Here is a 144,179-nt window from a genome sequence, read left to right on the forward strand (position 1 = left end):
CCAGACCCAAGGTGGCACCAGTGCCAAGTCGGGCTGGTTTGATAGTCCCAAGTGGCTCCTGCAAACTGCCATCCAGAAGCGGGGCAGCTGAGTTTTGTTTGCCAGGGAAATGGGCCGTTGTTTGTGTTTGGGGGCCTGTGGCTGGGAGTGTTCGGCTGGTTCCTGAATATGTACGATACGCAGGATTGTTCCCAGACCCAAGGTGGCACCAGTGCCAAGTCGGGCTGGTTTGATGGTGCAAAGTGGCTCCTGCAATCTGCCATCCAGACGCGGGGCAGCGGATTTTTGTTTCCATGAGAAATGGTCCGTGGTTTGTTTTTGGGGGTATATGGCTGGGCCTGGCCGGCTGGCTCCTTAAAAAGCTCGATATGCAGGATGGTTCCCTGACACAAGGTGGCACCAGTGCCACGTCGGGCGGTTTTCGTAGTACAAAGTGCGTCCTAAAATTTGCCATCCAGAAGAGGGGCAGTTGAGTTTTGTTTGCCAGAGAAAAGGTCCGTGGTTTTTTTTTGGGGGCATATGGCTGAGAGTGGCTGGGTGGCCCCTGAAAATCCACGATACACAGGATGGTTCCCAGATCCAAGGTGGCACCTGTGCCAAGTCGGGCTGATTTGATAGTACTAAGTAGCTCCTGCAATCTGCCATCCAGAAGCGGGGCAGCTTACTTTTGTTTGCCAGGGAAACGGGCCGAGGTTTGTGTTTGGGGGCCTATGGCTGAGAGTGACCGGCTGGCTCCTGAAAAGCTACAATAGGCAGGATGGTGACCAGACCCATGGTGGCACCAGTGCCAAGTTGGGCTGGTTTGATAGTACCAAGTGGTTCCTGCAATCTGCCATCCAGAAGCAGGGCAGCTGAGTTTTGTTTGCCAGAGAAAAGGGCCTTGGTTTGTGTTTGGGGGCATATGGCTGGGTGTGGCCAGCTGGCTCCTTAAAATGCACGATATGCAACATGGCTCCCAGACCCAAGGTGGCACCAGTGCCAAGTTGGGCTGGTTTGATAGTACCAAGTGGCTCCTGCAATCTTCCATGATCACGTGGAGAAATACTTTCTGGTTTCAGCCTCATGCTCTTTCTTCTCTCCCTCAACTTCTCTATCACCTCTCATCTGGTTCACATGCGCTGTCTTCAAGGTCCACAGGCTACTTTTCACAGAATCTTCTGGCCTGATGAAGTAAGAATGATGAATAGAACAGAGCTGGGATCTATTTTCCAGTTTGGATAAAATGCATTCTGCACACAAATCCAAGGAGAACGTGCTGCCCCGATGCCCAGAAAATCTTTCACTCCTGCTAGTGTTCTACGTCAACCGCAACTTAGTCTGAAAGAAAAGCTTTTTCTCTGAGAGCATCTGAGAGGTTTGCATGAAGCACTGATATCTGACATATGCAATTTTGAATAGGAGAGGAAAAAGAAAATGGCAAGGAGTTTTTAATTTTAGTGGTTTCAATTTTAATTTCCGTGCACTTTTTCAAAACTTGTCAGCTCAAATGCCCATCAACATCTTTTAGTCATCTGTAAGTCAGTATTCATATAAAATGTGCTTCAAATCCAAAGAATTTCAAATTTGCACTCCAAGCTTCTATGCCTAGATTTATGATTTCCTACACATATTAGATGAAAGGAAGGCCTTTTTTACTGTGGGAGTGCTGGAACACTGGAACAGGTTGCCCAGAGAAGTTGTGGGTGTCCCATCCCTGAAAGTATTCAAGGTCACCTTGGACGGGGCTTGGAGCAGCAACAAAGGAGAAGCTTGATGGTAGAGAAACAAAGTTGGACTATAGAAGAAACTCGGATTGAAGTATAGGATCAAGTTTTCTCTCAGCTCTTGGGGTAAATTCAAAGTTGTACAAAATGACATTTATCTGTGCTATTCACTACTGTAACAGAAAGTTTCATGAAAACTGTACAGAAGATAGTAAATTTTAAAAGAGATAAGAATTACAGCATAAAATCCATGGGATAGGTTACAACATGAGACACTCTCTAAGAGAAAATCTCTTTGTTTCAGCACTTCATCGGGGTAAGATTTCATGAAGTGCCAAAGAAGGTGGCAAAATATCATTCGGGACATTATTTACTGGAATTCAGCCTGGCCATTAGTAGGAACTGCCTTTGAACATATCATGTAGATATACCACACACGCTTTCCCTTCACTGAAAAATTACTGTTTACAACAAATAAGCAATTGACGATCAAAATTGATTGAAAGCATCTTAAACATGTCAAGTATTTCATTGTAGATGATCTGTGATCCAAATGCTTCTTCCACCTTCGAGAGGGACAGAAGAATTCTTCCATATCATGATGGTTTAAAATTGTATCAACCAATGTTTTCTGCTGAAAAGATATCATCTATTTTTTTCTATTTTTGGAAGAAAATATTCCTAGACATACAACAGGTGAGAACTAAGTAATTTTAAAGAAACAAATGAAATGAAAATATTCTGTAAATAGAATGAAATGAAAAGCTGTGTTTTAAATAGGAGCTAAATATTAAACAGAATTTTTGTACCAGGCATTTGAATTACTGCACCAGCTCTTTTGCCCATCAAGAGAGGCATTTAGCATTTCAGTCTTTTCCAAGGTGTTCATGATCTGCTATGCTGATCTCTGTGTGTGCCTAGGTGTGTGTGGAGGGGGGGGCATATGAAGGGGAGTGTGTATGTTTGCTTTACAATTGTTGTGGCAGATTCATGCCTCAGCTCCACATTTTGTTTTAAAAAGGTCACACCGAGTGGATATGAAGTTTACTATCAACAAGAGATCGATTCCCAAATCATCCATTTGACTCTCCCTTATAAATCATGTGCTTTGTTGCATATTTTATCAAATATACTTTCAAGCCAGATGGAGGAAGGAGGATGTGGGAATCCCTCCACCATCTTGCAACTTTTATGTAAGTAGGTTTTCAAGAAAATCATCATTTCTCTTTTAAATATGTCTGGAACAGGCATGATGGTAGTGTCAACCTGTTGGAGTTTTTGTTGCTGGAAGAAGTTGTACAAAAGGATTGGTTTTTACATTGACCAGTTACTGAATCAAGCGCAGGAATACATTGGAAATTTAGCTGGGGGTTCCTTTTCCCAGCAGACTACTTCTAGAACGAGCTTGTACACTGAAGCTGACTCTTTTGCTCTCTTTTTGTTTCTTTCCTATTTTCTTGGCTTCTTTGCCACTATCTAGACAATTTTGGAACTTTGTTCCCAACTAAAATGGTTTCAATAGTCTGATTGTGATCATACATTTTTACAAGGAATTTTTAAAATCTTTCCTCGAGTCCAGAAAGTCAAGGACTTAGATCTTTTTCTTCCCTTATCAATATTGCCATGAAATTGATAAATAAAGACCAACTCTTTATTTTTGTTTTTAACCCACGTAGATAATTCCCATCCATTAATCCATTTTGTGGACCAATAGCTGCCATTCTGATGGAAGCTGTCACTTCTTAACAATAGGCATTCTGTGACTATGTTGACTGCACTTTGGGTGAAGATCCTAACTGGTCTTAGATATACATAGGGAGAAATTTGCTCAGCCAGTGTCAGTCTTAAGCATGCGTATCAGAAGATCTTTCTAGAGCTGGGAATTTTCCCATGAAAGGGATTCAGTTAGGGAAGAGACACTTGTGCCAGAGTTTTACATTCTTCTTGAACACTGCTTAAGGAACTTAGATGCCATGTCCATTTGGATCTCTGTCTGCACAGAACTTTGTCATGCCAGCGCTTTGAAATGCATCTTGAAGAGAATTCACTAGCACAGAATGAAAGAGAGTGGAAGGGGTTGGTGGGGCTAACCAGGCCCAACCCCCCTGCCTAAACCAGGATACCTAGAGCCTCTTGCCCAGGATTCTATCTGGGTGTACTTTTAATGTCTTCAAAGATCCAGGCTCCACAATCTTTCTGGGCAGTCTGTGCCGTGGTTCAGTCACCCTGACAGTAAAGAAACATTTACTGATGTTCAAAGGCAATCTCCTGTATTTCAGTGTGTGCCCACTGCCTCTTGTCTTTTCCCTCAGCATCACTGAAAAGACACTGATTCCCTCCCCTTTGTACTATTGCTTCCATATGTATGTGTGATGCCATGTAGAGGTATGTCAAAAACCTCCCTGAAGCCCAGGCAGATAATATTCCCTTCATCTACCAGTCAAGTTGATTCATCAGAGGAGTTTAAAGTGATGTTCAGCATGAAATTCCCCTGAAAAATCATGCTAACTACATTATTTGGTCATCTGTCATGTGCCTGGCAAGGATTTCCAGGAAGAGCTGCTTCATCAACTTCCTGGGGATAAAAAAGAGGCTGGCTGGTTTGTACTATGGCGAGTCCTCTTAATTGCCTTTTTTGAAGATGGATGTCATTTGCTAACATCCACTCTTTAGCCTCTGTTGTCGTCTACATCTTAGCAAAACGCTTTTCCACTATGTCTGGCTAGGAAAAACTGTGCCAGCACAGAAAACATCTCCCATCTTGTTCTAGAAGTTGCACGGATGTCTGCCAAGTGTTTGGCAGGAAGAAAAGAAAAGTTGTCCAAAACAGCTTCCAATCGAATGTTCCTGTGATTGGAAAAGTCAGGAGAGTGCAAAGGTACTGTTTTCTATCAGTTGGCAAGGTGCGCACACAATCCCAGTGTTGTACAGCTTGCTTCTTCACCTTCCCGAAGCTGCCGCTCTCGCCGGCTGCCGGAGCCCAAGAAGCGGCTTCTTCGCGCAAAGACGATTGTGCCGCTCACAGGGCTCTCCTTAGCGCGGCTTCTGCCGAAAGACGCCCGGCAGCGGCTCTTACCTCCGGAGAGCATCCTACCTTCGTCTTTAGCTCCTCTTCTCATCTACACCTCGGCAAAACGCTTTTCCACTATGTCTGGCTAGGAAAAACTGTGCCAGCACAGAAAACATCTCCCATCGTGTTCTAGAAGTTGCACGGATGTCTGCCAAGTGTTTGGCAGGAAGAAAAGAAAAGTTGTCCAAAACAGCTTCCAATCGAATGTTCCTGTGATTGGAAAAGTCAGGAGAGTGCAAAGGTACTGTTTTCTATCAGTTGGCAAGGTGCGCACACAATCCCAGTGTTGTACAGCTTGCTTCTTCACCTTCCCGAAGCTGCCGCTCTCGCCGGCTGCCGGAGCCCAAGAAGCGGCTTCTTCGCGCAAAGACGATTGTGCCGCTCACAGTGCTCTCCTTAGCGCGGCTTCTGCCGAAAGACGCCCGGCAGCGGCTCTTACCTCCGGAGAGCATCCTACCTTCGTCTTTCGCGTCTTTTGTAGTCTACATCTTAGCAAAACGCTTTTCCACTATGTCTGGCTAGGAAAAACTGTGCCAGCACAGAAAACATCTCCCATCGTGTTCTAGAAGTTGCACGGATGTCTGCCAAGTGTTTGGCAGGAAGAAAAGAAAAGTTGTCCAAAACAGCTTCCAATCGAATGTTCCTGTGATTGGAAAAGTCAGGAGAGTGCAAAGGTACTGTTTTCTATCAGTTGGCAAGGTGCGCACACAATCCCAGTGTTGTACAGCTTGCTTCTTCACCTTCCCGAAGCTGCCGCTCTCGCCGGCTGCCGGAGCCCAAGAAGCGGCTTCTTCGCGCAAAGACGATTGTGCCGCTCACAGTGCTCTCCTTAGCGCGGCTTCTGCCGAAAGACGCCCGGCAGCGGCTCTTACCTCCGGAGAGCATCCTACCTTCGTCTTTCGCGTCTTTTGTAGTCTACATCTTAGCAAAACGCTTCTCCACTATGTCTGGCTAGGAAAAACTGTGCCAGCACAGAAAACATCTCCCATCGTGTTCTAGAAGTTGCACGGATGTCTGCCAAGTGTTTGGCAGGAAGAAAAGAAAAGTTGTCCAAAACAGCTTCCAATCGAATGTTCCTGTGATTGGAAAAGTCAGGAGAGTGCAAAGGTACTGTTTTCTATCAGTTGGCAAGGTGCGCACACAATCCCAGTGTTGTACAGCTTGCTTCTTCACCTTCCCGAAGCTGCCGCTCTCGCCGGCTGCCGGAGCCCAAGAAGCGGCTTCTTCGCGCAAAGACGATTGTGCCGCTCACAGTGCTCTCCTTAGCGCGGCTTCTGCCGAAAGACGCCCGGCAGCGGCTCTTACCTCCGGAGAGCATCCTACCTTCGTCTTTAGCTCCTCTTCTCATCTACACCTCGGCAAAACGCTTTTCCACTATGTCTGGCTAGGAAAAACTGTGCCAGCACAGAAAACATCTCCCATCGTGTTCTAGAAGTTGCACGGATGTCTGCCAAGTGTTTGGCAGGAAGAAAAGAAAAGTTGTCCAAAACAGCTTCCAATCGAATGTTCCTGTGATTGGAAAAGTCAGGAGAGTGCAAAGGTACTGTTTTCTATCAGTTGGCAAGGTGCGCACACAATCCCAGTGTTGTACAGCTTGCTTCTTCACCTTCCCGAAGCTGCCACTCTCAGGAGGTAAGAGCCGCTGCCGGGCGTCTTTCGGCGGAAGCCGCGCTAAGGAGGGCACTGTGAGCGGCACAATCGTCTTTGCGCGAAGAAGCCGCTTCTTGGGCTCCGGCAGCCGGCGAGAGCGGCAGCTTCGGGAAGGTGAAGAAGCAAGCTGTACAACACTGGGATTGTGTGCGCACCTTGCCAACTGATAGAAAACAGTACCTTTGCACTCTCCTGACTTTTCCAATCACAGGAACATTCGATTGGAAGCTGTTTTGGACAACTTTTCTTTTCTTCCTGCCAAACACTTGGCAGACATCCGTGCAACTTCTAGAACACGATGGGAGATGTTTTCTGTGCTGGCACAGTTTTTCCTAGCCAGACATAGTGGAAAAGCGTTTTGCTAAGATGTAGACTACAAAAGACGCGAAAGACGAAGGTAGGATGCTCTCCGGAGGTAAGAGCCGCTGCCGGGCGTCTTTCGGCAGAAGCCGCGCTAAGGAGAGCACTGTGAGCGGCACAATCGTCTTTGCGCGAAGAAGCCGCTTCTTGGGCTCCGGCAGCCGGCGAGAGCGGCAGCTTCGGGAAGGTGAAGAAGCAAGCTGTACAACACTGGGATTGTGTGCGCACCTTGCCAACTGATAGAAAACAGTACCTTTGCACTCTCCTGACTTTTCCAATCACAGGAACATTCGATTGGAAGCTGTTTTGGACAACTTTTCTTTTCTTCCTGCCAAACACTTGGCAGACATCCGTGCAACTTCTAGAACACGATGGGAGATGTTTTCTGTGCTGGCACAGTTTTTCCTAGCCAGACATAGTGGAAAAGCGTTTTGCTAAGATGTAGACTACAAAAGACGCGAAAGACGAAGGTAGGATGCTCTCCGGAGGTAAGAGCCGCTGCCGGGCGTCTTTCGGCAGAAGCCGCGCTAAGGAGAGCACTGTGAGCGGCACAATCGTCTTTGCGCGAAGAAGCCGCTTCTTCGGTTCCGGGAGCCGGCGAGAGCGGCAGCTTCGGGAAGGTGAAGAAGCAAGCTGTACAACACTGGGATTGTGTGCGCACCTTGCCAACTGATAGAAAACAGTACCTTTGCACTCTCCTGACTTTTCCAATCACAGGAACATTCGATTGGAAGCTGTTTTGGACAACTTTTCTTTTCTTCCTGCCAAACACTTGGCAGACATCCGTGCAACTTCTAGAACACGATGGGAGATGTTTTCTGTGCTGGCACAGTTTTTCCTAGCCAGACATAGTGGAAAAGCTTTTTGCCGAGGTGTAGACTACATAAGACGCGAAAGACGAAGGTAGGATGCTCTCCGGAGGTAAGAGCCGCTGCCGGGCGTCTTTCGGCAGAAGCCGCGCTAAGGAGAGCACTGTGAGCGGCACAATCGTCTTTGCGCGAAGAAGCCGCTTCTTGGGCTCCGGCAGCCGGCGAGAGCGGCAGCTTCGGGAAGGTGAAGAAGCAAGCTGTACAACACTGGGATTGTGTGCGCACCTTGCCAACTGATAGAAAACAGTACCTTTGCACTCTCCTGACTTTTCCAATCACAGGAACATTCGATTGGAAGCTGTTTTGGACAACTTTTCTTTTCTTCCTGCCAAACACTTGGCAGACATCCGTGCAACTTCTAGAACACGATGGGAGATGTTTTCTGTGCTGGCACAGTTTTTCCTAGCCAGACATAGTGGAGAAGCGTTTTGCTAAGATGTAGACTACAAAAGACGCGAAAGACGAAGGTAGGATGCTCTCCGGAGGTAAGAGCCGCTGCCGGGCGTCTTTCGGCAGAAGCCGCGCTAAGGAGAGCACTGTGAGCGGCACAATCGTCTTTGCGCGAAGAAGCCGCTTCTTGGGCTCCGGCAGCCGGCGAGAGCGGCAGCTTCGGGAAGGTGAAGAAGCAAGCTGTACAACACTGGGATTGTGTGCGCACCTTGCCAACTGATAGAAAACAGTACCTTTGCACTCTCCTGACTTTTCCAATCACAGGAACATTCGATTGGAAGCTGTTTTGGACAACTTTTCTTTTCTTCCTGCCAAACACTTGGCAGACATCCGTGCAACTTCTAGAACACGATGGGAGATGTTTTCTGTGCTGGCACAGTTTTTCCTAGCCAGACATAGTGGAGAAGCGTTTTGCTAAGATGTAGACTACAAAAGACGCGAAAGACGAAGGTAGGATGCTCTCCGGAGGTAAGAGCCGCTGCCGGGCGTCTTTCGGCAGAAGCCGCGCTAAGGAGAGCACTGTGAGCGGCACAATCGTCTTTGCGCGAAGAAGCCGCTTCTTCGGTTCCGGGAGCCGGCGAGAGCGGCAGCTTCGGGAAGGTGAAGAAGCAAGCTGTACAACACTGGGATTGTGTGCGCACCTTGCCAACTGATAGAAAACAGTACCTTTGCACTCTCCTGACTTTTCCAATCACAGGAACATTCGATTGGAAGCTGTTTTGGACAACTTTTCTTTTCTTCCTGCCAAACACTTGGCAGACATCCGTGCAACTTCTAGAACACGATGGGAGATGTTTTCTGTGCTGGCACAGTTTTTCCTAGCCAGACATAGTGGAGAAGCGTTTTGCTAAGATGTAGACTACAAAAGACGCGAAAGACGAAGGTAGGATGCTCTCCGGAGGTAAGAGCCGCTGCCGGGCGTCTTTCGGCAGAAGCCGCGCTAAGGAGAGCACTGTGAGCGGCACAATCGTCTTTGCGCGAAGAAGCCGCTTCTTCGGTTCCGGGAGCCGGCGAGAGCGGCAGCTTCGGGAAGGTGAAGAAGCAAGCTGTACAACACTGGGATTGTGTGCGCACCTTGCCAACTGATAGAAAACAGTACCTTTGCACTCTCCTGACTTTTCCAATCACATGAACATTCGATTGGAAGCTGTTTTGGACAACTTTTCTTTTCTTCCTGCCAAACACTTGGCAGACATCCGTGCAACTTCTAGAACACGATGGGAGATGTTTTCTGTGCTGGCACAGTTTTTCCTAGCCAGACATAGTGGAAAAGCGTTTTGCCGAGGTGTAGATGAGAAGAGGAGCTAAAGACGAAGGTAGGATGCTCTCCGGAGGTAAGAGCCGCTGCCGGGCGTCTTTCGGCAGAAGCCGCGCTAAGGAGAGCACTGTGAGCGGCACAATCGTCTTTGCGCGAAGAAGCCGCTTCTTGGGCTCCGGCAGCCGGCGAGAGCGGCAGCTTCGGGAAGGTGAAGAAGCAAGCTGTACAACACTGGGATTGTGTGCGCACCTTGCCAACTGATAGAAAACAGTACCTTTGCACTCTCCTGACTTTTCCAATCACAGGAACATTCGATTGGAAGCTGTTTTGGACAACTTTTCTTTTCTTCCTGCCAAACACTTGGCAGACATCCGTGCAACTTCTAGAACACGATGGGAGATGTTTTCTGTGCTGGCACAGTTTTTCCTAGCCAGACATAGTGGAAAAGCTTTTTGCCGAGGTGTAGATGAGAAGAGGAGCTAAAGAGTGGATGTTAGCAAATGACACCCATCTTCAAAAAAGGCAATTAAGAGGACTCGCCATAGTACAAACCAGCCAGCCTCTTTTTTATCCCCAGGAAGTTGATGAAGCAGCTCTTCCTGGAAATCCTTGCCAGGCACATGACAGATGACCAAATAATGTAGTTAGCATGATTTTTCAGGGGAATTTCATGCTGAACATCACTTTAAACTCCTCTGATGAATCAACTTGACTGGTAGATGAAGGGAATATTATCTGCCTGGGCTTCAGGGAGGTTTTTGACATACCTCTACATGGCATCACACATACATATGGAAGCAATAGTGCAAAGGGGAGGGAATCAGTGTCTTTTCAGTGATGCTGAGGGAAAAGACAAGAGGCAGTGGGCACACACTGAAATACAGGAGATTGCCTTTGAACATCAGTAAATGTTTCTTTACTGTCAGGGTGACTGAACCACGGCACAGACTGCCCAGAAAGATTGTGGAGCCTGGATCTTCGAAGACATTAAAAGTACACCCAGATAGAATCCTGGGCAAGAGGCTCTAGGTATCCTGGTTTAGGCAGGGGGGTTGGGCCTGGTTAGCCCCACCAACCCCTTCCACTCTCTTTCATTCTGTGCTAGTGAATTCTCTTCAAGATGCATTTCAAAGCGCTGGCATGACAAAGTTCTGTGCAGACAGAGATCCAAATGGACATGGCATCTAAGTTCCTTAAGCAGTGTTCAAGAAGAATGTAAAACTCTGGCACAAGTGTCTCTTCCCTAACTGAATCCCTTTCATGGGAAAATTCCCAGCTCTAGAAAGATCTTCTGATACGCATGCTTAAGACTGACACTGGCTGAGCAAATTTCTCCCTATGTATATCTAAGACCAGTTAGGATCTTCACCCAAAGTGCAGTCAACATAGTCACAGAATGCCTATTGTTAAGAAGTGACAGCTTCCATCAGAATGGCAGCTATTGGTCCACAAAATGGATTAATGGATGGGAATTATCTACGTGGGTTAAAAACAAAAATAAAGAGTTGGTCTTTATTTATCAATTTCATGGCAATATTGATAAGGGAAGAAAAAGATCTAAGTCCTTGACTTTCTGGACTCGAGGAAAGATTTTAAAAATTCCTTGTAAAAATGTATGATCACAATCAGACTATTGAAACCATTTTAGTTGGGAACAAAGTTCCAAAATTGTCTAGATAGTGGCAAAGAAGCCAAGAAAATAGGAAAGAAACAAAAAGAGAGCAAAAGAGTCAGCTTCAGTGTACAAGCTCGTTCTAGAAGTAGTCTGCTGGGAAAAGGAACCCCCAGCTAAATTTCCAATGTATTCCTGCGCTTGATTCAGTAACTGGTCAATGTAAAAACCAATCCTTTTGTACAACTTCTTCCAGCAACAAAAACTCCAACAGGTTGACACTACCATCATGCCTGTTCCAGACATATTTAAAAGAGAAATGATGATTTTCTTGAAAACCTACTTACATAAAAGTTGCAAGATGGTGGAGGGATTCCCACATCCTCCTTCCTCCATCTGGCTTGAAAGTATATTTGATAAAATATGCAACAAAGCACATGATTTATAAGGGAGAGTCAAATGGATGATTTGGGAATCGATCTCTTGTTGATAGTAAACTTCATATCCACTCGGTGTGACCTTTTTAAAACAAAATGTGGAGCTGAGGCATGAATCTGCCACAACAATTGTAAAGCAAACATACACACTCCCCTTCATATGCCCCCCCCTCCACACACACCTAGGCACACACAGAGATCAGCATAGCAGATCATGAACACCTTGGAAAAGACTGAAATGCTAAATGCCTCTCTTGATGGGCAAAAGAGCTGGTGCAGTAATTCAAATGCCTGGTACAAAAATTCTGTTTAATATTTAGCTCCTATTTAAAACACAGCTTTTCATTTCATTCTATTTACAGAATATTTTCATTTCATTTGTTTCTTTAAAATTACTTAGTTCTCACCTGTTGTATGTCTAGGAATATTTTCTTCCAAAAATAGAAAAAAATAGATGATATCTTTTCAGCAGAAAACATTGGTTGATACAATTTTAAACCATCATGATATGGAAGAATTCTTCTGTCCCTCTCGAAGGTGGAAGAAGCATTTGGATCACAGATCATCTACAATGAAATACTTGACATGTTTAAGATGCTTTCAATCAATTTTGATCGTCAATTGCTTATTTGTTGTAAACAGTAATTTTTCAGTGAAGGGAAAGTGTGTGTGGTATATCTACATGATATGTTCAAAGGCAGTTCCTACTAATGGCCAGGCTGAATTCCAGTAAATAATGTCCCGAATGATATTTTGCCGCCTTCTTTGGCACTTCATGAAATCTTACCCCGATGAAGTGCTGAAACAAAGAGATTTTCTCTTAGAGAGTGTCTCATGTTGTAACCTATCCCATGGATTTTATGCTGTAATTCTTATCTCTTTTAAAATTTACTATCTTCTGTACAGTTTTCATGAAACTTTCTGTTACAGTAGTGAATAGCACAGATAAATGTCATTTTGTACAACTTTGAATTTACCCCAAGAGCTGAGAGAAAACTTGATCCTATACTTCAATCCGAGTTTCTTCTATAGTCCAACTTTGTTTCTCTACCATCAAGCTTCTCCTTTGTTGCTGCTCCAAGCCCCGTCCAAGGTGACCTTGAATACTTTCAGGGATGGGACACCCACAACTTCTCTGGGCAACCTGTTCCAGTGTTCCAGCACTCCCACAGTAAAAAAGGCCTTCCTTTCATCTAATATGTGTAGGAAATCATAAATCTAGGCATAGAAGCTTGGAGTGCAAATTTGAAATTCTTTGGATTTGAAGCACATTTTATATGAATACTGACTTACAGATGACTAAAAGATGTTGATGGGCATTTGAGCTGACAAGTTTTGAAAAAGTGCACGGAAATTAAAATTGAAACCACTAAAATTAAAAACTCCTTGCCATTTTCTTTTTCCTCTCCTATTCAAAATTGCATATGTCAGATATCAGTGCTTCATGCAAACCTCTCAGATGCTCTCAGAGAAAAAGCTTTTCTTTCAGACTAAGTTGCGGTTGACGTAGAACACTAGCAGGAGTGAAAGATTTTCTGGGCATTGGGGCAGCACGTTCTCCTTGGATTTGTGTGCAGAATGCATTTTATCCAAACTGGAAAATAGATCCCAGCTCTGTTCTATTCATCATTCTTACTTCATCAGGCCAGAAGATTCTGTGAAAAGTAGCCTGTGGACCTTGAAGACAGCGCATGTGAACCAGATGAGAGGTGATAGAGAAGTTGAGGGAGAGAAGAAAGAGCATATGGCTGAAACCAGAAAGTATTTCTCCACGTGATCATGGAAGATTGCAGGAGCCACTTGGTACTATCAAACCAGCCCGACTTGGCACTGGTGCCACTATGGGTCTGGGAGCCATGTTGCATATCGTGCATTTTAAGGAGCCAGCTGGCCACACACAGCCATATGCCCCCAAACACAAACCAAGCCCTTTTCTCTGGCAAACAAAACTCAGCTGCCCTGCTTCTGGATGGCAGATTGCAGGAGCCACTTGGTACTATCAAACCAGCCCAACTTGGCACTGGTGCCACCTTGGCTCTGGGAACCATCCTGCCTATTGTAGCTTTTCAGGAGCCAGCCGGTCACTCCCAGCCATAGGCCCCCAAACAGAAACCTCGGCCCGTTTCCCTGGCAAACAAAAGTAAGCTGCCCCGCTTCTGGATGGCAGATTGCAGGAGCTACTTAGTACTATCAAATCAGCCCGACTTGGCACAGGTGCCACCTTGGATCTGGGAACCATCCTGTGTATCGTGGATTTTCAGGGGCCAGCCGGCCACTCTCAGCCATATGCCCCCAAACACAAACCACGGACCTTTTCTCTGGCAAACAAAAATCAGCTGCCCCACTTCTGGATGGCAGATTGCAGGAGCCACTTGGGACTATCACACCAGCACAACATGGCACTGCTGCCACCTTGGATCTGGGAACAATCCTGCGTATCGTACATATTCAGGAACCAGCCGAACACTCCCAGCCACAGGCCCCCAAACACAAACAACGGCCCATTTCCCTGGCAAACAAAACTCAGCTGCCCCGCTTCTGGTGTGGCAGTTTGCAGGAGCCACTTGGGACTATCAAAGCAGCCCGACTTGGTAATGGTACCATCTTGGATCTGGGAACCATCCGGCGTATCGTGGATTTTCAGGGGCCAGCCGGTCATTCCCAGCCATATGCTCCCAAACACAAACCTCGGCCCTTTTCTCTGGCAAACAAAACTCAACTGCCCCTCTTCTGGATGGCAAATTGCAGGACGCACTTGGTACTACAAAAAGAGCCCGACTTGGCAGTGGTGCCACCTTGGCTCTGGGAACCATCCTGCGTATCGAGCATTTTAAGGAGCCAGCCGGCAATTCCCAGCCGTATGCCCCAAAAAGAAACCACGGACCTTTTCTCTGGCAAAAAAAACTCAGCTGTCCCGCTTCTGGATGGCAGATTGCAGGAGTCACTTTGAACCATACAACCAGCCTTACTTGGCACTGGTGCCACCTTGTATCTGGGAACCATCCTGCCTATCGTTGATTTTCAGGGGCCAGCCTACCACTCTCGGCCATAGGCCCCCAAACACAAACCACAGCCCTTTTCTCTAGCAAACAAAATTTAGCTGCCCCGCTTCTGGATGGCAAATTGCAGGAGCCACTGGGTACTACAAAAACAGCCCGACTTGGCACAGGTGCCACCTTGCGTCTGGTTACCATGCGGCGTATCGTGCATTTTAAGGAGCCAGGTGGCCACTCCCAGCCATATGCCCCCAAACACAACCCACGGCCCTTTTCTCTGGCAAACAAAACTCAGCTGCCCCGCTTCTGGATGGCAGAGTGCAGGAGACACTTGGTACTATCAAACCAGCCCGACTTGGCACTGGTGCCACCTTTGGTCTGGGAACCATCCTGCGTATTGTGGATTGTCAGGAGACAGCCGACCACTCTCGGCCACAGACCCCAATCAAAAACAAAGGTCCGTTTCCCTGGCAAAAAAAACTCAGCTGCCCCGCTTCTGGATGGGAGATTGCAGGAGGCACTTGACACTGTCAAAAGAGCCCCACTTTGTACTGGTGCCACCTTGGGTCTGGGAACCATGCTGCGTATCGTGGATTTTCAGGAGCCAGCCGGCCACTGCCAGCCACAGGCCCCCAAACAAAAACCACAGCCTTTTTCTCTGGCAAACAAAACTCAGCTGCCCTGCTTCTGGATGGCAGATTGCAGGAGCCACTTGGTACTATCAAACCAGCCCGACTTGGCACTGGTGCCACCTTGGGTCTGGGAACCATCCTGCCTATCGTGGATTTTAAGGAGCCAGCCGGCTACTCCCAGCCACAGGCCCCCAACAAAAACCACGGCCCTTTTTTCTCGCAAACAAAACTTAGCTGCCTCACTTCTGGATGGCAGATTGCAGGAGTCACTTGGTGTAATCAAACCAGCCCGACTTGGCACTGGTGCCACCTTGGGTCTGGGAACCATCCTGCGTATCGTGGATTCTAAGGAGCCAGCCGGCCACTCCCAGCCACAGGCCCCCAAACAAAATCAACGGCGCTGTTCCCTGGAAAACAAAACACGCCTGCCAACTTTTTGATGGAGTTTGCAGGAGCCACTTGGTACTATCAAACCAGCCCAACTTGGCACTGGTGCCACCATGGGTCTGGTAAACATCCTGCGTATCGTGGATTCTTAGGAGCCAGCCGGCCACTCCTAGCCACAGGCCCCCAAACAAAAACCTAGGCCTATTTCTCTGGCAAACAAAAGTAAGCTGCCCCGCTTCTGGATGGCAGATTGCAGGAGACACTTGGGACTATCAAACCAGCCCAACTTGGCACTGGTGCCACCTTGGATCTGGGAACCATGCTGTGTATCGTGGATTTTCAGGGGCCAGCCGGCCACTCTCAGCCATATGCCCCCAAACAGAAACCTCGGCCCGTTTCTCTGGCAAACAAAACTCAACTGCCCCTCTTCTGGATGGCAAATTGCAAGATGAACTTGATACTAAAACCGCAGGCCGACTTGGTAGTGGTGACACCTTGGGCCTGGGAACCATCATGCGTATCGAGCATTTTAAGGAGCCAGCCGGCCACTCCCAGCAATATGCCCCCAAAAACAATCCACGGAATTTTTCTCTGGCAAACAAAAGTAAGCTGCCCCGCTTCTGGATGGCAGATTGCAGGAACCACTTGGTAGTATCAAACCAGCCCGACTTGGCACTGGTGCCACCTTGGGTCTGGGAACCATCCTGCGTATCGTGGATTCTAAGGAGCCAGCCGGCCACTCCCAGCCACAGGCCCCCAAATACAAACAACGGCGCTTTTCCCTGGAAAACAAAACTCGCCTGCCAACTTTTTGATGGCAGATTGCAGGAGCAACTTGGTACTATCAAACCAGCCCAACTTGGCACTGGTGCCACCATGGGTCTGGTAAGCATCCTGCCTATTGTAGCTTTCCAGGAGCCAGCCGGTCACTCCCAGCCATAGGCCCCCAAACACAAACCTCGGCCCGTTTCCCTGGCAAACAAAAGTAAGCTGCCCCGCTTCTGGATGGCAGATTGCAGGAGCCACTTGGTACTATCAAACCAGCCCGACTTGGCACTGGTGCCACCTTGGGTCTGGGAACCATGCTGCGTATCGCAGATTCTAAGGCGCCAGTCGGCCACTCCCAGCCACAAGACCCCAAACACAAACAACGGCGCTTTTCTCTGGCAAACAAAACTCAACTGCCCCTCTTCTGGATGGCAAATTGCAGGACGCACTTGGTACTATCAAACCAGCACGACTTGGCACTGGTGCCACCTTGGGTCTGGGAACCATCCTGCGTATTGTGGATTGTCAGGAGCCAGCTGGACACTCTCGGCCACAGACCCCAATCAAAAACAACGGCCCGTTTCACAGGCAAACAAAACTCAGCTGCCCCGCTTCTGGATGGGAGATTGCAGGAGGCACTTGACACTGTGAAACCAGCCCCACTTGGCACTGGTGCCACCTTGGGTCTGGGAACCATGCTGCGTATCATGGATTTTCAGGAGCCAGCCGGCCACTCCCAGCCACAGGCCCCCAAACAAAAACCACAGCCTTTTTCTCTGGCAAACAAAATTCAGCTGCCCCGCTTCTGGATGGCAGATTGCAGGAGCCACTTGGGACTATCACACCAGCACAACATGGCACTGGTGCCACCTTGGATCTGGGAATCATCCTTCCTATCGTGGATTTTCAGGGGCCAGCCGGTCACTCTCAGCCATAGGCCCCAAACACAAACCACGGCCCTTTTCTCTGGAAAACAAAACTCAACTGCCCCTCTTCTGGATGGCAGATTGCAGGAGCCACTGGGTACTATGAAACCAGCCCTACTTGGCACTGGTGCCACCTTGGGTCTGGGAACCATGCTGCGTATCATGGATTTTCAGGAGCCAGCCGTCCACTGCCAGCCACAGGCCTCGAAACACAAACAACATCCTTTTTCTCTGGCAAACAAAATTCAGCTGCCCCGCTTCTGGATGGCAGATTGCAGGAACCACTTGGTACTAACAAACCAGCCCGACTTGGCACTGGTGCCACCTTGGGTCTGGGAACCATCCTGCGTATCGTGGATTCTAAGGAGCCAGCTGGCCACTCCCAGCCACAGGCCCCAAAATACACACAACGGCGCTTTTCCCTGGAAAACAAAACTCGCCTGCCAACTTTTTGATGGCAGATTGCAGGAGCCACTTGGTACTATCAAACCAGCCCAACTTGGCACTGGTGCCACCATGGGTCTGGTCACCATCCTGCCTATCGTAGCTTTTCAGGAGCCAGCCGGTCACTCCCAGCCATAGGCCCCCAGAAAAAAACCTCGGTCCGTTTCCCTGGAAAACAAAAGTAAGCTGCCCCGCTTCTGGATGGCAGATTGCAGGAGCCACTTGGTGCTATCAAACCAGCCTGACTTGGCACTGGTGCCACCTTGGGTCTGGGAACCATCCTGCGTATCGTGGATTCTAAGGAGCCAGCTGGCCACTCCCAGCCACAGGCCCCAAAACACACACAACGGCGCTTTTCCCTGGAAAACAACCTCGCCTGCCAACTTTTTGATGGCAGATTGCAGGAGCCACTTGGTACTATCAAACCAGCCCAACTTGCCACTGGTGCCACCATGGGTCTGGTCACCATCCTGCCTATCGTAGCTTTTCAGGAGCCAGCCGGTCACTCCCTGCCATAGGCCCCGAGACACAAACCTCGGCCCGTTTCCCTGGCAAACAAAAGTAAGCTGCCCCGCTTCTGGATGGCAGATTGCAGGAGCCACTTGGTATTATCAAACCAGCCCGACTTGGCACTGGTGCCGCCTTGGGTCTGGGAACCATCCAGCCTATCGTGGATTTTAAGGAGCCAGCCGGCTACTCCCAGCCACAGGCCCCCAACAAAAACCACGTCCCTTTTTTCTGGCAAACAAAACTTAGCTGCCTCACTTCTGGATGGCAGATTGCAGGAGCCACTTGGTGTAATCAAACCAGCCCGACTTGGCACTGGTGTCACCTTGGGTCTGGGAACCATCCTGCGTATCGTGGATTCTAAGGAGCCAGCCGGCCACTCCCAGCCACAGGCCCCCAAACAAAATCAACGGCGCTGTTCCCTGGAAAACAAAACACGCCTGCCAACTTTTTGATGGAGTTTGCAGGAGCCACTTGGTACTATCAAACCAGCCCAACTTGGCACTGGTGCCACCATGGGTCTGGTAAACATCCTGCGTATCGTGGATTCTTAGGAGCCAGCAGGCCACTCCTAGCCACAGGCCCCCAAACAAAAACCTAGGCCTATTTCTCTGGCAAACAAAAGTAAGCTGCCCCGCTTCTGGATGGCAGATTGCAGGAGACACTTGGGACTATCAAACCAGCCCAACTTGGCACTGGTGCCACCTTGGATCTGGGAACCATGTTGTGTATCGTGGATTTTCAGGGGCCAGCCGGCCACTCTCAGCCATATGTCCCCAAACAGAAACCTCGGCCCGTTTCTCTGGCAAACAAAACTCAACTGCCCCTCTTCTGGATGGCAAATTGCAGGATGAACTTGATACTAAAACCGCAGGCCGACTTGGTAGTGGTGACACCTTGGGCCTGGGAACCATCATGCGTATCGAGCATTTTAAGGAGCCAGCCGGCCACTCCCAGCAATATGCCCCCAAAAACAATCCACGGAATTTTTCTCTGGCAAACAAAAATCAGCTGCCCCGCTTCTGGATGGCAGATTGCAGGAGCCACTTTGCACCATCAAACCAGCCCGACTTGGCACTGGTGCCACCTTGCATCTGGGAACCATGCTGCCTAGCGTGGATTTTCAGGGGCCAGCGGGCCACTCTCAGCTATATGCCCCCAAACAAAACCCACGGCCCGTTTCCCTGGCAAACAAAAGTAAGCTGCCCTGCTTCTGGATGGCAGATTGCAGGAACCACTTGGTAGTATCAAACCAGCCCGACTTGGCACTGGTGCCACCTTGGGTCTGGGAACCATCCTGCGTATCGTGGATTCTAAGGAGCCAGCCGGCCACTCCCAGCCACAGGCCCCCAAACACTAACAACGGCGCTTTTCCCTGGAAAACAAAACTCGCCTGCCAACTTTTTGATGGCAGATTGCAGGAGCAACTTGGTACTATCAAACCAGCCCAACTTGGCACTGGTGCCACCATGGGTCTGGTCACCATCCTGCCTATTGTAGCTTTCCAGGAGCCAGCCGGTCACTCCCAGCCATAGGCCCCCAAACACAAACCTCGGCCCGTTTCCCTGGCAAACAAAAGTAAGCTGCCCCGCTTCTGGATGGCAGATTGCAGGAGCCACTTGGTACTATCAAACCAGCCCAACTTGGCACTGGTGCCACCTTGGGTCTGGGAACCATGCTGCGTATCGCAGATTCTAAGGCGCCAGTCGGCCACTCCCAGCCACAAGCCCCCAAACACAAACAACGGCGCTTTTCTCTGGCAAACAAAACTCAACTGCCCCTCTTCTGGATGGCAAATTGCAGGACGCACTTGGTACTATAAAAACAGCCCGACTTGGCACTGGTGCCACCTTGGGTCTGGGAACCATCCTGCGTATCGATCTTTTTAATGAGACAGCCGGCCACTCCCAGCCATATGCCCCCAAACACAACCCACGGCCCTTTCCTCTGGCAAACAAAACTCAGCTGCACCGCTTCTGGATGGCAGATTGCAGGAGCCACTTGGTACTATCAAACCAGCAAGACTTGGCACTGGTGCCACCTTGGGTCTGGGAACCATCCTGCGTATTGTGGATTGTCAGGAGCCAGCTGAACATTCTCGGCCACAGACCCCAATCAAAAACAACGGCCCGTTTCACAGGCAAACAAAACTCAGCTGCCCCGCTTCTGGATGGGAGATTGCAGGAGGCACTTGACACTGTGAAACCAGCCCCACTTGGCACTGGTGCCACCTTGGGTCTGGGAACCATGCTGCGTATCATGGATTTTCAGGAGCCAGCCGGCCACTCCCAGCCATAGGCCCCCAAACAAAAACCTAGGCCTTTTTCTCTGGCAAACAAAATTCAGCTGCCCCACTTCTGGATGGCAGATTGCAGGAGCCACTTGGGACTATCACACCAGCACAACATGGCACTGCTGCCACCTTGGATCTGGGAACCATCCTTCCTATCGTGGATTTTCAGGGGCCAGCCGGTCACTCTCAGCCATAGGCCCCAAACACAAACCACGGCCCTTTTCTCTGGAAAACAAAACTCAACTGCCCCTCTTCTGGATGGCAGATTGCAGGAGCCAGTGGGTACTATGAAACTAGCCCTACTTGGCACTGGTGCCACCTTGGGTCTGGGAACCATGCTGCGTATCATGGATTTTCAGGAGCCAGCCGTCCACTGCCAGCCACAGGCCCCGAAACACAAACAACAGCCTTTTTCTCTGGCAAACAAAATTCAGCTGCCCCGCTTCTGGATGGCAGATTGCAGGAACCACTTGGTACTAACAAACCAGCCCGACTTGGCACTGGTGCCACCTTGGGTCTGGGAACCATCCTGCGTATCGTGGATTCTAAGGAGCCAGCTGGCCACTCCCAGCCACAGGCCCCAAAATACACACAACGGCGCTTTTCCCTGGAAAACAAAACTCGCCTGCCAACTTTTTGATGGCAGATTGCAGGAGCCACTTGGTACTATCAAACCAGCCCAACTTGGCACTGGTGCCACCATGGGTCTGGTCACCATCCTGCCTATCGTAGCTTTTCAGGAGCCAGCCGGTCACTCCCAGCCATAGGTCCCCAGACAAATACCTCGGCCCGTTTCCCTGGCAAACAAAAGTAAGCTGCCCCGCTTCTGGATGGCAGATTGCAGGAGCCACTTGGTACTATCAAACCAGCCCAACTTGACACTGGTGCCACCTTGGCTCTGGGAACCATGCTGCGTAACCCGGATTCTAAGACGACAGGCAGCCACTGCCAGCCACAGGCCTCCAAACAAAATCAACGGCGCTTTTCCCTGGAAAACAAAACTCGCCTGACAACTTTTAGATGGCAGATTGCAGGAGCCAGTTGGTACCATCAAACCAGCCCAACTTGGCACTGGTGCCACCTTGGGTCTGGGAACCATCCTGCCTATTGTTGCTTTTCAGGAGCCAGCCGGTCACTTCTAGCCCTAGGCCCCCAGTCATATACCTCGGCCCGTTTCCCTGGCACACAAATGTAAGCTACCCCGCTTCAGGATGGCAGATTGCAGGAGCCACTTTTCACCATCAAACCAGCCCGACTTGGCACTGGTGCCAACTTGGGTCTGGGAACCATCCTGCGTATCGTGTGTTCTAAGGAGCCAGCCGGCCACTCCCAGCCACAGTCCCCCAAACAAAAACAACGGCGCTTTTCCCTGGAAAACAAAACTCGCCTGCCAACTTTTTGATGGCAGATTGCAGGAGCCACTTGGTACTATCAAACCAGCCCAACTTGGCACTGGTGCCACCATGGGTCTGGTCACCATCCTGCCTATCGTAGCTTTTCAGGAGCCAGGCGGTCACTCCCAGCCATAGGCCCCCAGACACAAACCTCGGCCCGTTTCCCTGGCAAACAAAAGTAAGCTGCCCCGCTTCTGCATGGCAGATTGCAGGTGCTATTTAGTACTATCAAACCAGCCCGACTTGGCACTGGTGCCACCTCTGGTCTGGGAACCATCCTGCCTATCGTGGATTTTCAGGGGCCAGACGGCCACTATCAGCCATATGCCCCCAAAAACAAACCACGGGCTTTTCTCTGGTAAACAAAACTCAACTGCCCCTCTTCTGGATGGCAAATTTTAGGACGCACTTTGTACTACGAAAACCGCCCGACTTGGCACTGGTGCCACCTTGGGTCAGGGAACCATCCTGCCTATCGTAGCTTTTCAGGAGCCAGCCGGTCACTCCCAGCCATAGGTCCCCAGACAAATACCTCGGCCCGTTTCCCTGGCAAACAAAAGTAAGCTGCCCCGCTTCTGGATGGCAGATTGCAGGAGCCACTTGGTACTATCAAACCAGCCCAACTTGACACTGGTGCCACCTTGGCTCTGGGAACCATGCTGCGTAACCCGGATTCTAAGACGACAGGCAGCCACTGCCAGCCACAGGCCTCCAAACAAAATCAACGGCGCTTTTCCCTGGAAAACAAAACTCGCCTGACAACTTTTAGATGGCAGATTGCAGGAGCCAGTTGGTACCATCAAACCAGCCCAACTTGGCACTGGTGCCACCTTGGGTCTGGGAACCATCCTGCCTATTGTTGCTTTTCAGGAGCCAGCCGGTCACTTCTAGCCCTAGGCCCCCAGTCATAAACCTCGGCCCGTTTCCCTGGCACACAAATGTAAGCTACCCCGCTTCAGGATGGCAGATTGCAGGAGCCACTTTTCACCATCAAACCAGCCCGACTTGGCACTGGTGCCACCTTGGGTCTGGGAACCATCCTGCGTATCGTGTGTTCTAAGGAGCCAGCCGGCCACTCCCAGCCACTGTCCTCCAAACACAAACAACGGCGCTTTTCCCTGGAAAACAAAACTGGCCTGCCAACTTTTTGATGGCAGATTGCAGGAGCCACTTGGTACTATCAAACCAGCCCAACTTGGCACTGGTGCCACCATGGGTCTGGTCACCATCCTGCCTATCGTAGCTTTTCAGGAGCCAGGCGGTCACTCCCAGCCATAGGCCCCCAGACACAAACCTCGGCCCGTTTCCCTGGCAAACAAAAGTAAGCTGCCCCGCTTCTGCATGGCAGATTGCAGGTGCTATTTAGTACTATCAAACCAGCCCGACTTGGCACTGGTGCCACCTCTGGTCTGGGAACCATCCTGCCTATCGTGGATTTTCAGGGGCCAGACGGCCACTATCAGCCATATGCCCCCAAAAACAAACCACGGGCTTTTCTCTGGTAAACAAAACTCAACTGCCCCTCTTCTGGATGGCAAATTTTAGGACGCACTTTGTACTACGAAAACCGCCCGACTTGGCACTGGTGCCACCTTGGGTCAGGGAACCATCCTGCCTATCGTAGCTTTTCAGGAGCCAGCCGGTCACTCCCAGCCATAGGTCCCCAGACAAATACCTCGGCCCGTTTCCCTGGCAAACAAAAGTAAGCTGCCCCGCTTCTGGATGGCAGATTGCAGGAGCCACTTGGTACTATCAAACCAGCCCAACTTGACACTGGTGCCACCTTGGCTCTGGGAACCATGCTGCGTAACCCGGATTCTAAGACGACAGGCAGCCACTGCCAGCCACAGGCCTCCAAACAAAATCAACGGCGCTTTTCCCTGGAAAACAAAACTCGCCTGACAACTTTTAGATGGCAGATTGCAGGAGCCAGTTGGTACCATCAAACCAGCCCAACTTGGCACTGGTGCCACCTTGGGTCTGGGAACCATCCTGCCTATTGTTGCTTTTCAGGAGCCAGCCGGTCACTTCTAGCCCTAGGCCCCCAGTCATAAACCTCGGCCCGTTTCCCTGGCACACAAATGTAAGCTACCCCGCTTCAGGATGGCAGATTGCAGGAGCCACTTTTCACCATCAAACCAGCCCGACTTGGCACTGGTGCCACCTTGGGTCTGGGAACCATCCTGCGTATCGTGTGTTCTAAGGAGCCAGCCGGCCACTCCCAGCCACTGTCCTCCAAACACAAACAACGGCGCTTTTCCCTGGAAAACAAAACTGGCCTGCCAACTTTTTGATGGCAGATTGCAGGAGCCACTTGGTACTATCAAACCAGCCCAACTTGGCACTGGTGCCACCATGGGTCTGGTCACCATCCTGCCTATCGTAGCTTTTCAGGAGCCAGGCGGTCACTCCCAGCCATAGGCCCCCAGACACAAACCTCGGCCCGTTTCCCTGGCAAACAAAAGTAAGCTGCCCCGCTTCTGCATGGCAGATTGCAGGTGCTATTAAAGTACTATCAAACCAGCCCGACTTGGCACTGGTGCCACCTCTGGTCTGGGAACCATCCTGCCTATCGTGGATTTTCAGGCGCCAGACGGCCACTATCAGCCATATGCCCCCAAAAACAAACCACGGGCTTTTCTCTGGTAAACAAAACTCAACTGCCCCTCTTCTGGATGGCAAATTTTAGGACGCACTTTGTACTACGAAAACCGCCCGACTTGGCACTGGTGCCACCTTGGGTCAGGGAACCATCCTGCCTATCGTAGCTTTTCAGGAGCCAGCCGGTCACTCCCAGCCATAGGTCCCCAGACAAATACCTCGGCCCGTTTCCCTGGCAAACAAAAGTAAGCTGCCCCGCTTCTGGATGGCAGATTGCAGGAGCCACTTGGTACTATCAAACCAGCCCAACTTGACACTGGTGCCACCTTGGCTCTGGGAACCATGCTGCGTAACCCGGATTCTAAGACGACAGGCAACCACTGCCAGCCACAGGCCTCCAAACAAAATCAACGGCGCTTTTCCCTGGAAAACAAAACTCGCCTGACAACTTTTAGATGGCAGATTGCAGGAGCCAGTTGGTACCATCAAACCAGCCCAACTTGGCACTGGTGCCAACTTGGGTCTGGGAACCATCCTGCCTATTGTTGCTTTTCAGGAGCCAGCCGGTCACTTCTAGCCCTAGGCCCCCAGTCATAAACCTCGGCCCGTTTCCCTGGCACACAAATGTAAGCTACCCCGCTTCAGGATGGCAGATTGCAGGAGCCACTTTTCACCATCAAACCAGCCCGACGTGGCACTGGTGCCACCTTGGGTCTGGGAACCATCCTGCCTATCGTAGCTTTTCAGGAGCCAGCCGGTCACTTCTAGCCCTAGGCCCCCAGTCATAAACCTCGGCCCGTTTCCCTGGCACACAAATGTAAGCTACCCCGCTTCAGGATGGCAGATTGCAGGAGCCACTTTTCACCATCAAACCAGCCCGACTTGGCACTGGTGCCACCTTGGGTCTGGGAACCATCCTGCGTATCGTGTGTTCTAAGGAGCCAGCCGGCCACTCCCAGCCACTGTCCTCCAAACACAAACAACGGCGCTTTTCCCTGGAAAACAAAACTGGCCTGCCAACTTTTTGATGGCAGATTGCAGGAGCCACTTGGTACTATCAAACCAGCCCAACTTGGCACTGGTGCCACCATGGGTCTGGTCACCATCCTGCCTATCGTAGCTTTTCAGGAGCCAGGCGGTCACTCCCAGCCATAGGCCCCCAGACACAAACCTCGGCCCGTTTCCCTGGCAAACAAAAGTAAGCTGCCCCGCTTCTGCATGGCAGATTGCAGGTGCTATTAAAGTACTATCAAACCAGCCCGACTTGGCACTGGTGCCACCTCTGGTCTGGGAACCATCCTGCCTATCGTGGATTTTCAGGCGCCAGACGGCCACTATCAGCCATATGCCCCCAAAAACAAACCACGGGCTTTTCTCTGGTAAACAAAACTCAACTGCCCCTCTTCTGGATGGCAAATTTTAGGACGCACTTTGTACTACGAAAACCGCCCGACTTGGCACTGGTGCCACCTTGGGTCAGGGAACCATCCTGCCTATCGTAGCTTTTCAGGAGCCAGCCGGTCACTCCCAGCCATAGGTCCCCAGACAAATACCTCGGCCCGTTTCCCTGGCAAACAAAAGTAAGCTGCCCCGCTTCTGGATGGCAGATTGCAGGAGCCACTTGGTACTATCAAACCAGCCCAACTTGACACTGGTGCCACCTTGGCTCTGGGAACCATGCTGCGTAACCCGGATTCTAAGACGACAGGCAGCCACTGCCAGCCACAGGCCTCCAAACAAAATCAACGGCGCTTTTCCCTGGAAAACAAAACTCGCCTGACAACTTTTAGATGGCAGATTGCAGGAGCCAGTTGGTACCATCAAACCAGCCCAACTTGGCACTGGTGCCACCTTGGGTCTGGGAACCATCCTGCCTATTGTTGCTTTTCAGGAGCCAGCCGGTCACTTCTAGCCCTAGGCCCCCAGTCATAAACCTCGGCCCGTTTCCCTGGCACACAAATGTAAGCTACCCCGCTTCAGGATGGCAGATTGCAGGAGCCACTTTTCACCATCAAACCAGCCCGACGTGGCACTGGTGCCACCTTGGGTCTGGGAACCATCCTGCGTATCGTGTGTTCTAAGGAGCCAGCCGGCCACTCCCAGCCACAGTCCCCCAAACACAAACAACGGCGCTTTTCCCTGGAAAACAAAACTGGCCTGCCAACTTTTTGATGGCAGATTGCAGGAGCCACTTGGTACTATCAAACCAGCCCAACTTGGCACTGGTGCCACCATGGGTCTGGTAACCATCCTGCCTATCGTAGCTTTTCAGGAGCCAGCCGGTCACTCCCAGCCATAGGCCCCCAGACACAAACCTCGGCCCGTTTCCCTGGCAAACAAAAGTAAGCTGCCCCGCTTCTGCATGGCAGATTGCAGGCGCTATTTAGTACTATCAAACCAGACCGACTTGGCACTGGTGCCACCTCTGGTCTGGTCACCATCCTGCCTATCGTGGATTTTCAGGGGCCAGACGGCCACTATCAGCCATATGCCCCCAAAAACAAACCACGGCCCTTTTCTCTGGTAAACAAAACTCAACTGCCCCTCTTCTGGATGGCAAATTTTAGGACGCACTTTGTACTACGAATACCGCCCGACTTGGCACTGGTGCCACCTTGGGTCAGGGAACCATCCTGCCTATCATAGCTATTTAAGGAGCCAGCAGGCCACGGCCAGCCATATAGCCCCAAAAACAAACCACGGACCATTTCTCTTGGAAACAAAAATCCGCTGCCCCGCGTCAGGATGGCAGATTGCAGGAGCCACTTTGCACCATCAAACCACCCCGACTTGGCACTGGTGCCATCTTGGATCTGGGAACCATCCTGCCTATCGTAGCTTTTCAGGAGCCAGCCGGTTACTCCCAACCATAGCCCCCAGACAGAAAGCTCTGCCCGTTTCCCTGGCAAACAAAAGTAAGCTACCCCGCTTCTGGATGGCAGATTGCAGGAGCCACTTGGTACTATCAAACCAGCCCAACTTGGCACTGGTGCCACCATGGGTCTGGTCACCATCCTGCCTATCGTAGCTTTTCAGGAGCCAGGCGGTCACTCCCAGCCATAGGCCCCCAGACAAATACCTCGGCCCGTTTCCCTGGCAAACAAATGTAAGCTGCCCCGCTTCTGGATGGCAGATTGCAGGAGCCACATGGTACTATCAAACCAGGCCAACATGGCACTGGTGCCACCTTGGCTCTGGGAACCATCCTGCCTATCGTGGATTTTCAGGCGCCAGCCGGCCACTCTCAGCCATATGCCCCCAAACACAAACCACGGCCCTTTTCTCTGGTAAACAAAACTCAACTGCCCCTCTTCTGGATGGCAAATTGCAGGACGCACTTGGTACTACGAAAACAGCCCGACTTGGCAGTGATGCCACCTTGGGTCAGGGAACCATCCTGCGTATCAATGTTTTTAAGGAGTCAGCCGGCAACGTCCAGCCATATACCCCCAAAAAAAACCCACGGAACTTTTCTCCAGCAAGCAAAAATCCGCTGCCCCGCGTCTGGATGGCAGATTGCAGGAGCTATTTAGTATTATCAAACCAGCCCGACTTGGCACTGGTGCCACCATGGGTCTGGTCACCATCCTGCCTATCGTAGCTTTTCAGGAGCCAGCCGGTCACTCTCAGCCATAGGCCCCAAACACAAACCACGGCCCTTTTCTCTGGAAAACAAAACTCAACTGCCCCTCTTCTGGATGGCAGATTGCAGGAGCCACTGGGTACTATGAAACCAGCCCTACTTGGCACTGGTGCCACCTTGGGTCTGGGAACCATGCTGCGTATCATGGATTTTCAGGAGCCAGCCGTCCACTGCCAGCCACAGGCCCCGAAACACAAACAACAGCCTTTTTCTCTGGCAAACAAAATTCAGCTGCCCCGCTTCTGGATGGCAGATTGCAGGAACCACTTGGTACTAACAAACCAGCCCGACTTGGCACTGGTGCCACCTTGGGTCTGGGAACCATCCTGCGTATCGTGGATTCTAAGGAGCCAGCTGGCCACTCCCAGCCACAGGCCCCAAAACACACACAACGGCGCTTTTCCCTGGAAAACAAAACTCGCCTGCCAACTTTTTGATGGCAGATTGCAGGAGCCACTTGGTACTATCAAACCAGCCCAACTTGGCACTGGTGCCACCATGGGTCTGGTCACCATCCTGCCTATCGTAGCTTTTCAGGAGCCAGCCGGTCACTCCCAGCCATAGGCCCCCAGACACAAAGCTCGGCCTGTTTCCCTGGCACACAAAAGTAAGCTACCGCACTTCTGGATGGCAGATTGCAGGAGCCACTTTGCACCATCAAATCAGCCCAACTTGGCACTGGTGCCACCTTGGCTCTGGGAACCATGCTGCGTAACCCGGATTCTAAGACGACAGGCAGCCACTGCCAGCCACAGGCCTCCAAACAAAATCAACGGCGCTTTTCCCTGGAAAACAAAACTCGCCTGACAACTTTTAGATGGCAGATTGCAGGAGCCAGTTGGTACCATCAAACCAGCCCAACTTGGCACTGGTGCCACCTTGGGTCTGGGAACCATCCTGCCTATTGTTGCTTTTCAGGAGCCAGCCGGTCACTCCTAGCCCTAGGCCCCCAGTCATAAACCTCGGCCCGTTTCCCTGGCACACAAAAGTAAGCTACCCCGCTTCAGGATGGCAGATTGCAGGAGCCACTTTTCACCATCAAACCAGCCCGACGTGGCACTGGTGCCACCTTGGGTCTGGGAACCATCCTGCGTATCGTGTGTTCTAAGGAGCCAGCTGGCCACTCCCACCAACAGTCCCCCAAACACAAACAACGGCGCTTTTCCCTGGAAAACAAAACTCGCCTGACAACTTTTTGATGGCAGATTGCAGGAGCCACTTGGTACTATCAAACCAGCCCAACTTGGCACTGGTGCCACCATGGGTCTGGTAACCATCCTGCCTATCGTAGCTTTTCAGGAGCCAGGCGGTCACTCCCAGCCATAGGCCCCCAGACACAAACCTCGGCCCGTTTCCCTGGCAAACAAAAGTAAGCTGCCCCGCTTCTGCATGGCAGATTGCAGGTGCTATTTAGTACTATCAAACCAGCCCGACTTGGCACTGGTGCCACCTCTGGTCTGGTCACCATCCTGCCTATCGTGGATTTTCAGGCGCCAGACGGCCACTATCAGCCATATGCCCCCAAAAACAAACCACGGCCCTTTTCTCTGGTAAACAAAACTCAACTGCCCCTCTTCTGGATGGCAAATTTTAGGACGCACTTTGTACTACGAAAACCGCCCGACTTGGCACTGGTGCCACCTTGGGTCAGGGAACCATCCTGCCTATCGTAGCTTTTTAAGGAGCCAGCAGGCCACGCCCAGCCATATAGGCCCAAAAACAAACCACGGACCATTTCTCTTGGAAACAAAAATCCGCTGCCCCGCGTCAGGATGGCAGATTGCAGGAGCCACGTTGCACCATCAAACCACCCCGACTTGGCACTGGTGCCATCTTGGATCTGGGAACCATCCTGCCTATCGTAGCTTTTCAGGAGCCAGCCGGTTACTCCCAACCATAGGCCCCCAGACAGAAAGCTCTGCCCGTTTCCCTGGCAAACAAAAGTAAGCTACCCCGCTTCTGGATGGCAGATTGCAGGAGCCACTTGGTACTATCAAACCAGCCCAACTTGACACTGGTGCCACTTTGGGTCTGGGAACCATGCTGCGTAACGTAGATTCTAAGGCGCCAGGCGGCCACTCCCAGCCACAGGCCCCCAAATACAAACAACGGCGCTTTTCCCTGGAAAACAAAACTCGCCTGCCAGCTTTTTGATGGCAGATTGCAGGAGCCACTTGGTACTATCAAACCAGCCCAACTTGGCACTGGTGCCACCATGGGTCTGGTCACCATCCTGCCTATCGTAGCTTTTCAGGAGCCAGCCGGTCACTCCCAGCCATAAACCCCCAGACACAAACCTCGGCCCGTTTCCCTGGAAAACAAAAGTAAGCACCCCCGATTCTGGATGGCAGATTGCAGGAGCCACTTGGTAGTATCAAATTAGCCCAACTTGGCACTGGTGCCATCATGGGTCTGGTAAACATCCTGCCTATCTTAGCTTTTCAGGAGCCGGCCGGTCACTCCCTGCCATAGGCCCCCAGAGAAATACCTCGGCCCGTTTCCCTGGCAAACAAAAGTAAGCTGCCCCTCTTCTGGATGGCAGATTGCAGGAACCACTTGGTAGTGTCAAAACAGCCCGACTTGGCACTGGTGCCACCTTGGCTCTGGGAACCATCCTGCCTATCGTGGATTTTCAGGCGCCAGCCGGCCACTCTCAGCCATATGCCCCAAAACACAAACCACGGCCCTTTTCTCTGGTAAACAAAACTCAACTGCCCCTCTTCTGGATGGCAAATTGCAGGAGCCACTTGGTACTACGAAAACAGCCCGACTTGGCAGTGATGCCACCTTGGGTCAGGGAACCATCCTGCGTATCGATGTTTTTAAGGAGTCAGCCGGCAACGTCCAGCCATATACCCCCAAAAAAAAACCCACGGAACTTTTCTCCAGCAAGCAAAAATCCGCTGCCCCGCGTCTGGATGGCAGATTGCAGGAGCTATTTAGTATTATCAAACCAGCCCGACTTGGCACTGGTGCCACCATCGGTCTGGTCACCATCCTGCCTATCGTAGCTTTTCAGGAGCCAGCCGGTCACTCTCAGCCATAGGCCCCAAACACAAACCACGGCCCTTTTCTCTGGAAAACAAAATTCAACTGCCCCTCTTCTGGATGGCAGATTGCAGGAGCCACTGGGTACTATGAAACCAGCCCGACTTGGCACTGGTGCCACCTTGGGTCTGGGAACCATGCTGCGTATCATGGATTTTCAGGAGCCAGCCATCCACTGCCAGCCACAGGCCCCGAAACACAAACAACAGCCTTTTTCTCTGGCAAACAAAATTCAGCTGCCCCGCTTCTGGATGGCAGATTGCAGGAACCACTTGGTACTAACAAACCAGCCCGACTTGGCACTGGTGCCACCTTGGGTCTGGGAACCATCCTGCGTATCGTGGATTCTAAGGAGCCAGCTGGCCACTCCCAGCCACAGGCCCCAAAACACACACAACGGCGCTTTTCCCTGGAAAACAAAACTCGCCTGCCAACTTTTTGATGGCAGATTGCAGGAGCCACTTGGTACTATCAAACCAGCCCAACTTGGCACTGGTGCCACCATGGGTCTGGTCACCATCCTGCCTATCGTAGCTTTTCAGGAGCCAGCCGGTCACTCCCAGCCATAGGCCCCCAGACAAAAAGCTCGGCCCGTTTCCCTGGCAAACAAAAGTAAGCTGCCCCGCTTCTGGATGGCAGATTGCAGGATCCACTTGTTATTATCAAACCAGCCCGACTTGGTACTGGTGCCACCTTGGGTCTGGTCACCATCCTGCCTATCGTAGCTTTTCAGGAGACAGCCGGCCACTCCCAGCCACAGGCCCCCAAACAAAAAACAACGGCGATTTTCCCTGGAAAACAAAACTCGCCTGACAACTTTTTGATGGCAGATTGCAGGAGCCACTTGGTACTATCAAACCAGCCCAACTTGGCACTGGTGCCACCTTGGGTCTGGGAACCATGCTGCGTATTGTGGATTCTAAGGAGCCAGCCGGCCACTCCAGCCACAGGCCCGCAGACACAAACAACGGCGCTTTTCCCTGGAAAACAAAACTCGCCTGCCAACATTTGATGGCAGATTGCAGGAGCCACTTGGTACTATGAAATCAGCCGAACATGGCACTGGTGCCACCATGGGTCTGGTCACCATCCTGCCTATCGTAGCTTTTCAGGAGCCAGCGGTCACTCCCAGCCATAGGCCCCCAGACACAAAGCTCGGCCCGTTTCCCTGGCAAACAAAAGTAAGCTGCCCCGCTTCTGGATGGTAGATTGCAGGAACCATTTGCTACAATCAAACCAGCCCAACTTGGCACTGGTGCCCACCTCAGGTCTGGGAACCATCCTGCGTATTTTGGATTCTAAGGAGCCAGCCGGCCACTCCCAGCCACAGGCCCCCAAACACAAACAACGGCGCTTTTCCATGGAAAACAAAACTCGCCTGCCAACATTTTGATGGCAGATTGCAGGAGCCACTTGGTACTATCAAACCAGCCCAACTTGGCACTGGTGCCACCATGGGTCTGGTCACCATCCTGCCTATCGTAGTTTTTCAGGAGCCAGCCGGTCACTCCCTGCCATAGGCCCCCAGACAAAACCTCGGCCCGTTTCCCTGGCAAACAAAAGTAAGCTGCCCCGCTTCTGGATGGCAGATTGCAGGACGCACTTGGTAGTATCAAACCAGCCCAACTTGGCACTGGTGCCACCTCAGGTCTGGGACCATGCTGCGTATCGTGGATTCTAATTAGCCATCCGGCCACTCCCAGCCACAGGCCCCAAACAAAAACAACGGCGCTTTTCCCTGGATAACAAACTCGCCTGCCAACTTTTTGATGGCAGATTGCAGGAGCCACTTGGTACTATGAAACCAGCCCAACTTGGCACTGGTGCCACCATGGGTCTGGTCACCATCCTGCCTATCGTAGCTTTTCAGGAGACAGCCGGTCACTCCCAGCCATAGGCCCCCAGACAAAAACCTCGGCCCTTTTCCCTGGCAAACAAAAGTAAGTTGACCCGCTTCTGGATGGCAGATTGCAGGAGCCACTTTTCACCATCAAACTAGCCCGACTTGGCACTGGTGTCACCTCTGGTCTGGGAACCATCCTGCCTGTCGTGGATTCTAATTAGCCAGCCGGCCACTCCCAGCCACAGGCCCCCCAAACACAAACAACGGCGCTTTTCCCAGGAAACAAAACTCGCCTGCCAAGTTTTTGATGGCAGATTGCAGGAGCCACTTGGTACTATCAAACCAGCCCAACTTGGCACTGGTGCCACCATGGGTCTGGTCACCATCCTGCCTATCGTAGCCTTTCAGGAGCCAGCCGGTCACTCCCAGCCATAGGCCCCCAGACACAAAGCTCGGCCCGTTTCCCTGGCAAACAAAAGTAAGCTGCCCCGCTTCTGGATGGCAGATTGCAGGAACCACTTGGTACTATCAAACCAGCCCAACTTGGGACTGGTGCCACCTTGGGTCTGGGAACCATCCTGCGTATCGTGGATTCTAAGGAGCCAGCCGGCCACTCCCAGCCACAGGCCCCCAAACACAAACAACGACGCTTTTCCCTGGAAAACAAAACTCGCCTGCCAACATTTGATGGCAGATTGCAGGAACCACTTGGTACTATCAAACCAGCCCGACTTGGCACTGGTGCCACCTTGGGTCTGGGAACCATGCTGCGTATCGTGGATTCTAAGGAGCCAGCCGGTCACTCCAGCCACAGGCCCGCAGACACAAACAACGGCGCTTTTCCCTGGAAAACAAAACTCGCCTGCCGACTTTTTGATGGCAGATTGCAGGAGCCACTTGGTACTATCAAACCAGCCCAACTTGGCACTGGTGCCACCATGGGTCTGGTCACCATCCTGCCTATCGTAGCTTTTCAGGAGCCAGCCGGTCACTCCCAGCCATAGGCCCCGAGACACAAAGCTCGGACCTTTTCCCTGGCAAACAAAAGTAAGCTGCCCCGCTTCTGGATGGCAGATTGCAGGAGCCACTTTGCACCATCATACTAGCCCGACTTGGCACTGGTGCCACCTTGGGTCTGGGAACCATCCTGCGTATCGTGGATTCTAAGCAGCCAGCCGGCCACTCCCAGCCACAGGCCCCCAAACACAAACAACGGCGCTTTTCCCTGGAAAATAAAAACTCGCCTGCCAAATTTTGACGGCAGATTGCAGGAGCCACTTGGTACTATCAAACCAGCCCAACTTGGGACTGGTGCCACCATGGGTCTGGTCACCATCCTGCCTATCGTAGCTTTTCAGGAGCCAGCCGGTCACTCCCAGCCATAGGCCCCCAGACACAAACCTCGGCCCGTTTCCCTGGCAAACAAAAGTAAGCTGCCCTGCTTCTGGATGGCAGATTGCAGGAACCACTTGGTACTATCAAACCAGCAAAACTTGGCACTGGTGCCACCTTGGGTCTGGATACCATGCTGCGTATCGTGGATTCTAAGGAGCCAGCCGGCCACTCCCAGCCACAGGACCCCAAACACAAACAACGGCGCTTTTCCCTGGAAAACAAAACTCTCCTGCCAACTTTTTGATGGCAGATTGCAGGAGCCACTTGGTTTTATCAAATCAGCCCAACTTGGCACTGGTGCCACCATGGGTCTGGTCACCATCCTGCCTATCTTATCTTTTCAGGAGCCAGCCGGTCACTCCCCGCCATAGGCCCCCAGAGAAAAACCTCGGCCCGTTTCCCTGGCAAACAAAAGTAAGCTACCCCGCTTCTGGATGGCAGATTGCAGGAGCCACTTTGTACCATCAAACTAGCCCGTCTTGGCACTGGTGCCACCTCTGGTCTGGGAACCATCCTGCGTATCGTGGATTCTAATTAGCCAGCCGGCCACTCCCTACCACAGGCACCCAAACACAAACAACTGCGCTTTTCCCTGGAAAACAAAACTCGCCTACCAACTATTTGATGGCAGATTACAGGAGCCACTTGGTACTATCAAACCAGCCCAACTTGGCACTGGTGCCACCATGGGTCTGGTCACAATCCTGCCTATCGTAACTTTTCAGGAGCCAGCCGGTCACTCCCAGCCATAGGTCCCCAGTCACAAACCTCGGCCCGTTTCCCTGGCAAACAAAAGTAAGCTGCCCCGCTTCTGGATGGCAGATTGCAGGAGCCACTTGGTACTATCAAACCAGCCCGACTTGGCACTGGTGCCACCTCTGGTCTGAGACCCATCCTGCGTATCATGGATTCTAAGGAGCCAGTCGGCCACTCCCAGCCACAGGCCCCCAAACACAAACAACGGCCCGTTTCCGTGGCAAACAAAAGTAAGCTGCCCCGCTTCTGGATGGCAGATTGCAGGAACCACTTGGTAGTATCAAACCAGCACAACTTGGCACTGGTGGCACCTCTTGTCTGGTAACCATGCTGCGTATCGTGGTTTCTAAGGAGCCAGCCGGGCACTCCCAACCACAGGTCCCCAAACACAAACAATGGCGCTTTTCCCTGGAAAACAAAACTCGCCTGCCAACTTTTTGATGGCAGATTGCAGGAGCCACTTGGTACTATCAAACCAGCCCAACTTGGCACTGGTGCCACCATGGGTCTGGTCACCATCCTGCCTATCGTAGCTTTTCAGGAGCCAGCCGGTCACTCCCTGCCATAGGCCCCGAGACAGAAAGCCCGGCCCGTTTCCCTGGCAAACAAAAGTAAGCTGCCCCGCTTCTGGATGGCAGATTGCAGGAGCCACTTTGTACTATCAAACCAGCCCGACTTGGCACTGGTGCCACCTCTGGTCTGGGAACCATGCTGCGTATCGTGGATTTTAAGGAGCCAGTCGGCCACTCCCAGCCATACGCCTCCAAAAACAAACAACGGTCCATTTCCCTGGCAAACAAAAGTAAGCTGCCCCGCTTCTGGATGTCAGATTGCAGGAACCACTTGTTGCCAAGTTGGGGTGGTTTGATAGTACCAAGTGGCTCCTGCAATCTGCCATCAAAAAGTTGGCAAGCGAGTTTTGTTTTCCAGGGAAAAGCGCCGTTGTTTGTGTTTGGGGGCCTGTGGCTGGGAGTGGCCAGCTGTCTCCTTAGAATCCACGATACGCAGGATGGGTCCCAGACCAGAGGTGGCACCAGTGCCAAGTCGGGCTGGTTTGATGGTGCAAAGTGACTCCTGCAATCTGCCATCCAGAAGCGGGGTAGCTTACTTTTGTTTGCCAGGGAAACGGGTAGAGCTTTGTGTCTGGGGGCCTATGGCTGGGAGTGACCGGCTGGCTCCTGAAAAGCTACGATAGGCAGGATGGTGACCAGACCCATGGTGGCACCAGTGCCAAGTTGGGCTGGTTTGATAGTACCAAGTGGCTCCTGCAATCTGCCATCAAAAAGTTGGCAGGTGAGTTTTGTTTTCCAGGGAAAAGCACCGTTGTTTGTGTTTGGGGGCCTGTGGCTGGGAGTGGCCAGCTGGCTCCTTAGAATCCACGATACGCAGGATGGTTCCCAGACCAGCGGTGGCACCAGTGCCATGTTGGCCTGGTTTGATAGTACCATGTGGCTCCTGCAATCTGCCATCCAGAAGCGGGGCTGCTTACTTTTGTTTGCCAGGGAAACGGGCCGAGATATTTGTCTGGGGGCCTATGGCTGGGAGTGAGCGGCTGGCTCCTGAAAAGCTACGATAGGCAGGATGGTGACCAGACCCATGGTGGCACCAGTGCCAAGTTGGGCTGGTTTGATAGTACCAAGTGGCTCCTGCAATCTGCCATCAAAAAGTTGTCAGGCGACTTTTGTTTTCCAGGGAAAAGCGCCGTTGTTCTTGTTTAGAGGCCTGTGGCTGGGAGTGGCCGGCTGCCTCCTTTGAACCCAGGATACGCAGGATGGTTCCCAGAGCCAAGGTGGCACCAGTGCCAAGTTGGGCTGGTTTGATAGTACCAAGTGGCTCCTGCAATCTGCCATCCAGAAGCGGGTCAGCTTACTTTTGTTTCCCAGGGAAACGGGCCGAGGTTTGTGTCTGGGGGCCTATGGCTGGGAGTGACCGGCTGGCTACTGAAAAGCTACGATAGGCAGGATGGTTACCAGACTCATGGTGGCACCAGTGCCAAGTCGGGCTGGTTTGATAATACTAAATAGCTCCTGAAATCTGCCATTCAGACGCGGGGCAGCGGATTTTTGTTTGCTGGAGAAAAGTTCCGTGGTTTGTTTTTGGGGGTATATGGCTGGACGTGGACTGCTGGCTCCTTAAAAAGATCGATACGCAGGATTGTTCCCTGACCCAAGGTGGCATCACTGCCAAGTCGGGCTGTTTTCGTAGTACCAAGTGCGTCCTGCAATTTGCCATCAAGAAGAGGGGCAGTTGAGTTTTGTTTGCCAGAGCAAAGGGCCGTGGTATGTGTTTGGGGGCATATGGCTGAGAGTGGCCGGCTGGCCCCTGAAAATCCACGATAGGCAGGATGGTTCCCAGAGCCAAGGTGGCACCAGTGCCATGTTGGCCTGGTTTGATAGTACCATGTGGCTGCTGTAATCTGCCATCCAGAAGCGGGGCAGCTTACTTTTGTTTGCCAGGGAAACGGGCCGAGATATTTGTCTGGGGGCCTATGGGTGGGAGTGACCGGCGGGCTCCTGAAAAGCTACGATAGGCAGGATGGTTACCAGACCCATGGTGGCACCAGTACCAAGTTGGGCTGGTTTGATAGTACCAAGTGGCTCCTGCAATCTGCCATCAAAAATTTGGCAGGCGAGTTTTGTTTTCCAGGGAAAAGCGCCGTTGTTTTTGTTTAGAGGCATGTGACTGGGAATGGCCGCCTGTCCTCGTAGAATCTACGTTACGCAGCATGGTTCCCAGAGCCAAGGTTGCACCAGTGCCAAGTCGGGCAGGTTTGATAGTACCAAATGCATCCTGCAATCTGCCATCCAAAAGCGGGGCAGTTTACTTTTGTTTGCCAGGGAAACGGGCCGAGGTTTGTGTCTGGGGGCCTATGGCAGGGAGTGACCGGCTGGCTCCTGAGAAGCTACGATAGGCAGGATGTTTACCAGACCCATGGTGGCACCAGTGCCAAGTTGGGCTGATTTGATAGTACCAAGTGGCTCCTGCAATCTGCCATCCAGAATCGGGGCAGATTACTTTTGTTTTCCAGGGAAACGGGCCGAGGTTTGTGTCTGGGGGTCTATGGCTGGGAGTGACCGGCTGGCTCCTGAAAAGCTACGATAGGCAGGATGGTGACCAGACCCATGGTGGCACCAGTGCCAAGTTGGGCTGGTTTGATAGCACCAAGTGGCTCCTGCAATCTGCCATCAAAATGTTGGCAAGCGAGTTTTGTTTTCCAGGGAAAAGCGCCGTTGTTTGTGTTTGGGCGCCTGTGGCTCAGAGTGGCCGGGTGGCTGCTTAGAATCCACGATACGCAGGATGGTTCCCAGACCCAAGGTGGCACCAGTGCCAAGTCGGGCTGGTTTGACACTACCATGTTGCTCCTGCAATCTGCCATCCAGAATCGGGGCAGCCAAATTTTGTTTGCCAGGGAAACGGTCCGAGGTTTGTGTCTGGGGGACTATGGCTGGGAGTGACCGGCTGGCTCCTGAAATGCTACAATAGGCAGGATGGTTCCCAGACCCATAGTGGCACCAGTGCCAAGTTGGGATGATTTGATAGTACCAAGTGGCTCCTGCAATCTGCCATCAAAAAGCTGGCAGGCGAGTTTTGTTTTCCAGGGAAAAGCGCCGTTGTTTTTGTTTGGGGGCCTGTGGCTGGGAGTGGCCGGCTGGCTCCTTAGAATCCACGATATGCAGGATTGTTCCCAGACCCAAGGTGGCACCAGTGCCAAGTCGGGCTGGTTTGATGGTGCAAAGTGGCTCCTGCAATCTGCCATCCAGACGCGGGGCAGCGGATTTTTGTTTCCATGAGAAATGGTCCGTGGTTTGTTTTTGGGGGTATATGGCTGGGCGTGGCCGGCTGGCCCCTTAAAAAGCTCGATATGCAGGATGGTTCCCTGACACAAGGTGGCACCAGTGCCACGTCGGGCGGTTTTCGTAGTACAAAGTGCGTCCTAAAATTTGCCATCCAGAAGAGGGGCAGTTGAGTTTTGTTTACCAGAGAAAAGGTCCGTGGTTTGTTTTTGGGGGCATATGGCTGAGAGTGGCCGTCTGGCCCCTGAAAATCCACGATAGGCAGGATGGTTCCCAGACCAGAGGTGTCACCAGTGCCAAGTCGGGCTGGTTTGATAGTACTAAATAGCTCCTTCAATCTGCCATGCAGAAGCGGGGCAGCTTACTTTTGTTTGCCAGGGAAACGGGCCGAGGTTTGTGTCTGGGGGCCTATGGCTGGGAGTGACCGACTGGCTCCTGAAAAGCTACGATAGGCAGGATGGTGACCAGACCCATGGTGGCACCAGTGCCAAGTTGGGCTGGTTTGATAGTACCAAGTGGCTCCGGCAATCTGCCATCAAAAAGTTGGCAGGCGAGTTTTGTTTTCCAGGGAAAAGCGCCGTTGTTTGTGTTTGGGGGCCTGTGGCTGGGAGTGGCCAGCTGGCTCCTTAGAAGCCACGATACGCAGGATTGTTCCCAGACCAGAGGTGGCACCAGTGCCAAGTTGGGCTGGTTTGATGGTGCAAAGTGGCTCCTGCAATCTGCCATCCAGAAGCGGGGTAGCTTACTTTTGTTTGCCAGGGAAACGGGCCGAAATATTTGTCTAGGGGCCTCTGGCTGGGGGTGGCTGGCTGGCACCTGAAAAGCTACGATAGGCAGGATGGTGACCAGACCCATGGTGGCACCAGTGCCAAGTTGGGCTGGTTTGATAGTACCAAGTGGCTCCTGCAATCTGCCATCAAATGTTTGGCAGGCGAGTTTTGTTTTCCAGGGAAAAGCACCGTTGTTTGTGTTTGGGGGCCTGTGGCTGGGAGTGGCCAGCTGGCTCCTTAGAATCCACGATACGCAGGATGGTTCCCAGACCAGAGGTGGCACCAGTGCCATGTTGGCCTGGTTTGATAGTACCATGTGGCTCCTGCAATCTGCCATCCAGAAGCGGGGCTGCTTACTTTTGTTTGCCAGGGAAACGGGCCGAGATATTTGTCTGGGGGCCTATGGCTGGGAGTGAGCGGCTGGCTCCTGAAAAGCTACGATAGGCAGGATGGTGACCAGACCCATGGTGGCACCAGTGCCAAGTTGGGCTGGTTTGATAGTACCAAGTGGCTCCTGCAATCTGCCATCAAAAAGTTGTCAGGCGACTTTTGTTTTCCAGGGAAAAGCGCCGTTGTTCTTGTTTAGAGGCCTGTGGCTGGGAGTGGCCGGCTGCCTCCTTTGAACCCAGGATACGCAGGATGGTTCCCAGAGCCAAGGTGGCACCAGTGCCAAGTTGGGCTGGTTTGATAGTACCAAGTAGCTCCTGCAATCTGCCATCCAGAAGCGGGTCAGCTTACTTTTGTTTCCCAGGGAAACGGGCCGAGGTTTGTGTCTGGGGGCCTATGGCTGGGAGTGACCGGCTGGCTACTGAAAAGCTACGATAGGCAGGATGGTTACCAGACTCATGGTGGCACCAGTGCCAAGTCGGGCTGGTTTGATAATACTAAATAGCTCCTGAAATCTGCCATTCAGACGCGGGGCAGCGGATTTTTGTTTGCTGGAGAAAAGTTCCGTGGTTTGTTTTTGGGGGTATATGGCTGGACGTGGCCGGCTGGCTCCTTAAAAAGATCGATACGCAGGATTGTTCCCTGACCCAAGGTGGCATCACTGCCAAGTCGGGCTGTTTTCGTAGTACCAAGTGCGTCCTGCAATTTGCCATCCAGAAGAGGGGCAGTTGAGTTTTGTTTGCCAGAGCAAAGGGCCGTGGTATGTGTTTGGGGGCATATGGCTGAGAGTGGCCGGCTGGCCCCTGAAAATCCACGATAGGCAGGATGGTTCCCAGAGCCAAGGTGGCACCAGTGCCATGTTGGCCTGGTTTGATAGTACCATGTGGCTGCTGTAATCTGCCATCCAGAAGCGGGGCAGCTTACTTTTGTTTGCCAGGGAAACGGGCCGAGATATTTGTCTGGGGGCCTATGGGTGGGAGTGACCGGCTGGCTCCTGAAAAGCTACGATAGGCAGGATGGTTACCAGACCCATGGTGGCACCAGTACCAAGTTGGGCTGGTTTGATAGTACCAAGTGGCTCCTGCAATCTGCCATCAAAAATTTGGCAGGCGAGTTTTGTTTTCCAGGGAAAAGCGCCGTTGTTTTTGTTTAGAGGCCTGTGGCTGGGAATGGCCGCCTGTCCTCGTAGAATCTACGTTACGCAGCATGGTTCCCAGAGCCAAGGTTGCACGAGGGCCAAGTCGGGCAGGTTTGATAGTACCAAATGCATCCTGCAATCTGCCATCCAAAAGCGGGGCAGTTTACTTTTGTTTGCCAGGGAAACGGGCCGAGGTTTGTGTCTGGGGGCCTATGGCAGGGAGTGACCGGCTGGCTCCTGAGAAGCTACGATAGGCAGGATGTTTACCAGACCCATGGTGGCACCAGTGCCAAGTTGGGCTGATTTGATAGTACCAAGTGGCTCCTGCAATCTGCCATCCAGAATCGGGGCAGATTACTTTTGTTTTCCAGGGAAACGGGCCGAGGTTTGTGTCTGGGGGTCTATGGCTGGGAGTGACCGGCTGGCTCCTGAAAAGCTACGATAGGCAGGATGGTGACCAGACCCATGGTGGCACCAGTGCCAAGTTGGGCTGGTTTGATAGCACCAAGTGGCTCCTGCAATCTGCCATCAAAATGTTGGCAAGCGAGTTTTGTTTTCCAGGGAAAAGCGCCGTTGTTTGTGTTTGGGCGCCTGTGGCTCAGAGTGGCCGGGTGGCTGCTTAGAATCCACGATACGCAGGATGGTTCCCAGACCCAAGGTGGCACCAGTGCCAAGTCGGGCTGGTTTGACACTACCATGTGGCTCCTGCAATCTGCCATCCAGAATCGGGGCAGCCAAATTTTGTTTGCCAGGGAAACGGTCCGAGGTTTGTGTCTGGGGGACTATGGCTGGGAGTGACCGGCTGGCTCATGAAATGCTACAATAGGCAGGATGGTTCCCAGACCCATAGTGGCACCAGTGCCAAGTTGGGATGATTTGATAGTACCAAGTGGCTCCTGCAATCTGCCATCAAAAAGCTGGCAGGCGAGTTTTGTTTTCCAGGGAAAAGCGCCGTTGTTTGTGTTTGGGGGCCTGTGGCTGGGAGTGGCCGGCTGGCTCCTTAGAATCCACGATATGCAGGATTGTTCCCAGACCCAAGGTGGCACCAGTGCCAAGTCGGGCTGGTTTGATGGTGCAAAGTGGCTCCTGCAATCTGCCATCCAGACGCGGGGCAGCGGATTTTTGTTTCCATGAGAAATGGTCCGTGGTTTGTTTTTGGGGGTATATGGCTGGGCGTGGCCGGCTGGCCCCTTAAAAAGCTCGATATGCAGGATGGTTCCCTGACACAAGGTGGCACCAGTGCCACGTCGGGCGGTTTTCGTAGTACAAAGTGCGTCCTAAAATTTGCCATCCAGAAGAGGGGCAGTTGAGTTTTGTTTGCCAGAGAAAAGGTCCGTGGTTTGTTTTTGGGGGCATATGGCTGAGAGTGGCCGGCTGGCCCCTGAAAATCCACGATAGGCAGGATGGTTCCCAGACCAGAGGTGTCACCAGTGCCAAGTCGGGCTGGTTTGATAGTACTAAATAGCTCCTTCAATCTGCCATGCAGAAGCGGGGCAGCTTACTTTTGTTTGCCAGGGAAACGGGCCGAGGTTTGTGTCTGGGGGCCTATGGCTGGGAGTGACCGACTGGCTCCTGAAAAGCTACGATAGGCAGGATGGTGACCAGACCCATGGTGGCACCAGTGCCAAGTTGGGCTGGTTTGATAGTACCAAGTGGCTCCGGCAATCTGCCATCAAAAAGTTGGCAGGCGAGTTTTGTTTTCCAGGGAAAAGCGCCGTTGTTTGTGTTTGGGGGCCTGTGGCTGGGAGTGGCCAGCTGGCTCCTTAGAAGCCACGATACGCAGGATGGTTCCCAGACCAGAGGTGGCACCAGTGCCAAGTTGGGCTGGTTTGATGGTGCAAAGTGGCTCCTGCAATCTGCCATCCAGAAGCGGGGTAGCTTACTTTTGTTTGCCAGGGAAACGGGCCGAAATATTTGTCTAGGCGCCTCTGGCTGGGGGTGGCTGGCTGGCACCTGAAAAGCTACGATAGGCAGGATGGTGACCAGACCCATGGTGGCACCAGTGCCAAGTTGGGCTGGTTTGATAGTACCAAGTGGCTCCTGCAATCTGCCATCAAATGTTTGGCAGGCGAGTTTTGTTTTCCAGGGAAAAGCACCGTTGTTTGTGTTTGGGGGCCTGTGGCTGGGAGTGGCCAGCTGGCTCCTTAGAATCCACGATACGCAGGATGGTTCCCAGACCCAAGGTGGCACCAGTGCCAAGTCGGGCTGGTTTGTTAGTACCAAGTGGTTCCTGCAATCTGCCATCCAGAAGCGGGGCAGCTGAATTTTGTTTGCCAGAGAAAAAGGCTGTTGTTTGTGTTTCGGGGCCTGTGGCTGGCAGTGGACGGCTGGCTCCTGAAAATCCATGATACGCAGCATGGTTCCCAGACCCAAGGTGGCACCAGTGCCAAGTCGGGCTGGTTTGATACTACCAAGTGCGTCCTGCAATCTGCCATCCAGAAGCGGGGCAGCTTAATTTTGTTTGCCAGGGAAACGGGCCGTGGGTTTTGTATGGGGGCCTATGGCTGAGAGTGGCCGGCTGGCTCCTGAAAATCCACGCTAGGCAGCATGGTTCCCAGATGCAAGGTGGCACCAGTGCCAAGTCGGGCTGGTTTGATGGTGCAAAGTGGCTCCTGCAATCTGCCATCCAGAAGCGGGGCAGCTGATTTTTGTTTGCCAGAGAAAAATTCCGTGGATTGTTTTTGGGGGCATATTGCTGGGAGTGGCCGGCTGGCTCCTTAAAATGCTCGATACGCATGATGGTTCCCAGGCCCAAGGTGTCACCACTACCAAGTCGGCCTGCGGTTTTAGTATCAAGTTCATCCTGCAATTTGCCATCCAGAAGAGGGGCAGTTGAGTTTTGTTTGCCAGAGAAACGGGCCGAGGTTTCTGTTTGGGGACATATGGCTGAGAGTGGCCGGCTGGCCCCTGAATATCCACGATACACAGCATGGTTCCCAGATCCAAGGTGGCACCAGTGCCAAGTTGGGCTGGTTTGATAGTCCCAAGTGTCTCCTGCAATCTGCCATCCAGAAGCGGGGCAGCTTACTTTTGTTTGCCAGGGAAACGGGCCTAGGTTTTTGTCTGGGGGCCTGTGGCTAGGAGTGGCCGGCTGGCTCCTTAGAATCCACGATACGCAGGATGTTTCCCAGACCCAAGGTGGCACCAGTGCCAAGTCGGGCTGGTTTGATAGTACCAAGTGGCTCCTGCAAACTCCATCAAAATGTTGGCAGACGTGTTTTGTTTTCCAGGGAACAGCGCCGTTGATTTTGTTTGGGGACCTGTGGCTGGGAGTGGCCGGCTGGCTCCTTAGAATCCACGATACGCAGGATGGTTCCCAGACCCAAGGTGGCACCAGTGCCAAGTCGGGCTGGTTTGATTACACCAAGTGGCTCCTGCAATCTGCCATCCAGAAGCGGTGCAGTTGAGTTTTGTTTACCAGAGAAAAGGGCCGTGGGTTGTGTTTGGGGGCATATGGCTGGGAGTGGCCGGCTGTCTCATTAAAAAGATCGATACGCAGGATGGTTCCCAGACCCAAGGTGGCACCAGTGCCAAGTCGGGCTGGTTTGATAGTCCCAAGTGGCTCCTGCAAACTGCCATCCAGAAGCGGGGCAGCTGAGTTTTGTTTGCCAGGGAAATGGGCCGTTGTTTGTGTTTGGGGGCCTGTGGCTGGGAGTGTTCGGCTGGTTCCTGAATATGTACGATACGCAGGATTGTTCCCAGACCCAAGGTGGCACCAGTGCCAAGTCGGGCTGGTTTGATGGTGCAAAGTGGCTCCTGCAATCTGCCATCCAGAAGCGGGGCAGCGGATTTTTGTTTCCATGAGAAATGGTCCGTGGTTTGTTTTTGGGGGTATATGGCTGGGCCTGGCCGGCTGGCTCCTTAAAAAGCTCGATATGCAGGATGGTTCCCTGACACAAGGTGGCACCAGTGCCACGTCGGGCGGTTTTCGTAGTACAAAGTGCGTCCTAAAATTTGCCATCCAGAAGAGGGGCAGTTGAGTTTTGTTTGCCAGAGAAAAGGTCCGTGGTTTGTTTTTGGGGGCATATGGCTGAGAGTGGCTGGGTGGCCCCTGAAAATCCACGATACACAGGATGGTTCCCAGATCCAAGGTGGCACCTGTGCCAAGTCGGGCTGATTTGATAGTACTAAGTAGCTCCTGCAATCTGCCATCCAGAAGCGGGGCAGCTTACTTTTGTTTGCCAGGGAAACGGGCCGAGGTTTGTGTTTGGGGGCCTATGGCTGAGAGTGACCGGCTGGCTCCTGAAAAGCTACAATAGGCAGGATGGTGACCAGACCCATGGTGGCACCAGTGCCAAGTTGGGCTGGTTTGATAGTACCAAGTGGTTCCTGCAATCTGCCATCCAGAAGCAGGGCAGCTGAGTTTTGTTTGCCAGAGAAAAGGGCCTTGGTTTGTGTTTGGGGGCATATGGCTGGGTGTGGCCAGCTGGCTCCTTAAAATGCACGATATGCAACATGGCTCCCAGACCCAAGGTGGCACCAGTGCCAAGTTGGGCTGGTTTGATAGTACCAAGTGGCTCCTGCAATCTTCCATGATCACGTGGAGAAATACTTTCTGGTTTCAGCCTCATGCTCTTTCTTCTCTCCCTCAACTTCTCTATCACCTCTCATCTGGTTCACATGCGCTGTCTTCAAGGTCCACAGGCTACTTTTCACAGAATCTTCTGGCCTGATGAAGTAAGAATGATGAATAGAACAGAGCTGGGATCTATTTTCCAGTTTGGATAAAATGCATTCTGCACACAAATCCAAGGAGAACGGGCTGCCCCGATGCCCAGAAAATCTTTCACTCCTGCTAGTGTTCTACGTCAACCGCAACTTAGTCTGAAAGAAAAGCTTTTTCTCTGAGAGCATCTGAGAGGTTTGCATGAAGCACTGATATCTGACATATGCAATTTTGAATAGGAGAGGAAAAAGAAAATGGCAAGGAGTTTTTAATTTTAGTGGTTTCAATTTTAATTTCCGTGCACTTTTTCAAAACTTGTCAGCTCAAATGCCCATCAACATCTTTTAGTCATCTGTAAGTCAGTATTCATATAAAATGTGCTTCAAATCCAAAGAATTTCAAATTTGCACTCCAAGCTTCTATGCCTAGATTTATGATTTCCTACACATATTAGATGAAAGGAAGGCCTTTTTTACTGTGGGAGTGCTGGAACACTGGAACAGGTTGCCCAGAGAAGTTGTGGGTGTCCCATCCCTGAAAGTATTCAAGGTCACCTTGGACGGGGCTTGGAGCAGCAACAAAGGAGAAGCTTGATGGTAGAGAAACAAAGTTGGACTATAGAAGAAACTCGGATTGAAGTATAGGATCAAGTTTTCTCTCAGCTCTTGGGGTAAATTCAAAGTTGTACAAAATGACATTTATCTGTGCTATTCACTACTGTAACAGAAAGTTTCATGAAAACTGTACAGAAGATAGTAAATTTTAAAAGAGATAAGAATTACAGCATAAAATCCATGGGATAGGTTACAACATGAGACACTCTCTAAGAGAAAATCTCTTTGTTTCAGCACTTCATCGGGGTAAGATTTCATGAAGTGCCAAAGAAGGCGGCAAAATATCATTCGGGACATTATTTACTGGAATTCAGCCTGGCCATTAGTAGGAACTGCCTTTGAACATATCATGTAGATATACCACACACACTTTCCCTTCACTGAAAAATTACTGTTTACAACAAATAAGCAATTGACGATCAAAATTGATTGAAAGCATCTTAAACATGTCAAGTATTTCATTGTAGATGATCTGTGATCCAAATGCTTCTTCCACCTTCGAGAGGGACAGAAGAATTCTTCCATATCATGATGGTTTAAAATTGTATCAACCAATGTTTTCTGCTGAAAAGATATCATCTATTTTTTTCTATTTTTGGAAGAAAATATTCCTAGACATACAACAGGTGAGAACTAAGTAATTTTAAAGAAACAAATGAAATGAAAATATTCTGTAAATAGAATGAAATGAAAAGCTGTGTTTTAAATAGGAGCTAAATATTAAACAGAATTTTTGTACCAGGCATTTGAATTACTGCACCAGCTCTTTTGCCCATCAAGAGAGGCATTTAGCATTTCAGTCTTTTCCAAGGTGTTCATGATCTGCTATGCTGATCTCTGTGTGTGCCTAGGTGTGTGTGGAGGGGGGGGCATATGAAGGGGAGTGTGTATGTTTGCTTTACAATTGTTGTGGCAGATTCATGCCTCAGCTCCACATTTTGTTTTAAAAAGGTCACACCGAGTGGATATGAAGTTTACTATCAACAAGAGATCGATTCCCAAATCATCCATTTGACTCTCCCTTATAAATCATGTGCTTTGTTGCATATTTTATCAAATATACTTTCAAGCCAGATGGAGGAAGGAGGATGTGGGAATCCCTCCACCATCTTGCAACTTTTATGTAAGTAGGTTTTCAAGAAAATCATCATTTCTCTTTTAAATATGTCTGGAACAGGCATGATGGTAGTGTCAACCTGTTGGAGTTTTTGTTGCTGGAAGAAGTTGTACAAAAGGATTGGTTTTTACATTGACCAGTTACTGAATCAAGCGCAGGAATACATTGGAAATTTAGCTGGGGGTTCCTTTTCCCAGCAGACTACTTCTAGAACGAGCTTGTACACTGAAGCTGACTCTTTTGCTCTCTTTTTGTTTCTTTCCTATTTTCTTGGCTTCTTTGCCACTATCTAGACAATTTTGGAACTTTGTTCCCAACTAAAATGGTTTCAATAGTCTGATTGTGATCATACATTTTTACAAGGAATTTTTAAAATCTTTCCTCGAGTCCAGAAAGTCAAGGACTTAGATCTTTTTCTTCCCTTATCAATATTGCCATGAAATTGATAAATAAAGACCAACTCTTTATTTTTGTTTTTAACCCACGTAGATAATTCCCATCCATTAATCCATTTTGTGGACCAATAGCTGCCATTCTGATGGAAGCTGTCACTTCTTAACAATAGGCATTCTGTGACTATGTTGACTGCACTTTGGGTGAAGATCCTAACTGGTCTTAGATATACATAGGGAGAAATTTGCTCAGCCAGTGTCAGTCTTAAGCATGCGTATCAGAAGATCTTTCTAGAGCTGGGAATTTTCCCATGAAAGGGATTCAGTTAGGGAAGAGACACTTGTGCCAGAGTTTTACATTCTTCTTGAACACTGCTTAAGGAACTTAGATGCCATGTCCATTTGGATCTCTGTCTGCACAGAACTTTGTCATGCCAGCGCTTTGAAATGCATCTTGAAGAGAATTCACTAGCACAGAATGAAAGAGAGTGGAAGGGGTTGGTGGGGCTAACCAGGCCCAACCCCCCTGCCTAAACCAGGATACCTAGAGCCTCTTGCCCAGGATTCTATCTGGGTGTACTTTTAATGTCTTCAAAGATCCAGGCTCCACAATCTTTCTGGGCAGTCTGTGCCGTGGTTCAGTCACCCTGACAGTAAAGAAACATTTACTGATGTTCAAAGGCAATCTCCTGTATTTCAGTGTGTGCCCACTGCCTCTTGTCTTTTCCCTCAGCATCACTGAAAAGACACTGATTCCCTCCCCTTTGCACTATTGCTTCCATATGTATGTGTGATGCCATGTAGAGGTATGTCAAAAACCTCCCTGAAGCCCAGGCAGATAATATTCCCTTCATCTACCAGTCAAGTTGATTCATCAGAGGAGTTTAAAGTGATGTTCAGCATGAAATTCCCCTGAAAAATCATGCTAACTACATTATTTGGTCATCTGTCATGTGCCTGGCAAGGATTTCCAGGAAGAGCTGCTTCATCAACTTCCTGGGGATAAAAAAGAGGCTGGCTGGTTTGTACTATGGCGAGTCCTCTTAATTGCCTTTTTTGAAGATGGGTGTCATTTGCTAACATCCACTCTTTAGCTCCTCTTCTCATCTACACCTCGGCAAAAAGCTTTTCCACTATGTCTGGCTAGGAAAAACTGTGCCAGCACAGAAAACATCTCCCATCGTGTTCTAGAAGTTGCACGGATGTCTGCCAAGTGTTTGGCAGGAAGAAAAGAAAAGTTGTCCAAAACAGCTTCCAATCGAATGTTCCTGTGATTGGAAAAGTCAGGAGAGTGCAAAGGTACTGTTTTCTATCAGTTGGCAAGGTGCGCACACAATCCCAGTGTTGTACAGCTTGCTTCTTCACCTTCCCGAAGCTGCCGCTCTCGCCGGCTGCCGGAGCCCAAGAAGCGGCTTCTTCGCGCAAAGACGATTGTGCCGCTCACAGTGCTCTCCTTAGCGCGGCTTCTGCCGAAAGACGCCCGGCAGCGGCTCTTACCTCCGGAGAGCATCCTACCTTCGTCTTTAGCTCCTCTTCTCATCTACACCTCGGCAAAACGCTTTTCCACTATGTCTGGCTAGGAAAAACTGTGCCAGCACAGAAAACATCTCCCATCGTGTTCTCGAAGTTGCACGGATGTCTGCCAAGTGTTTGGCAGGAAGAAAAGAAAAGTTGTCCAAAACAGCTTCCAATCGAATGTTCATGTGATTGGAAAAGTCAGGAGAGTGCAAAGGTACTGTTTTCTATCAGTTGGCAAAGTGCGCACACAATCCCAGTGTTGTACAGCTTGCTTCTTCACCTTCCCGAAGCTGCCGCTCTCGCCGGCTGCCGGAGCCCAAGAAGCGGCTTCTTCGCGCAAAGACGATTGTGCCGCTCACAGTGCTCTCCTTAGCGCGGCTTCTGCCGAAAGACGCCCGGCAGCGGCTCTTACCTCCGGAGAGCATCCTACCTTCGTCTTTCGCGTCTTATGTAGTCTACACCTCGGCAAAAAGCTTTTCCACTATGTCTGGCTAGGAAAAACTGTGCCAGCACAGAAAACATCTCCCATCGTGTTCTAGAAGTTGCACGGATGTCTGCCAAGTGTTTGGCAGGAAGAAAAGAAAAGTTGTCCAAAACAGCTTCCAATCGAATGTTCCTGTGATTGGAAAAGTCAGGAGAGTGCAAAGGTACTGTTTTCTATCAGTTGGCAAGGTGCGCACACAATCCCAGTGTTGTACAGCTTGCTTCTTCACCTTCCCGAAGCTGCCGCTCTCGCCGGCTGCCGGAGCCCAAGAAGCGGCTTCTTCGCGCAAAGACGATTGTGCCGCTCACAGTGCTCTCCTTAGCGCGGCTTCTGCCGAAAGACGCCCGGCAGCGGCTCTTACCTCCGGAGAGCATCCTACCTTCGTCTTTCGCGTCTTTTGTAGTCTACATCTTAGCAAAACGCTTTTCCACTATGTCTGGCTAGGAAAAACTGTGCCAGCACAGAAAACATCTCCCATCGTGTTCTAGAAGTTGCACGGATGTCTGCCAAGTGTTTGGCAGGAAGAAAAGAAAAGTTGTCCAAAACAGCTTCCAATCGAATGTTCCTGTGATTGGAAAAGTCAGGAGAGTGCAAAGGTACTGTTTTCTATCAGTTGGCAAGGTGCGCACACAATCCCAGTGTTGTACAGCTTGCTTCTTCACCTTCCCGAAGCTGCCGCTCTCGCCGGCTGCCGGAGCCCAAGAAGCGGCTTCTTCGCGCAAAGACGATTGTGCCGCTCACAGTGCTCTCCTTAGCGCGGCTTCTGCCGAAAGACGCCCGGCAGCGGCTCTTACCTCCGGAGAGCATCCTACCTTCGTCTTTCGCGTCTTTTGTAGTCTACATCTTAGCAAAACGCTTTTCCACTATGTCTGGCTAGGAAAAACTGTGCCAGCACAGAAAACATCTCCCATCGTGTTCTCGAAGTTGCACGGATGTCTGCCAAGTGTTTGGCAGGAAGAAAAGAAAAGTTGTCCAAAACAGTTTCCAATCGAATGTTCCTGTGATTGGAAAAGTCAGGAGAGTGCAAAGGTACTGTTTTCTATCAGTTGGCAAGGTGCGCACACAATCCCAGTGTTGTACAGCTTGCTTCTTCACCTTCCCGAAGCTGCCGCTCTCGCCGGCTGCCGGAGCCCAAGAAGCGGCTTCTTCGCGCAAAGACGATTGTGCCGCTCACAGGGCTCTCCTTAGCGCGGCTTCTGCCGAAAGACGCCCGGCAGCGGCTCTTACCTCCTGAGAGTGGCAGCTTCGGGAAGGTGAAGAAGCAAGCTGTACAACACTGGGATTGTGTGCGCACCTTGCCAACTGATAGAAAACAGTACCTTTGCACTCTCCTGACTCTTCCAATCACAGGAACATTCGATTGGAAGCTGTTTTGGACAACTTTTCTTTTCTTCCTCCCAAACACTTGGCAGACATATCTGCAACTTCTAGAAAACGATGGGAGATGTTTTCTGGGCTGGCACGGTTTTTCCTAGCCAGACATAGTGGAAAAGCGTTTTGCTAAGATGTAGACTACATAAGACGCGAAAGACGAAGGTAGGATGCTCTCCGGAGTTAAGAGCCGCTGCCGGGCGTCTTTCGGCAGAAGCCGCGCTAAGGAGAGCCCTGTGAGCGGCACAATCGTCTTTGCGCGAAGAAGCCGATTCTTCGGTTCCGGGAGCCGGCGAGAGCGGCAGCTTCGGGAAGGTGAAGAAGCAAGCTGTACAACACTGGGATTGTGTGCGCACCTTGCCAACTGATAGAAAACAGTACCTTTGCACTCTCCTGACTTTTCCAATCACAGGAACATTCGATTGGAAGCTGTTTTGGACAACTTTTCTTTTCTTCCTGCCAAACACTTGGCAGACATCCGTGCAACTTCTAGAACACGATGGGAGATGTTTTCTGTGCTGGCACAGTTTTTCCTAGCCAGACATAGTGGAAAAGCGTTTTGCTAAGATGTAGACTACAAAAGACGCGAAAGACGAAGGTAGGATGCTCTCCGGAGGTAAGAGCCGCTGCCGGGCGTCTTTCGGCAGAAGCCGCGCTAAGGAGAGCACTGTGAGCGGCACAATCGTCTTTGCGCGAAGAAGCCGCTTCTTGGGCTCCGGCAGCCGGCGAGAGCGGCAGCTTCGGGAAGGTGAAGAAGCAAGCTGTACAACACTGGGATTGTGTGCGCACCTTGCCAACTGATAGAAAACAGTACCTTTGCACTCTCCTGACTTTTCCAATCACAGGAACATTCGATTGGAAGCTGTTTTGGACAACTTTTCTTTTCTTCCTGCCAAACACTTGGCAGACATCCGTGCAACTTCTAGAACACGATGGGAGATGTTTTCTGTGCTGGCACAGTTTTTCCTAGCCAGACATAGTGGAAAAGCGTTTTGCTAAGATGTAGACTACAAAAGACGCGAAAGACGAAGGTAGGATGCTCTCCGGAGGTAAGAGCCGCTGCCGGGCGTCTTTCGGCAGAAGCCGCGCTAAGGAGAGCCCTGTGAGCGGCACAATCGTCTTTGCGCGAAGAAGCCGCTTCTTGGGCTCCGGCAGCCGGCGAGAGCGGCAGCTTCGGGAAGGTGAAGAAGCAAGCTGTACAACACTGGGATTGTGTGCGCACCTTGCCAACTGATAGAAAACAGTACCTTTGCACTCTCCTGACTTTTCCAATCACAGGAACATTCGATTGGAAGCTGTTTTGGACAACTTTTCTTTTCTTCCTGCCAAACACTTGGCAGACATCCGTGCAACTTCTAGAACACGATGGGAGATGTTTTCTGTGCTGGCACAGTTTTTCCTAGCCAGACATAGTGGAAAAGCTTTTTGCCGAGGTGTAGACTACATAAGACGCGAAAGACGAAGGTAGGATGCTCTCCGGAGGTAAGAGCCGCTGCCGGGCGTCTTTCGGCAGAAGCCGCGCTAAGGAGAGCACTGTGAGCGGCACAATCGTCTTTGCGCGAAGAAGCCGCTTCTTGGGCTCCGGCAGCCGGCGAGAGCGGCAGCTTCGGGAAGGTGAAGAAGCAAGCTGTACAACACTGGGATTGTGTGCGCACCTTGCCAACTGATAGAAAACAGTACCTTTGCACTCTCCTGACTTTTCCAATCACAGGAACATTCGATTGGAAGCTGTTTTGGACAACTTTTCTTTTCTTCCTGCCAAACACTTGGCAGACATCCGTGCAACTTCTAGAACACGATGGGAGATGTTTTCTGTGCTGGCACAGTTTTTCCTAGCCAGACATAGTGGAAAAGCGTTTTGCTAAGATGTAGACTACAAAAGACGCGAAAGACGAAGGTAGGATGCTCTCCGGAGGTAAGAGCCGCTGCCGGGCGTCTTTCGGCAGAAGCCGCGCTAAGGAGAGCCCTGTGAGCGGCACAATCGTCTTTGCGCGAAGAAGCCGCTTCTTCGGTTCCGGGAGCCGGCGAGAGCGGCAGCTTCGGGAAGGTGAAGAAGCAAGCTGTACAACACTGGGATTGTGTGCGCACCTTGCCAACTGATAGAAAACAGTACCTTTGCACTCTCCTGACTTTTCCAATCACAGGAACATTCGATTGGAAGCTGTTTTGGACAACTTTTCTTTTCTTCCTGCCAAACACTTGGCAGACATCCGTGCAACTTCTAGAACACGATGGGAGATGTTTTCTGTGCTGGCACAGTTTTTCCTAGCCAGACATAGTGGAAAAGCGTTTTGCTAAGATGTAGACTACAAAAGACGCGAAAGACGAAGGTAGGATGCTCTCCGGAGGTAAGAGCCGCTGCCGGGCGTCTTTCGGCAGAAGCCGCGCTAAGGAGAGCCCTGTGAGCGGCACAATCGTCTTTGCGCGAAGAAGCCGCTTCTTGGGCTCCGGCAGCCGGCGAGAGCGGCAGCTTCGGGAAGGTGAAGAAGCAAGCTGTACAACACTGGGATTGTGTGCGCACTTTGCCAACTGATAGAAAACAGTACCTTTGCACTCTCCTGACTTTTCCAATCACATGAACATTCGATTGGAAGCTGTTTTGGACAACTTTTCTTTTCTTCCTGCCAAACACTTGGCAGACATCCGTGCAACTTCTAGAACACGATGGGAGATGTTTTCTGTGCTGGCACAGTTTTTCCTAGCCAGACATAGTGGAAAAGCTTTTTGCCGAGGTGTAGATTAGAAGAGGAGCTAAAGAGTGGATGTTGGCAAATGACACCCATCTTCAAAAAAGGCAATTAAGAGGACTCGCCATAGTACAAACCAGCCAGCCTCTTTTTTATCCCCAGGAAGTTGATGAAGCAGCTCTTCCTGGAAATCCTTGCCAGGCACATGACAGATGACCAAATAATGTAGTTAGCATGATTTTTCAGGGGAATTTCATGCTGAACATCACTTTAAACTCCTCTGATGAATCAACTTGACTGGTAGATGAAGGGAATATTATCTGCCTGGGCTTCAGGGAGGTTTTTGACATACCTCTACATGGCATCACACATACATATGGAAGCAATAGTGCAAAGGGGAGGGAATCAGTGTCTTTTCAGTGATGCTGAGGGAAAAGACAAGAGGCAGTGGGCACACACTGAAATACAGGAGATTGCCTTTGAACATCAGTAAATGTTTCTTTACTGTCAGGGTGACTGAACCACGGCACAGACTGCCCAGAAAGATTGTGGAGCCTGGATCTTTGAAGACATTAAAAGTACACCCAGATAGAATCCTGGGCAAGAGGCTCTAGGTATCCTGGTTTAGGCAGGGGGGTTGGGCCTGGTTAGCCCCACCAACCCCTTCCACTCTCTTTCATTCTGTGCTAGTGAATTCTCTTCAAGATGCATTTCAAAGCGCTGGCATGACAAAGTTCTGTGCAGACAGAGATCCAAATGGACATGGCATCTAAGTTCCTTAAGCAGTGTTCAAGAAGAATGTAAAACTCTGGCACAAGTGTCTCTTCCCTAACTGAATCCCTTTCATGGGAAAATTCCCAGCTCTAGAAAGATCTTCTGATACGCATGCTTAAGACTGACACTGGCTGAGCAAATTTCTCCCTATGTATATCTAAGACCAGTTAGGATCTTCACCCAAAGTGCAGTCAACATAGTCACAGAATGCCTATTGTTAAGAAGTGACAGCTTCCATCAGAATGGCAGCTATTGGTCCACAAAATGGATTAATGGATGGGAATTATCTACGTGGGTTAAAAACAAAAATAAAGAGTTGGTCTTTATTTATCAATTTCATGGCAATATTGATAAGGGAAGAAAAAGATCTAAGTCCTTGACTTTCTGGACTCGAGGAAAGATTTTAAAAATTCCTTGTAAAAATGTATGATCACAATCAGACTATTGAAACCATTTTAGTTGGGAACAAAGTTCCAAAATTGTCTAGATAGTGGCAAAGAAGCCAAGAAAATAGGAAAGAAACAAAAAGAGAGCAAAAGAGTCAGCTTCAGTGTACAAGCTCGTTCTAGAAGTAGTCTGCTGGGAAAAGGAACCCCCAGCTAAATTTCCAATGTATTCCTGCGCTTGATTCAGTAACTGGTCAATGTAAAAACCAATCCTTTTGTACAACTTCTTCCAGCAACAAAAACTCCAACAGGTTGACACTACCATCATGCCTGTTCCAGACATATTTAAAAGAGAAATGATGATTTTCTTGAAAACCTACTTACATAAAAGTTGCAAGATGGTGGAGGGATTCCCACATCCTCCTTCCTCCATCTGGCTTGAAAGTATATTTGATAAAATATGCAACAAAGCACATGATTTATAAGGGAGAGTCAAATGGATGATTTGGGAATCGATCTCTTGTTGATAGTAAACTTCATATCCACTCGGTGTGACCTTTTTAAAACAAAATGTGGAGCTGAGGCATGAATCTGCCACAACAATTGTAAAGCAAACATACACACTCCCCTTCATATGCCCCCCCCTCCACACACACCTAGGCACACACAGAGATCAGCATAGCAGATCATGAACACCTTGGAAAAGACTGAAATGCTAAATGCCTCTCTTGATGGGCAAAAGAGCTGGTGCAGTAATTCAAATGCCTGGTACAAAAATTCTGTTTAATATTTAGCTCCTATTTAAAACACAGCTTTTCATTTCATTCTATTTACAGAATATTTTCATTTCATTTGTTTCTTTAAAATTACTTAGTTCTCACCTGTTGTATGTCTAGGAATATTTTCTTCCAAAAATAGAAAAAAATAGATGATATCTTTTCAGCAGAAAACATTGGTTGATACAATTTTAAACCATCATGATATGGAAGAATTCTTCTGTCCCTCTCGAAGGTGGAAGAAGCATTTGGATCACAGATCATCTACAATGAAATACTTGACATGTTTAAGATGCTTTCAATCAATTTTGATCGTCAATTGCTTATTTGTTGTAAACAGTAATTTTTCAGTGAAGGGAAAGTGTGTGTGGTATATCTACATGATATGTTCAAAGGCAGTTCCTACTAATGGCCAGGCTGAATTCCAGTAAATAATGTCCCGAATGATATTTTGCCGCCTTCTTTGGCACTTCATGAAATCTTACCCCGATGAAGTGCTGAAACAAAGAGATTTTCTCTTAGAGAGTGTCTCATGTTGTAACCTATCCCATGGATTTTATGCTGTAATTCTTATCTCTTTTAAAATTTACTATCTTCTGTACAGTTTTCATGAAACTTTCTGTTACAGTAGTGAATAGCACAGATAAATGTCATTTTGTACAACTTTGAATTTACCCCAAGAGCTGAGAGAAAACTTGATCCTATACTTCAATCCGAGTTTCTTCTATAGTCCGACTTTGTTTCTCTACCATCAAGCTTCTCCTTTGTTGCTGCTCCAAGCCCCGTCCAAGGTGACCTTGAATACTTTCAGGGATGGGACACCCACAACTTCTCTGGGCAACCTGTTCCAGTGTTCCAGCACTCCCACAGTAAAAAAGGCCTTCCTTTCATCTAATATGTGTAGGAAATCATAAATCTAGGCATAGAAGCTTGGAGTGCAAATTTGAAATTCTTTGGATTTGAAGCACATTTTATATGAATACTGACTTACAGATGACTAAAAGATGTTGATGGGCATTTGAGCTGACAAGTTTTGAAAAAGTGCACGGAAATTAAAATTGAAACCACTAAAATTAAAAACTCCTTGCCATTTTCTTTTTCCTCTCCTATTCAAAATTGCATATGTCAGATATCAGTGCTTCATGCAAACCTCTCAGATGCTCTCAGAGAAAAAGCTTTTCTTTCAGACTAAGTTGCGGTTGACGTAGAACACTAGCAGGAGTGAAAGATTTTCTGGGCATCGGGGCAGCCCGTTCTCCTTGGATTTGTGTGCAGAATGCATTTTATCCAAACTGGAAAATAGATCCCAGCTCTGTTCTATTCATCATTCTTACTTCATCAGGCCAGAAGATTCTGTGAAAAGTAGCCTGTGGACCTTGAAGACAGCGCATGTGAACCAGATGAGAGGTGATAGAGAAGTTGAGGGAGAGAAGAAAGAGCATGAGGCTGAAACCAGAAAGTATTTCTCCACGTGATCATGGAAGATTGCAGGAGCCACTTGGTACTATCAAACCAGCCCAACTTGGCACTGGTGCCACCTTGGGTCTGGGAGCCATGTTGCATATCGTGCATTTTAAGGAGCCAGCTGGCCACACCCAGCCATATGCCCCCAAACACAAACCAAGGCCCTTTTCTCTGGCAAACAAAACTCAGCTGCCCTGCTTCTGGATGGCAGATTGCAGGAACCACTTGGTACTATCAAACCAGCCCAACTTGGCACTGGTGCCACCATGGGTCTGGTCACCATCCTGCCTATTGTAGCTTTTCAGGAGCCAGCCGGTCACTCTCAGCCATAGGCCCCCAAACACAAACCTCGGCCCGTTTCCCTGGCAAACAAAAGTAAGCTGCCCCGCTTCTGGATGGCAGATTGCAGGAGCTACTTAGTACTATCAAATCAGCCCGACTTGGCACAGGTGCCACCTTGGATCTGGGAACCATCCTGTGTATCGTGGATTTTCAGGGGCCACCCAGCCACTCTCAGCCATATGCCCCCAAAAACAAACCACGGACCTTTTCTCTGGCAAACAAAACTCAACTGCCCCTCTTCTGGATGGCAAATTTTAGGACGCACTTTGTACTACGAAAACCGCCCGACGTGGCACTGGTGCCACCTTGTGTCAGGGAACCATCCTGCATATCGAGCTTTTTAAGGAGCCAGCCGGCCAGGCCCAGCCATATACCCCCAAAAACAAACCACGGACCATTTCTCATGGAAACAAAAATCCGCTGCCCCGCGTCTGGATGGCAGATTGCAGGAGCCACTTTGCACCATCAAACCAGCCCGACTTGGCACTGGTGCCACCTTGGGTCTGGGAACAATCCTGCGTATCGTACATAATCAGGAACCAGCCGAACACTCCCAGCCACAGGCCCCCAAACACAAACAACGGCCCATTTCCCTGGCAAACAAAACTCAGCTGCCCCGCTTCTGAATGGCAGATTGCAGGAGCCACTTGGGACTATCAAACCAGCCCGACTTGGCACTGGTGCCACCTTGGGTCTGGGAACCATCCTGCGTATGGTGGATTCTAAGGAGCCAGCCGGCCACTCCCAGCCACAGGCCCCCAACAAAAACCACGGCCCTTTTTTCTGGCAAACAAAACTTAGCTGCCTCACTTCTGGATGGCAGATTGCAGGAGCCACTTGGTGTAATCAAACCAGCCCGACTTGGCACTGGTGCCACCTTGGGTCTGGGAACCATCCTGCGTATCGTGGATTCTAAGGAGCCAGCCGGCCACTCCCAGCCACAGGCCCCCAAACAAAATCAACGGCGCTGTTCCCTGGAAAACAAAACACGCCTGCCAACATTTTGATGGAGTTTGCAGGAGCCACTTGGTACTATCAAACCAGCCCGACTTGGCACTGGTGCCACCTTGGGTCTGGGAAACATCCTGCGTATCGTGGATTCTTAGGAGCCAGCCGGCCACTCCTAGCCACAGGCCCCCAGACAAAAACCTAGGCCTATTTCTCTGGCAAACAAAAGTAAGCTGCCCCGCTTCTGGATGGCAGATTGCAGGAGACACTTGGCACTATCAAACCAGCCCAACTTGGCACTGGTGCCACCTTGGATCTGGGAACCATGCTGTGTATCGTGGATATTCAGGGGCCAGCCGGCCACTCTCAGCCATATGTCCCCAAACAGAAACCTCGGCCCGTTTCTCTGGCAAACAAAACTCAACTGCCCCGCTTCTGGATGGCAGATTGCAGGAGCCACTTTGCACCATCAAACCAGCCCGACTTGGCACTGGTGCCACCTTGCATCTGGGAACCATGCTGCCTAGCGTGGATTTTCAGGAGCCAGCCGGCCACTCTCAGCCATAGGCCCCCAAACAAAACCCACGGCCCGTTTCCCTGGCAAACAAAATTAAGCTGCCCCGCTTCTGGATGGCAGATTGCAGGAACCACTTGGTAGTATCAAACCAGCCCGACTTGGCACTGGTGCCACCTTGGGTCTGGGAACCATCCTGCGTATTGTGGGTTCAAAGGAGCCAGCCGGCCACTCCCAGCCACAGGCCCCCAAATACAAACAACAGCGCTTTTCCCTGGAAAACAAAACTCGCCTGACAACTTTTTGATGGCAGATTGCAGGAGCCACTTGGTACTATCAAACCAGCCCAACTTGGCACTGGTGCCACCATGGGTCTGGTCACCATCCTGCCTATTGTAGCTTTTCAGGAGCCAGCCGGTCACTCCCAGCCATAGGTCCCCAGTCACAAACCTCGGCCCGTTTCCCTGGCAAACAAAAGTAAGCTGCCCCGCTTCTGGATGGCAGATTGCAGGAGCCACTTGGTACTATCAAACCAGCCCAACTTGGCACTGGTGCCACCTCTGGTCTGGGAACCATGCTGCGCAACACAGATTCTACGGCGCCAGTCGGCCACTCCCAGCCACAAGCTCCCAAACACAAACAACGGCGCTATTCTCTGGCAAACAAAACTCCACTGCCCCTCTTCTGGATGGCAAATTGCAGGACGCACTTGGTACTATAAAAACAGCCCGACTTGGCACTGGTGCCACCTTGGGTCTGGGAACCATCCTGCGTATGGTGGATTCTAAGGAGCCAGCCGGCCACTCCCAGCCACAGGCCCCCAACAAAAACCACGGCCCTTTTTTCTGGCAAACAAAACTTAGCTGCCTCACTTCTGGATGGCAGATTGCAGGAGCCACTTGGTGTAATCAAACCAGCCCGACTTGGCACTGGTGTCACCTTGGGTCTGGGAACCATCCTGCGTATCGTGGATTCTAAGGAGCCAGCCGGCCACTCCCAGCCACAGGCCCCCAAACAAAATCAACGGCGCTGTTCCCTGGAAAACAAAACACGCCTGCCAACATTTTGATGGAGTTTGCAGGAGCCACTTGGTACTATCAAACCAGCCCGACTTGGCACTGGTGCCACCTTGGGTCTGGGAAACATCCTGCGTATCGTGGATTCTTAGGAGCCAGCCGGCCACTCCTAGCCACAGGCCCCCAGACAAAAACCTAGGCCTATTTCTCTGGCAAACAAAAGTAAGCTGCCCCGCTTCTGGATGGCAGATTGCAGGAGACACTTGGCACTATCAAACCAGCCCAACTTGGCACTGGTGCCACCTTGGATCTGGGAACCATGCTGTGTATCGTGGATATTCAGGGGCCAGCCGGCCACTCTCAGCCATATGTCCCCAAACAGAAACCTCGGCCCGTTTCTCTGGCAAACAAAACTCAACTGCCCCGCTTCTGGATGGCAGATTGCAGGAGCCACTTTGCACCATCAAACCAGCCCGACTTGGCACTGGTGCCACCTTGCATCTGGGAACCATGCTGCCTAGCGTGGATTTTCAGGAGCCAGCCGGCCACTCTCAGCCATAGGCCCCCAAACAAAACCCACGGCCCGTTTCCCTGGCAAACAAAATTAAGCTGCCCCGCTTCTGGATGGCAGATTGCAGGAACCACTTGGTAGTATCAAACCAGCCCGACTTGGCACTGGTGCCACCTTGGGTCTGGGAACCATCCTGCGTATTGTGGGTTCAAAGGAGCCAGCCGGCCACTCCCAGCCACAGGCCCCCAAATACAAACAACGGCGCTTTTCCCTGGAAAACAAAACTCGCCTGACAACTTTTTGATGGCAGATTGCAGGAGCCACTTGGTACTATCAAACCAGCCCAACTTGGCACTGGTGCCACCATGGGTCTGGTCACCATCCTGCCTATTGTAGCTTTTCAGGAGCCAGCCGGTCACTCCCAGCCATAGGTCCCCAGTCACAAACCTCGGCCCGTTTCCCTGGCAAACAAAAGTAAGCTGCCCCGCTTCTGGATGGCAGATTGCAGGAGCCACTTGGTACTATCAAACCAGCCCAACTTGGCACTGGTGCCACCTCTGGTCTGGGAACCATGCTGCGCAACACAGATTCTACGGCGCCAGTCGGCCACTCCCAGCCACAAGCTCCCAAACACAAACAACGGCGCTATTCTCTGGCAAACAAAACTCCACTGCCCCTCTTCTGGATGGCAAATTGCAGGACGCACTTGGTACTATAAAAACAGCCCGACTTGGCACTGGTGCCACCTTGGGTCTGGGAACCATCCTGCGTATCGATCTTTTTAATGAGACAGCCGGCCACTCCCAGCCATATGCCCCCAAACACAACCCACGGCCCTTTTCTCTGGCAAACAAAACTCAACTGCACCGCTTCTGGATGGCAGATTGCAGGAGCCACTTGGTACTATCAAACCAGCCCGACTTGGCACTGGTGCCACCTTGGGTCTGGGAACCATCCTGCGTATGGTGGATTCTAAGGAGCCAGCCGGCCACTCCCAGCCACAGGCCCCCAACAAAAACCACGGCCCTTTTTTCTGGCAAACAAAACTTAGCTGCCTCACTTCTGGATGGCAGATTGCAGGAGCCACTTGGTGTAATCAAACCAGCCCGACTTGGCACTGGTGCCACCTTGGGTCTGGGAACCATCCTGCGTATCGTGGATTCTAAGGAGCCAGCCGGCCACTCCCAGCCACAGGCCCCCAAACAAAATCAACGGCGCTGTTCCCTGGAAAACAAAACACGCCTGCCAACTTTTTGATGGAGTTTGCAGGAGCCACTTGGTACTATCAAACCAGCCCGACTTGGCACTGGTGCCACCTTGGGTCTGGGAAACATCCTGCGTATCGTGGATTCTTAGGAGCCAGCCGGCCACTCCTAGCCACAGGCCCCCAGACAAAAACCAAGGCCTATTTCTCTGGCAAACAAAAGTAAGCTGCCCCGCTTCTGGATGGCAGATTGCAGGAGACACTTGGTACTATCAAACCAGCCCAACTTGGCACTGGTGCCACCTTGGATCTGGGAACCATGCTGTGTATCGTGGATATTCAGGGGCCAGCCGGCCACTCTCAGCCATATGTCCCCAAACAGAAACCTCGGCCCGTTTCTCTGGCAAACAAAACTCAACTGCCCCTCTTCTGGATGGCAAATTGCAGGATGAACTTGATACTAAAACCGCAGGCCGACTTGGTAGTGGTGACACCTTGGACCTGGGAACCATCATGCGTATCGAGCATTTTAAGGAGCCAGCCGGCCACTCCCAGCAATATGCCCCCAAAAACAATCCACGGAATTTTTCTCTGGCAAACAAAAATCAGCTGCCCCGCTTCTGGATGGCAGATTGCAGGAGCCACTTTGCACCATCAAACCAGCCCGACTTGGCACTGGTGCCACCTTGCATCTGGGAACCATGCTGCCTAGCGTGGATTTTCAGGAGCCAGCCGGCCACTCTCAGCCATAGGCCCCCAAACAAAACCCACGGCCCGTTTCCCTGGCAAACAAAATTAAGCTGCCCCGCTTCTGGATGGCAGATTGCAGGACGCACTTGGTAGTATCAAACCAGCCCGACTTGGCACTGGTGCCACCTTGGGTCTGGGAACCATCCTGCGTATTGTGGGTTCAAAGGAGCCAGCCGGCCACTCCCAGCCACAGGCCCCCAAATACAAACAACGGCGCTTTTCCCTGGAAAACAAAACTCGCCTGACAACTTTTTGATGGCAGATTGCAGGAGCCACTTGGTACTATCAAACCAGCCCAACTTGGCACTGGTGCCACCTCTGGTCTGGGAACCATGCTGCGTAACACAGATTCTAAGGCGCCAGTTGGCCACTCCCAGCCACAAGCCCCCAAACACAAACAACGGCGCTATTCTCTGGCAAACAAAACTCCACTGCCCCTCTTCTGGATGGCAAATTGCAGGACGCACTTGGTACTATAAAAACAGCCCGACTTGGCACTGGTGCCACCTTGGGTCTGGGAACCATCCTGCGTATCGATCTTTTTAATGAGACAGCCGGCCACTCCCAGCCATATGCCCCCAAACACAACCCACGGCCCTTTTCTCTGGCAAACAAAACTCAACTGCACCGCTTCTGGATGGCAGATTGCAGGAGCCACTTGGTGCTATCAAACCAGCCCGACTTGGCACTGGTGCCACCTTGGGTCTGGGAACCATCCAGCCTATCGTGGATTTTAAGGAGCCAGCCGGCTACTCCCAGCCACAGGCCCCCAACAAAAACCACGGCCCTTTTTTCTGGCAAACAAAACTTAGCTGCCTCACTTATGGATGGCAGATTGCAGGAGCCACTTGGTGTAATCAAACCAGCCCGACTTGGCACTGGTGCCACCTTGGGTCTGGGAACCATCCTGCGTATCGTGGATTCTAAGGAGCCAGCCGGCCACTCCCAGCCACAGGTCCCCAAACAAAATCAACGGCGCTGTTCCCTGGAAAACAAAACACGTCTGCCAACATTTTGATGGAGTTTGCAGGAGCCACTTGGTACTATCAAACCAGCCCGACTTGGCACTGGTGCCACCTTGGGTCTGGGAAACATCCTGCGTATCGTGGATTCTAAGGAGCCAGCCGGCCACTCCTAGCCACAGGCCCCCAGACAAAAACCTAGGCCTATTTCTCTGGCAAACAAAAGTAAGCTGCCCCGCTTCTGGATGGCAGATTGCAGGAGACACTTGGGACTATCAAACCAGCCCAACTTGGCACTGGTGCCACCTTGGATCTGGGAACCATGCTGTGTATCGTGGATATTCAGGGGCCAGCCGGCCACTCTCAGCCATATGTCCCCAAACAGAAACCTCGGCCCGTTTCTCTGGCAAACAAAACTCAACTGCCCCTCTTCTGGATGGCAAATTGCAAGATGAACTTGATACTAAAACCGCAGGCCGACTTGGTAGTGGTGACACCTTGGGCCTGGGAACCATCATGCGTATCGAGCATTTTAAGGAGCCAGCCGGCCACTCCCAGCAATATGCCCCCAAAAACAATCCACGGAATTTTTCTCTGGCAAACAAAAATCAGCTGCCCCGCTTCTGGATGGCAGATTGCAGGAGCCACTTTGCACCATCAAACCAGCCCGACTTGGCACTGGTGCCACCTTGCATCTGGGAACCATGCTGCCTAGCGTGGATTTTCAGGAGCCAGCCGGCCACTCTCAGCCATAGGCCCCCATACAAAACCCACGGCCCGTTTCCCTGGCAAACAAAATTAAGCTGCCCCGCTTCTGGATGGCAGATTGCAGGACGCACTTGGTAGTATCAAACCAGCCCGACTTGGCACTGGTGCCACCTTGGGTCTGGGAACCATGCTGCGTATCATGGATTTTCAGGAGCCAGCCGTCCACTGCCAGCCACAGGCCCCGAAACACAAACAACAGCCTTTTTCTCTGGCAAACAAAATTCAGCTGCCCCGCTTCTGGATGGCAGATTGCAGGAACCACTTGGTACTAACAAACCAGCCCGACTTGGCACTGGTGCCACCTTGGGTCTGGGAACCATCCTGCGTATCGTGGATTCTAAGGAGCCAGCTGGCCACTCCCAGCCACAGGCCCCAAAACAAAAACAACGGTGCTTTTCCCTGGAAAACAAAACTCGCCTGCCAAACATTTGATGGCAGATTGCAGGAGCCACTTGGTACTATCAAACCAGCCCAACTTGGCACTGGTGCCACCATGGGTCTGGTCACCATCCTGCCTATCGTAGCTTTTCAGGTGCCAGCCAGCCACCCCCAGCCAGAGGCCCCTAGACAAATATTTCGGCCCGTTTCCCTGGCAAACAAAAGTAAGCTACCCCGCTTCTGGATGGCAGATTGCAGGAGCCACTTTGCACCATCAAACCAGCCCAACTTGGCACTGGTGCCACCTCTGGTCTGGGAACCATCCTGCGTATCGTGGGTTCTAAGGAGCCAGCTGGCCACTCCCAGCCACAGGCCCCCAAACACAAACAACGGCGCTTTTCCCTGGAAAACAAAACTCGCCTGCCAACTTTTTGATGGCAGATTGCCGGAGCCACTTGGTACTATCAAACCAGCCCAACTTGGCACTGGTGCCACCATGGGTCTGGTCACCATCCTGCCTATCGTAGCTTTTCAGGAGCCAGCCGGTCACTCCCAGCCATAGGCCCCCAGACACAAACCTCGGCCCGTTTCCCTGGCAAACAAAAGTAAGCTGCCCCGCTTCGGCATGGCAGATTGCAGGAGCTATTTAGTACTATCAAACCAGCCCGACTTGGCACTGGTGACACCTCTGGTCTGGGAACCATCCTGCCTATCGTGGATTTTCAGGGGCCAGCCGGCCACTCTCAGCCATATGCCCCCAAAAACAAACCACGGCCCTTTTCTCTGGCAAACAAAACCCAACTGCCCCTCTTCTGGATGGCAAATTTTAGGACGCACTTTGTACTACGAAAACCGCCCGACGTGGCACTGGTGCCACCTTGTGTCAGGGAACCATCCTGCATATCGAGCTTTTTAGGGAGCCAGCCGGCCACGCCCAGCCATATACCCCCAAAAACAAACCACGGACCATTTCTCATGGAAACAAAAATCCGCTGCCCCGCGTCTGGATGGCAGATTGCAGGAGCCACTTTGCAACATCAAACCGGCCCGACTTGGCACTGGTGCCACCTTGGGTCTGGGAACAATCCTGCATATCGTGGATTCTAAGGAGCCAGCCGGCCACTCCCAGCCACAGGCCCCCAAACACAAACAACGGCGCTTTTCCCTGGAAAACAAAACTCGCCTGCCAGCTTTTTGATGGCAGATTGCAGGAGCCACTTGGTACTATCAAACCACCCCAACTTGGCAACAAGTTGTTCCTGCAATCTGACATCCAGAAGCGGGGCAGCTTACTTTTGTTTGCCAGGGAAATGGACCGTTGTTTGTGTTTGGAGGCGTATGGCTGGGAGTGGCCGACTGGCTCCTTAAAATCCACGATACGCAGCATGGTTCCCAGACCAGAGGTGGCACCAGTGCCAAGTCGGGCTGGTTTGATAGTACAAAGTGGCTCCTGCAATCTGCCATCCAGAAGCGGGGCAGCTTACTTTTGTTTACCAGGGAAACGGGCCGGGCTTTCTGTCTCGGGGCCTATGGCTGGGAGTGACCGGCTGGCTCCTGAAAAGCTACGATAGGCAGGATGGTGACCAGACCCATGGTGGCACCAGTGCCAAGTTGGGCTGGTTTGATAGTACCAAGTGGCTCCTGCAATCTGCCATCAAAAAGTTGGCAGGCGAGTTTTGTTTTCCAGGGAAAAGCGCCATTGTTTGTGTTTGGGGACCTGTGGTTGGGAGTGCCCGGCTGGCTCCTTAGAAACCACGATACGCAGCATGGTTACCAGACAAGAGGTGCCACCAGTGCCAAGTTGTGCTGGTTTGATACTGCCAAGTGGTTCCTGCAATCTGCCATCCAGAAACGGGGCAGCTTACTTTTGTTTGCCACGGAAACGGGCCGTTGTTTGTGTTTGGGGGCCTGTTGCTGGGCGTGGCCGACTGGCTCCTTAGAATCCACGATACGCAGGATGGGTCCCAGACCAGAGGTGGCACCAGTGCCAAGTCGGGCTGGTTTGATAGTACAAAGTGGCTCCTGCAATCTGCCATCCAGAAGCGGGGCAGCTTACTTTTGTTTGCCAGGGAAACGGGCCGAGGTTTGTGACTGGGGACCTATGGCTGGGAGTGACCGGCTGGCTCCTGAAAAGTTACGATAGGCAGGATTGTGACCAGACCCATGGTGGCACCAGTGCCAAGTTGGGCTGGTTTGATAGTACCAAGTGGCTCCTGTAATCTGCCATCAAATAGTTGGTAGGCGAGTTTTGTTTTCCAGGGAAAAGCGCCGTTGTTTGTGTTTGGGGGCCTGTGGTAGGGAGTGGCCGGCTGGCTAATTAGAATCCACGATACGCAGGATGGTTCCCAGACCAGAGGTGGCACCAGCGCCAAGACGGGCTAGTTTGATGGTGCAAAGTGGCTCCTGCAATCTGCCATCCAGAAGCGGGGTAGCTTACTTTTGTTTGCCAGGGAAACGGGCCGAGGTATTTGTCTGGGGGCCTATGGCGGGGAGTGACCGGCTGGCTCCTGAAAAGCTAAGATAGGCAGGATGGTGACCAGACCCATGGTGGCACCAGTGCCAAGTTGGGCTGATTTGATAAAACCAAGTGGCTCCTGCAATCTGCCATCAAAAAGTTGGCAGGAGAGTTTTGTTTTCCAGGGAAAAGCGCCGTTGTTTGAGTTTGGGGGCCTGTGGCTGGGAGTGGCCTGCTGGCTCCTTAGAATCCACGATACGCAGCATGGTATCCAGACCCAAGGTGGCACCAGTGCCAAGTTTTGCTGGTTTGATAGTACCAAGTGGTTCCTGCAATCTGCCATCCAGAAGCAGGGCAGCTTACTTTTGTTTGCCAGGGAAACGGGCCGAGGTTTTTGTCTGGGGGCCTATGGCTGGGAGTGACCGGCTGGCTCCTGAAAAGCTACGATAGGCAGGATGGTGACCAGACCCATGGTGGCACCAGTCCCAAGTTGGGCTGATTTGATAGTACCAAGTGGCTCCTGCAATTTGCCGTCAAAATTTGGCAGGCGAGTTTTTATTTTCCAGGGAAAAGCGCCGTTGTTTGTGTTTGGGGGCCTGTGGCTGGGAGTGGCCGGCTGGCTGCTTAGAATCCACGATACGCAGGATGGTTCCCAGACCCAAGGTGGCACCAGTGCCAAGTCGGGCTGGTTTGATGGTGCAAAGTGGCTCCTGCAATCTGTCATCCAGAAGCGGGGCAGCTTACTTTTGTTTGCCAGGGAAACGGGCCGAGCTTTGTGTCAGGGGGCCTATGGCTGGGAGTGACCGGCTGGCTCCTGAAAAGCTACGATAGGCAGGATGGTGACCAGACCCATGGTGGCACCAGTGCCATGTTCGGCTGATTTCATAGTACCAAGTGGCTCCTGCAATCTGCCATCAAAAAGTCGGCAGGCGAGTTTTGTTTTCCAGGGAAAAGCGCCGTTGTTTTTGTCTGCGGGCCTGTGGCTGGAGTGGCCAGCTGGCTCCTTAGAATCCACGATACGCAGCATGGTTCCCAGACCCAAGGTGGCACCAGTGCCAAGTTGGGCTGGTTTGATAGTACCAAGTGGTTCCTGCAATCTGCCATCAAAAATTTGGCAGGCGAGTTTTGTTTTCCAGGGAAAAGCGTCGTTGTTTGTGTTTGGGGGCCTGTGGCTGGGAGTGGCCGGCTGGCTCCTTAGAATCCACGATACGCAGGATGGTTCCCAGACCCAAGGTGGCACCAGTCCCAAGTTGGGCTGGTTTGATAGTACCAAGTGGCTCCTGCAATCTGCCATCAAAAAGTTGGCAGGCGAGTTTGTTATCCAGGGAAAAGCGCCGTTGTTTTTGTTTGGGGGCCTGTGGCTGGGAGTGGCCGGATGGCTAATTAGAATCCACGATACGCAGCATGGTTCCCAGACCTGAGGTGGCACCAGTGCCAAGTTGGGCTGGTTTGATACTACCAAGTGCGTCCTGCAATCTGCCATCCAGAAGCGGGGCAGCTTACTTTTGTTTGCCAGGGAAACGGGCCGAGCTTTGTGTCTGGGGGCCTATGGCTGGGAGTGACCGGCTGGCTCCTGAAAAGCTACGATAGGCAGGATGGTGACCAGACCCATGGTGGCACCAGTGCCATGTTCGGCTGATTTCATAGTACCAAGTGGCTCCTGCAATCTGCCATCAAAAAGTTGGCAGGCGAGTTTTGTTTTCCAGGGAAAAGCGCCGTTGTTTTTGTCTGCGGGCCTGTGGCTGGAGTGGCCGGCTGGCTCCTTAGAATCCACAATACGCAGCATGGTTCCCAGACCCAAGGTGGCACCAGTGCCAAGTTGGGCTGGTTTGATAGTACCAAGTGGTTCCTGCAATCTGCCATCAAAAAGTTGTCAGGCGAGTTTTGTTTTCCAGGGAAAATCGCCGTTGTTTTTGTTTGGGGGCCTGTGGCTGGGAGTGGCCGGCTGGCTCCTTAGGATCCACGATACCCAGGATGGTACCCAGACCAGAGGTGGCACCAGTACCAAGTCGGGCTGGTTTGATAATAACAAGTGGATCCTGCAATCTGCCATCCAGAAGCGGGGCAGCTTACTTTTGTTTGCCAGGAAAATCATCCGAGCTTTGTGTCTGGGGGCCTATGGCTGGGAGTGACAGGCTGGCTCCTGAAAAGCTACGATAGGCAGGATGGTGACCAGACCCATGGTGGCACCAGTGCCAAGTTGGGCTGGTTTGATAGTACCAAGTGGCTCCTGCAATCTGCCATCAAAATGTTGGCAGGCGAGTTTTGTTTTCCAGTGAAAAGCGCCGTTGTGTGTGTTTAGGGGCCTGTGGCTGGGAGTGGCCAGCTGGCTCCTTAGAATCCACGATACGCAGGATGGTTCCCAGACCCAAGGTGGCACCAGTGCCAAGTCGGGCTGGTTTGTTAGTACCAAGTGGTTCCTGCAATCTGCCATCCAGAAGCGGGGCAGCTGAATTTTGTTTGCCAGAGAAAAAGGCTGTTGTTTGTGTTTCGGGGCCTGTGGCTGGCAGTGGACGGCTGGCTCCTGAAAATCCATGATACGCAGCATGGTTCCCAGACCCAAGGTGGCACCAGTGCCAAGTCGGGCTGGTTTCATAGTACCCAGTGGCTCCTGCAATCTGCCATCCAGAAGAGGGGCAGTTGAATTTTGTTTTCCAGAGAAAAGGGCCGTGGTTTGTGTTTGGGGCCTATGGCTGAGAGTGACCGGCTGGCTCCTGAAAAGCTACGATAGGCAGGATGGTGACCAGACCGATGGTGGCACCAGTGCCAAGTCGGGCTGCTTTGATAATACTAAATAGCTCCTGCAATCTGCCATCCAGATGCGGGGCAGCGGATTTTTACTTGCTGGAGAAAAGTTCCGTGGGTTTTTTTTGGGGGTATATGGCTGGACGTTGCCGGCTGACTCCTTAAAAACATCGATACGCAGGATGGTTCCCTGACCCAAGGTGGCATCACTGCCAAGTCGGGCTGTTTTCGTAGTACCAAGTGGCTCCTGCAATTTGCCATCCAGAAGAGGGGCAGTTGAGTTTTGTTTACCAGAGAAAAGGGCCGTGGTTTGTGTTTTGGGGCATATGGCTGAGAGTGGCCGGCTGGCGCCTGAAAATCCACGATAGGCAGGATGGTTCCCAGAGCCAAGGTGGCACCAGTGCCATGTTGGCCTGGTTTGATAGTACCATGTGGCTCCTGCAATCTGCCATCCAGAAGCGGGGCAGCTTACTTTTGTTTGCCAGGGAAACGGGCCGAGGTATTTGTCTGGGGGCCTATGGCTGGGAGTGACCGGCTGGCTCCTGAAAAGCTACGATAGGCAGGATGGTGACCAGACCCATGGTGGCACCAGTGCCAAGTTGGGCTGGTTTGATAGTACCAAGTGGCTCCTGCAATCTGCCATCAAAAAGTTGGCAGGCGAGTTTTGTTTTCCAGGGTAACGCGCCGTTGTTTTTGTTTAGAGGCCTGTGGCTGGGAGTGTCCGCCTGTCCTCTTAGAATCTACTTTACGCAGCATGGTTCCCAGAGCCAAGGTGGCACCAGTCCCAAGTTGGGCTGGTTTGATAGTAGCAAGTGGTTCCTGCAATCTGCCATCCAGAAGAGGGGCAGCTTACTTTTGTTTGCCAGGGAAACGGGCCGAGGTATTTCTCTGGGGGCCTATGGCAGGGAGTGACCGGCCGGCTCCTGAAAAGCTAAGATAGGCAGGATGTTTACCAGACCCATGATGGCACCTGTGCCAAGTCGGGCTAATTTGATACTACAAAGTGGCTCCTGCAATCTGCCATCCAGAATCGGGGGTGCTTACTTTTGTTTTCCAGGGAAACGGGCCGAGGTTTGTGACTGGGGGTTTATGGCTGGGAGTGACCGGCTGGCTCCTGAAAAGCTACGATAGGCAGGATGGTGACCAGACCCATGGTGGCACCAGTGCCAAGTTGGGCTGGTTTGATAGTACCAAGTGGCTCCTGCAATCTGTCATCAAAATGTTGGCAGGCGAGTTTTGTTTTCCAGGGAAAAGCGCCGTTGTTTGTGTTTGGGCGCCTGTGGCACGGAGTGGCCGGGTGGCTGCTTAGAATCCACGATACGCAGGATGGTTCCCAGACCCAAGGTGGCACCAGTGCCAAGTCGGGCTGTTTTGACACTACCAAGTGGCTCCTGCAATCTGCCATCCAGAATCGGGGCAGCTTAATTTTGTTTGCCAGGGAAACGGGCCGAGGTTTGTGATGGGGGCCTATGGCTGGGAGTGACCGGCTGGCTCCTGAAATGGTACAATTGGCAGGATGGTTCCCAGACCCATAGTGGCACCAGTGCCAAGTTGGGATGATTTGATAGTACCAAGTGGCTCCTGCAATCTGCCATCAAAAAGTTGGCAGGCGAGTTTTGTTTTCCAGGGAAAAGCGCCGTTGTTTGTATTTGGGGGCCTGTGGTAGGGAGTGGCCGCCTGGCGCCTTAGAATCTACGTTACGCAGCATGGTTCCCAGACCCAAAGTGGCACCAGTGTCAAGTTGGGCTGGTTTGATAGTACCAAGTGGCTCCTGCAATCTGCCATCCAGAAGCGGGGTAGCTTACTTTTGTTTGCCAGGGAAACGGGCAGAGCTTTCTGTCTGGGGGCCTATGGTTGGGAGTAACCGGCTGGCTCCTGAAAAGCTACGATAGGCAGGATGGTTCCCAGATCCAAGATGGCACCAGTGCCAAGTCGGGGTGGTTTGATGGTGCAACGTGGCTCCTGCAATCTGCCATCCTGACGCGGGGCAGCGGATTTTTGTTTCCAAGAGAAATGGTCCGTGGTTTGTTTTTGGGGCTATATGGCTGGGCGTGGCCTGCTGGCTCCTTAAAAAGCTACGATAGGCAGGATGGTTCCCTGACCCAAGGTGGCACCAGTGCCAAGTCGGGCGGTTTTCGTAGTACAAAGTGCGTCCTAAAATTTGCCATCCAGAAGAGGGGCAGTTGAGTTTTGTTTACCAGAGAAAAGGGCCGTGGTTTGTTTTTGGGGGCATATGGCTGATAGTGGCCGTCTGGCGCCTGAAAATCCACGATAGGCAGGATGGTTCCCAGACCAGAGGTGGCACCAGTGCCAAGTCGGGCTGGTTTGATAGTACTAAATAGCACCTGCAATCTGCCATGCAGAAGCGGGGCAGCTTACTTTTGTTTGCCAGGGAAACGGGCCGAGGTTTGTGTCTGGGGGCCTATGGCTGGGAGTGACCGCCTGGCTCCTGAAAAGCTACGATAGGCAGGATGGTTACCAGACCCATGGTGGCACCAGTGCCAAGTTGGGCTGGTTTGATAGTACCAAGTGGCTCCTGCAATCTGCCATCAAAAAGTTGTCAGGCGAGTTTTGTTTTCCAGGGAAAAGCGCCGTTGTTTGTGTTTGGGGGACTGTTGGTGGGAGTGGCCGGCTGGCTCCTTAGAACACACGATACGCAGGATGGTTCCCAGACCCAAGGTGGCACCAGTGCCACGTCGGGCTGGTTTGATGGTGAAAAGTGGCTCCTGCAATCTGCCATCCTGAAGCGGGGTAGCTTACTTTTGTGTGCCAGGGAAACGGGCCGAGGTTTATGACTGGGGGCCTAGGGCTAGGAGTGACCGGCTGGCTCCTGAAAAGCAACAATAGGCAGGATGGTTCCCAGACCCAAGGTGGCACCAGTGCCAAGTTGGGCTGGTTTGATGGTACCAACTGGCTCCTGCAATCTGCCATCTAAAAGTTGTCAGGCGAGTTTTGTTTTCCAGGGAAAAGCGCCGTTGATTTTGTTTGGAGGCCTGTGGCTGGCAGTGGCTGCCTGTCGTCTTAGAATCCGGGTTACGCAGCATGGTTCCCAGAGCCAAGGTGGCACCAGTGCCAAGTCGGGCTGGTTTGATACTACCAAGTTCGTCCTGCAATCTGCCATCCAGAAGCGGGGCAGCTTACTTTTGTTTGCCAGGGAAACGGGCCGTGGGTTTTGTTTGGGGGCATATAGCTGAGAGTGGCCCGCTGGCCCCTGAAAATCCACGCTAGGCAGCATGGTTCCAGGATGCAAGGTGGCACCAGTGCCAAGTCGGGCTGGTTTGATGGGTCAAAGTGGCTCCTGCAATCTGCCATCCAGAAGCGGGGCAACTGATTTTTGTTTGCCAGAGAAAAATTCCGTGGATTGTTTTTGGGGGCATATTGCTGGGACTGGCCGGCTGGCTCCTTAAAATGCTCGATACGCATGATGGTTCCCAGGCCCAAGGTGTCACCACTACCAAGTCGGCCTGCGGTTTTAGTATCAAGTTCATCTTGCAATTTGCCATCCAGAAGAGGGGCAGTTGAGTTTTGTTTGCCAGAGAAACGGGCCGAGGTTTCTGTTTGGGGGCATATGGCTGAGAGTGGTCGGCTGGCCCCTGAAAATCCACGATACACAGCATGGTTCCCAGATCCAAGGTGGCACCAGTGCCAAGTTGGGCTGGTTTGATAGTCCCAAGTGTCTCCTGCAATCTGCCATCCAGAAGCGGGGCAGCTTACTTTTGTTTGCCAGAGAAATAGGCCTAGGTTTTTGTTTGGGGGCCTGTGGCTAGGAGTGGCCGGCTGGCTCCTAAGAATCCACGATTCGCAGGATGTTTACCAGACCCATGGTGGCACCAGTGCCAAGTTGGGCTGGTTTGATAGTACCAAGTGGCTCCTGCAAACTCCATCAAAAAGTTGGCAGGCGTGTTTTGTTTTCCAGGGAACAGCGCCGTTGATTTTGTTTGGGGGCCTGTGGCTGGGAGTGGCCGGCTGGCTCCTTAGAATCCACGATACGCAGGATGGTTCCCAGACCCAAGGTGGCACCAGTGCCAAGTCGGGCTGGTTTGATTACACCAAGTGACTCCTGCAATCTGCCATCCAGAAGTGAGGCAGCTAAGTTTTGTTTGCGAGAAAAAAGGGCCGTGGTTTTTGTTGGGGGCCTGTGGCTGGGAGTAGCCGGCTGGCTCCTTAAAATCCACGATAGGCAGGATGGTTCCCAGACCCAAGGTGGCACCAGTGCCAAGTCGGGCTGGTTTGATAGTACCAAGTGGCTCCTGCAATCTGCCATCCAGAAGCAGGGCAGCTGAGTTTTGTTTGCCAGAGAAAAAGGCTGTGGTTTTTGTTTGGGGGCCTGTGGCTGGCAGTGGCCGGCTGGCTCCTGAAAATCCACGATACGCAGCATGGTTCCCAGACCCAAGGTGGCACCAGTACAAAGTGGGGCTCTTTTGACAGTGTCAAGTGCCTCCTGCAATCTCCCATCCAGAAGCGGGGCAGCTGAGTTTTTTTTGCCAGGGAAACGGACCTTTGTTTTTGATTGGGGTCTGTGGCCGAGAGTGGTCGGCTGTCTCCTGACAATCCACAATACGCAGGATGGTTCCCAGACCAAAGGTGGCACCAGTGCCAAGTCGGGCTGGTTTGATAGTACCAAGTGTCTCCTGCACTCTGCCATCCAGAAGCGGGGCAGCTGAGTTTTGTTTGCCAGAGAAAAGGGCCGTGGGTTGTGTTTGGGGGCATATGGCTGGGAGTGGCCACCTGGCTCCTTAAAATGCACGATACGCCGCATGGTAACCAGACGCAAGGTGGCACCAGTGCCAAGTCGGGCTGTTTTTGTAGTACCCAGTGGCTCCTGCAATTTGCCATCCAGAAGCGGGGCAGCTAAATTTTGTTTGCTAGAGAAAAGGGCTGTGGTTTGTGTTTGGGGGCCTATGGCCGAGAGTGGTAGGCTGGCCCCTGAAAATCAACGATAGGCAGGATGGTTCCCAGATACAAGGTGGCACCAGTGCCAAGTAAGGCTGGTTGTATGGTTCAAAGTGACTCCTGCAATCTGCCATCCAGAAGCGGGACAGCTGAGTTTTTTTTGCCAGAGAAAAGGTCCGTGGTTTCTTTTTGGGGCATACGGCTGGGAATTGCCGGCTGGCTCCTTAAAATGCTCGATACGCAGGATGGTTCCCAGAGCCAAGGTGGCACCACTGCCAAGTCGGGCTCTTTTTGTAGTACCAAGTGCGTCCTGCAATTTGCCATCCAGAAGAGGGGCAGTTGAGTTTTGTTTGCCAGAGAAAAGGGCCGAGGTTTGTGTTTGGGAGCATATGGCTGGGAATGACCGGCTGGCCCCTGAAAATCCACGATACGCCGGATGGTTCCCAGATCCAAGATGGTACCATTACCAAGTCGGGCTGCTTTGATAGTCCCAAGTGGCTCCTGCAAACTGCCATCCAGAAGCGGGGCAGCTGAGTTTTGTTTGCCAGGGAAATGGGCCGTTGTTTGTGTTTGGGGGCCTGTGGCTGGGAGTGTTCGGCTGGTTCCTGAATATGTACGATACGCAGGATTGTTCCCAGATCCAAGGTGGCAGCAGTGCCATGTTGTGCTGGTGTGATAGTCCCAAGTGGCTCCTGCAATCTGCCATCCAGAAGTGGGGCAGCTGATTTTTGTTTGCCAGAGAAAAGGTCCGTGGTTTGTGTTTGGGGGCATATGGCTGAGAGTGGCCGGCTGGCCCCTGAAAATCCACGATACACAGGATGGTTCCCAGATCCAAGGTGGCACCTGTGCCAAGTCGGGCTGATTTGATAGTACTAAGTAGCTCCTGCAATCTGCCATCCAGAAGCGGGGCAGCTTACTTTTGTTTGCCAGGGAAACGGGCCGAGGTTTCTGTTTGGGGGCCTATGGCTGGGAGTGACCGGCTGGCTCCTGAAAAGCTACAATAGGCAGGATGGTTCCCAGAGCCAAGGTGGCACCAGTGCCAAGTTGGGCTGGTTTGATAGTACCAAGTGGCTCCTGCAATCTGCCATCCAGAAGCAGGGCAGCTGAGTTTTGTTTGCCAGAGAAAAGGGCTTGGTTTGTGTTTGGGGGCATATGGCTGTGTGTGGCCAGCTGGCTCCTTAAAATGCACGATATGCAACATGGCTCCCAGACCCATAGGGGCACCAGTGCCAAGTCGGGCTGGTTTGATAGTACCAAGTGGCTCCTGCAATCTTCCATGATCACGTGGAGAAATACTTTCTGGTTTCAGCCATATGCTCTTTCTTCTCTCCCTCAACTTCTCTATCACCTCTCATCTGGTTCACATGCGCTGTCTTCAAGGTCCACAGGCTACTTTTCACAGAATCTTCTGGCCTGATGAAGTAAGAATGATGAATAGAACAGAGCTGGGATCTATTTTCCAGTTTGGATAAAATGCATTCTGCACACAAATCCAAGGAGAACGTGCTGCCCCAATGCCCAGAAAATCTTTCACTCCTGCTAGTGTTCTACGTCAACCGCAACTTAGTCTGAAAGAAAAGCTTTTTCTCTGAGAGCATCTGAGAGGTTTGCATGAAGCACTGATATCTGACATATGCAATTTTGAATAGGAGAGGAAAAAGAAAATGGCAAGGAGTTTTTAATTTTAGTGGTTTCAATTTTAATTTCCGTGCACTTTTTCAAAACTTGTCAGCTCAAATGCCCATCAACATCTTTTAGTCATCTGTAAGTCAGTATTCATATAAAATGTGCTTCAAATCCAAAGAATTTCAAATTTGCACTCCAAGCTTCTATGCCTAGATTTATGATTTCCTACACATATTAGATGAAAGGAAGGCCTTTTTTACTGTGGGAGTGCTGGAACACTGGAACAGGTTGCCCAGAGAAGTTGTGGGTGTCCCATCCCTGAAAGTATTCAAGGTCACCTTGGACGGGGCTTGGAGCAGCAACAAAGGAGAAGCTTGATGGTAGAGAAACAAAGTTGGACTATAGAAGAAACTCGGATTGAAGTATAGGATCAAGTTTTCTCTCAGCTCTTGGGGTAAATTCAAAGTTGTACAAAATGACATTTATCTGTGCTATTCACTACTGTAACAGAAAGTTTCATGAAAACTGTACAGAAGATAGTAAATTTTAAAAGAGATAAGAATTACAGCATAAAATCCATGGGATAGGTTACAACATGAGACACTCTCTAAGAGAAAATCTCTTTGTTTCAGCACTTCATCGGGGTAAGATTTCATGAAGTGCCAAAGAAGGCGGCAAAATATCATTCGGGACATTATTTACTGGAATTCAGCCTGGCCATTAGTAGGAACTGCCTTTGAACATATCATGTAGATATACCACACACGCTTTCCCTTCACTGAAAAATTACTGTTTACAACAAATAAGCAATTGACGATCAAAATTGATTGAAAGCATCTTAAACATGTCAAGTATTTCATTGTAGATGATCTGTGATCCAAATGCTTCTTCCACCTTCGAGAGGGACAGAAGAATTCTTCCATATCATGATGGTTTAAAATTGTATCAACCAATGTTTTCTGCTGAAAAGATATCATCTATTTTTTTCTATTTTTGGAAGAAAATATTCCTAGACATACAACAGGTGAGAACTAAGTAATTTTAAAGAAACAAATGAAATGAAAATATTCTGTAAATAGAATGAAATGAAAAGCTGTGTTTTAAATAGGAGCTAAATATTAAACAGAATTTTTGTACCAGGCATTTGAATTACTGCACCAGCTCTTTTGCCCATCAAGAGAGGCATTTAGCATTTCAGTCTTTTCCAAGGTGTTCATGATCTGCTATGCTGATCTCTGTGTGTGCCTAGGTGTGTGTGGAGGGGGGGGCATATGAAGGGGAGTGTGTATGTTTGCTTTACAATTGTTGTGGCAGATTCATGCCTCAGCTCCACATTTTGTTTTAAAAAGGTCACACCGAGTGGATATGAAGTTTACTATCAACAAGAGATCGATTCCCAAATCATCCATTTGACTCTCCCTTATAAATCATGTGCTTTGTTGCATATTTTATCAAATATACTTTCAAGCCAGATGGAGGAAGGAGGATGTGGGAATCCCTCCACCATCTTGCAACTTTTATGTAAGTAGGTTTTCAAGAAAATCATCATTTCTCTTTTAAATATGTCTGGAACAGGCATGATGGTAGTGTCAACCTGTTGGAGTTTTTGTTGCTGGAAGAAGTTGTACAAAAGGATTGGTTTTTACATTGACCAGTTACTGAATCAAGCGCAGGAATACATTGGAAATTTAGCTGGGGGTTCCTTTTCCCAGCAGACTACTTCTAGAACGAGCTTGTACACTGAAGCTGACTCTTTTGCTCTCTTTTTGTTTCTTTCCTATTTTCTTGGCTTCTTTGCCACTATCTAGACAATTTTGGAACTTTGTTCCCAACTAAAATGGTTTCAATAGTCTGATTGTGATCATACATTTTTACAAGGAATTTTTAAAATCTTTCCTCGAGTCCAGAAAGTCAAGGACTTAGATCTTTTTCTTCCCTTATCAATATTGCCATGAAATTGATAAATAAAGACCAACTCTTTATTTTTGTTTTTAACCCACGTAGATAATTCCCATCCATTAATCCATTTTGTGGACCAATAGCTGCCATTCTGATGGAAGCTGTCACTTCTTAACAATAGGCATTCTGTGACTATGTTGACTGCACTTTGGGTGAAGATCCTAACTGGTCTTAGATATACATAGGGAGAAATTTGCTCAGCCAGTGTCAGTCTTAAGCATGCGTATCAGAAGATCTTTCTAGAGCTGGGAATTTTCCCATGAAAGGGATTCAGTTAGGGAAGAGACACTTGTGCCAGAGTTTTACATTCTTCTTGAACACTGCTTAAGGAACTTAGATGCCATGTCCATTTGGATCTCTGTCTGCACAGAACTTTGTCATGCCAGCGCTTTGAAATGCATCTTGAAGAGAATTCACTAGCACAGAATGAAAGAGAGTGGAAGGGGTTGGTGGGGCTAACCAGGCCCAACCCCCCTGCCTAAACCAGGATACCTAGAGCCTCTTGCCCAGGATTCTATCTGGGTGTACTTTTAATGTCTTCGAAGATCCAGGCTCCACAATCTTTCTGGGCAGTCTGTGCCGTGGTTCAGTCACCCTGACAGTAAAGAAACATTTACTGATGTTCAAAGGCAATCTCCTGTATTTCAGTGTGTGCCCACTGCCTCTTGTCTTTTCCCTCAGCATCACTGAAAAGACACTGATTCCCTCCCCTTTGCACTATTGCTTCCATATGTATGTGTGATGCCATGTAGAGGTATGTCAAAAACCTCCCTGAAGCCCAGGCAGATAATATTCCCTTCATCTACCAGTCAAGTTGATTCATCAGAGGAGTTTAAAGTGATGTTCAGCATGAAATTCCCCTGAAAAATCATGCTAACTACATTATTTGGTCATCTGTCATGTGCCTGGCAAGGATTTCCAGGAAGAGCTGCTTCATCAACTTCCTGGGGATAAAAAAGAGGCTGGCTGGTTTGTACTATGGCGAGTCCTCTTAATTGCCTTTTTTGAAGATGGGTGTCATTTGCTAACATCCACTCTTTTGCTCCTCTTCTCATCTACACCTCGGCAAAAAGCTTTTCCACTATGTCTGGCTAGGAAAAACTGTGCCAGCACAGAAAACATCTCCCATCGTGTTCTAGAAGTTGCACGGATGTCTGCCAAGTGTTTGGCAGGAAGAAAAGAAAAGTTGTCCAAAACAGCTTCCAATCGAATGTTCCTGTGATTGGAAAAGTCAGGAGAGTGCAAAGGTACTGTTTTCTATCAGTTGGCAAGGTGCGCACACAATCCCAGTGTTGTACAGCTTGCTTCTTCACCTTCCCGAAGCTGCCGCTCTCGCCGGCTCCCGGAACCGAAGAAGCGGCTTCTTCGCGCAAAGACGATTGTGCCGCTCACAGGGCTCTCCTTAGCGCGGCTTCTGCCGAAAGACGCCCGGCAGCGGCTCTTACCTCCGGAGAGCATCCTACCTTCGTCTTTCGCGTCTTTTGTAGCCTACATCTTAGCAAAACGCTTTTCCACTATGTCTGGCTAGGAAAAACTGTGCCAGCCCAGAAAACATCTCCCATCGTGTTCTAGAAGTTGCACGGATGTCTGCCAAGTGTTTGGCAGGAAGAAAAGAAAAGTTGTCCAAAACAGCTTCCAATCGAATGTTCCTGTGATTGGAAAAGTCAGGAGAGTGCAAAGGTACTGTTTTCTATCAGTTGGCAAGGTGCGCACACAATCCCAGTGTTGTACAGCTTGCTTCTTCACCTTCCCGAAGCTGCCGCTCTCGCCGGCTGCCGGAGCCCAAGAAGCGGCTTCTTCGCACAAAGACGATTGTGCCGCTCACAGTGCTCTCCTTAGCGCGGCTTCTGCCGAAAGACGCCCGGCAGCGGCTCTTACCTCCGGAGAGCATCCTACCTTCGTCTTTCGCGTCTTTTGTAGTCTACATCTTAGCAAAACGCTTTTCCACTATGTCTGGCTAGGAAAAACTGTGCCAGCACAGAAAACATCTCCCATCGTGTTCTAGAAGTTGCACGGATGTCTGCCAAGTGTTTGGCAGGAAGAAAAGAAAAGTTGTCCAAAACAGCTTCCAATCGAATGTTCCTGTGATTGGAAAAGTCAGGAGAGTGCAAAGGTACTGTTTTCTATCAGTTGGCAAGGTGCGCACACAATCCCAGTGTTGTACAGCTTGCTTCTTCACCTTCCCGAAGCTGCCGCTCTCGCCGGCTCCCGGAGCCCAAGAAGCGGCTTCTTCGCGCAAAGACGATTGTGCCGCTCACAGGGCTCTCCTTAGCGCGGCTTCTGCCGAAAGACGCCCGGCAGCGGCTCTTACCTCCGGAGAGCATCCTACCTTCGTCTTTCGCGTCTTATGTAGTCTACACCTCGGCAAAAAGCTTTTCCACTATGTCTGGCTAGGAAAAACTGTGCCAGCACAGAAAACATCTCCCATCGTGTTCTAGAAGTTGCACGGATGTCTGCCAAGTGTTTGGCAGGAAGAAAAGAAAAGTTGTCCAAAACAGCTTCCAATCGAATGTTCCTGTGATTGGAAAAGTCAGGAGAGTGCAAAGGTACTGTTTTCTATCAGTTGGCAAGGTGCGCACACAATCCCAGTGTTGTACAGCTTGCTTCTTCACCTTCCCGAAGCTGCCGCTCTCGCCGGCTGCCGGAGCCCAAGAAGCGGCTTCTTCGCGCAAAGACGATTGTGCCGCTCACAGGGCTCTCCTTAGCGCGGCTTCTGCCGAAAGACGCCCGGCAGCGGCTCTTACCTCGGGAGAGCATCCTACCTTCGTCTTCCGCGTCTTTTGTAGTCTACACCTCGGCAAAACGCTTTTCCACTATGTCTGGCTAGGAAAAACTGTGCCAGCACAGAAAACATCTCCCATCGTGTTCTAGAAGTTGCACGGATGTCTGCCAAGTGTTTGGCAGGAAGAAAAGAAAAGTTGTTCAAAACAGCTTCCAATCGAATGTTCATGTGATTGGAAAAGTCAGGAGAGTGCAAAGGTACTGTTTTCTATCAGTTGGCAAGGTGCGCACACAATCCCAGTGTTGTACAGCTTGCTTCTTCACCTTCCCGAAGCTGCCGCTCTCGCCGGCTGCCGGAGCCCAAGAAGCGGCTTCTTCGCGCAAAGACGATTGTGCCGCTCACAGTGCTCTCCTTAGCGCGGCTTCTGCCGAAAGACGCCCGGCAGCGGCTCTTACCTCCGGAGAGCATCCTACCTTCGTCTTTCGCGTCTTTTGTAGTCTACATCTTAGCAAAACGCTTTTCCACTATGTCTGGCTAGGAAAAACTGTGCCAGCACAGAAAACATCTCCCATCGTGTTCTAGAAGTTGCACGGATGTCTGCCAAGTGTTTGGCAGGAAGAAAAGAAAAGTTGTCCAAAACAGCTTCCAATCGAATGTTCCTGTGATTGGAAAAGTCAGGAGAGTGCAAAGGTACTGTTTTCTATCAGTTGGCAAAGTGCGCACACAATCCCAGTGTTGTACAGCTTGCTTCTTCACCTTCCCGAAGCTGCCGCTCTCGCCGGCTGCCGGAACCGAAGAATCGGCTTGTTCGCGCAAAGACGATTGTGCCGCTCACAGGGCTCTCCTTAGCGCGGCTTCTGCCGAAAGACGCCCGGCAGCGGCTCTTACCTCCGGAGAGCATCCTACCTTCGTCTTTCGCGTCTTATGTAGTCTACATCTTAGCAAAACGCTTTTCCACTATGTCTGGCTAGGAAAAACCGTGCCAGCCCAGAAAACATCTCCCATCGTTTTCTAGAAGTTGCACGGATGTCTGCCAAGTGTTTGGCAGGAAGAAAAGAAAAGTTGTCCAAAACAGCTTCCAATCGAATGTTCCTGTGATTGGAAAAGTCAGGAGAGTGCAAAGGTACTGTTTTCTATCAGTTGGCAAGGTGCGCACACAATCCCAGTGTTGTACAGCTTGCTTCTTCACCTTCCCGAAGCTGCCACTCTCAGGAGGTAAGAGCCGCTGCCGGGCGTCTTTCGGCAGAAGCCGCGCTAAGGGGAGCACTGTGAGCGGCACCATCGTCTTTGCGCGAAGAACCCGCTTCTTGGGCTCCGGCAGCCGGCGAGAGCGGCAGCTTCGGGAAGGTGAAGAAGCAAGCTGTACAACACTGGGATTGTGTGCGCACCTTGCCAACTGATAGAAAACAGTACCTTTGCACTCTCCTGACTTTTCCAATCACAGGAACATTCGATTGGAAGCTGTTTTGGACAACTTTTCTTTTCTTCCTGCCAAACACTTGGCAGACATCCGTGCAACTTCTAGAACACGATGGGAGATGTTTTCTGTGCTGGCACAGTTTTTCCTAGCCAGACATAGTGGAAAAGCGTTTTGCTAAGATGTAGACTACAAAAGACGCGAAAGACGAAGGTAGGATGCTCTCCGGAGGTAAGAGCCGCTGCCGGGCGTCTTTCGGCAGAAGCCGCGCTAAGGAGAGCCCTGTGAGCGGCACAATCGTCTTTGCGCGAAGAAGCCGCTTCTTGGGCTCCGGCAGCCGGCGAGAGCGGCAGCTTCGGGAAGGTGAAGAAGCAAGCTGTACAACACTGGGATTGTGTGCGCACCTTGCCAACTGATAGAAAACAGTACCTTTGCACTCTCCTGACTTTTCCAATCACAGGAACATTCGATTGGAAGCTGTTTTGGACAACTTTTCTTTTCTTCCTGCCAAACACTTGGCAGACATCCGTGCAACTTCTAGAACACGATGGGAGATGTTTTCTGTGCTGGCACAGTTTTTCCTAGCCAGACATAGTGGAAAAGCGTTTTGCCGAGGTGTAGACTACATAAGACGCGAAAGACGAAGGTAGGATGCTCTCCGGAGGTAAGAGCCGCTGCCGGGCGTCTTTCGGCAGAAGCCGCGCTAAGGAGAGCCCTGTGAGCGGCACAATCGTCTTTGCGCGAAGAAGCCGCTTCTTCGGTTCCGGGAGCCGGCGAGAGCGGCAGCTTCGGGAAGGTGAAGAAGCAAGCTGTACAACACTGGGATTGTGTGCGCACCTTGCCAACTGATAGAAAACAGTACCTTTGCACTCTCCTGACTTTTCCAATCACAGGAACATTCGATTGGAAGCTGTTTTGGACAACTTTTCTTTTCTTCCTGCCAAACACTTGGCAGACATCCGTGCAACTTCTAGAACACGATGGGAGATGTTTTCTGTGCTGGCACAGTTTTTCCTAGCCAGACATAGTGGAAAAGCTTTTTGCCGAGGTGTAGACTACATAAGACGCGAAAGACGAAGGTAGGATGCTCTCCGGAGGTAAGAGCCGCTGCCGGGCGTCTTTCGGCAGAAGCCGCACTAAGGAGAGCACTGTGAGCGGCACAATCGTCTTTGCGCGAAGAAGCCGCTTCTTGGGCTCCGGCAGCCGGCGAGAGCGGCAGCTTCGGGAAGGTGAAGAAGCAAGCTGTACAACACTGGGATTGTGTGCGCACCTTGCCAACTGATAGAAAACAGTACCTTTGCACTCTCCTGACTTTTCCAATCACAGGAACATTCGATTGGAAGCTGTTTTGGACAACTTTTCTTTTCTTCCTGCCAAACACTTGGCAGACATCCGTGCAACTTCTAGAACACGATGGGAGATGTTTTCTGTGCTGGCACAGTTTTTCCTAGCCAGACATAGTGGAAAAGCGTTTTGCTAAGATGTAGACTACAAAAGACGCGAAAGACGAAGGTAGGATGCTCTCCGGAGGTAAGAGCCGCTGCCGGGCGTCTTTCGGCAGAAGCCGCGCTAAGGAGAGCACTGTGAGCGGCACAATCGTCTTTGTGCGAAGAAGCCGCTTCTTGGGCTCCGGCAGCCGGCGAGAGCGGCAGCTTCGGGAAGGTGAAGAAGCAAGCTGTACAACACTGGGATTGTGTGCGCACCTTGCCAACTGATAGAAAACAGTACCTTTGCACTCTCCTGACTTTTCCAATCACAGGAACATTCGATTGGAAGCTGTTTTGGACAACTTTTCTTTTCTTCCTGCCAAACACTTGGCAGACATCCGTGCAACTTCTAGAACACGATGGGAGATGTTTTCTGGGCTGGCACAGTTTTTCCTAGCCAGACATAGTGGAAAAGCGTTTTGCTAAGATGTAGACTACAAAAGACGCGAAAGACGAAGGTAGGATGCTCTCCGGAGGTAAGAGCCGCTGCCGGGCGTCTTTCGGCAGAAGCCGCGCTAAGGAGAGCCCTGTGAGCGGCACAATCGTCTTTGCGCGAAGAAGCCGCTTCTTCGGTTCCGGGAGCCGGCGAGAGCGGCAGCTTCGGGAAGGTGAAGAAGCAAGCTGTACAACACTGGGATTGTGTGCGCACCTTGCCAACTGATAGAAAACAGTACCTTTGCACTCTCCTGACTTTTCCAATCACAGGAACATTCGATTGGAAGCTGTTTTGGACAACTTTTCTTTTCTTCCTGCCAAACACTTGGCAGACATCCGTGCAACTTCTAGAACACGATGGGAGATGTTTTCTGTGCTGGCACAGTTTTTCCTAGCCAGACATAGTGGAGAAGCGTTTTGCCGAGGTGTAGATGAGAAGAGGAGCTAAAGACGAAGGTAGGATGCTCTCCGGAGGTAAGAGCCGCTGCCGGGCGTCTTTCGGCAGAAGCCGCGCTAAGGAGAGCACTGTGAGCGGCACAATCGTCTTTGCGCGAAGAAGCCGCTTCTTGGGCTCCGGCAGCCGGCGAGAGCGGCAGCTTCGGGAAGGTGAAGAAGCAAGCTGTACAACACTGGGATTGTGTGCGCACCTTGCCAACTGATAGAAAACAGTACCTTTGCACTCTCCTGACTTTTCCAATCACAGGAACATTCGATTGGAAGCTGTTTTGGACAACTTTTCTTTTCTTCCTGCCAAACACTTGGCAGACATCCGTGCAACTTCTAGAACACGATGGGAGATGTTTTCTGTGCTGGCACAGTTTTTCCTAGCCAGACATAGTGGAAAAGCTTTTTGCCGAGGTGTAGATGAGAAGAGGAGCAAAAGAGTGGATGTTAGCAAATGACACCCATCTTCAAAAAAGGCAATTAAGAGGACTCGCCATAGTACAAACCAGCCAGCCTCTTTTTTATCCCCAGGAAGTTGATGAAGCAGCTCTTCCTGGAAATCCTTGCCAGGCACATGACAGATGACCAAATAATGTAGTTAGCATGATTTTTCAGGGGAATTTCATGCTGAACATCACTTTAAACTCCTCTGATGAATCAACTTGACTGGTAGATGAAGGGAATATTATCTGCCTGGGCTTCAGGGAGGTTTTTGACATACCTCTACATGGCATCACACATACATATGGAAGCAATAGTGCAAAGGGGAGGGAATCAGTGTCTTTTCAGTGATGCTGAGGGAAAAGACAAGAGGCAGTGGGCACACACTGAAATACAGGAGATTGCCTTTGAACATCAGTAAATGTTTCTTTACTGTCAGGGTGACTGAACCACGGCACAGACTGCCCAGAAAGATTGTGGAGCCTGGATCTTCGAAGACATTAAAAGTACACCCAGATAGAATCCTGGGCAAGAGGCTCTAGGTATCCTGGTTTAGGCAGGGGGGTTGGGCCTGGTTAGCCCCACCAACCCCTTCCACTCTCTTTCATTCTGTGCTAGTGAATTCTCTTCAAGATGCATTTCAAAGCGCTGGCATGACAAAGTTCTGTGCAGACAGAGATCCAAATGGACATGGCATCTAAGTTCCTTAAGCAGTGTTCAAGAAGAATGTAAAACTCTGGCACAAGTGTCTCTTCCCTAACTGAATCCCTTTCATGGGAAAATTCCCAGCTCTAGAAAGATCTTCTGATACGCATGCTTAAGACTGACACTGGCTGAGCAAATTTCTCCCTATGTATATCTAAGACCAGTTAGGATCTTCACCCAAAGTGCAGTCAACATAGTCACAGAATGCCTATTGTTAAGAAGTGACAGCTTCCATCAGAATGGCAGCTATTGGTCCACAAAATGGATTAATGGATGGGAATTATCTACGTGGGTTAAAAACAAAAATAAAGAGTTGGTCTTTATTTATCAATTTCATGGCAATATTGATAAGGGAAGAAAAAGATCTAAGTCCTTGACTTTCTGGACTCGAGGAAAGATTTTAAAAATTCCTTGTAAAAATGTATGATCACAATCAGACTATTGAAACCATTTTAGTTGGGAACAAAGTTCCAAAATTGTCTAGATAGTGGCAAAGAAGCCAAGAAAATAGGAAAGAAACAAAAAGAGAGCAAAAGAGTCAGCTTCAGTGTACAAGCTCGTTCTAGAAGTAGTCTGCTGGGAAAAGGAACCCCCAGCTAAATTTCCAATGTATTCCTGCGCTTGATTCAGTAACTGGTCAATGTAAAAACCAATCCTTTTGTACAACTTCTTCCAGCAACAAAAACTCCAACAGGTTGACACTACCATCATGCCTGTTCCAGACATATTTAAAAGAGAAATGATGATTTTCTTGAAAACCTACTTACATAAAAGTTGCAAGATGGTGGAGGGATTCCCACATCCTCCTTCCTCCATCTGGCTTGAAAGTATATTTGATAAAATATGCAACAAAGCACATGATTTATAAGGGAGAGTCAAATGGATGATTTGGGAATCGATCTCTTGTTGATAGTAAACTTCATATCCACTCGGTGTGACCTTTTTAAAACAAAATGTGGAGCTGAGGCATGAATCTGCCACAACAATTGTAAAGCAAACATACACACTCCCCTTCATATGCCCCCCCCTCCACACACACCTAGGCACACACAGAGATCAGCATAGCAGATCATGAACACCTTGGAAAAGACTGAAATGCTAAATGCCTCTCTTGATGGGCAAAAGAGCTGGTGCAGTAATTCAAATGCCTGGTACAAAAATTCTGTTTAATATTTAGCTCCTATTTAAAACACAGCTTTTCATTTCATTCTATTTACAGAATATTTTCATTTCATTTGTTTCTTTAAAATTACTTAGTTCTCACCTGTTGTATGTCTAGGAATATTTTCTTCCAAAAATAGAAAAAAATAGATGATATCTTTTCAGCAGAAAACATTGGTTGATACAATTTTAAACCATCATGATATGGAAGAATTCTTCTGTCCCTCTCGAAGGTGGAAGAAGCATTTGGATCACAGATCATCTACAATGAAATACTTGACATGTTTAAGATGCTTTCAATCAATTTTGATCGTCAATTGCTTATTTGTTGTAAACAGTAATTTTTCAGTGAAGGGAAAGTGTGTGTGGTATATCTACATGATATGTTCAAAGGCAGTTCCTACTAATGGCCAGGCTGAATTCCAGTAAATAATGTCCCGAATGATATTTTGCCGCCTTCTTTGGCACTTCATGAAATCTTACCCCGATGAAGTGCTGAAACAAAGAGATTTTCTCTTAGAGAGTGTCTCATGTTGTAACCTATCCCATGGATTTTATGCTGTAATTCTTATCTCTTTTAAAATTTACTATCTTCTGTACAGTTTTCATGAAACTTTCTGTTACAGTAGTGAATAGCACAGATAAATGTCATTTTGTACAACTTTGAATTTACCCCAAGAGCTGAGAGAAAACTTGATCCTATACTTCAATCCGAGTTTCTTCTATAGTCCAACTTTGTTTCTCTACCATCAAGCTTCTCCTTTGTTGCTGCTCCAAGCCCCGTCCAAGGTGACCTTGAATACTTTCAGGGATGGGACACCCACAACTTCTCTGGGCAACCTGTTCCAGTGTTCCAGCACTCCCACAGTAAAAAAGGCCTTCCTTTCATCTAATATGTGTAGGAAATCATAAATCTAGGCATAGAAGCTTGGAGTGCAAATTTGAAATTCTTTGGATTTGAAGCACATTTTATATGAATACTGACTTACAGATGACTAAAAGATGTTGATGGGCATTTGAGCTGACAAGTTTTGAAAAAGTGCACGGAAATTAAAATTGAAACCACTAAAATTAAAAACTCCTTGCCATTTTCTTTTTCCTCTCCTATTCAAAATTGCATATGTCAGATATCAGTGCTTCATGCAAACCTCTCAGATGCTCTCAGAGAAAAAGCTTTTCTTTCAGACTAAGTTGCGGTTGACGTAGAACACTAGCAGGAGTGAAAGATTTTCTGGGCATCGGGGCAGCACGTTCTCCTTGGATTTGTGTGCAGAATGCATTTTATCCAAACTGGAAAATAGATCCCAGCTCTGTTCTATTCATCATTCTTACTTCATCAGGCCAGAAGATTCTGTGAAAAGTAGCCTGTGGACCTTGAAGACAGCGCATGTGAACCAGATGAGAGGTGATAGAGAAGTTGAGGGAGAGAAGAAAGAGCATGAGGCTGAAACCAGAAAGTATTTCTCCACGTGATCATGGAAGATTGCAGGAGCCACTTGGTACTATCAAACCAGCCCAACTTGGCACTGGTGCCACCTTGGGTCTGGGAGCCATGTTGCATATCGTGCATTTTAAGGAGCCAGCTGGCCACACCCAGCCATATGCCCCCAAACACAAACCAAGGCCCTTTTCTCTGGCAAACAAAACTCAGCTGCCCTGCTTCTGGATGGCAGATTGCAGGAACCACTTGGTACTATCAAACCAGCCCAACTTGGCACTGGTGCCACCATGGGTCTGGTCACCATCCTGCCTATTGTAGCTTTTCAGGAGCCAGCCGGTCACTCTCAGCCATAGGCCCCCAAACACAAACCTCGGCCCGTTTCCCTGGCAAACAAAAGTAAGCTGCCCCGCTTCTGGATGGCAGATTGCAGGAGCTACTTAGTACTATCAAATCAGCCCGACTTGGCACAGGTGCCACCTTGGATCTGGGAACCATCCTGTGTATCGTGGATTTTCAGGGGCCAGCCAGCCACTCTCAGCCATATGCCCCCAAAAACAAACCACGGCCCTTTTCTCTGGCAAACAAAACTCAACTGCCCCTCTTCTGGATGGCAAATTTTAGGACGCACTTTGTACTACGAAAACCGCCCGACGTGGCACTGGTGCCACCTTGTGTCAGGGAACCATCCTGCATATCGAGCTTTTTAAGGAGCCAGCCGGCCACGCCCAGCCATATACCCCCAAAAACAAACCACGGACCATTTCTCATGGAAAAAAAAATCCGCTGCCCCGCGTCTGGATGGCAGATTGCAGGAGCCACTTTGCACCATCAAACCAGCCCGACTTGGCACTGGTGCCACCTTGGGTCTGGGAACAATCCTGCGTATCGTACATATTCAGGAACCAGCCGAACACTCCCAGCCACAGGCCCCCAAACACAAACAACGGCCCATTTCCCTGGCAAACAAAACTCAGCTGCCCCGCTTCTGGATGGCAGATTGCAGGAGCCACTGGGTACTATGAAACTAGCCCGACTTGGCACTGGTGCCACCTTGGGTCTGGGAACCATGCTGCGTATCATGGATTTTCAGGAGCCAGCCGTCCACTGCCAGCCACAGGCCCCGAAAAACAAACAACAGCCTTTTTCTCTGGCAAACAAAATTCAGCTGCCCCGCTTCTGGATGGCAGATTGCAGGAACCACTTGGTACTAACAAACCAGCCCGACTTGGCACTGGTGCCACCTTGGGTCTGGGAACCATCCTGCGTATCGTGGATTCTAAGGAGCCAGCTGGCCACTCCCAGCCACAGGCCCCAAAATACACACAACGGCGCTTTTCCCTGGAAAACAAAACTCGCCTGCCAACTTTTTGATGGCAGATTGCAGGAGCCACTTGGTACTATCAAACCAGCCCAACTTAGCACGGTGCCACCATGGGTCTGGTCACCATCCTGCCTATCGTAGCTTTTCAGGAGCCAGCCGGTCACTCCCAGCCATAGGCCCCCAGAAAAAAACCTCGGTCCGTTTACCTGGAAAACAAAAGTAAGCTGCCCCGCTTCTGGATGGCAGATTGCAGGAGCCACTTGGTGCTATCAAACCAGCCCGACTTGGCACTGGTGCCACCTTGGGTCTGGGAACCATCCTGCGTATCCTGTGTTCTAAGGAGCCAGCCGGCCACTCCCAGCCACAGTCCCCCAAACAAAACAACGGCGCTTTTCCCTGGAAAACAAAACTGACCTGCCAACTTTTTGATGGCAGATTGCAGGTGCCATTTAGTACTATCAAACCAGCCCGACTTGGCACTGGTGCCACCTTGGGTCTGGGAACCATCCTGCCTATCGTGGATTTTCAGGGGCCAGACGGCCACTATCCGCCATATGCCCCCAAAAACAAACCACGGGCTTTTCTCTGGTAAACAAAACTCAACTGCCCCTCTTCTGGATGGCAAATTTTAGGACGCACTTTGTACTACGAAAACCGCCCGACTTGGCACTGGTGCCACCTTGGGTCAGGGAACCATCCTGCCTATCGTAGCTTTTCAGGAGCCAGCCGGTCACTCCCAGCCATAGGTCCCCAGACAAATACCTCGGCCCGTTTCCCTGGCAAACAAAAGTAAGCTGCCCCGCTTCTGGATGGCAGATTGCAGGAGCCACTTGGTACTATCAAACCAGCCCAACTTGACACTGGTGCCACCTTGGCTCTGGGAACCATGCTGCGTAACCCGGATTCTAAGACGACAGGCAGCCACTGCCAGCCACAGGCCTCCAAACAAAATCAACGGCGCTTTTCCCTGGAAAACAAAACTCGCCTGACAACTTTTAGATGGCAGATTGCAGGAGCCAGTTGGTACCATCAAACCAGCCCAACTTGGCACTGGTGCCACCTTGGGTCTGGGAACCATCCTGCCTATTGTTGCTTTTCAGGAGCCAGCCGGTCACTTCTAGCCCTAGGCCCCCAGTCATAAACCTCGGCCCGTTTCCCTGGCACACAAATGTAAGCTACCCCGCTTCAGGATGGCAGATTGCAGGAGCCACTTTTCACCATCAAACCAGCCCGACGTGGCACTGGTGCCACCTTGGGTCTGGGAACCATCCTGCGTATCGTGTGTTCTAAGGAGCCAGCCGGCCACTCCCACCCACAGTCCCCCAAACACAAACAACGGCGCTTTTCCCTGGAAAACAAAACTGGCCTGCCAACTTTTTGATGGCAGATTGCAGGAGCCACTTGGTACTATCAAACCAGCCCAACTTGGCACTGGTGCCACCATGGGTCTGGTAACCATCCTGCCTATCGTAGCTTTTCAGGAGCCAGCCGGTCACTCCCAGCCATAGGCCCCCAGACACAAACCTCGGCCCGTTTCCCTGGCAAACAAAAGTAAGCTGCCCCGCTTCTGCATGGCAGATTGCAGGTGCTATTTAGTACTATCAAACCAGCCCGACTTGGCACTGGTGCCACCTCTGGTCTGGGAACCATCCTGCCTATCGTGGATTTTCAGGGGCCAGACGGCCACTATCAGCCATATGCCTCCAAAAACAAACCACGGCCCTTTTCTCTGGTAAACAAAACTCAACTGCCCCTCTTCTGGATGGCAAATTTTAGGACGCACTTTGTACTACGAATACCGCCCGACTTGGCACTGGTGCCACCTTGGGTCAGGGAACCATCCTGCCTATCGTAGCTTTTTAAGGAGCCAGCAGGCCACGCCCAGCCATATAGCCCCAAAAACAAACCACGGACCATTTCTCTTGGAAACAAAAATCCGCTGCCCCGCGTCAGGATGGCAGATTGCAGGAGCCACTTTGCACCATCAAACCACCCCGACTTGGCACTGGTGCCATCTTGGATCTGGGAACCATCCTGCCTATCGTAGCTTTTCAGGAGCCAGCCGGTTACTCCCAACCATAGGCCCCCAGACAGAAAGCTCTGCCCGTTTCCCTGGCAATCAAAAGTAAGCTGCCCCGCTTCTGGATGGCAGATTGCAGGAGCCACTTGGTACTATCAAACCAGCCCAACTTGGCACTGGTGCCACCATGGGTCTGGTCACCATCCTGCCTATCGTAGCTTTTCAGGAGCCAGGCGGTCACTCCCAGCCATAGGCCCCCAGACAAATACCTCGGCCCGTTTCCCTGGCAAACAAAAGTAAGCTGCCCCGCTTCTGGATGGCAGATTGCAGGAGCCACATGGTACTATCAAACCAGGCCAACATGGCACTGGTGCCACCTTGGCTCTGGGAACCATCCTGCCTATCGTGGATTTTCAGGCGCCAGCCGGCCACTCTCAGCCATATGCCCCAAAACACAAACCACGGCCCTTTTCTCTGGTAAACAAAACTCAACTGCCCCTCTTCTGGATGGCAAATTGCAGGACGCACTTGGTACTACGAAAACAGCCCGACTTGGCAGTGATGCCACCTTGGGTCACGGAACCATCCTGCGTATCGATGTTTTTAAGGAGTCAGCCGGCAACGTCCAGCCATATACCCCCAAAAAAAACCCAGGGAACTTTTCTCCAGCAAGCAAAAATCCGCTGCCCCGCGTCTGGATGGCAGATTGCAGGAGCTATTTAGTATTATCAAACCAGCCCGACTTGGCACTGGTGCCACCATGGGTCTGGTCACCATCCTGCCTATCGTAGCTTTTCAGGAGCCAGCCGGTCACTCTCAGCCATAGGCCCCAAACACAAACCACGGCCCCTTTCTCTGGAAAACAAAACTCAACTGCCCCTCTTCTGGATGGCAGATTGCAGGAGCCACTGGGTACTATGAAACCAGCCCTACTTGGCACTGGTGCCACCTTGGGTCTGGGAACCATGCTGCGTATCATGGATTTTCAGGAGCCAGCCGTCCACTGCCAGCCACAGGCCCCGAAACACAAACAACGGCCTTTTTCTCTGGCAAACAAAATTCAGCTGCCCCGCTTCTGGATGGCAGATTGCAGGAACCACTTGGTACTAACAAACCAGCCCGACTTGGCACTGGTGCCACCTTGGGTCTGGGAACCATCCTGCGTATCGTGGATTCTAAGGAGCCAGCTGGCCACTCCCAGCCACAGGCCCCAAAACACACACAACGGCGCTTTTCCCTGGAAAACAAAACTCGCCTGACAACTTTTTGATGGCAGATTGCAGGAGCCACTTGGTACTATCAAACCAGCCCAACTTGGCACTGGTGCCACCATGGGTCTGGTCACCATCCTGCCTATCGTAGCTTTTCAGGAGCCAGCCGGTCACTCCCAGCCATAGGCCCCCAGACACAAACCTCGGCCTGTTTCCCTGGCACACAAAAGTAAGCTACCGCACTTCTGGATGGCAGATTGCAGGAGCCACTTTGCACCATCAAACCAGCCCAACTTGGCACTGGTGCCACCTTGGCTCTGGGAACCATGCTGCGTAACCCGGATTCTAAGACGACAGGCAGCCACTGCCAGCCACAGGCCTCCAAACAAAATCAACGGCGCTTTTCCCTGGAAAACAAAACTCGCCTGACAACTTTTAGATGGCAGATTGCAGGAGCCAGTTGGTACCATCAAACCAGCCCAACTTGGCACTGGTGCCACCTTGGGTCTGGGAACCATCCTGCCTATTGTTGCTTTTCAGGAGCCAGCCGGTCACTCCTAGCCCTAGGCCCCCAGTCATAAACCTCGGCCCGTTTCCCTGGCACACAAAAGTAAGCTACCCCGCTTCATGATGGCAGATTGCAGGAGCCACTTTTCACCATCAAACCAGCCCGACGTGGCACTGGTGCCACCTTGGGTCTGGGACCATCCTGCGTATCGTGTGTTCTAAGGAGCCAGCCGGCCACTCCCACCAACAGTCCCCCAAACACAAACAACGGCGCTTTTCCCTGGAAAACAAAACTCGCCTGACAACTTTTTGATGGCAGATTGCAGGAGCCACTTGGTACTATCAAACCAGCCCAACTTGGCACTGGTGCCACCATGGGTCTGGTAACCATCCTGCCTATCGTAGCTTTTCAGGAGCCAGGCGGTCACTCCCAGCCATAGGCCCCCAGACACAAACCTCGGCCCGTTTCCCTGGCAAACAAAAGTAAGCTGCCCCGCTTCTGCATGGCAGATTGCAGGTGCTATTTAGTACTATCAAACCAGCCCGACTTGGCACTGGTGCCACCTCTGGTCTGGGAACCATCCTGCCTATCGTGGATTTTCAGGCGCCAGACGGCCACTATCAGCCATATGCCCCCAAAAACAAACCACGGCCCTTTTCTCTGTTAAACAAAACTCAACTGCCCCTCTTCTGGGTGGCAAATTTTAGGACGCACTTTGTACTACGAAAACCACCCGACTTGGCACTGGTGCCACCTTGGGTCAGGGAACCATCCTGCCTATCGTAGCTTTTTAAGGAGCCAGCAGGCCACGCCCAGCCATATAGCCCCAAAAACAAACCACGGACCATTTCTCTTGGAAACAAAAATCCGCTGCCCCGCGTCAGGATGGCAGATTGCAGGAGACACGTTGCACCATCAAACCACCCCGACTTGGCACTGGTGCCATCTTGGATCTGGGAACCATCCTGCCTATCGTAGCTTTTCAGGAGCCAGCCGGTTACTCCCAACCATAGGCCCCCAGACAGAAAGCTCTGCCCGTTTCCCTGGCAAACAAAAGTAAGCTACCCCGCTTCTGGATGGCAGATTGCAGGAGCCACTTGGTACTATCAAACCAGCCCAACTTGACACTGGTGCCACTTTGGGTCTGGGAACCATGCTGCGTAACGTAGATTCTAAGGCGCCAGGCGGCCACTCCCAGCCACAGGCCCCCAAATACAAACAACGGCGCTTTTCCCTGGAAAACAAAACTCGCCTGCCACCTTTTTGATGGCAGATTGCAGGAGCCACTTGGTACTATCAAATCATCCCAACTTGGCACTGGTGCCACTATGGGTCTGGGAACCATCCTGCCAATTATACCATTTCAGGAGCCAGCCGGTCACTCCCAGCCATAGGCCCCCATCACAAACCTCGGACCGTTTCCCTGGCAAACAAAATTAAGCTGCCCCGATTCTGGATGGCAGATTGCAGGAGCCACTTGGTAGTGTCAAACCAGCCCAACTTGGCACTGGTGCCACCATGGGTCTGGGAACCATCCTGCGTATCGTGGATTCTAAGCAGCCACCCGGCCACTCCGTGCCACAGGCGCCCAAACACAAACAACGGCGTTTTCCCTGGAAAACAAAACTCGCCTGCCAGCATTTTGATGGCAGATTGCAGGAGCCACTTGGTACTATCAAACCAGCCCAACTTGGCACTGGTGCCACCATGGGTCTGGTCACCATCCTGCCTATCGTAGCTTTTCAGGAGCCAGCCGGTCACTCCCAGCCATAAACCCCCAGACACAAACCTCGGCCCGTTTCCCTGGAAAACAAAAGTAAGCACCCCCGATTCTGGATGGCAGATTGCAGGAGCCACTTGGTAGTATCAAATTAGCCCAACTTGGCACTGGTGCCATCATGGGTCTGGTAAACATCCTGCCTATCTTAGCTTTTCAGGAGCCGGCCGGTCACTCCCTGCCATAGGCCCCCAGAGAAATACCTCGGCCCGTTCCCCTGGCAAACAAAAGTAAGCTGCCCCTCTTCTGGATGGCAGATTGCAGGAACCACTTGCTACTATCAAACCAGCCCAACTTGGCACTGGTGCCACCTTGGCTCTGGGAACCATGCTGCGTAACGTAGATTCTAAGAGGACAGGCGGACACTCCCAGCCACAGGCCTCTAAACAAAAACAACGGCGCGTTACCCTGGAAAACAAAACTCGCCTGCCAACTTTTTGATGGCAGATTGCAGGAGCCACTTGGTACTATCAAACCAGCCCAACTTGGCACTGGTGCCACCATGGGTCTGGTCACCATCCTGCCTATCGTAGCTTTTCAGGAGCCAGCCGGTCACTCCCAGCCATAGGCCCCCAGACAAATACCTCGGCCCGTTTCCCTGGCAAACAAAAGTAAGCTGCCCCGCTTCTGGATGGCAGATTGCAGGAGCCACATGGTACTATCAAACCAGGCCAACATGGCACTGGTGCCACCTTGGCTCTGGGAACCATCCTGCCTATCGTGGATTTTCAGGCGCCAGCCGGCCACTCTCAGCCATATGCCCCAAAACACAAACCACGGCCCTTTTCTCTGGTAAACAAAACTCAACTGCCCCTCTTCTGGATGGCAAATTGCAGGAGCCACTTTGTACTACGAAAACAGCCCGACTTGGCAGTGATGCCACCTTGGGTCAGGGAACCATCCTGCGTATCGATGTTTTTAAGGAGTCAGCCGGCAACGTCCAGCCATATACCCCCAAAAAAAACCCACGGAACTTTTCTCCAGCAAGCAAAAATCCGCTGCCCCGCGTCTGGATGGCAGATTGCAGGAGCTATTTAGTATTATCAAACCAGCCCGACTTGGCACTGGTGCCACCATCGGTCTGGTCACCATCCTGCCTATCGTAGCTTTTCAGGAGCCAGCCGGTCACTCTCAGCCATAGGCCCCAAACACAAACCACGGCCCTTTTCTCTGGAAAACAAAATTCAACTGCCCCTCTTCTGGATGGCAGATTGCAGGAGCCACTGGGTACTATGAAACCAGCCCGACTTGGCACTGGTGCCACCTTGGGTCTGGGAACCATGCTGCGTATCATGGATTTTCAGGAGCCAGCCGTCCACTGCCAGCCACAGGCCCCGAAACACAAACAACAGCCTTTTTCTCTGGCAAACAAAATTCAGCTGCCCCGCTTCTGGATGGCAGATTGCAGGAACCACTTGGTACTAACAAACCAGCCCGACTTGGCACTGGTGCCACCTTGGGTCTGGGAACCATCCTGCGTATCGTGGATTCTAAGGAGCCAGCTGGCCACTCCCAGGCACAGGCCCCAAAACACACACAACGGCGCTTTTCCCTGGAAAACAAAACTCGCCTGCCAACTTTTTGATGGCAGATTGCAGGAGCCACTTGGTACTATCAAACCAGCCCAACTTGGCACTGGTGCCACCATGGGTCTGGTCACCATCCTGCCTATCGTAGCTTTTCAGGAGCCAGCCGGTCACTCCCAGCCATAGGCCCCCAGACACAAAGCTCGGCCCGTTTCCCTGGCAAACAAAAGTAAGCTGCCCCGCTTCTGGATGGCAGATTGCAGGATCCACTTGTTATTATCAAACCAGCCCGACTTGGTACTGGTGCCACCTCTGGTCTGGGAACCATCCTGGGTATCGTGGATCCTAAGGAGCCAGCCGGCCACTCCCAGCCACAGGCCCCCAAACAAAAACAACGGCGATTTTCCCTGGAAAACAAAACTCGCCTGACAACTTTTTGATGGCAGATTGCAGGAACCACTTGGTACTATCAAACCAGCCCAACTTGGCACTGGTGCCACCTTGGGTCTGGGAACCATGCTGCGTATTGTGGATTCTAAGGAGCCAGCCGGCCACTCCAGCCACAGGCCCGCAGACACAAACAACGGCGCTTTTCCCTGGAAAACAAAACTCGCCTGCCAACATTTTGATGGCAGATTGCAGGAGCCACTTGGTACTATGAAATCAGCCGAACATGGCACTGGTGCCACCATGGGTCTGGTCACCATCCTGCCTATCGTAGCTTTTCAGGGGCCAGCCGGTCACTCCCAGCCATAGGCCCCCAGACACAAAGCTCGGCCCGTTTCCCTGGCAAACAAAAGTAAGCTACCCCGCTTCTGGATGGTAGATTGCAGGAACCATTTGCTACAATCAAACCAGCCCAACTTGGCACTGGTGCCACCTCAGGTCTGGGAACCATCCTGCGTATTTTGGATTCTAAGGAGCCAGCCGGCCACTCCCAGCCACAGGCCCCCAAACACAAACAACGGCGCTTTTCCCTGGAAAACAAAACTCGCCTGCCAACTTTTTGATGGCAGATTGCAGGAGCCACTTGGTACTATCAAACCAGCCCAACTTGGCACTGGTGCCACCATGGGTCTGGTCACCATCCTGCCTATCGTAGTTTTTCAGGAGCCAGCCGGTCACTCCCTGCCATAGGCCCCCAGACAAAACCTCGGCCCGTTTCCCTGGCAAACAAAAGTAAGCTGCCCCGCTTCTGGATGGCAGATTGCAGGACGCACTTGGTAGTATCAAACCAGCCCAACTTGGCACTGGTGCCACCTCAGGTCTGGGAACCATGCTGCGTATCGTGGATTCTAATTAGCCATCCGGCCACTCCCAGCCACAGGCCCCCAAACAAAAACAACGGCGCTTTTCCCTGGATAACAAACTCGCCTGCCAACTTTTTGATGGCAGATTGCAGGAGCCACTTGGTACTATCAAACCAGCCCAACTTGGCACTGGTGCCACCATGGGTCTGGTCACCATCCTGCCTATCGTAGCTTTTCAGGAGACAGCCGGTCACTCCCAGCCATAGGCCCCCAGACAAAAACCTCGGCCCTTTTCCCTGGCAAACAAAAGTAAGTTAACCCGCTTCTGGATGGCAGATTGCAGGAGCCACTTTTCACCATCAAACTAGCCCGACTTGGCACTGGTGTCACCTCTGGTCTGGGAACCATCCTGCCTGTCGTGGATTCTAATTAGCCAGCCGGCCACTCCCAGCCACAGGCCCCCAAACACAAACAACGGCGCTTTTCCCTGGGAAACAAAACTCGCCTGCCAAGTTTTTGATGGCAGATTGCAGGAGCCACTTGGTACTATCAAACCAGCCCAACTTGGCACTGGTGCCACCATGGGTCTGGTCACCATCCTGCCTATCGTAGCCTTTCAGGAGCCAGCCGGTCACTCCCAGCCATAGGCCCCCAGACAAAAACCTCGGCCATTTTCCCTGGCAAACAAAAGTAAGCTGCCCCGCTTCTGGATGGCAGATTGCAGGAACCACTTGGTACTATCAAACCAGCCCAACTTGGGACTGGTGCCATCTTGGGTCTGGGAACCATCCTGCGTATCGTGGATTCTAAGGAGCCAGCCGGCCACTCCCAGCCACAGGCCCCCAAACACAAACAACGACGCTTTTCCCTGGAAAACAAAACTCGCCTGCCAACTTTTTGATGGCAGATTGCAGGAACCACTTGGTACTATCAAACCAGCCCAACTTGGCACTGGTGCCACCTTGGGTCTGGGAACCATGCTGCGTATCGTGGATTCTAAGGAGCCAGCCGGTCACTCCAGCCACAGGCCCGCAGACACAAACAACGGCGCTTTTCCCTGGAAAACAAAACTCGCCTGCCGACTTTTTGATGGCAGATTGCAGGAGCCACTTGGTACTATGAAATCAGCCGAACATGGCACTGGTGCCACCATGGGTCTGGTCACCATCCTGCCTATCGTAGCTTTTCAGGAGCCAGCCGGTCACTCCCAGCCATAGGCCCCCAAACACAAACAACGGCCCGTTTCCCTGGCAAACAAAAGTAAGCTGCCCCGCTTCTGGATGGCAGATTGCAGGACGCACTTGGTACTATAAAACCAGCCCGACTTGGCACTGGTGCCACCTCAGGTCTGGGAACCATCCTGCGTATCGTGGATTCTAAGGAGCCAGCCGGCCACTCCCAGCCACAGGCCCCCAAACACAAACAACGGCGCTTTTCCCTGGAAAACAAAACTCGCCTGCCGACATTTTGATGGCAGATTGCAGGAGCCACTTGGTACTATCAAACCAGCCCAACTTGGCACTGGTGCCACCTTGGGTCTGGTCACCATCCTGCCTATCGTAGCTTTTCAGGAGCCAGCCGGTCACTCCCAGCCATAGGCCCCGAGACACAAAGCTCGGACCGTTTCCCTGGCAAACAAAAGTAAGCTGCCCCGCTTCTGGATGGCAGATTGCAGGAGCCACTTTGCACCATCATACTAGCCCGACTTGGCACTGGTGCCACCTTGGGTCTGGGAACCATCCTGCGTATCGTGGATTCTAAGCAGCCAGCCGGCCACTCCCAGCCACAGGCCCCCAAACACAAACAACGGCGTTTTCCCTGGAAAATAAAAACTCGCCTGCCAAATTTTGACGGCAGATTGCAGGAGCCACTTGGTACTATCAAATCAGCCCAACTTGGGACTGGTGCCACCATGGGTCTGGTCACCATCCTGCCTATCATAGCTTTTCAGGAGCCAGCCGGTCACTCCCAGCCATAGGCCCCCAGACAAAAACCTCGGCCCGTTTCCCTGGCAAACAAAAGTAAGCTGCCCTGCTTCTGGATGGCAGATTGCAGGAACCACTTGGTACTATCAAACCAGCAAAACTTGGCACTGGTGCCACCATGGGTCTGGATACCATGCTGCGTATCGTGGATTCTAAGGAGCCAGCCGGCCACTCCCAGCCACAGGCCCCCAAACACAAACAACGGCGCTTTTCCCTGGGAAACAAAACTCTCCTGCCAACTTTTTGATGGCAGATTGCAGGAGCCACTTGGTTTTATCAAATCAGCCCAACTTGGCACTGGTGCCACCATAGGTCTGGTCACCATCCTGCCTATCTTATCTTTTCAGGAGCCAGCCGGTCACTCCCCGCCATAGGCCCCCAGACAAAAAGCTCGGCCCGTTTCCCTGGCAAACAAAAGTAAGCTACCCCGCTTCTGGATGGCAGATTGCAGGAGCCACTTTGCACCATCAAACTAGCCCGTCTTGGCACTGGTGCCACCTCTGGTCTGGGAACCATCCTGCGTATCGTGGATTCTAATTAGCCAGCCGGCCACTCCCTACCACAGGCCCCCAAACACAAACAACGGCGCTTTTCCCTGGAAAACAAAACTCGCCTACCAACTATTTGATGGCAGATTACAGGAGCCACTTGGTACTATCAAACCAGCCCAACTTGGCACTGGTGCCACCATGGGTCTGGTCACCATCCTGCCTATCGTAGCCTTTCAGGAGCCAGCCGGTCACTCCCAGCCATAGGCCCCCAGACAAAAACCTCGGCCATTTTCCCTGGCAAACAAAAGTAAGCTGCCCCGCTTCTGGATGGCAGATTGCAGGAACCACTTGGTACTATCAAACCAGCCCAACTTGGGACTGGTGCCATCTTGGGTCTGGGAACCATCCTGCGTATCGTGGATTCTAAGGAGCCAGCCGGCCACTCCCAGCCACAGGCCCCCAAACACAAACAACGACGCTTTTCCCTGGAAAACAAAACTCGCCTGCCAACTTTTTGATGGCAGATTGCAGGAACCACTTGGTACTATCAAACCAGCCCGACTTGGCACTGGTGCCACCTTGGGTCTGGGAACCATGCTGCGTATCGTGGATTCTAAGGAGCCAGCCGGTCACTCCAGCCACAGGCCCGCAGACACAAACAACGGCGCTTTTCCCTGGAAAACAAAACTCGCCTGCCGACTTTTTGATGGCAGATTGCAGGAGCCACTTGGTACTATGAAATCAGCCGAACATGGCACTGGTGCCACCATGGGTCTGGTCACCATCCTGCCTATCGTAGCTTTTCAGGAGCCAGCCGGTCACTCCCAGCCATAGGCCCCCAAACACAAACAACGGCCCGTTTCCCTGGCAAACAAAAGTAAGCTGCCCCGCTTCTGGATGGCAGATTGCAGGACGCACTTGGTACTATAAAACCAGCCCGACTTGGCACTGGTGCCACCTCAGGTCTGGGAACCATCCTGCGTATCGTGGATTCTAAGGAGCCAGCCGGCCACTCCCAGCCACAGGCCCCCAAACACAAACAACGGCGCTTTTCCCTGGAAAACAAAACTCGCCTGCCGACATTTTGATGGCAGATTGCAGGAGCCACTTGGTACTATCAAACCAGCCCAACTTGGCACTGGTGCCACCTTGGGTCTGGTCACCATCCTGCCTATCGTAGCTTTTCAGGGGCCAGCCGGTCACTCCCAGCCATAGGCCCCGAGACACAAAGCTCGGACCGTTTCCCTGGCAAACAAAAGTAAGCTTCCCCGCTTCTGGATGGCAGATTGCAGGAGCCACTTTGCACCATCATACTAGCCCGACTTGGCACTGGTGCCACCTTGGGTCTGGGAACCATCCTGCGTATCGTGGATTCTAAGCAGCCAGCCGGCCACTACCAGCCACAGGCCCCCAAACACAAACAACGGCGTTTTCCCTGGAAAATAAAAACTCGCCTGCCAAATTTTGACGGCAGATTGCAGGAGCCACTTGGTACTATCAAATCAGCCCAACTTGGGACTGGTGCCACCATGGGTCTGGTCACCATCCTGCCTATCATAGCTTTTCAGGAGCCAGCCGGTCACTCCCAGCCATAGGCCCCCAGACAAAAACCTCGGCCCGTTTCCCTGGCAAACAAAAGTAAGCTGCCCTGCTTCTGGATGGCAGATTGCAGGAACCACTTGGTACTATCAAACCAGCAAAACTTGGCACTGGTGCCACCATGGGTCTGGATACCATGCTGCGTATCGTGGATTCTAAGGAGCCAGCCGGCCACTCCCAGCCACAGGCCCCCAAACACAAACAACGGCGCTTTTCCCTGGGAAACAAAACTCTCCTGCCAACTTTTTGATGGCAGATTGCAGGAGCCACTTGGTTTTATCAAATCAGCCCAACTTGGCACTGGTGCCACCATAGGTCTGGTCACCATCCTGCCTATCTTATCTTTTCAGGAGCCAGCCGGTCACTCCCCGCCATAGGCCCCCAGACAAAAAGCTCGGCCCGTTTCCCTGGCAAACAAAAGTAAGCTACCCCGCTTCTGGATGGCAGATTGCAGGAGCCACTTTGCACCATTAAACTAGCCCGTCTTGGCACTGGTGCCACCTCTGGTCTGGGAACCATCCTGCGTATCGTGGATTCTAATTAGCCAGCCGGCCACTCCCTACCACAGGCCCCCAAACACAAACAACGGCGCTTTTCCCTGGAAAACAAAACTCGCCTACCAACTATTTGATGGTGATTACAGGAGCCACTTGGTACTATCAAACCAGCCCAACTTGGCACTGGTGCCACCATGGGTCTGGTCACCATCCTGCCTATCGTAACTTTTCAGGAGCCAGCCGGTCACTCCCAGCCATAGGTCCCCAGTCACAAACCTCGGCCCGTTTCCCTGGCAAACAAAAGTAAGCTGCCCCGCTTCTGGATGGCAGATTGCAGGAGCCACTTGGTACTATCAAACCAGCCCGACTTTGCACTGGTGCCACCTCTGGTCTGGGACCCATCCTGCGTATCATGGATTCTAAGGAGCCAGACGGCCACTCCCAGCCACAGGCCCCCAAACACAAACAACGGCCCGTTTCCGTGGCAAACAAAAGTAAGCTGCCCCGCTTCTGGATGGCAGATTGCAGGAACCACTTGGTAGTATCAAACCAGCACAACTTGGCACTGGTGGCACCTCTTGTCTGGTAACCATGCTGCGTATCGTGGTTTCTAAGGAGCCAGCCGGGCACTCCCAACCACAGGTCCCCAAACACAAACAACGGCGCTTTTCCCTGGAAAACAAAACTCGCCTGCCAACATTTTGATGGCAGATTGCAGGAGCCACTTGGTACTATCAAACCAGCCCAACTTGGCACTGGTGCCACCATGGGTCTGGTCACCATCCTGCCTATCGTAGCTTTTCAGGAGCCAGCCGGTCACTCCCAGCCATAGGCCCCCAGACACAAACCTCGGCCCGTTTCCCTGGCAAACAAAAGTAAGCTGCCCCGCTTCTGGATGGCAGATTGCAGGAGCCACTTTGTACTATCAAACCAGCCCGACTTGGCACTGGTGCCACCTCTGGTCTGGGAACCATGCTGCGTATCGTGGATTTTAAGGAGCCAGTCGGCCACTCCCAGCCATACGCCTCCAAACACAAACAACGGTCCATTTCCCTGGCAAACAAAAGTAAGCTACCCCGCTTCTGGATGTCAGATTGCAGGAACCACTTGTTGCCAAGTTGGGGTGGTTTGATAGTACCAAGTGGCTCCTGCAATCTGCCATCAAAAAGTTGGCAAGCGAGTTTTGTTTTCCAGGGAAAAGCGCCGTTGTTTGTGTTTGGGGGCCTGTGGCTGGGAGTGGCCAGCTGTCTCCTTAGAATCCACGATACGCAGGATGGGTCCCAGACCAGAGGTGGCACCAGTGCCAAGTCGGGCTGGTTTGATGGTGCAAAGTGACTCCTGCAATCTGCCATCCAGAAGCGGGGTAGCTTACTTTTGTTTGCCAGGGAAACGGGTAGAGCTTTGTGTCTGGGGGCCTATGGCTGGGAGTGACCGGCTGGCTCCTGAAAAGCTACGATAGGCAGGATGGTGACCAGACCCATGGTGGCACCAGTGCCAAGTTGGGCTGGTTTGATAGTACCAAGTGGCTCCTGCAATCTGCCATCAAAAAGTTGGCAGGTGAGATTTGTTTTCCAGGGAAAAGCACCGTTGTTTGTGTTTGGGTGCCTGTGGCTGGGAGTGGCCAGCTGGCTCCTTAGAATCCACGATACGCAGGATGGTTCCCAGACCAGAGGTGGCACCAGTGCCATGTTGGCCTGGTTTGATAGTACCATGTGGCTCCTGCAATCTGCCATCCAGAAGCGGGGCTGCTTACTTTTGTTTGCCAGGGTAACGGGCCGAGATATTTGTCTGGGGGCCTATGGCTGGGAGTGAGCGGCTGGCTCCTGAAAAGCTACGATAGGCAGGATGGTGACCAGACCCATGGTGGCACCAGTGCCAAGTTGGGCTGGTTTGATAGTACCAAGTGGCTCCTGCAATCTGCCATCAAAAGTTGTCAGGCGACTTTTGTTTTCCAGGGAAAAGCGCCGTTGTTCTTGTTTAGAGGCCTGTGGCTGGGAGTGGCCGGCTGCCTCCTTTGAACCCAGGATACGCAGGATGGTTCCCAGAGCCAAGGTGGCACCAGTGCCAAGTTGGGCTGGTTTGATAGTACCAAGTGGCTCCTGCAATCTGCCATCCAGAAGCGGGTCAGCTTACTTTTGTTTCCCAGGGAAACGGGCCGAGGTTTGTGTCTGGGGGCCTATGGCTGGGAGTGACCGGCTGGCTACTGAAAAGCTACGATAGGCAGGATGGTTACCAGACTCATGGTGGCACCAGTGCCAAGTCGGGCTGGTTTGATAATACTAAATAGCTCCTGAAATCTGCCATTCAGACGCGGGGCAGCGGATTTTTGTTTGCTGGAGAAAAGTTCCGTGGTTTTTTTTTGGGGGTATATGGCTGGACGTGGCCGGCTGGCTCCTTAAAAAGATCGATACGCAGGATTGTTCCCTGACCCAAGGTGGCATCACTGCCAAGTCGGGCTGTTTTCGTAGTACAAAGTGCGTCCTGCAATTTGCCATCCAGAAGAGGGGCAGGTGAGTTTTGTTTGCCAGAGCAAAGGGCCGTGGTATGTGTTTGGGGGCATATGGCTGAGAGTGGCCGGCTGGCCCCTGAAAATCCACGATAGGCAGGATGGTTCCCAGAGCCAAGGTGGCACCAGTGCCATGTTGGCCTGGTTTGATAGTACCATGTGGCTGCTGTAATCTGCCATCCAGAAGCGGGGCAGCTTACTTTTGTTTGCCAGGGAAACGGGCCGAGATATTTGTCTGGGGGCCTATGGCTGGGAGTGACCGGCTGGCTCCTGAAAAGCTACGATAGGCAGGATGGTTACCAGACCCATGGTGGCACCAGTACCAAGTTGGGCTGGTTTGATAGTACCAAGTGGCTCCTGCAATCTGCCATCAAAAATTTGGCAGGCGAGTTTTGTTTTCCAGGGAAAAGCGCCGTTGTTTTTGTTTAGAGGCCTGTGGCTGGTAGTGGCCGCCTGTCCTCGTAGAATCTACGTTACGCAGCATGGTTCCCAGAGCCAAGGTGGCACGAGGGCCAAGTCGGGCAGGTTTGATAGTACCAAATGCATCCTGCAATCTGCCATCCAAAAGCGGGGCAGTTTACTTTTGTTTGCCAGAGAAACGGGCCGAGGTTTGTGTCTGGGGGCCTATGGCAGGGAGTGACCGGCTGGCTCCTGAAAAGCTACGATAGGCAGGATGTTTACCAGACCCATGGTGGCACCAGTGCCAAGTTGGGCTGATTTGATAGTACCAAGTGGCTCCTGCAATCTGCCATCCAGAATCGGGGCAGCTTACTTTTGTTTTCCAGGGAAACGGGCCGAGGTTTGTGTCTGGGGGTCTATGGCTGGGAGTGACCGGCTGGCTCCTGAAAAGCTACGATAGGCAGGATGGTGACCAGACCCATGGTGGCACCAGTGCCAAGTTGGGCTGGTTTGATAGTACCAAGTGGCTCCTGCAATCTGCCATCAAAATGTTGGCAGGCGAGTTTTGTTTTCCAGGGAAAAGCGCCGTTGTTTGTGTTTGGGCGCCTGTGGCTCAGAGTGGCCGGGTGGCTGCTTAGAATCCACGATACGCAGGATGGTTCCCAGACCCAAGGTGGCACCAGTGCCAAGTCGGGCTGGTTTGACACTACCATGTGGCTCCTGCAATCTGCCATCCAGAATCGGGGCAGCCAAATTTTGTTTGCCAGGGAAACGGTCCGAGGTTTGTGTCTGGGGGACTATGGCTGGGAGTGACCGGCTGGCTCCTGAAATGCTACAATAGGCAGGATGGTTCCCAGACCCATAGTGGCACCAGTGCCAAGTTGGGATGATTTGATAGTACCAAGTGGCTCCTGCAATCTGCCATCAAAAAGCTGGCAGGCGAGTTTTGTTTTCCAGGGAAAAGCGCCGTTGTTTGTGTTTGGGGGCCTGTGGCTGGGAGTGGCCGGCTGGCTCCTTAGAATCCACGATACGCAGCATGGTTCCCAGACCCAAGGTGGCACCAGTGCCAAGTCGGGCTGGTTTGATGGTGCAAAGTGGCTCCTGCAATCTGCCATCCAGACGCGGGGCAGCGGATTTTTGTTTCCATGAGAAATGGTCCGTGGTTTGTTTTTGGGGGTATATGGCTGGGCGTGGCCGGCTGGCCCCTTAAAAAGCTCGATATGCAGGATGGTTCCCTGATACAAGGTGGCACCAGTGCCACGTCGGGCGGTTTTCGTAGTACAAAGTGCGTCCTAAAATTTGCCATCCAGAAGAGGGGCAGTTGAGTTTTGTTTGCCAGAGAAAAGGGCCGTGGTTTGTTTTTGGGGGCATATGGCTGAGAGTGGCCGGCTGGCCCCTGAAAATCCACGATAGGCAGGATGGTTCCCAGACCAGAGGTGTCACCAGTGCCAAGTCGGGCTGGTTTGATAGTACTAAATAGCTCCTGCAATCTGCCATGCAGAAGCGGGGCAGCTTACTTTTGTTTCCCAGGGAAACGGGCCGAGGTTTGTGTCTGGGGGCCTATGGCTGGGAGTGACCGACTGGCTCCTGAAAAGCTATGATAGGCAGGATGGTGACCAGACCCATGGTGGCACCAGTGCCAAGTTGGGCTGGTTTGATAGTACCAAGTGGCTCCGGCAATCTGCCATCAAAATGTTGGCAGGCGAGTTTTGTTTTCCAGGGAAAAGCGCCGTTGTTTGTGTTTGGGGGCCTGTGGCTGGGAGTGGCCAGCTGGCTCCTTAGAACCCACGATACGCAGGATGGTTCCCAGACCAGAGGTGGCACCAGTGCCAAGTTGGGCTGGTTTGATGGTGCAAAGTGGCTCCTGCAATCTGCCATCAAATGTTTGGCAGGCGAGTTTTGTTTTCCAGGGAAAAGCACCGTTGTGTGTGTTTGGGGGCCTGTGGCTGGGAGTGGCCAGCTGGCTCCTTAGAATCCACGATACGCAGGATGGTTCCCAGACCCAAGGTGGCACCAGTGCCAAGTCGGGCTGGTTTGTTAGTACCAAGGGGTTCCTGCAATCTGCCATCCAGAAGCGGGGCAGCTGAATTTTGTTTGCCAGAGAAAAAGGCTGTTGTTTGTGTTTCGGGGCCTGTGGCTGGCAGTGGACGGCTGGCTCCTGAAAATCCATGATACGCAGCATGGTTCCCAGACCCAAGGTGGCACCAGTGCCAAGTCGGGCTGGTTTGATACTACCAAGTGCGTCCTGCAATCTGCCATCCAGAAGCGGGGCAGCTTAATTTTGTTTGCCAGGGAAACGGGCCGTGGGTTTTGTATGGGGGCCTATGGCTGAGAGTGGCCGGCTGGCTCCTGAAAATCCACGCTAGGCAGCATGGTTCCCAGATGCAAGGTGGCACCAGTGCCAAGTCGGGCTGGTTTGATGGTGCAAAGTGGCTCCTGCAATCTGCCATCCAGAAGCGGGGCAGCTGATTTTTGTTTGCCAGAGAAAAATTCCGTGGATTGTTTTTGGGGGCATATTGCTGGGAGTGGCCGGCTGGCTCCTTAAAATGCTTGATACGCATGATGGTTCCCAGGCCCAAGGTGTCACCACTACCAAGTCGGCCTGCGGTTTTAGTATCAAGTTCATCCTGCAATTTGCCATCCAGAAGAGGGGCAGTTGAGTTTCGTTTGCCAGAGAAACGGGCCGAGGTTTCTGTTTGGGGACATATGGCTGAGAGTGGCCGGGTGGCCCCTGAATATCCACGATACACAGCATGGTTCCCAGATCCAAGGTGGCACCAGTGCCAAGTTGGGCTGGTTTGATAGTCCCAAGTGTCTCCTGCAATCTGCCATCCAGAAGCGGGGCAGCTTACTTTTGTTTGCCAGAGAAATAGGCCTAGGTTTTTGTCTGGGGGCCTGTGGCTAGGAGTGGCCGGCTGGCTCCTTAGAATCCACGATACGCAGGATGTTTCCCAGACCCAAGGTGGCACCAGTGCCAAGTCGGGCTGGTTTGATAGTACCAAGTGGCTCCTGCAAACTCCATCAAAATGTTGGCAGGCGTGTTTTGTTTTCCAGGGAACAGCGCCGTTGATTTTGTTTGGGGACCTGTGGCTGGGAGTGGCCGGCTGGCTCCTTAGAATCCACGATACGCAGGATGGTTCCCAGACCCAAGGTGGCACCAGTGCCAAGTCGGGCTGGTTTGATTACACCAAGTGGCTCCTGCAATCTGCCATCCAGAAGTGAGGCAGCTAAGTTTTGTTTGCCAGAAAAAAGGGCCGTGGTTTTTGTTGGGGGCCTGTGGCTGGGAGTAGCCGGCTGGCTCCTTAAAATCCACGATAGGCTGGATGGTTCCCAGACCCAAGGTGGCACCAGTGCCAAGTCGGGCTGGTTTGATAGTACCAAGTGGCTCCTGCAATCTGCCATCCAGAAGCGGTGCAGTTGAGTTTTGTTTGCCAGAGAAAAGGGCCGTGGGTTGTGTTTGGGGGCATATGGCTGGGAGTGGCCGGCTGTCTCATTAAAAAGATCGATACGCAGGATGGTTCCCAGACCCAAGGTGGCACCAGTGCCAAGTCGGGCTGTTTTTATAGTACCAAGTGCGTCCTGCAATTTGCCATCCAGAAGAGGGGCAGTGGAGTTTTGTTTGCCAGAGAATAGCGCCGTTGTTTGTGTTTGGGGGCTTGTGGCTGGGAGTGGCCGACTGGCGCCTTAGAATCTGTGTTACGCAGCATGGTTCCCAGACAAGAGGTGGCACCAGTGCCAAGTTGGGCTGGTTTGATAGTACCAAGTGGCTCCTGCAATCTGCCATCCAGAAGTGGGGCAGCTTACTTTTGTTTGCCAGGGAAACGGGCCGAGGTTTGTGACTGGGGACCTATGGCTGGGAGTGACGGCTGGCTCCTGAAAAGCTACGATAGGCAGGATGGTGACCAGACCCATGGTGGCACCAGTGCCAAGTTGGGCTGGTTTGATAGTACCAAGTGTCTCCTGCAATCTGCCATCCAGAAGCGGGGCAGCTTACTTTTGTTTGCCATAGAAATAGGCCTAGGTTTTTTTCTGGGGGCCTGTGGCTAGGAGTGGCCGGCTGGCTCCTAAGAATCCACGATACGCAGGATGTTTCCCAGACCCAAGGTGGCACCAGTGCCAAGTCGGGCTGGTTTGATAGTACCAAGTGGCTCCTGCAAACTCCATCAAAAAGTTGGCAGGCGTGTTTTGTTTTCCAGCGAACAGCGCCGTTGATTTTGTTTGGGGGCCTGTGGCTGGGAGTGGCCGGCTGGCTCCTTAGAATCCACGATACGCAGGATGGTTCCCAGACCCAAGGTGGCACCAGTGCCAAGTCGGGCTGGTTTGATAGTACCAAGTGGCTCCTGCAATCTGCCATCCAGAAGCGGTGCAGTTGAGTTTTGTTTGCCAGAGAAAAGGGCCGTGGGTTGTGTTTGGGGGCATATGGCTGGGAGTGGCCGGCTGTCTCATTAAAAAGATCGATACGCAGGATGGTTCCCAGACCCAAGGTGGCACCAGTGCCAAGTCGGGCTGTTTTTATAGTACCAAGTGCGTCCTGCAATTTGCCATCCAGAAGCGGGGCAGTGGAGTTTTGTTTGCCAGAGAATAGCGCCGTTGTTTGTGTTTGGGGGCTTGTGGCTGGGAGTGGCCGACTGGCGCCTTAGAATCTGTGTTACGCAGCATGGTTCCCAGACCAGAGGTGGCACCAGTGCCAAGTTGGGCTGGTTTGATAGTACCAAGTGGCTCCTGCAATCTGCCATCCAGAAGCGGGGCAGCTTACTTTTGTTTGCCAGGGAAACGGGCCGAGGTTTGTGACTGGGGACCTATGGCTGGGAGTGACCGGCTGGCTCCTGAAAAGCTACGATAGGCAGGATGGTGACCAGACCCATGGTGGCACCAGTGCCAAGTTGGGCTGATTTGATAGTACCAAGTGGCTCCTGCAATCTGCCATCAAAAAGTTGTCAGGCGAGTTTTGTTTTCCAGGGAAAAGCGCCGTTGTGTGTGTTTGGGGGCCTGTGGCTGGGAGTGGCCGGCTGGCTCCTTAGAATCCACGATACGCAGGATGGTTCCCAGACCCAAGGTGGCACCAGTGCCAAGTCGGGCTGGTTTGATACTACCAAGTGCGTCCTGCAATCTGCCATCCAGAAGCGGGGCAGCTTAATTTTGTTTGCCAGGGAAACGGGCCGTGGGTTTTGTTTGGGGGCCTATGGCTGAGAGTGGCCGGCTGGCTCCTGAAAATCCACGCTAGGCAGCATGGTTCCCAGATGCAAGGTGGCACCAGTGCCAAGTCGGGCTGGTTTGATGGTGCAAAGTGGCTCCTGCAATCTGCCATCCAGAAGCGGGGCAGCTGATTTTTGTTTGCCAGAGAAAAATTCCGTGGATTGTTTTTGGGGGCATATTGCTGGGAGTGGCCGGCTGGCTCCTTAAAATGCTCGATACGCATGATGGTTCCCAGGTCCAAGGTGTCACCACTACCAAGTCGGCCTGCGGTTTTAGTATCAAGTTCATCCTGCAATTTGCCATCCAGAAGAGGGGCAGTTGAGTTTTGTTTGCCAGAGAAACGGGCCGAGGTTTCTGTTTGGGGACATATGGCTGAGAGTGGCCGGCTGGCCCCTGAATATCCACGATACACAGCATGGTTCCCAGATCCAAGGTGGCACCAGTGCCAAGTTGGGCTGGTTTGATAGTACCAAGTGTCTCCTGCAATCTGCCATCCAGAAGCGGGGCAGCTTACTTTTGTTTGCCAGAGAAATAGGCCTAGGTTTTTGTCTGGGGGCCTGTGGCTAGGAGTGGCCGGCTGGCTCCTAAGAATCCACCATACGCAGGATGTTTCCCAGACCCAAGGTGACACCAGTGCCAAGTCGGGCTGGTTTGATAGTACCAAGTGGCTCCTGCAAACTCCATCAAAAAGTTGGCAGGCGTGTTTTGTTTTCCAGGGAACAGCGCCGTTGATTTTGTTTGGGGGCCTGTGGCTGGGAGTGGCCGGCTGGCTCCTTAGAATCCACGATACGCAGGATGGTTCCCAGACCCAAGGTGGCACCAGTGCCAAGTCGGGCTGGTTTGATTACACCAAGTGGCTCCTGCAATCTGCCATCCAGAAGTGAGGCAGCTAAGTTTTGTTTGCCAGAAAAAAGGGCCGTGGTTTTTGTTGGGGGCCTGTGGCTGGGAGTGGCCGGCTGGCTCCTTAGAATCCACCATACGCAGGATGGTTCCCAGACCCAAGGTGGCACCAGTGCCAAGTCGGGCTGGTTTGATAGTCCCAAGTGGCTCCTGCAAACTGCCATCCAGAAGCGGGGCAGCTGAGTTTTGTTTGCCAGGGAAATGGGCCGTTGTTTGTGTTTGGGGGCCTGTGGCTGGGAGTGTTCGGCTGGTTCCTGAATATGTACGATACGCAGGATTGTTCCCAGACCCAAGGTGGCACCAGTGCCAAGTCGGGCTGGTTGGATGGTGCAAAGTGGCTCCTGCAGTCTGCCATCCAGACGCGGGGCAGCGGATTTTTGTTTCCATGAGAAATGGTCCGTGGTTTGTTTTTGGGGGTATATGGCTGGGCCTGGCCGGCTGGCTCCTTAAAAAGCTCGATATGCAGGATGGTTCCCTGACACAAGGTGGCACCAGTGCCACGTCGGGCGGTTTTCGTAGTACAAAGTGCGTCCTAAAATTTGCCATCCAGAAGAGGGGCAGTTGAGTTTTGTTTGCCAGAGAAAAGGTCCGTGGTTTGTTTTTGGGGGCATATGGCTGAGAGTGGCTGGGTGGCCCCTGAAAATCCACGATACACAGGATGGTTCCCAGATCCAAGGTGGCACCTGTGCCAAGTCGGGCTGATTTGATAGTACTAAGTAGCTCCTGCAATCTGCCATCCAGAAGCGGGGCAGCTTACTTTTGTTTGCCAGGGAAACGGGCCGAGGTTTGTGTTTGGGGGCCTATGGCTGAGAGTGACCGGCTGGCTCCTGAAAAGCTACGATAGGCAGGATGGTGACCAGACCCATGGTGGCACCAGTGCCAAGTTGGGCTGATTTGATAGTACCAAGTGGCTCCTGCAATCTGCCATCAAAAAGTTGTCAGGCGAGTTTTGTTTTCCAGGGAAAAGCGCCGTTGTTTGTATTTGGGGGCCTGTGGCTGGCAGTGGACGGCTGGCTCCTTTGAACCCACAATACGCAGGATGGTTCCCAGACCCAAGGTGGCACCAGTGCCAAGTCGGGCTGGTTTGATACTACCAAGTTCGTCCTGCAATCTGCCATCCAGAAGCGGGGCAGCTTAATTTTGTTTGCCAGGGAAACGGGCCGTGGGTTTTGTTTGGGGGCCTATGGCTGAGAGTGGCCGGCTGGCTCCTGAAAATCCACGCTAGGCAGCATGGTTCCCAGATGCAAGGTGGCACCAGTGCCAAGTCGGGCTGGTTTGATGGTGCAAAGTGGCTCCTGCAATCTGCCATCCAGAAGCGGGGCAGCTGATTTTTGTTTGCCAGAGAAAAATTCCGTGGATTGTTTTTGGGGGCATATTGCTGGGAGTGGCCGGCTGGCTCCTTAAAATGCTCGATACGCATGATGGTTCCCAGGTCCAAGGTGTCACCACTACCAAGTCGGCCTGCGGTTTTAGTATCAAGTTCATCCTGCAATTTGCCATCCAGAAGAGGGGCAGTTGAGTTTTGTTTGCCAGAGAAACGGGCCGAGGTTTCTGTTTGGGGACATATGGCTGAGAGTGGCCGGCTGGCCCCTGAATATCCACGATACACAGCATGGTTCCCAGATCCAAGGTGGCACCAGTGCCAAGTTGGGCTGGTTTGATAGTACCAAGTGTCTCCTGCAATCTGCCATCCAGAAGCGGGGCAGCTTACTTTTGTTTGCCAGAGAAATAGGCCTAGGTTTTTGTCTGGGGGCCTGTGGCTAGGAGTGGCCGGCTGGCTCCTAAGAATCCACGATACGCAGGATGTTTCCCAGACCCAAGGTGGCACCAGTGCCAAGTCGGGCTGGTTTGATAGTACCAAGTGGCTCCTGCAAACTCCATCAAAAAGTTGGCAGGCGTGTTTTGTTTTCCAGGGAACAGCGCCGTTGATTTTGTTTGGGGGCCTGTGGCTGGGAGTGGCCGGCTGGCTCCTTAGAATCCACGATACGCAGGATGGTTCCCAGACCCAAGGTGGCACCAGTGCCAAGTCGGGCTGGTTTGATTACACCAAGTGACTCCTGCAATCTGCCATCCAGAAGTGAGGCAGCTAAGTTTTGTTTGCCAGAAAAAAGGGCCGTGGTTTTTGTTGGGGGCCTGTGGCTGGGAGTGGCCGGCTGGCTCCTTAGAATCCACCATACGCAGGATGGTTCCCAGACCCAAGGTGGCACCAGTGCCAAGTCGGGCTGGTTTGATAGTCCCAAGTGGCTCCTGCAAACTGCCATCCAGAAGCGGGGCAGCTGAGTTTTGTTTGCCAGGGAAATGGGCCGTTGTTTGTGTTTGGGGGCCTGTGGCTGGGAGTGTTCGGCTGGTTCCTGAATATGTACGATACGCAGGATTGTTCCCAGACCCAAGGTGGCACCAGTGCCAAGTTGGGCTGGTTTGATGGTGCAAAGTGGCTCCTGCAATCTGCCATCCAGACGCGGGGCAGCGGATTTTTGTTTCCATGAGAAATGGTCCGTGGTTTGTTTTTGGGGGTATATGGCTGGGCCTGGCCGGCTGGCTCCTTAAAAAGCTCGATATGCAGGATGGTTCCCTGACACAAGGTGGCACCAGTGCCACGTCGGGCGGTTTTCGTAGTACAAAGTGCGTCCTAAAATTTGCCATCCAGAAGAGGGGCAGTTGAGTTTTGTTTGCCAGAGAAAAGGGCCGTGGTTTGTTTTTGGGGGCATATGGCTGAGAGTGGCTGGGTGGCCCCTGAAAATCCACGATACACAGGATGGTTCCCAGATCCAAGGTGGCACCTGTGCCAAGTCGGGCTGATTTGATAGTACTAAGTAGCTCCTGCAATCTGCCATCCAGAAGCGGGGCAGCTTACTTTTGTTTGCCAGGGAAACGGGCCGAGGTTTGTGTTTGGGGGCCTATGGCTGAGAGTGACCGGCTGGCTCCTGAAAAGCTACAATAGGCAGGATGGTGACCAGACCCATGGTGGCACCAGTGCCAAGTTGGGCTGGTTTGATAGTACCAAGTGGTTCCTGCAATCTGCCATCCAGAAGCAGGGCAGCTGAGTTTTGTTTGCCAGAGAAAAGGGCCTTGGTTTGTGTTTGGGGGCATATGGCTGGGTGTGGCCAGCTGGCTCCTTAAAATGCACGATATGCAACATGGCTCCCAGACCCAAGGTGGCACCAGTGCCAAGTTGGGCTGGTTTGATAGTACCAAGTGGCTCCTGCAATCTTCCATGATCACGTGGAGAAATACTTTCTGGTTTCAGCCTCATGCTCTTTCTTCTCTCCCTCAACTTCTCTATCACCTCTCATCTGGTTCACATGCGCTGTCTTCAAGGTCCACAGGCTACTTTTCACAGAATCTTCTGGCCTGATGAAGTAAGAATGATGAATAGAACAGAGCTGGGATCTATTTTCCAGTTTGGATAAAATGCATTCTGCACACAAATCCAAGGAGAACGGGCTGCCCCGATGCCCAGAAAATCTTTCACTCCTGCTAGTGTTCTACGTCAACCGCAACTTAGTCTGAAAGAAAAGCTTTTTCTCTGAGAGCATCTGAGAGGTTTGCATGAAGCACTGATATCTGACATATGCAATTTTGAATAGGAGAGGAAAAAGAAAATGGCAAGGAGTTTTTAATTTTAGTGGTTTCAATTTTAATTTCCGTGCACTTTTTCAAAACTTGTCAGCTCAAATGCCCATCAACATCTTTTAGTCATCTGTAAGTCAGTATTCATATAAAATGTGCTTCAAATCCAAAGAATTTCAAATTTGCACTCCAAGCTTCTATGCCTAGATTTATGATTTCCTACACATATTAGATGAAAGGAAGGCCTTTTTTACTGTGGGAGTGCTGGAACACTGGAACAGGTTGCCCAGAGAAGTTGTGGGTGTCCCATCCCTGAAAGTATTCAAGGTCACCTTGGACGGGGCTTGGAGCAGCAACAAAGGAGAAGCTTGATGGTAGAGAAACAAAGTTGGACTATAGAAGAAACTCGGATTGAAGTATAGGATCAAGTTTTCTCTCAGCTCTTGGGGTAAATTCAAAGTTGTACAAAATGACATTTATCTGTGCTATTCACTACTGTAACAGAAAGTTTCATGAAAACTGTACAGAAGATAGTAAATTTTAAAAGAGATAAGAATTACAGCATAAAATCCATGGGATAGGTTACAACATGAGACACTCTCTAAGAGAAAATCTCTTTGTTTCAGCACTTCATCGGGGTAAGATTTCATGAAGTGCCAAAGAAGGCGGCAAAATATCATTCGGGACATTATTTACTGGAATTCAGCCTGGCCATTAGTAGGAACTGCCTTTGAACATATCATGTAGATATACCACACACACTTTCCCTTCACTGAAAAATTACTGTTTACAACAAATAAGCAATTGACGATCAAAATTGATTGAAAGCATCTTAAACATGTCAAGTATTTCATTGTAGATGATCTGTGATCCAAATGCTTCTTCCACCTTCGAGAGGGACAGAAGAATTCTTCCATATCATGATGGTTTAAAATTGTATCAACCAATGTTTTCTGCTGAAAAGATATCATCTATTTTTTTCTATTTTTGGAAGAAAATATTCCTAGACATACAACAGGTGAGAACTAAGTAATTTTAAAGAAACAAATGAAATGAAAATATTCTGTAAATAGAATGAAATGAAAAGCTGTGTTTTAAATAGGAGCTAAATATTAAACAGAATTTTTGTACCAGGCATTTGAATTACTGCACCAGCTCTTTTGCCCATCAAGAGAGGCATTTAGCATTTCAGTCTTTTCCAAGGTGTTCATGATCTGCTATGCTGATCTCTGTGTGTGCCTAGGTGTGTGTGGAGGGGGGGGCATATGAAGGGGAGTGTGTATGTTTGCTTTACAATTGTTGTGGCAGATTCATGCCTCAGCTCCACATTTTGTTTTAAAAAGGTCACACCGAGTGGATATGAAGTTTACTATCAACAAGAGATCGATTCCCAAATCATCCATTTGACTCTCCCTTATAAATCATGTGCTTTGTTGCATATTTTATCAAATATACTTTCAAGCCAGATGGAGGAAGGAGGATGTGGGAATCCCTCCACCATCTTGCAACTTTTATGTAAGTAGGTTTTCAAGAAAATCATCATTTCTCTTTTAAATATGTCTGGAACAGGCATGATGGTAGTGTCAACCTGTTGGAGTTTTTGTTGCTGGAAGAAGTTGTACAAAAGGATTGGTTTTTACATTGACCAGTTACTGAATCAAGCGCAGGAATACATTGGAAATTTAGCTGGGGGTTCCTTTTCCCAGCAGACTACTTCTAGAACGAGCTTGTACACTGAAGCTGACTCTTTTGCTCTCTTTTTGTTTCTTTCCTATTTTCTTGGCTTCTTTGCCACTATCTAGACAATTTTGGAACTTTGTTCCCAACTAAAATGGTTTCAATAGTCTGATTGTGATCATACATTTTTACAAGGAATTTTTAAAATCTTTCCTCGAGTCCAGAAAGTCAAGGACTTAGATCTTTTTCTTCCCTTATCAATATTGCCATGAAATTGATAAATAAAGACCAACTCTTTATTTTTGTTTTTAACCCACGTAGATAATTCCCATCCATTAATCCATTTTGTGGACCAATAGCTGCCATTCTGATGGAAGCTGTCACTTCTTAACAACAGGCATTCTGTGACTATGTTGACTGCACTTTGGGTGAAGATCCTAACTGGTCTTAGATATACATAGGGAGAAATTTGCTCAGCCAGTGTCAGTCTTAAGCATGCGTATCAGAAGATCTTTCTAGAGCTGGGAATTTTCCCATGAAAGGGATTCAGTTAGGGAAGAGACACTTGTGCCAGAGTTTTACATTCTTCTTGAACACTGCTTAAGGAACTTAGATGCCATGTCCATTTGAATATCTGTCTGCACAGAACTTTGTCATGCCAGCGCTTTGAAATGCATCTTGAAGAGAATTCACTAGCACAGAATGAAAGAGAGTGGAAGGGGTTGGTGGGGCTAACCAGGCCCAACCCCCCTGCCTAAACCAGGATACCTAGAGCCTCTTGCCCAGGATTCTATCTGGGTGTACTTTTAATGTCTTCAAAGATCCAGGCTCCACAATCTTTCTGGGCAGTCTGTGCCGTGGTTCAGTCACCCTGACAGTAAAGAAACATTTACTGATGTTCAAAGGCAATCTCCTGTATTTCAGTGTGTGCCCACTGCCTCTTGTCTTTTCCCTCAGCATCACTGAAAAGACACTGATTCCCTCCCCTTTGCACTATTGCTTCCATATGTATGTGTGATGCCATGTAGAGGTATGTCAAAAACCTCCCTGAAGCCCAGGCAGATAATATTCCCTTCATCTACCAGTCAAGTTGATTCATCAGAGGAGTTTAAAGTGATGTTCAGCATGAAATTCCCCTGAAAAATCATGCTAACTACATTATTTGGTCATCTGTCATGTGCCTGGCAAGGATTTCCAGGAAGAGCTGCTTCATCAACTTCCTGGGGATAAAAAAGAGGCTGGCTGGTTTGTACTATGGCGAGTCCTCTTAATTGCCTTTTTTGAAGATGGGTGTCATTTGCTAACATCCACTCTTTAGCTCCTCTTCTCATCTACACCTCGGCAAAAAGCTTTTCCACTATGTCTGGCTAGGAAAAACTGTGCCAGCACAGAAAACATCTCCCATCGTGTTCTAGAAGTTGCACGGATGTCTGCCAAGTGTTTGGCAGGAAGAAAAGAAAAGTTGTCCAAAACAGCTTCCAATCGAATGTTCCTGTGATTGGAAAAGTCAGGAGAGTGCAAAGGTACTGTTTTCTATCAGTTGGCAAGGTGCGCACACAATCCCAGTGTTGTACAGCTTGCTTCTTCACCTTCCCGAAGCTGCCGCTCTCGCCGGCTCCCGGAACCGAAGAAGCGGCTTCTTCGCGCAAAGACGATTGTGCCGCTCACAGTGCTCTCCTTAGCGCGGCTTCTGCCGAAAGACGCCCGGCAGCGGCTCTTACCTCCGGAGAGCATCCTACCTTCGTCTTTAGCTCCTCTTCTCATCTACACCTCGGCAAAACGCTTTTCCACTATGTCTGGCTAGGAAAAACTGTGCCAGCACAGAAAACATCTCCCATCGTGTTCTCGAAGTTGCACGGATGTCTGCCAAGTGTTTGGCAGGAAGAAAAGAAAAGTTGTCCAAAACAGCTTCCAATCGAATGTTCATGTGATTGGAAAAGTCAGGAGAGTGCAAAGGTACTGTTTTCTATCAGTTGGCAAGGTGCGCACACAATCCCAGTGTTGTACAGCTTGCTTCTTCACCTTCCCGAAGCTGCCGCTCTCGCCGGCTCCCGGAACCGAAGAAGCGGCTTCTTCGCGCAAAGACGATTGTGCCGCTCACAGTGCTCTCCTTAGCGCGGCTTCTGCCGAAAGACGCCCGGCAGCGGCTCTTACCTCCGGAGAGCATCCTACCTTCGTCTTTAGCTCCTCTTCTCATCTACACCTCGGCAAAACGCTTTTCCACTATGTCTGGCTAGGAAAAACTGTGCCAGCACAGAAAACATCTCCCATCGTGTTCTAGAAGTTGCACGGATGTCTGCCAAGTGTTTGGCAGGAAGAAAAGAAAAGTTGTCCAAAACAGCTTCCAATCGAATGTTCATGTGATTGGAAAAGTCAGGAGAGTGCAAAGGTACTGTTTTCTATCAGTTGGCAAAGTGCGCACACAATCCCAGTGTTGTACAGCTTGCTTCTTCACCTTCCCGAAGCTGCCGCTCTCGCCGGCTGCCGGAGCCCAAGAAGCGGCTTCTTCGCGCAAAGACGATTGTGCCGCTCACAGGGCTCTCCTTAGCGCGGCTTCTGCCGAAAGACGCCCGGCAGCGGCTCTTACCTCCGGAGAGCATCCTACCTTCGTCTTTCGCGTCTTTTGTAGTCTACATCTTAGCAAAACGCTTTTCCACTATGTCTGGCTAGGAAAAACTGTGCCAGCACAGAAAACATCTCCCATCGTGTTCTAGAAGTTGCACGGATGTCTGCCAAGTGTTTGGCAGGAAGAAAAGAAAAGTTGTCCAAAACAGCTTCCAATCGAATGTTCCTGTGATTGGAAAAGTCAGGAGAGTGCAAAGGTACTGTTTTCTATCAGTTGGCAAGGTGCGCACACAATCCCAGTGTTGTACAGCTTGCTTCTTCACCTTCCCGAAGCTGCCGCTCTCGCCGGCTCCCGGAACCGAAGAAGCGGCTTCTTCGCGCAAAGACGATTGTGCCGCTCACAGGGCTCTCCTTAGCGCGGCTTCTGCCGAAAGACGCCCGGCAGCGGCTCTTACCTCCGGAGAGCATCCTACCTTCGTCTTTCGCGTCTTTTGTAGTCTACATCTTAGCAAAACGCTTTTCCACTATGTCTGGCTAGGAAAAACTGTGCCAGCACAGAAAACATCTCCCATCGTGTTCTAGAAGTTGCACGGATGTCTGCCAAGTGTTTGGCAGGAAGAAAAATAAAGTTGTCCAAAACAGCTTCCAATCGAATGTTCCTGTGATTGGAAAAGTCAGGAGAGTGCAAAGGTACTGTTTTCTATCAGTTGGCAAGGTGCGCACACAATCCCAGTGTTGTACAGCTTGCTTCTTCACCTTCCCGAAGCTGCCGCTCTCGCCGGCTCCCGGAACCGAAGAAGCGGCTTCTTCGCGCAAAGACGATTGTGCCGCTCACAGGGCTCTCCTTAGTGCGGCTTCTGCCGAAAGACGCCCGGCAGCGGCTCTTACCTCCGGAGAGCATCCTACCTTCGTCTTTCGCGTCTTATGTAGTCTACACCTCGGCAAAAAGCTTTTCCACTATGTCTGGCTAGGAAAAACTGTGCCAGCACAGAAAACATCTCCCATCGTGTTCTAGAAGTTGCACGGATGTCTGCCAAGTGTTTGGCAGGAAGAAAAGAAAAGTTGTCCAAAACAGCTTCCAATCGAATGTTCCTGTGATTGGAAAAGTCAGGAGAGTGCAAAGGTACTGTTTTCTATCAGTTGGCAAGGTGCGCACACAATCCCAGTGTTGTACAGCTTGCTTCTTCACCTTCCCGAAGCTGCCGCTCTCGCCGGCTGCCGGAGCCCAAGAAGCGGCTTCTTCGCGCAAAGACGATTGTGCCGCTCACAGTGCTCTCCTTAGCGCGGCTTCTGCCGAAAGACGCCCGGCAGCGGCTCTTACCTCCGGAGAGCATCCTACCTTCGTCTTTCGCGTCTTATGTAGTCTACACCTCGGCAAAAAGCTTTTCCACTATGTCTGGCTAGGAAAAACTGTGCCAGCACAGAAAACATCTCCCATCGTGTTCTAGAAGTTGCACGGATGTCTGCCAAGTGTTTGGCAGGAAGAAAAGAAAAGTTGTCCAAAACAGCTTCCAATCGAATGTTCCTGTGATTGGAAAAGTCAGGAGAGTGCAAAGGTACTGTTTTCTATCAGTTGGCAAGGTGCGCACACAATCCCAGTGTTGTACAGCTTGCTTCTTCACCTTCCCGAAGCTGCCGCTCTCGCCGGCTGCCGGAGCCCAAGAAGCGGCTTCTTCGCGCAAAGACGATTGTGCCGCTCACAGGGCTCTCCTTAGCGCGGCTTCTGCCGAAAGACGCCCGGCAGCGGCTCTTACCTCCGGAGAGCATCCTACCTTCGTCTTTCGCGTCTTTTGTAGTCTACATCTTAGCAAAACGCTTTTCCACTATGTCTGGCTAGGAAAAACTGTGCCAGCACAGAAAACATCTCCCATCGTGTTCTAGAAGTTGCACGGATGTCTGCCAAGTGTTTGGCAGGAAGAAAAGAAAAGTTGTCCAAAACAGCTTCCAATCGAATGTTCCTGTGATTGGAAAAGTCAGGAGAGTGCAAAGGTACTGTTTTCTATCAGTTGGCAAGGTGCGCACACAATCCCAGTGTTGTACAGCTTGCTTCTTCACCTTCCCGAAGCTGCCGCTCTCGCCGGCTCCCGGAACCGAAGAATCGGCTTCTTCGCGCAAAGACGATTGTGCCGCTCACAGGGCTCTCCTTAGCGCGGCTTCTGCCGAAAGACGCCCGGCAGCGGCTCTTAACTCCGGAGAGCATCCTACCTTCGTCTTTCGCGTCTTATGTAGTCTACATCTTAGCAAAACGCTTTTCCACTATGTCTGGCTAGGAAAAACCGTGCCAGCCCAGAAAACATCTCCCATCGTGTTCTAGAAGTTGCAGATATGTCTGCCAAGTGTTTGGGAGGAAGAAAAGAAAAGTTGTCCAAAACAGCTTCCAATCGAATGTTCCTGTGATTGGAAGAGTCAGGAGAGTGCAAAGGTACTGTTTTCTATCAGTTGGCAAGGTGCGCACACAATCCCAGTGTTGTACAGCTTGCTTCTTCACCTTCCCGAAGCTGCCACTCTCAGGAGGTAAGAGCCGCTGCCGGGCGTCTTTCGGCAGAAGCCGCGCTAAGGGGAGCACTGTGAGCGGCACAATCGTCTTTGCGCGAAGAAGCCGCTTCTTGGGCTCCGGCAGCCGGCGAGAGCGGCAGCTTCGGGAAGGTGAAGAAGCAAGCTGTACAACACTGGGATTGTGTGCGCACCTTGCCAACTGATAGAAAACAGTACCTTTGCACTCTCCTGACTTTTCCAATCACAGGAACATTCGATTGGAATCTGTTTTGGACAACTTTTCTTTTCTTCCTGCCAAACACTTGGCAGACATCCGTGCAACTTCTAGAACACGATGGGAGATGTTTTCTGTGCTGGCACAGTTTTTCCTAGCCAGACATAGTGGAAAAGCTTTTTGCCGAGGTGTAGACTACATAAGACGCGAAAGACGAAGGTAGGATGCTCTCCGGAGGTAAGAGCCGCTGCCGGGCGTCTTTCAGCAGAAGCCGCGCTAAGGAGAGCACTGTGAGCGGCACAATCGTCTTTGCGCGAAGAAGCCGCTTCTTGGGCTCCGGCAGCCGGCGAGAGCGGCAGCTTCGGGAAGGTGAAGAAGCAAGCTGTACAACACTGGGATTGTGTGCGCACCTTGCCAACTGATAGAAAACAGTACCTTTGCACTCTCCTGACTTTTCCAATCACAGGAACATTCGATTGGAAGCTGTTTTGGACAACTTTTCTTTTCTTCCTGCCAAACACTTGGCAGACATCCGTGCAACTTCTAGAACACGATGGGAGATGTTTTCTGTGCTGGCACAGTTTTTCCTAGCCAGACATAGTGGAAAAGCGTTTTGCTAAGATGTAGACTACAAAAGACGCGAAAGACGAAGGTAGGATGCTCTCCGGAGGTAAGAGCCGCTGCCGGGCGTCTTTCGGCAGAAGCCGCGCTAAGGAGAGCACTGTGAGCGGCACAATCGTCTTTGCGCGAAGAAGCCGCTTCTTGGGCTCCGGCAGCCGGCGAGAGCGGCAGCTTCGGGAAGGTGAAGAAGCAAGCTGTACAACACTGGGATTGTGTGCGCACCTTGCCAACTGATAGAAAACAGTACCTTTGCACTCTCCTGACTTTTCCAATCACAGGAACATTCGATTGGAAGCTGTTTTGGACAACTTTTCTTTTCTTCCTGCCAAACACTTGGCAGACATCCGTGCAACTTCTAGAACACGATGGGAGATGTTTTCTGTGCTGGCACAGTTTTTCCTAGCCAGACATAGTGGAAAAGCGTTTTGCTAAGATGTAGACTACAAAAGACGCGAAAGACGAAGGTAGGATGCTCTCCGGAGATAAGAGCCGCTGCCGGGCGTCTTTCGGCAGAAGCCGCGCTAAGGAGAGCACTGTGAGCGGCACAATCGTCTTTGCGCGAAGAAGCCGCTTCTTCGGTTCCGGGAGCCGGCGAGAGCGGCAGCTTCGGGAAGGTGAAGAAGCAAGCTGTACAACACTGGGATTGTGTGCGCACCTTGCCAACTGATAGAAAACAGTACCTTTGCACTCTCCTGACTTTTCCAATCACAGGAACATTCGATTGGAAGCTGTTTTGGACAACTTTTCTTTTCTTCCTGCCAAACACTTGGCAGACATCCGTGCAACTTCTAGAACACGATGGGAGATGTTTTCTGTGCTGGCACAGTTTTTCCTAGCCAGACATAGTGGAAAAGCTTTTTGCCGAGGTGTAGACTACATAAGACGCGAAAGACGAAGGTAGGATGCTCTCCGGAGGTAAGAGCCGCTGCCGGGCGTCTTTCGGCAGAAGCCGCGCTAAGGAGAGCACTGTGAGCGGCACAATCGTCTTTGCGCGAAGAAGCCGCTTCTTGGGCTCCGGCAGCCGGCGAGAGCGGCAGCTTCGGGAAGGTGAAGAAGCAAGCTGTACAACACTGGGATTGTGTGCGCACCTTGCCAACTGATAGAAAACAGTACCTTTGCACTCTCCTGACTTTTCCAATCACAGGAACATTCGATTGGAAGCTGTTTTGGACAACTTTTCTTTTCTTCCTGCCAAACACTTGGCAGACATCCGTGCAACTTCTAGAACACGATGGGAGATGTTTTCTGTGCTGGCACAGTTTTTCCTAGCCAGACATAGTGGAAAAGCGTTTTGCTAAGATGTAGACTACAAAAGACGCGAAAGACGAAGGTAGGATGCTCTCCGGAGGTAAGAGCCGCTGCCGGGCGTCTTTCGGCAGAAGCCGCGCTAAGGAGAGCCCTGTGAGCGGCACAATCGTCTTTGCGCGAAGAAGCCGCTTCTTCGGTTCCGGGAGCCGGCGAGAGCGGCAGCTTCGGGAAGGTGAAGAAGCAAGCTGTACAACACTGGGATTGTGTGCGCACCTTGCCAACTGATAGAAAACAGTACCTTTGCACTCTCCTGACTTTTCCAATCACAGGAACATTCGATTGGAAGCTGTTTTGGACAACTTTTCTTTTCTTCCTGCCAAACACTTGGCAGACATCCGTGCAACTTCTAGAACACGATGGGAGATGTTTTCTGTGCTGGCACAGTTTTTCCTAGCCAGACATAGTGGAGAAGCGTTTTGCTAAGATGTAGACTACAAAAGACGCGAAAGACGAAGGTAGGATGCTCTCCGGAGGTAAGAGCCGCTGCCGGGCGTCTTTCGGCAGAAGCCGCGCTAAGGAGAGCCCTGTGAGCGGCACAATCGTCTTTGCGCGAAGAAGCAGCTTCTTGGGCTCCGGCAGCCGGCGAGAGCGGCAGCTTCGGGAAGGTGAAGAAGCAAGCTGTACAACACTGGGATTGTGTGCGCACTTTGCCAACTGATAGTAAACAGTACCTTTGCACTCTCCTGACTTTTCCAATCACATGAACATTCGATTGGAAGCTGTTTTGGACAACTTTTCTTTTCTTCCTGCCAAACACTTGGCAGACATCCGTGCAACTTCGAGAACACGATGGGAGATGTTTTCTGTGCTGGCACAGTTTTTCCTAGCCAGACATAGTGGAAAAGCGTTTTGCCGAGGTGTAGATGAGAAGAGGAGCTAAAGACGAAGGTAGGATGCTCTCCGGAGGTAAGAGCCGCTGCCGGGCGTCTTTCGGCAGAAGCCGCGCTAAGGAGAGCCCTGTGAGCGGCACAATCGTCTTTGCGCGAAGAAGCCGCTTCTTGGGCTCCGGCAGCCGGCGAGAGCGGCAGCTTCGGGAAGGTGAAGAAGCAAGCTGTACAACACTGGGATTGTGTGCGCACCTTGCCAACTGATAGAAAACAGTACCTTTGCACTCTCCTGACTTTTCCAATCACAGGAACATTCGATTGGAAGCTGTTTTGGACAACTTTTCTTTTCTTCCTGCCAAACACTTGGCAGACATCCGTGCAACTTCTAGAACACGATGGGAGATGTTTTCTGTGCTGGCACAGTTTTTCCTAGCCAGACATAGTGGAAAAGCTTTTTGCCGAGGTGTAGATGAGAAGAGGAGCTAAAGAGTGGATGTTAGCAAATGACACCCATCTTCAAAAAAGGCAATTAAGAGGACTCGCCATAGTACAAACCAGCCAGCCTCTTTTTTATCCCCAGGAAGTTGATGAAGCAGCTCTTCCTGGAAATCCTTGCCAGGCACATGACAGATGACCAAATAATGTAGTTAGCATGATTTTTCAGGGGAATTTCATGCTGAACATCACTTTAAACTCCTCTGATGAATCAACTTGACTGGTAGATGAAGGGAATATTATCTGCCTGGGCTTCAGGGAGGTTTTTGACATACCTCTACATGGCATCACACATACATATGGAAGCAATAGTGCAAAGGGGAGGGAATCAGTGTCTTTTCAGTGATGCTGAGGGAAAAGACAAGAGGCAGTGGGCACACACTGAAATACAGGAGATTGCCTTTGAACATCAGTAAATGTTTCTTTACTGTCAGGGTGACTGAACCACGGCACAGACTGCCCAGAAAGATTGTGGAGCCTGGATCTTTGAAGACATTAAAAGTACACCCAGATAGAATCCTGGGCAAGAGGCTCTAGGTATCCTGGTTTAGGCAGGGGGGTTGGGCCTGGTTAGCCCCACCAACCCCTTCCACTCTCTTTCATTCTGTGCTAGTGAATTCTCTTCAAGATGCATTTCAAAGCGCTGGCATGACAAAGTTCTGTGCAGACAGAGATCCAAATGGACATGGCATCTAAGTTCCTTAAGCAGTGTTCAAGAAGAATGTAAAACTCTGGCACAAGTGTCTCTTCCCTAACTGAATCCCTTTCATGGGAAAATTCCCAGCTCTAGAAAGATCTTCTGATACGCATGCTTAAGACTGACACTGGCTGAGCAAATTTCTCCCTATGTATATCTAAGACCAGTTAGGATCTTCACCCAAAGTGCAGTCAACATAGTCACAGAATGCCTATTGTTAAGAAGTGACAGCTTCCATCAGAATGGCAGCTATTGGTCCACAAAATGGATTAATGGATGGGAATTATCTACGTGGGTTAAAAACAAAAATAAAGAGTTGGTCTTTATTTATCAATTTCATGGCAATATTGATAAGGGAAGAAAAAGATCTAAGTCCTTGACTTTCTGGACTCGAGGAAAGATTTTAAAAATTCCTTGTAAAAATGTATGATCACAATCAGACTATTGAAACCATTTTAGTTGGGAACAAAGTTCCAAAATTGTCTAGATAGTGGCAAAGAAGCCAAGAAAATAGGAAAGAAACAAAAAGAGAGCAAAAGAGTCAGCTTCAGTGTACAAGCTCGTTCTAGAAGTAGTCTGCTGGGAAAAGGAACCCCCAGCTAAATTTCCAATGTATTCCTGCGCTTGATTCAGTAACTGGTCAATGTAAAAACCAATCCTTTTGTACAACTTCTTCCAGCAACAAAAACTCCAACAGGTTGACACTACCATCATGCCTGTTCCAGACATATTTAAAAGAGAAATGATGATTTTCTTGAAAACCTACTTACATAAAAGTTGCAAGATGGTGGAGGGATTCCCACATCCTCCTTCCTCCATCTGGCTTGAAAGTATATTTGATAAAATATGCAACAAAGCACATGATTTATAAGGGAGAGTCAAATGGATGATTTGGGAATCGATCTCTTGTTGATAGTAAACTTCATATCCACTCGGTGTGACCTTTTTAAAACAAAATGTGGAGCTGAGGCATGAATCTGCCACAACAATTGTAAAGCAAACATACACACTCCCCTTCATATGCCCCCCCCTCCACACACACCTAGGCACACACAGAGATCAGCATAGCAGATCATGAACACCTTGGAAAAGACTGAAATGCTAAATGCCTCTCTTGATGGGCAAAAGAGCTGGTGCAGTAATTCAAATGCCTGGTACAAAAATTCTGTTTAATATTTAGCTCCTATTTAAAACACAGCTTTTCATTTCATTCTATTTACAGAATATTTTCATTTCATTTGTTTCTTTAAAATTACTTAGTTCTCACCTGTTGTATGTCTAGGAATATTTTCTTCCAAAAATAGAAAAAAATAGATGATATCTTTTCAGCAGAAAACATTGGTTGATACAATTTTAAACCATCATGATATGGAAGAATTCTTCTGTCCCTCTCGAAGGTGGAAGAAGCATTTGGATCACAGATCATCTACAATGAAATACTTGACATGTTTAAGATGCTTTCAATCAATTTTGATCGTCAATTGCTTATTTGTTGTAAACAGTAATTTTTCAGTGAAGGGAAAGTGTGTGTGGTATATCTACATGATATGTTCAAAGGCAGTTCCTACTAATGGCCAGGCTGAATTCCAGTAAATAATGTCCCGAATGATATTTTGCCGCCTTCTTTGGCACTTCATGAAATCTTACCCCGATGAAGTGCTGAAACAAAGAGATTTTCTCTTAGAGAGTGTCTCATGTTGTAACCTATCCCATGGATTTTATGCTGTAATTCTTATCTCTTTTAAAATTTACTATCTTCTGTACAGTTTTCATGAAACTTTCTGTTACAGTAGTGAATAGCACAGATAAATGTCATTTTGTACAACTTTGAATTTACCCCAAGAGCTGAGAGAAAACTTGATCCTATACTTCAATCCGAGTTTCTTCTATAGTCCGACTTTGTTTCTCTACCATCAAGCTTCTCCTTTGTTGCTGCTCCAAGCCCCGTCCAAGGTGACCTTGAATACTTTCAGGGATGGGACACCCACAACTTCTCTGGGCAACCTGTTCCAGTGTTCCAGCACTCCCACAGTAAAAAAGGCCTTCCTTTCATCTAATATGTGTAGGAAATCATAAATCTAGGCATAGAAGCTTGGAGTGCAAATTTGAAATTCTTTGGATTTGAAGCACATTTTATATGAATACTGACTTACAGATGACTAAAAGATGTTGATGGGCATTTGAGCTGACAAGTTTTGAAAAAGTGCACGGAAATTAAAATTGAAACCACTAAAATTAAAAACTCCTTGCCATTTTCTTTTTCCTCTCCTATTCAAAATTGCATATGTCAGATATCAGTGCTTCATGCAAACCTCTCAGATGCTCTCAGAGAAAAAGCTTTTCTTTCAGACTAAGTTGCGGTTGACGTAGAACACTAGCAGGAGTGAAAGATTTTCTGGGCATCGGGGCAGCCCGTTCTCCTTGGATTTGTGTGCAGAATGCATTTTATCCAAACTGGAAAATAGATCCCAGCTCTGTTCTATTCATCATTCTTACTTCATCAGGCCAGAAGATTCTGTGAAAAGTAGCCTGTGGACCTTGAAGACAGCGCATGTGAACCAGATGAGAGGTGATAGAGAAGTTGAGGGAGAGAAGAAAGAGCATGAGGCTGAAACCAGAAAGTATTTCTCCACGTGATCATGGAAGATTGCAGGAGCCACTTGGTACTATCAAACCAGCCCAACTTGGCACTGGTGCCACCTTGGGTCTGGGAGCCATGTTGCATATCGTGCATTTTAAGGAGCCAGCTGGCCACACCCAGCCATATGCCCCCAAACACAAACCAAGGCCCTTTTCTCTGGCAAACAAAACTCAGCTGCCCTGCTTCTGGATGGCAGATTGCAGGAACCACTTGGTACTATCAAACCAGCCCAACTTGGCACTGGTGCCACCATGGGTCTGGTCACCATCCTGCCTATTGTAGCTTTTCAGGAGCCAGCCGGTCACTCTCAGCCATAGGCCCCCAAACACAAACCTCGGCCCGTTTCCCTGGCAAACAAAAGTAAGCTGCCCCGCTTCTGGATGGCAGATTGCAGGAGCTACTTAGTACTATCAAATCAGCCCGACTTGGCACAGGTGCCACCTTGGATCTGGGAACCATCCTGTGTATCGTGGATTTTCAGGGGCCACCCAGCCACTCTCAGCCATATGCCCCCAAAAACAAACCACGGACCTTTTCTCTGGCAAACAAAACTCAACTGCCCCTCTTCTGGATGGCAAATTTTAGGACGCACTTTGTACTACGAAAACCGCCCGACGTGGCACTGGTGCCACCTTGTGTCAGGGAACCATCCTGCATATCGAGCTTTTTAAGGAGCCAGCCGGCCAGGCCCAGCCATATACCCCCAAAAACAAACCACGGACCATTTCTCATGGAAACAAAAATCCGCTGCCCCGCGTCTGGATGGCAGATTGCAGGAGCCACTTTGCACCATCAAACCAGCCCGACTTGGCACTGGTGCCACCTTGGGTCTGGGAACATTCCTGCGTATCGTACATATTCAGGAACCAGCCGAACACTCCCAGCCACAGGCCCCCAAACACAAACAACGGCCCATTTCCCTGGCAAACAAAACTCAGCTGCCCCGCTTCTGGATGGCAGTTTGCAGGAGCCACTTGGGACTATCAAACCAGCCCGACTTGGCACTGGTGCCACCTTGGGTCTGGGAACCATCCTGCGTATGGTGGATTCTAAGGAGCCAGCCGGCCACTCCCAGCCACAGGCCCCCAACAAAAACCACGGCCCTTTTTTCTGGCAAACAAAACTTAGCTGCCTCACTTCTGGATGGCAGATTGCAGGAGCCACTTGGTGTAATCAAACCAGCCCGACTTGGCACTGGTGCCACCTTGGGTCTGGGAACCATCCTGCGTATCGTGGATTCTAAGGAGCCAGCCGGCCACTCCCAGCCACAGGCCCCCAAACAAAATCAACGGCGCTGTTCCCTGGAAAACAAAACACGCCTGCCAACTTTTTGATGGAGTTTGCAGGAGCCACTTGGTACTATCAAACCAGCCCGACTTGGCACTGGTGCCACCTTGGGTCTGGGAAACATCCTGCGTATCGTGGATTCTTAGGAGCCAGCCGGCCACTCCTAGCCACAGGCCCCCAGACAAAAACCTAGGCCTATTTCTCTGGCAAACAAAAGTAAGCTGCCCCGCTTCTGGATGGCAGATTGCAGGAGACACTTGGTACTATCAAACCAGCCCAACTTGGCACTGGTGCCACCTTGGATCTGGGAACCATGCTGTGTATCGTGGATATTCAGGGGCCAGCCGGCCACTCTCAGCCATATGTCCCCAAACAGAAACCTCGGCCCGTTTCTCTGGCAAACAAAACTCAACTGCCCCTCTTCTGGATGGCAAATTGCAGGATGAACTTGATACTAAAACCGCAGGCCGACTTGGTAGTGGTGACACCTTGGGCCTGGGAACCATCATGCGTATCGAGCATTTTAAGGAGCCAGCCGGCCACTCCCAGCAATATGCCCCCAAAAACAATCCACGGAATTTTTCTCTGGCAAACAAAAATCAGCTGCCCCGCTTCTGGATGGCAGATTGCAGGAGCCACTTTGCACCATCAAACCAGCCCGACTTGGCACTGGTGCCACCTTGCATCTGGGAACCATGCTGCCTAGCGTGGATTTTCAGGAGCCAGCCGGCCACTCTCAGCCATAGGCCCCCAAACAAAACCCACGGCCCGTTTCCCTGGCAAACAAAATTAAGCTGCCCCGCTTCTGGATGGCAGATTGCAGGAACCACTTGGTAGTATCAAACCAGCCCGAGTTGGCACTGGTGCCACCTTGGGTCTGGGAACCATCCTGCGTATTGTGGGTTCAAAGGAGCCAGCCGGCCACTCCCAGCCACAGGCCCCCAAATACAAACAACGGCGCTTTTCCCTGGAAAACAAAACTCGCCTGCCAACTTTTTGATGGCAGATTGCAGGAGCCACTTGGTACTATCAAACCAGCCCAACTTGGCACTGGTGCCACCATGGGTCTGGTCACCATCCTGCCTATCGTAGCTTTTCAGGAGCCAGCCGGTCACTCCCAGCCATAGGTCCCCAGTCACAAACCTCGGCCCGTCTCCCTGGCAAACAAAAGTAAGCTGCCCCGCTTCTGGATGGCAGATTGCAGGAGCCACTTGGTACTATCAAACCAGCCCAACTTGGCACTGGTGCCACCTCTGGTCTGGGAACCATGCTGCGTAACACAGATTCTACGGCGCCAGTCGGCCACTCCCAGCCACAAGCTCCCAAACACAAACAACGGCGCTATTCTCTGGCAAACAAAACTCCACTGCCCCTCTTCTGGATGGCAAATTGCAGGACGCACTTGGTACTATAAAAACAGCCTGACTTGGCACTGGTGCCACCTTGGGTCTGGGAACCATCCTGCGTATCGATCTTTTTAATGAGACAGCCGGCCACTCCCAGCCATATGCCCCCAAACACAACCCACGGCCCTTTTCTCTGGCAAACAAAACTCAACTGCACCGCTTCTGGATGGCAGATTGCAGGAGCCACTTGGTACTATCAAACCAGCCCGACTTGGCACTGGTGCCACCTTGGGTCTGGGAACCATCCTGCGTATGGTGGATTCTAAGGAGCCAGCCGGCCACTCCCAGCCACAGGCCCCCAACAAAAACCACGGCCCTTTTTTCTGGCAAACAAAACTTAGCTGCCTCACTTCTGGATGGCAGATTGCAGGAGCCACTTGGTGTAATCAAACCAGCCCGACTTGGCACTGGTGCCACCTTGGGTCTGGGAACCATCCTGCGTATCGTGGATTCTAAGGAGCCAGCCGGCCACTCCCAGCCACAGGCCCCCAAACAAAATCAACGGCGCTGTTCCCTGGAAAACAAAACACGCCTGCCAACTTTTTGATGGAGTTTGCAGGAGCCACTTGGTACTATCAAACCAGCCCGACTTGGCACTGGTGCCACCTTGGGTCTGGGAAACATCCTGCGTATCGTGGATTCTTAGGAGCCAGCCGGCCACTCCTAGCCACAGGCCCCCAGACAAAAACCTAGGCCTATTTCTCTGGCAAACAAAAGTAAGCTGCCCCGCTTCTGGATGGCAGATTGCAGGAGACACTTGGTACTATCAAACCAGCCCAACTTGGCACTGGTGCCACCTTGGATCTGGGAACCATGCTGTGTATCGTGGATATTCAGGGGCCAGCCGGCCACTCTCAGCCATATGTCCCCAAACAGAAACCTCGGCCCGTTTCTCTGGCAAACAAAACTCAACTGCCCCTCTTCTGGATGGCAAATTGCAGGATGAACTTGATACTAAAACCGCAGGCCGACTTGGTAGTGGTGACACCTTGGGCCTGGGAACCATCATGCGTATCGAGCATTTTAAGGAGCCAGCCGGCCACTCCCAGCAATATGCCCCCAAAAACAATCCACGGAATTTTTCTCTGGCAAACAAAAATCAGCTGCCCCGCTTCTGGATGGCAGATTGCAGGAGCCACTTTGCACCATCAAACCAGCCCGACTTGGCACTGGTGCCACCTTGCATCTGGGAACCATGCTGCCTAGCGTGGATTTTCAGGGGCCAGCGGGCCACTCTCAGCTATATGCCCCCAAACAAAACCCACGGCCCGTTTCCCTGGCAAACAAAAGTAAGCTGCCCCGCTTCTGGATGGCAGATTGCAGGACGCACTTGGTAGTATCAAACCAGCCCGACTTGGCACTGGTGCCACCTTGGGTCTGGGAACCATCCTGCGTATCGTGGATTCTAAGGAGCCAGCCGGCCACTCCCAGCCACGGGCCCCAAATACAAACAACGGCGCTTTTCCCTGGAAAACAAAACTCGCCTGCCAACTTTTTGATGGCAGATTGCAGGAGCAACTTGGTACTATCAAACCAGCCCAACTTGGCACTGGTGCCACCATGGGTCTGGTAACCATCCTGCCTATTGTAGCTTTCCAGGAGCCAGCCGGTCACTCCCAGCCATAGGCCCCCAGTCACAAACCTCGGCCCGTTTCCCTGGCAAACAAAAGTAAGCTGCCCCGCTTCTGGATGGCAGATTGCAGGAGCCACTTGGTACTATCAAACCAGCCCAACTTGGCACTGGTGCCACCTTGGGTCTGGGAACCATCCTGCGTATTGTGGATTGTCAGGAGCCAGCTGGACACTCTCGGCCACAGACCCCAATCAAAAACAACGGCCCGTTTCACAGGCAAACAAAACTCAGCTGCCCCGCTTCTGGATGGGAGATTGCAGGAGGCACTTGACACTGTGAAACCAGCCCCACTTGGCACTGGTGCCACCTTGGGTCTGGGAACCATGCTGCGTATCATGGATTTTCAGGAGCCAGCCGGCCACTCCCAGCCATAGGCCCCCAAACAAAAACCACAGCATTTTTCTCTGGCAAACAAAATTCAGCTGCCCCGCTTCTGGATGGCAGATTGCAGGAGCCACTTGGGACTATCACACCAGCACAACATGGCACTGGTGCCACCTTGGATCTGGGAATCATCCTTCCTATCGTGGATTTTCAGTGGCCAGCCGGTCACTCTCAGCCATAGGCCCCAAACACAAACCACGTCCCTTTTCTCTGGAAAACAAAACTCAACTGCCCCTCTTCTGGATGGCAGATTGCAGGAGCCACTGGGTACTATGAAACCAGCCCTACTTGGCACTGGTGCCACCTTGGGTCTGGGAACCATGCTGCGTATCATGGATTTTCAGGAGCCAGCCGTCCACTGCCAGCCACAGGCCCCGAAACACAAACAACAGCCTTTTTCTCTGGCAAACAAAATTCAGCTACCCCGCTTCTGGATGGCAGATTGCAGGAACCACTTGGTACTAACAAACCAGCCCGACTTGGCACTGGTGCCACCTTGGGTCTGGGAACCATCCTGCGTATCGTGGATTCTAAGGAGCCAGCTGGCCACTCCCAGCCACAGGCCCCAAAATACACACAACGGCGCTTTTCCCTGGAAAACAAAACTCGCCTGCCAACTTTTTGATGGCAGATTGCAGGAGCCACTTGGTACTATCAAACCAGCCCAACTTGGCACTGGTGCCACCATGGGTCTGGTCACCATCCTGCCTATCGTAGCTTTTCAGGAGCCAGCCGGTCACTCCCAGCCATAGGCCCCCAGAAAAATCCTCGGTCCGTTTCCCTGGAAAACAAAAGTAAGCTGCCCCGCTTCTGGATGGCAGATTGCAGGAGCCACTTGGTGCTATCAAACCAGCCCGACTTGGCACTGGTGCCACCTTGGGTCTGGGAACCATCCTGCGTATCGTGGATTCTAAGGAGCCAGCTGGCCACTCCCAGCCACTGGCCCCAAAACACACACAACGGCGCTTTTCCCTGGAAAACAAAACTCGCCTGCCAACTTTTTGATGGCAGATTGCAGGAGCCACTTGGTACTATCAAACCAGCCCAACTTGCCACTGGTGCCACCATGGGTCTGGTCACCATCCTGCCTATTGTAGCTTTTCAGGAGCCAGCCGGTCACTCCCTGCCATAGGCCCCGAGACACAAAGCTCGGCCCGTTTCCCTGGCAAACAAAAGTAAGCTGCCCCGCTTCTGGATGGCAGATTGCAGGAGCCACTTGGTACTATCAAACCAGCCCAACTTGGCACTGGTGCCACCATGGGTCTGGTAAACATCCTGCGTATCGTGGATTCTTAGGAGCCAGCAGGCCACTCCTAGTCACAGGCCCCCAAACAAAAACCTAGGCCTATTTCTCTGGCAAACAAAAGTAAGCTGCCCCGCTTCTGGATTGCAGATTGCAGGAGACACTTGGGACTATCAAACCAGCCCAACTTGGCACTGGTGCCACCTTGGATCTGGGAACCATGTTGTGTATCGTGGATTTTCAGGGGCCAGCCGGCCACTCTCAGCCATATGTCCCCAAACAGAAACCTCGGCCCATTTCTCTGGCAAACAAAACTCAACTGCTCCTCTTCTGGATGGCAAATTGCAGGATGAACTTGATACTAAAACCGCAGGCCGACTTGGTAGTGGTGACACCTTGGGCCTGGGAACCATCATGCGTATCGAGCATTTTAAGGAGCCAGCCGGCCACTCCCAGCAATATGCCCCCAAAAACAATCCACGGAATTTTTCTCTGGCAAACAAAAATCAGCTGCCCCGCTTCTGGATGGCAGATTGCAGGAGCCACTTTGCACCATCAAACCAGCCCGACTTGGCACTGGTGCCACCTTGCATCTGGGAAACATGCTGCCTAGCGTGGATTTTCAGGGGCCAGCGGGCCACTCTCAGCTATATGCCCCCAAACAAAACCCACGGCCCGTTTCCCTGGCAAACAAAAGTAAGCTGCCCTGCTTCTGGATGGCAGATTGCAGGAACCACTTGGTAGTATCAAACCAGCCCGACTTGGCACTGGTGCCACCTTGGGTCTGGGAACCATCCTGCGTATCGTGGATTCTAAGGAGCCAGCCGGCCACTCCCAGACACAGGCCCCCAAACACAAACAACGGCGCTTTTCCCTGGAAAACAAAACTCGCCTGCCAACTTTTTGATGGCAGATTGCAGGAGCAACTTGGTACTATCAAACCAGCCCAACTTGGCACTGGTGCCACCATGGGTCTGGTCACCATCCTGCCTATTGTAGCTTTCCAGGAGCCAGCCGGTCACTCCCAGCCATAGGCCCCCAAACACAAACCTCGGCCCGTTTCCCTGGCAAACAAAAGTAAGCTGCCCCGCTTCTGGATGGCAGATTGCAGGAGCCACTTGGTACTATCAAACCAGCCCAACTTGGAACTGGTGCCACCTTGGGTCTGGGAACCATGCTGCGTATCGCAGATTCTAAGGCGCCAGTCGGCCACTCCCAGCCACAAGCCCCCAAACACAAACAACGGCTCTTTTCTCTGGCAAACAAAACTCAACTGCCCCTCTTCTGGATGGCAAATTGCAGGACGCACTTGGTACTATAAAAACAGCCCGACTTGGCACTGGTGCCACCTTGGGTCTGGGAACCATCCTGCGTATCGATCTTTTTAATGAGACAGCCGGCCACTCCCAGCCATATGCCCCCAAACACAACCCACGGCCCTTTCCTCTGGCAAACAAAACTCAGCTGCACCGCTTCTGGATGGCAGATTGCAGGAGCCACTTGGTACTATCAAACCAGCAAGACTTGGCACTGGTGCCACCTTGGGTCTGGGAACCATCCTGCGTATTGTGTATTGTCAGGAGCCAGCTGAACATTCTCGGCCACAGACCCCAATCAAAAACAACGGCCCGTTTCACAGGCAAACAAAACTCAGCTGCCCCGCTTCTGGATGGGAGATTGCAGGAGGCACTTGACACTGTGAAACCAGCCCCACTTGGCACTGGTGCCACCTTGGGTCTGGGAACCATGCTGCGTATCATGGATTTTCAGGAGCCAGCCGGCCACTCCCAGCCATAGGCCCCCAAACAAAAACCACAGCCTTTTTCTCTGGCAAACAAAATTCAGCTGCCCCACTTCTGGATGGCAGATTGCAGGAGCCACTTGGGACTATCACACCAGCACAACATGGCACTGGTGCCACCTTGGATCTGGGAACCATCCTTCCTATCGTGGATTTTCAGGGGCCAGCCGGTCACTCTCAGCCATAGGCCCCAAACACAAACCACGGCCCTTTTCTCTGGAAAACAAAACTCAACTGCCCCTCTTCTGGATGGCAGATTGCAGGAGCCACTGGGTACTATGAAACTAGCCCTACTTGGCACTGGTGCCACCTTGGGTCTGGGAACCATGCTGCGTATCATGGATTTTCAGGAGCCAGCCGTCCACTGCCAGCCACAGGCCCCGAAACACAAACAACAGCCTTTTTCTCTGGCAAAAAAAATTCAGCTGCCCCGCTTCTGGATGGCAGATTGCAGGAACCACTTGGTACTAACAAACCAGCCCGACTTGGCACTGGTGCCACCTTGGGTCTGGGAACCATCCTGCGTATCGTGGATTCTAAGGAGCCAGCTGGCCACTCCCAGCCACAGGCCTCCAAACAAAATCAACGGCGCTTTTCCCTGGAAAACAAAACTCGCCTGACAACTTTTAGATGGCAGATTGCAGGAGCCAGTTGGTACCATCAAACCAGCCCAACTTGGCACTGGTGCCACCTTGGGTCTGGGAACCATCCTGCCTATTGTTGCTTTTCAGGAGCCAGCCGGTCACTTCTAGCCCTAGGCCCCCAGTCATAAACCTCGGCCCGTTTCCCTGGCACACAAATGTAAGCTACCCCGCTTCAGGATGGCAGATTGCAGGAGCCACTTTTCACCATCAAACCAGCCCGACGTGGCACTGGTGCCACCTTGGGTCTGGGAACCATCCTGCGTATCGTGTGTTCTAAGGAGCCAGCCGGCCACTCCCAGCCACAGTCCCCCAAACACAAACAACGGCGCTTTTCCCTGGAAAACAAAACTGGCCTGTCCACTTTTTGATGGCAGATTGCAGGAGCCACTTGGTACTATCAAACCAGCCCAACTTGGCACTGGTGCCACCATGGGTCTGGTCACCATCCTGCCTATCGTAGCTTTTCAGGAGCCAGCCGGTCACTCCCAGCCATAGGCCCCCAGACACAAACCTCGGCCCGTTTCCCTGGCAAACAAAAGTAAGCTGCCCCGCTTCTGCATGGCAGATTGCAGGTGCTATTTAGTACTATCAAACCAGCCCGACTTGGCACTGGTGCCACCATGGGTCTGGTCACCATCCTGCCTATCGTAGCTTTTCAGGAGCCAGCCGGTCACTCCCTGCCATAGGCCCCGAGACAAAAAGCTCGGCCCGTTTCCCTGGCAAACAAAACTAAGCTGCCCCGCTTCTGGATGGCAGATTGCAGGAGCCACTTGGTACTATCAAACCAGCCCGACTTGGCACTGGTACCACCTTGGGTCTGGGAACCATCCTGCCTATCGTGGATTTTAAGGAGCCAGCCGGCTACTCCCAGCCACAGGCCCCCAACAAAAACCACGGCCCTTTTTTCTGGCAAACAAAACTTAGCTGCCTCACTTATGGATGGCAGATTGCAGGAGCCACTTGGTGTAATCAAACCAGCCCGACTTGGCACTGGTGTCACCTTGGGTCTGGGAACCATCCTGCGTATCGTGGATTCTAAGGAGCCAGCCGGTCACTCCCAGCCACAGGCCCCCAAACAAAATCAACGGCGCTGTTCCCTGGAAAACAAAACACGCCTGCCAACTTTTTGATGGAGTTTGCAGGAGCCACTTGGTACTATCAAACCAGCCCAACTTGGCACTGGTGCCACCATGGGTCTGGTAAACATCCTGCGTATCGTGGATTCTTAGGAGCCAGCAGGCCACTCCTAGCCACAGGCCCCCAAACAAAAACCTAGGCCTATTTCTCTGGCAAACAAAAGTAAGCTGCCCCGCTTCTGGATGGCAGATTGCAGGAGACACTTGGGACTATCAAACCAGCCCAACTTGGCACTGGTGCCACCTTGGATCTGGGAACCATGTTGTGTATCGTAGATTTTCAGGGGCCAGCCGGCCACTCTCAGCCATATGTCCCCAAACAGAAACCTCGGCCCGTTTCTCTGGCAAACAAAACTCAACTGCCCCTCTTCTGGATGGCAAATTGCAGGATGAACTTGATACTAAAACCGCAGGCCGACTTGGTAGTGGTGACACCTTGGGCCTGGGAACCATCATGCGTATCGAGCATTTTAAGGAGCCAGCCGGCCACTCCCAGCAATATGCCCCCAAAAACAATCCACGGAATTTTTCTCTGGCAAACAAAAATCAGCTGCCCCGCTTCTGGATGGCAGATTGCAGGAGCCACTTTGCACCATCAAACCAGCCCGACTTGGCACTGGTGCCACCTTGCATCTGGGAACCATGCTGCCTAGCGTGGATTTTCAGGGGCCAGCGGGCCACTCTCAGCTATATGGCCCCAAACAAAACCCACGGCCCGTTTCCCTGGCAAACAAAAGTAAGCTGCCCTGCTTCTGGATGGCAGATTGCAAGACGCACTTGGTAGTATCAAACCAGCCCGACTTGGCACTGGTGCCACCTTGGGTCTGGGAACCATCCTGCGTATCGTGGATTCTAAGGAGCCAGCCGGCCACTCCCAGACACAGGCCCCCAAACACAAACAACGGCGCTTTTCCCTGGAAAACAAAACTCGCCTGCCAACTTTTTGATGGCAGATTGCAGGAGCAACTTGGTACTATCAAACCAGCCCAACTTGGCACTGGTGCCACCATGGGTCTGGTCACCATCCTGCCTATTGTAGCTTTCCAGGAGCCAGCCGGTCACTCCCAGCCATAGGCCCCCAAACACAAACCTCGGCCCGTTTCCCTGGCAAACAAAAGTAAGCTGCCCCGCTTCTGGATGGCAGATTGCAGGAGCCACTTGGTACTATCAAACCAGCCCAACTTGGCACTGGTGCCACCTTGGGTCTGGGAACCATCCTGCGTATTGTGGATTGTCAGGAGCCAGCTGAACATTCTCGGCCACAGACCCCAATCAAAAACAACGGCCCGTTTCAAAGGCAAACAAAACTCTGCTGACCCGCTTCTGGATGGGAGATTGCAGGAGGCACTTGACACTGTGAAACCAGCCCCACTTGGCACTGGTGCCACCTTGGGTCTGGGAACCATGCTGCGTATCATGGATTTTCAGGAGCCAGCCGGCCACTCCCAGCCATAGGCCCCCAAACAAAAACCACAGCCTTTTTCTCTGGCAAACAAAATTCAGCTGCCCCACTTCTGGATGGCAGATTGCAGGAGCCACTTGGGACTATCACACCAGCACAACATGGCACTGGTGCCACCTTGGATCTGGGAACCATCCTTCCTATCGTGGATTTTCAGGGGCCAGCCGGTCACTCTCAGCCATAGGCCCCAAACACAAACCACGGCCCTTTTCTCTGGAAAACAAAACTCAACTGCCCCTCTTCTGGATGGCAGATTGCAGGAGCCACTGTGTACTATGAAACTAGCCCTACTTGGCACTGGTGCCACCTTGGGTCTGGGAACCATGCTGCGTATCATGGATTTTCAGGAGCCAGCCGTCCACTGCCAGCCACAGGCCCCGAAACACAAACAACAGCCTTTTTCTCTGGCAAAAAAAATTCAGCTGCCCCGCTTCTGGATGGCAGATTGCAGGAACCACTTGGTACTAACAAACCAGCCCGACTTGGCACTGGTGCCACCTTGGGTCTGGGAACCATCCTGCGTATCGTGGATTCTAAGGAGCCAGCTGGCCACTCCCAGCCACAGACCTCCAAACAAAATCAACGGCGCTTTTCCCTGGAAAACAAAACTCGCCTGACAACTTTTAGATGGCAGATTGCAGGAGCCAGTTGGTACCATCAAACCAGCCCAACTTGGCACTGGTGCCACCTTGGGTCTGGGAACCATCCTGCCTATTGTTGCTTTTCAGGAGCCAGCCGGTCACTTCTAGCCCTAGGCCCCCAGTCATAAACCTCGGCCCGTTTCCCTGGCACACAAATGTAAGCTACCCCGCTTCAGGATGGCAGATTGCAGGAGCCACTTTTCACCATCAAACCAGCCCGACGTGGCACTGGTGCCACCTTGGGTCTGGGAACCATCCTGCGTATCATGGATTCTAAGGAGCCAGCCGGCCACTCCCAGCCAGAGGCCCCCAAACACAAACAACGGCGCTTTTCCCTGGATAACAAACTCGCCTGCCAACTTTTTGATGGCAGATTGCAGGAGCCACTTGGTACTATCAAACCAGCCCAACTTGGCACTGGTGCCACCATGGGTCTGGTCACCATCCTGCCTATCGTAGCTTTTCAGGAGCCAGCCGGTCACTCCCAGCCATAGGCCCTGAGACAGAAACATCGGCCCGTTTCCCTGGCAAACAAAAGTAAGCTGCCTCGCTTCTGGATGGTAGATTGCAGGACGCACTTGGTACTATCAAACCAGCCCAACTTGGCACTGGTGCCACCTCTGGTCTGGGAACCATCCTGCGTATCGTGGATTCTAAGGAGCCATCCGTCCACTCCCAGCCACAGGCCCCCAAACACAAACAACGGCGCTTTTCCCTGGAAAACAAAACTCGCCTGACAACTTTTTGATGGCAGATTGCAGGAGCCACTTGGTACTATCAAACCAGCCCAACTTGGCACTGGTGCCACCATGGGTCTGGTCACCATCCTGCCTATCGTAGCTTTTCAGGAGCCAGGCGGTCACTCCCAGCCATAGGCCCCCAGACACAAACCTCGGCCCGTTTCCCTGGCAAACAAAAGTAAGCTGCCCCGCTTCTGCATGGCAGATTGCAGGTGCTATTTAGTACTATCAAACCAGCCCGACTTGGCACTGGTGCCACCTCTGGTCTGGGAACCATCCTGCCTATCGTGGATTTTCAGGGGCCAGACGGCCACTATCAGCCATATGCCCCCAAAAACAAACCACGGCCCTTTTCTCTGGTAAACAAAACTCAACTGCCCCTCTTCTGGATGGCAAATTTTAGGACGCACTTTGTACTACGAAAACCGCCCGACTTGGCACTGGTGCCACCTTGGGTCAGGGAACCATCCTGCCTATCGTAGCTTTTCAGGAGCCAGCCGGTCACTCCCAGCCATAGGTCCCCAGACAAATACCTCGGCCCGTTTCCCTGGCAAACAAAAGTAAGCTGCCCCGCTTCTGGATGGCAGATTGCAGGAGCCACTTGGTACTATCAAACCAGCCCAACTTGACACTGGTGCCACCTTGGCTCTGGGAACCATGCTGCGTAACCCGGATTCTAAGACGACAGGCAGCCACTGCCAGCCACAGGCCTCCAAACAAAATCAACGGCGCTTTTCCCTGGAAAACAAAACTCGCCTGACAACTTTTAGATGGCAGATTGCAGGAGCCAGTTGGTACCATCAAACCAGCCCAACTTGGCACTGGTGCCACCTTGGGTCTGGGAACCATCCTGCCTATTGTTGCTTTTCAGGAGCCAGCCGGTCACTTCTAGCCCTAGGCCCCCAGTCATAAACCTCGGCCCGTTTCCCTGGCACACAAATGTAAGCTACCCCGCTTCAGGATGGCAGATTGCAGGAGCCACTTGGTACTATCAAACCAGCCCAACTTGACACTGGTGCCACTTTGGGTCTGGGAACCATGCTGCGTAACGTAGATTCTAAGGCGCCAGGCGGCCACTCCCAGCCACAGGCCCCCAAATACAAACAACGGCGCTTTTCCCTGGAAAACAAAACTCGCCTGCCAGCTTTTTGATGGCAGATTGCAGGAGCCACTTGGTACTATCCAATCATCCCAACTTGGCACTGGTGCCACTATGGGTCTGGGAACCATCCTGCCAAATGTACCATTTCAGGAGCCAGCCGGTCACTCCCAGCCATAGGCCCCCATCACAAACCTCGGACCGTTTCCCTGGCAAACAAAATTAAGCTGCCCCGATTCTGGATGGCAGATTGCAGGAGCCACTTGGTAGTGTCAAACCAGCCCGACTTGGCACTGGTGCCACCTTGGGTCTGGGAAACATCCTGCGTATCGTGGATTCTAAGCAGCCACCCGGCCACTCCGTGCCACAGGCGCCCAAACAAAAACAACGGCGCTTTTCCCTGGAAAACAAAACTCGCCTGCCAACATTTTGATGGCAGATTGCAGGAGCCACTTGGTACTATCAAACCAGCCCAACTTGGCACTGGTGCCACCATGGGTCTGGTCACCATCCTGCCTATCGTAGCTTTTCAGGAGCCAGCCGGTCACTCCCAGCCATAGGCCCCCAGACACAAAGCTCGGCCCGTTTCCCTGGCAAACAAAAGTAAGCTGCCCCGCTTCTGGATGGTAGATTGCAGGAACCATTTGCTACAATCAAACCAGCCCAACTTGGCACTGGTGCCACCTCAGGTCTGGGAACCATCCTGCGTATTTTGGATTCTAAGGAGCCAGCCGGCCACTCCCAGCCACAGGCCCCCAAACACAAACAACGGCGCTTTTCCCTGGAAAACAAAACTCGCCTGCCGACATTTTGATGGCAGATTGCAGGAGCCACTTGGTACTATCAAACCAGCCCAACTTGGCACTGGTGCCACCATGGGTCTGGTCACCATCCTGCCTATCGTAGTTTTTCAGGAGCCAGCCGGTCACTCCCTGCCATAGGCCCCCAGACAAAACCTCGGCCCGTTTCCCTGGCAAACAAAAGTAAGCTGCCCCGCTTCTGGATGGCAGATTGCAGGACGCACTTGGTAGTATCAAACCAGCCCAACTTGGCACTGGTGCCACCTCAGGTCTGGGAACCATGCTGCGTATCGTGGATTCTAATTAGCCATCCGGCCACTCCCAGCCACAGGCCCCCAAACAAAAACAACGGCGCTTTTCCCTGGATAACAAACTCGCCTGCCAACTTTTTGATGGCAGATTGCAGGAGCCTCTTGGTACTATCAAACCAGCCCGACTTGGCACTGGTACCACCTTGGGTCTGGGAACCATCCTGCCTATCGTGGATTTTAAGGAGCCAGCCGGCTACTCCCAGCCACAGGCCCCCAACAAAAACCACGGCCCTTTTTTCTGGCAAACAAAACTTAGCTGCCTCACTTATGGATGGCAGATTGCAGGAGCCACTTGGTGTAATCAAACCAGCCCGACTTGGCACTGGTGTCACCTTGGGTCTGGGAACCATCCTGCGTATCGTGGATTCTAAGGAGCCAGCCGGTCACTCCCAGCCACAGGCCCCCAAACAAAATCAACGGCGCTGTTCCCTGGAAAACAAAACACGCCTGCCAACTTTTTGATGGAGTTTGCAGGAGCCACTTGGTACTATCAAACCAGCCCAACTTGGCACTGGTGCCACCATGGGTCTGGTAAACATCCTGCGTATCGTGGATTCTTAGGAGCCAGCAGGCCACTCCTAGCCACAGGCC

Source organism: Melospiza melodia, chromosome 4 (assembly GCF_035770615.1).
Source record: "Melospiza melodia melodia isolate bMelMel2 chromosome 4, bMelMel2.pri, whole genome shotgun sequence".
In the NCBI taxonomy this organism is placed as follows: Eukaryota; Metazoa; Chordata; class Aves; order Passeriformes; family Passerellidae; genus Melospiza; species Melospiza melodia.